Source organism: Argentina silus (genome assembly GCF_951799395.1).
Source record: "Argentina silus genome assembly, chromosome: 8".
Taxonomy (NCBI): domain Eukaryota; kingdom Metazoa; phylum Chordata; class Actinopteri; order Argentiniformes; family Argentinidae; genus Argentina; species Argentina silus.
In genome coordinates, this window is record NC_139662.1 from 12586347 (window position 1) to 12713293 (window position 126947).

The window sequence follows — 126947 nt, forward strand, 5'->3', positions numbered from 1 at the left end:
ACTTCGGTGTACAGTTTTTAGGTTTGGGGAGATTTTTCAGTTTAGCTGAGGTGGGTAGAGGAAGATATGGGAGGAACTATGGGATGTAGACCGTTAACAGCGGAGTGAATCTAATCGACACCAACCTACATAGGACCAGTCAGCATCTGACAGGGTAAGACCCCTCAGGCTGAGGATCCACAACTGTTATCAGATGGTTGGTCGGGGGCTTCTGTACTGAGCCTAAATTCCCGGGAGACACAATATATCACATAGTAAATGCTTAAGGCATTGTTTTCGTCACAATTCTCTATTTAGCTTTTTACAGTGCCTATAGAAAGTCATCATACCCCTTTGAAATAGTTACTATATTTGTCGTACAGCCTGAAATCAAAACCCATACAACATCAAACTAATGAAAAAAGGCGACAGTTCTGAAAATGTACAAAAAATGAAAAACAAGAATAACAGGGTTGGAAAAGTCATCAGTCCCCTGATTTAATACTTTGTAGAGCCACCTTTTGCTGCAATCACAGCCATCAATCTGTTTGGATATGTCTCTACTAGCTTTGCACACCTAGATTGGAGAATATTTGCCCATTCTTCCTTTCAGAATTGTTCGAGTTCAGTCAAATTCTGTGGTGAGCGGCGATGGACTGCTCTCTTCAAGTCCATCCACAGATTTTCTATTGGATTTAAGTCAGGGCTCTGACTTGGCCACTCAAGGACATTCACCTTTCTATCCTTCAGCCACTGCGTTGTTCTTTTGGCGGTATGTTTAGGATCGTTGTCGTGTTGGAAGGTGAATGACCTGCCCATCTTCAGCTGTCTAGCAGAGGGACACAGGTTGTCCTCAAGAATTTGGCAACTTGGCAGCATCCATTTTCCCTTCAATCCTGACCAATTGCCCAGTCCCCGCTGAAGAGAAACATCCCCACAACATAATGTTGCCACCACCATGGTTCGCAGTAGGTATGGTGTGTTTTGGGTGATGTGCTGTGTTTGGTTTTCACCAAACATAGCGCTTGGAGTTCAGTCCAAAAAGTTCAATCTTAGTCTCGTCTGACCATAAAACCTTTTTCCACATGGCAACAGAATCTTCCAGGTGTGTTTTTACATAGCACAAACGAGACTGAGTGTGGCACTTTTTCAGAAAAGGCTTCTTTCTTGCTACCCTGCCATACAGGCCAGCTTTGTGTAAAGCTTGTGAGATTGTTGTCACATGCACAGACAGACCAGTCCCAGCCATAAAGACTTGTAAGTCCTTCAAAGTTGCCGTTGGCCTCTTGGTAGCTTCTCTGATCAATGTTCTCCTGGCTCGGTCATCCAGTTTGGACAGACGGCCTGATCTAGGCAAGGTGTTGGTGGTGCCATACGCCTTCCACTTCTTAATGATGCTCTGAACAGTACTCAGAGGGATAGCTAAAGCCTTCAAAATATTTTTGCAGCCTTCACCTAACTTGTGCCTTCCTACAACTTTATCCCAGAGGCCTTTTGAAAGTACTTTTCCAACCATGGTGAATTCTTTGCAGAACCATGTACTTCTAGTTGTGGAATCCTCAAGAAACAGCTGGTTTTATTCTGAAGTAATCAAAACCACTACAATTGATGTCAGGTGGGGGGCAATTAGCCTGGTGTTTGATCTGGAAGTTGATTGGTTGCACCTGAGCAAGTTTATAATGGTATAGTCTAAGGGGCTGATCACTTAACCAAACCAGGTATTTCACTAATTAATTTTTAATAATTGTCCAGAATTTTAAAAATGTTTATTTTCACTTTGATGATGAGGGTTATAATGTGTACATACAGCTCAAAAAAGTTATAATTTGATTGGCTAAGGCTGGACTCTGGAAAGACGTTCATCTGACTTTGCCCCTTGTCGGTCAGTCTGATATATGAGTGTGAGCCAGCCGCTGACTGAATGAAAGCCAGGTGCCTGGGCTATCGTCAGGTCGTCAGCAACATAGTTTGAGTAAATCAACCTACCTACCTATCTACCTACCTAAAGAACGTGCCAGCTAACTATAACCTATATATTTTTGTATAGGCTATGTTTGAGTATAATAGTTTGAATTGTTTATATTTTATTTATATAAGTCATTGAAATGTTGTTGAAATGTGCTCTCTTTTTGTAAAGCGGCACAGTAGCCTGCCCTCCACTGGCAAGACATCTATCTATGGCTGCAAACACATTGTATGTTAATTATCCAACCTGTGTGATGACTAAGTTAAAATCAGGGTTTTTGGGGGGTTTTTTTTGCTTATAGTTGAGCCAACTCAGAAATTTCAAGTGCCCACTTAGTTACTTTCCCCTGGCGCCAGGACTGACTGCCAGGCTCAGGCTGAGCCTCATCTCAATGGGCCCAGGTCAGGTCGGGTTAGGGTTAGCTCTGGTGATAGGTAGAAAGGATGATGGCTAGGTATTTGAAAGAAAATTAGATAGTATGGACAGATGGATAAAAGATAGTAGGATAGCCACATAGATGAGAGATGGTTAGATATATATAGATAGAAAGATAGACAGATAGATAGATAGATAGATAGATAAGCTGAAGCATGTATGAGGAAGAACAATAGTTGGACTTGCTGAACCAAGCCCACTAACTAATAAATAATAAGTATGACTGATAGTTGGCTTGCCAGTTACTTAGCTAGCTATATAATGTAAATGTAAATGTAAGCAATGCGAATTAGAGATCTCTGCAAGTTTTAAAGTTGGATTGGTGTAAATCGCTTAAAAGTTGTAGGAGGAGTAGCGGTAAGGAAATTGGAATAATAAGAATAAGTATGAGCAAGAACAATGGTTGGACTTGCTGAAGCAAGCCCACTAATGATATGATATACAGTGGGGGAAATAATTATTTGATCCCCTGCTGATTTTGTTAGTTTGCCCGATTACAAAGAAATGAGCGGTCTATAATTTTTATGGTACTTTTATTTTAACAAATAGACACAGAATATCAACAAAAAAAGTCCAGAAAAACATATTGTATAAAGTTATAAATTAATTTGCATTTGATCGAAGGAAATAAGTATTTGATCCCCAAGCAAAACATGACTTAGTACTTGGTGGAGAAACCCTTGTTGGCAAGCACAGAAGTCAGACTTTTCTTGTAGTTGGTCACCAGGTTTGCACACATCTCAGGAGGGATTTTGGTCCACTCCTCTTTACAGATCCTCTCCAAATCCTGAAGGTTTCAAGGCTTTTGCTTGGCAACTCGAAGCTTCAGCTCCCTCCACAAATTTTCTATAGGATTAAGGTCTGGAGACTAGCTAGGCCACTCCATGACCTTAGTGTGCTTCTTCTTGAGCCACTCCTTTGTTGCCTTGGCCGTATGTTTTGGGTCATTGTCATGCTGGAAGACCCATCCACGACCCATCCTCAGTGCTCTGGCTGAGGGAAGGAGGTTCTCGTCCAAGATCTTACGGTACATGGCCCCGTCCATTGGCCCCTCAATGCAGTGAAGTCGTCCTGTACCCTTAGCAGAGAAACAACCCCAAAGCATAATGTTTCCACCTCCGTGTTTGACGGTGGGGATGGTGTTCTTGGGATTGTAGCATTCAGCATTTCTCTCCCTCCAAACACAAAGAGTCGAATTTATGCCAAAGAGTTACATTTTGGTCTCATCTGACCACATCACCTTCTCCCAAGCCTTCTCTGAATCATTTAAGTGTTCATTGGCAAACTTCAGATGGGCCTGTACATGTGCCGAGTTGAGCAGGGGGACCTTGCGGGCACTGCAGGATTTCAATCCGTTACGGTGTAGTGTGTTACCAATGGTTTTCTTGGTGACTGTGGTCCCAGCTGCCTTGAGATCATTACCAAGCTCCTCCCGTGTAGTTCTGGGCTGATCCCTTACCCTTCTCATGATCATCCTTACCCCACGAGGCGAGATCTTGCATGGAGCTCCAGGCCGAGGGCGATTGATGGTTATTTTGTATTTCTTCCATTTTCTAATAATTGCACCAACAGTTGTCTCCTTCTCACCAAGCTTCTTGCTGATGGTCTTGTAGCCCATTCCAGCCTTGTGCAGGTCTACAACTCTTACCCTGATGTCCTTTGAATGTTCTTTGGTCTTGCTCATGGTGGTGGAGAGGTTGGAATGGAAGAGATTGATTCTATTGACAGGTGTCTTTTATACCCATAACAAGCAGAGATTAGGAGTACTTTCTTAAAGTGACAGAAGTAATCTGTGTGCCTCATGGGCATATAACCGGTCTGTATGAGCCAGAATTCTTGCTGGTTTGTAGGGGTTAGGGTTAGGGTTACTTATTTCCTTCGATCAAATGCAAATCAATTTATAACTTTATATGTGTATTTTCTGGACTTCTTTGTTGATATTCCGTCTCTATTTGTTAAAATAAAAGTACCATAAAAATTATAGACTGCTCATTTCTTTGTAATCGGGCAAACTAACAAAATCAGCAGGGGATCAAATCATTATTTCCCCCACTGTAACACCTTCATTTTCATTCGCTATTGCTTGAAGTTTGTACAATTTTAATTACATTGGAATCAACTAACTATGAAATTGCATGCTTTGATTTGCAATTGAAACGTTTATTGTACCAATTTACTTTGTGTAACCCTGGCTTTACAGACAAGAAGATGCCAGCTGGGTAACGTATAGGCCATTAAGGACAAGAAACTAATAAGTAATTTCCAATCCAAATAAAAATAATTGAAAATCATACCTCTTTACTTACATGAACTGGTATCCTTACAAATAATGTGTTAATGATAACACTCTGTTTATGTTCATAGTACTTTGTGGTGAAACACCAAAAATTAGGATCACTAACTACAACATCAGTCCTTAAAAACCATGACTTGATGTACTGGTAAACATTGTGATCCATACATATGGTTTCCTTAATATTAACTAACATCCTTATACGTCACTTAACTATGCATTTATTCATATATTTATCAGTACATGCACAAATAAGTAATGCTCTACAGATGCATTACAAATCATTAATTAATGTTAATTAATGCATAAATGAATGCTTATTAATGTATCCTTATTGTAGAGTGTAACTTATAAATGCCTCATGAGCTCAGTTCAACTGTCTTACTCAATCAGAACCCAAAATATAAGCTTGTTTTACTTCATGGTTTATAAACCTTGGAGCAAAACAAGATCAATGGAGTAAAACAAACGTATATTTTGGGAAGCCCGCTTTGTTGTTGTTTATATTACGGATTGCACCTTCAATATATTTATTATATCTTTTTATGTTATACATTTTTCTTCTGGCCCATAGACTACTTTCAAGGTAAGGAATATCAGACTATAAAGATGTGAAATAGTGAATTCCCTTTGATATCCCTTTAACTGATTGCCACATGAATTAAACAGACAAGAGTGCTTAAAACTTCTATTACTATACCTAATGGAACATTCCTGAATATTGAATAACGTCAAGCATCTTCAAATAGACAATATCGATCTTACCAGAGCAGATGACTCCTGCATCTTCATGGTGGCCACAGTTATGGTTCCCCAGCCCACTGTGGCCACACTGCAGCAAAGAGTCTTCTGAGCCAGAACAGGTGAGGTCATCCAGAGAGATGGAACCTGTCCCTTCTCCGAAGTGGGCCATTTCAGACGCCACTAAAGCTGCTCCACATCCCACCTCTCTGCACACCACCTGGGCATCCAGCAGACCCCAGTCATCATCACACACTGTACCCCACTGGCCTGAGTGGAACACCTCCACTCTCCCAGAGCAGTTTGTGGGGCCGTTGACCAGCCGCACTGTGGAAGACCCGTCTATAAAAGACAAGTAGAACTATGAAGACAACATGATGCCGCAGACTTTTCAACAATCTTGGATGACAGATCATGAAGAAAACCCTTACTGTATGTCCACGTAGAGTTTGGTTGAATGTTGTCCACGTGACCTGAGAATACAGAAACACTTAACTTCATAGTTGTTTGAAAATCACACTTGAGTGCCACTGTCATGGCTCAGCGGTAACACACCCAACAATGAAACAACTGTACTCTATCCCTCGAAGGTCTCGTGATTATCACCGTGGTCTGGCAGGCGGCCCTCTCCTCCCTCTAGTCTGTTCCCCTATCTACTTTCCCACTGCCACTGTAAAGAAAACCCTTTCGGTTTGTCGGCGTAACATTTAGTTTAATGTTGTCCAAATGACCTGAGAAAAAAGATACATTGTTAACTTAGGAGTTCTCTTGAAAATCACACTTAATCTTAAATGATTTTTTCACCCACATAGAAAAATGTAGTTCTCTGCAATTCAAGAGCAAGAAAAAAGGCTGGTGTACAACTATTCTACCTTTAGGATAGTGCTATTATTATATCAGGATTTTAACTAGCATTTTGTTATATGCTTTCAAAGAGAGAACTTCAAAGAAACATTACTTCAAGCTCTTTCTGGAATATCAACTTTAGTCAACACAAAATGGATCTACCGGAGCAGATGACTCCTGCATCTTCATCGTGGCCACAGTTATGGTTCCCCAGCCCACTGTGACCACACTGCAGCAAAGAGTCTTCTGAGCCAGAACAGGTGAGGTCATCCAGAGAGATGGAACCTGTCCCTTCTCCGAAGTGGGCCATTTCAGACGCCTCTAAAGCTGCTCCACATCCCAGCTCTCTGCACACCACCTGGGCATCCAGCAGACCCCAGCTATCATCACACACCGTACCCCACTGGCCTGAGTGGAACACCTCCACTCTCCCAGAGCAGTTTGTGGACCCGTTGACCAGCCGCACTGTGGAAGACCCGTCTATAAAAGACAAGTAGAACTATGAAGACAACATGATGCCGCAGACTTTTCAACAATCTTGGATGACAGATCATGAAGAAAACCCTTACTGTATGTCCACGTAGAGTTTGGTTGAATGTTGTCCACATGACCTGAGAATACAGAAACACTTAACTTCATAGTTGTTTGAAAATCACACTTGAGTGGCACTGTCATGGCTCAGCGGTAACACACCCAACAATGAAACAACTGTACTCTATCCCTCGAAGGTCTCGTGATTATCACCGTGGTCTGGCAGGCGGCCCTCTCCTCCCTCTAGTCTGTTCCCCTATCTACTTTCCCACTGCCACTGTAAAGAAAACCCTTACTGTTTGTCGGCGTAACATTTAGTTGAATGTTGTCCAAATGACCTGAGAAAAAAGATACATTGTTAACTTAGGAGTTCTCTTGAAAATCACACTTAATCTTAAATGATTTTTTCACCCACATAGTAAAATTGAGATCTCGGCAATTCAAGAGCAAGAAAAAAGGGTAGTGTACAACTATTCTACCTTTAGGATAGTGCTATTATTATATCAGGATTTTTATCTAGCATTTTGTAGATATGATATATGCTTTCAAAGACAGAACTTTAAAGAAACATTATTTCAAGCTCCTTGTGGAATATCAACTTAAGTCGACACAATATCGATCTTACCAGAGCAGATGACTCCTACATCTTCATGGTGGCCACAGTTATGGTTCCCCAGCCCACTGTGACCACACTGCAGCAAATAGTCTTCTGAGCCAGAACAGGCGAGGTCATCCAGAAAGATGGAACCTGTCCCTTCTCCGAAGTGGGCCGTTTCAGTCACCTCTGAAGCTGCTCCACATCCCAGCTCTCTGCACACCACCTGGGCATCCAGCAGACCCCAGCCATCATCACACACCGTACCCCACTGGCCTGAGTGGAACACCTCCACTCTCCCAGAGCAGTTTGTGGAGCCATTGACCAAGCGGATTGAAGGTCCACCTTTGATAGATGAATAATCATAGATAGTGGGCTTGCTTCAGCACGTCAAACTCATGAAATCCTTCATACTTTTTATGTTATTATTGCTGTCTTAAAAGAATAATAGCTAAAACGTTAGCACTGAACTGCTATACTTCAAACCAACTTGAAAGTTATTGTCTGCAAGTGGGAATTGGCTGGCCCACCATTATGTCTAAACAGTAGAGAAAACGTGACATTGTGCATAGTAAAGGTAACCCAAGAGACAGTTTATCAACACCACAACACTGACAAGGTTAGGTTTATAGCTAAATTGTCTCTCAACGAATTAAATTATTTCTTCACCATGAACTCCAAAATTAAGTTGTTCTCGCAAGTTCAAGAGGAACAAATTCAGATAGCCTATCTTTAGGATAGTGCTATTATGATGGTAGGATTTTAACTAGCATTTTGCAGGTATGCTATATGCCTTCGAAGAGAGAACTATAGACATTTTCTTTCAAGCTCTTTGTGGAATATCAACTTTAGTCAACACAACATGGATCTACCAGAGCAGGTGACTCCTGCATCTTCGTGGTGGCCACAGTTATGGTTCCACAGCCCTCTGTGGCCACACTGCAGCAAAGAGTCTTCTGAGCCAGAACAGGCGAGGTCATCCAGAGAGATGGAACCTGTCCCTTCTCCGAAGTGGGCCATTTCAGACGCCTCTAAAGCTGCTCCACATCCCAGCTCTCTGCACACCACCTGGGCATCCAGCAGACCCCAGTCATCATCACACACCGTACCCCACTGGCCTGAGTGGAACACCTCCACTCTCCCAGAGCAGTTTGTGGGGCCGTTGACCACCCGCACTGTGGAAGAGCCGTCTATAAAAGACAAGTAGAACTATGAACTCATTATGATGCTGCAGATGTTTCATCAACATTGGATGACAAATCATGAAGAAAAAACTTACTGTGTGTCCACGTAGAGTTTGGCTGAATGTTGTCTACATGACCTGAGAACAAAGATACACTGTTACCTTAGCCATTCTATTTAAAATCACACTGATGGCCAAACTATACCAACGCCGTCACGGCACCCAAACGTCTCCATACCGTGAGCCACAGTTTAACAACTCACCAATAAGACATGCTAGACCGCATACAAAAGCAGCATGTTTGCGAAGCTAGGCTCGCTTGAAGCAAGGCTTGCTTGAGGCAGCATAGTTTTAAGCTTCGAGTCTATTTTCCTTGGCAGCAAGAGCATTGCAGAGGGGTAGATGCAGAGAAAAATGCACATAATATGAAACATATATTCACAAATAATCTCAATCATCCTAGAACTAAGTAGGAACATTTTAAAAATCACCCTGCACACATTGAAAGGATCAGTATTGCATTTTAGGCTTGTATTCTAAAAGATAACCAGTGTTGATGCAATTCTTGATGTCATGCAGGTATAGGCTACTTCAAATAAGTGAAACTGCAGATTAGTTAGTTGTTGAGGTTTCAAGAATATAGCCTCCTGTTATGAAGTGTAGTTGAAATTATTTTCAGATAGCTTCTCTTTATGAAATATAGCCTATTTTGTCATCAGATCAATGTTTGTGGCAGCACATCTTGGTTGCAGCACCCTGAAAAATGTGTTAATGGAGCTATGATGGTATGTACCCATTTCGGTGTTGGTGTAATTTCAGCGTTAGAGTTAAGTGATTTGTTTAGAACTCCAAAATTAAGTTATTCTCGCAAGTTCAAGAGGAAGAAATTCAGGTAGTGTAGAACTATTCTACCTTTAGGATAGTGCTATTATTATATCAGGATTTTAACTCGCGTTTAGTTATATGCTTTCAAAGAGAGAACTTTAAAGAAATATTATTTCAAGCTCTTTGTGGAATATCAACTTAGGTCGACACAACATGGATCTACCAGAGCAGGTGACTCCTGCATCTTCATGGTGGCCACAGTTATGGTTCCCCAGCCCACTGTGACCACACTGCAGCAAAGAGTCTTCTGAGCCAGAACAGGCGAGGTCATCCAGAGAGATGGAACCAGTCCCTTCTCCGAAGTGGGCCATTTCAGACGCCACTAAAGCTGCTCCACATCCCAGCTCTCTGCACACCACCTGGGCATCCAGTAGACCCCAGCCATCATCACACACCGTACCCCACTGGCCTGAGTGGAACACCTCCACTCTCCCAGAGCAGTTTGTGGGGCCATCGGCCAAGCGGATTGAAGGTCCACCTTTGATAGATGAATAATCATAATTAGTGGGCTTGCTTCAGCACGTCAAACTCATGAAATCCTTCATACTTTTTATGTTATTATTTGCTGTCTTATTATTTGCTGTCTTATTTAATAGCTAAAACGTTAGCACTGAACTGCTATACTTCAAACCAACTTGAAAGTTATTGTCTGCAAGTGGGAATTGGCTGGCCCACTATTCCAGGTAAACAGTAGAGAAAACGTGACATTGTGCATAGTAAAGGTAACCCAAGAGACAGTTTATCAACACCACAACACTGAGAAGTTTACCTTTATAGATACATTGTTTCTCAACAAATTAAATGATTTGTTCACCATAAACTCCAAAAATGAAGTTGTTCTGGCAAGTTCAAGAGAAAGACATTTGTGTAAAACTATTCTACCTTTAGGATAGTGCTATTATGATATCAGGATTTTAACTAGTATTTTGCAGGTCATCCAGAGAGATGAAACCTGTCCCTTCTCCAAAGTGGGCCATTTGAGACGCCTCTAAAGTTGATCCACATTCAATCTCTTTAGCAGTTTTCTTTAACACTTAGACTTAAATTATGTGTTTACCAAAACACTAAAATGAAGTTATTCTCGCCAGCTCAAGAGGATGAAATTTGAGTAGTGTATAACTACTTGCATTTCACGTTCTCCCTCATCTACCAGGTCAAAGTAGCCCCACACAAGGCTTAGACAAAGCCTGTATATAAAAAACAAAATTTAAATAGATTTTTGAGTCTGGACTTTTCCTAATCGATTATAGGTACATGTACTCGATAACATGTTCACACCCCTATAATGAATATAACATATTGACGGACATTGTAACTACATAGCCTACTGTAAAAAAACAACAACATGCGGTCAAATGTGAAGCGCCAATATAACAAATAAAGCAGAACACACAACTGAAGCAATAATGACATGTAATAAAATAGAATTACACATATTTGCAATAAGGTCTATACACCAGTCATTTGATAAAGTTAAAAGTGGACACAAAATCGCTTCTTCTTTCAGTGGCTATGTGTTTTTTGCAAATGCGTTCGTAAAGACCACAAACAAATTCTGCGGCTCTTATGCTCCAACATGCAAACCACATTCAAAACAAACTCCTGTCTTATAACAAGCAAATGGAGTTACTCACAAAAGTGTTCCAAATGTTGCATTTAGAGCAAATTTATCCATCTCCCTGCATGTGGATATCATGCCCTTATCAGACACACTTACCTGTAGGCTACTGTAGCCTACATAACACACAGGTGGATAACATATGGTGGTTCTAATAGACTGAGAGCAAAATGACAGCTTGAATAAAACAAATGTCATAAGCCTAGGTTTCGAAATACGGATGTGACGAAGGGTGCGCATGTTCTTTGCAGGTTGGGTGCGCGCTGCGCAGGCTTCTATTCACATATAATCGCTTTGATCATGCAAATAATTATAGTCTGTCTGTCTATGTTGCTGATATCACCATTACAGTTGAAATGGGAAAGCCATTCACCACTGTAACGTACATTTCATAAACCCGCGAGACACACACAGACATACAGGAATTTGTTTGTTCCATCCAATATCCACAACATCCAATATCCACATCATTGACATCATTGACTGCCCACTTTCTGTACTGTTATCAACATTACTGGCCTTTACGAAGATACACATGCTGTAGCCTACATACACACACACAGGAGGAGATATCATAGGATGCTCATTGAGAACAAGGTCTAAATAGACAGAAAAACTGTGTTTCGGCTGGGTGCGTGCTAAACGTGCATTGATCTAAGGCTGTATGGTTGAAATTGGTAAGCCAATCTTCACTGCAAGGTCATTTTCGATTCACCATGATGAGGGTAAAAGCTACAGTGCCTTTTGGGACCAGGTGTTAATCTCACTTCAGGACATGACTTGGAGATGTTGGATATCAAAAACGGCTGTGGTAGTCATGAAAATACTTCCAGATTTGTTTCTATGTGTGATTTTGAAATTATAACAATGCTATTGTGTTAAATGTAGGAAAGTCAGGGAAGGAGGAAAGCATGGGTTTCACAACAGCAGAGTTACTTTATTATAGTGTTACATTGTCACATATTATTGTGTCAAACCAGCTAACTAACTTAGGTTAATTTTTGTGAAGATGCATCAAAAATCACTTTCAAGAAAAACCCAAGTGCGGTTGAATATTTTGGGCTCAACTTAATGTAGCAGCAGCTCTATTTGCTGTTGATGAACAAGTAGTTTTGACCATAATGTTGCTTGGCAACCATCATCTCGTTAGGGTTTGTTTTACTTGTGACCAGCACATAAGAAATGTAAACACGGTTGTTTTGATCAACCTTGAATGATAAAGCATAAAGTAAACCCTTACTTTGTCCGTTGTCCACATGACCTTAGGACGAAGATATAAGATAGCATTTAAGATAGCATATAAGCATAGCATTTAAGCACAAATAGGCCAATTCTCACACAGCCAAATACATCGCAATAGCCCAAAACTTCTGGACTGACCCAGCCTGACTAGCAATTCACAATGGCACTAGTGCCTCTAGTGTGTGCAAAAAAACATCCCGGCTTGGATGTGTGACCCCTCTCACCTGCACAGATGACTCCTGCGTCCTCGTAATGCATACAGTTATGTACCCCTGGTTCACTTCCTCTGCAGTTTTGTAGTGATCCCTCTGTGCCCTCACACAGCATGTCATCAAGAATAATTGGTCCTGAGCCCTCTCCAAATCTGGCATCACCCGGAGAACCAAGGGCCACCCCACAACCCAGCTCTCTGCACACCACCTGGGCATCCAGCAGACCCCAGTCATCATCACACACCGTACCCCACTGGCCTGAGTGGAACACCTCCACTCTCCCAGAGCAGCTGGTGGGGCCATCGGCCAAGCGGATTGAAGGTCCACCTTTGATAGATGAATAATCATAGTTAGTGGGCTTGTTTCAGCACGTCAAACTCTTGAAATCCTTCATACTTTTAGATTTTTATTTATTTATTAAAAGAAAAATAACCAAAACTTTACCACTTGAACTGCTAGATACTTCAAATCAACTTTAAAATTACCGTCCAAGTAATTGGCTGACCCACCATTCCGGTAAACAGTGGAGAAAACCTGACATTGTGCATAGTAAAGGTAACCCAAGAGACAGTTTATCAACACCACAACACTGAGAAGTTTAGGTTCATAGCTAAATTGTTTTTCGACGACAGACTCCACTCTGTCAAACATATTTTATTGAATGGTTACTGAGCAGTCAGAAGTGGGTGGGCTGTTAATGTCAAAATGAAATTACTGACAGGTCTTAGTATCAATCGGATATCACAAGTGAGCACGTCCTGTTTTGAAATTCAAAACTTCAAACTAGTTTTTTTGTTTTTTTTACTTTAACAAGCTGCAACATCACGCTTTTCTCATTGTAAACAAAGTGGTGGGCTAGACGATTCCCACTTGCAGACGGTAACTTGTAAACGCGCAGAAGGTGAAAACTCCTATTACATATATAAAGTGTTTTGATACTACTGTACTTTAACTTTTTTAAACTTAAAAGCTTTATGTGTCCTCCCATTTTTGTTAAAATGCCAAAGAACCCTCAGAATTGTGGATGCATTCAGACAAGGTTCACTTTGTTATGTTTATTTTGTTTTGATTCATTTGAAAATCTTTGATTCTTCAGATTTTGTGAAGTGCAGGTTTGTTCCCCTCCACACGCTTGGAGTAACTAGGCTACAACTGGGATGCTTCAGAACATTGAAAGTTGAAAGTGCGTCATTGGTAAATAAAAGTAAAAACAAAAGTGGTAAAAAAAAAAGTGTCAATCAGAGCATCATCAGTGGGGCTTCTACCTAGCCTTTACAGAGCGGAGGTTTGATCAGACCAATGTTGACAATAAATCCAAGTAATTCCTCTGTATGTTTGTCTCGCTGTTTATACAGTGCCTATAGAAAGTCATCATACCCTGTGAAATCTTTACCTTTTGTCACATTACACCCTGGAAATTAAAATAAATCAAATCTAACCTTTTTGAGCTGTATGTACACATTATAACCCTCATCATCAAAGTGAAAATAAACATTTTTTAAATTCTGGACAATTATTAAAAATTAATTAGTGAAATACCTGGTTTGGTTAAGTGATCAGCCCCTTAGAGTATACCATTAAAAACTTGCTCAGGTGCAACCAATCAACTTCCAGATCAAACACCAACCGGACATCAATTGTAGTGGTTTTGATTACTTCAGAATAAAACCAGCTGTTTCTTGAGGATTCCACTACTAGAAGTGCATGGTTCTGCAAAGAATTCACCATGGTTGGAAAAGTACTTTCAAAAGGCCTCCGGGATAAAGTTGTAGGAAGGCACAAGTTAGGTGAAGGCTACAAAAAGATTTCGAAGGCTTTAGCTATCCCTCTGAGTACCGTTCAGAGCATCATTAAGAAGTGGAAGGCGTATGGCACCACCAACACCTTGCCTAGATCAGGCCGTCTGTCCAAACTGGATGACCGAGCCAGGAGGACATTAATCAGAGAAGCTACCAAGAGGCCAACGGCAACTTTGAAGGACTTACAAGTCTTTATGGCTGGGACTGGTCTGTCTGTGCATGTGACAACAATCTCATAAGCTTTACACAAAGCTGGCCTGTATGGCAGGGTAGCAAGAAAGAAGCCTTTTCTGAAAAAGTGCCACAGTCAGTCTCGTTTGTGCTATGTAAAAACACACCTGGAAGATTCTGTTGACATGTGGAAAAAGGTTTTATGGTCAGACGAGACTAAGATTGAACTTTCTGGACTGAACTCCAAGCGCTATGTTTGGCGAAAACCAAACACAGCACACCACCCAAAACACACCATACCTACTGTGAAGCATGGTGGTGGCAACATTATGTTGTGGGGATGTTTCTCTTCAGTGGGGACTGGGCAATTGGTCAGGATTGAAGGGAAAATGGATGCTGCCAAGTACACCCAAATTCTTGAGGACAACCTGTGTCCCTCTGCTAGACAGCTGAAGATGGGCAGGTCATTCACCTTCCAACACGACAACGATCCTAAACATACCGCCAAAAGAACAACGCAGTGGCTGAAGGATAAAAAGGTAAATGTCCTTGAGTGGCCAAGTCAGAGCCCTGACTTAAATCCAATCTGTGGATGGACTTGAAGAGAGCAGTCCATTGCCGCTCACCACGGAATTTGACTGAACTCGAACAATTCTGCAAGGAAGAATGGGCAAATATTCTTCAATCTAGGTGTGCAAAGCTAGTAGAGACATATCCAAACAGATTGATGGCTGTAATTGCAGCAAAAGGTGGCTCTACAAAATCAGGGGACTGATCACTTTTCCAACCCTGTTATTCTTGTTTTTCATTTTTTTAAATACATTTTCAGAACTGTCGCCTTTTTTTTCATTAGTTTGATGTTGTATGGCTAAATTTGTACATAAAGCTGGAAAAATATATATATTAATGGGTTTTGATTTCAGGCTGTACGACAAATATAGTAACTATTTCAAAGGGGTATGATGACTTTCTATAGGCACTGTAAGTGAGCTGTGAGTGAGAATCTTAACTGAAAAATGGGTTCAGTTTAGTGTGGTATGTTATTGCTAGACAAAGCATCCATTGCTTTAATTGTTTGGAAAAGAACAGATTCCTCTCTCGGTTCACAACTACCAGTATCGAATTGTGCTTTCTGCAAAAGCGCTGGAACTGCCTCCTTAGGTGGACTCAGCTCAGTTTGTTTTGATCAAATTCGAAGTTAAAAATACTCTTAAACTAAAAGAACCGCGCTGAAGTAAAAACAAATCTTGTAGTCGCCCTTAAGGAGCCCACAGACCGCAAGTGAAAGTGGCGGAGCAGTGTCTCCTGGAGATGTTCTATGACTGCCACACTGATTGTTTCAAATGGAAGCCCCACACACCATAACAGACCACAGCCGACATGTCGCCCTGGGACAAATTTCACTCCAAGTCTATTTTAATTCTGTGTCGCTTAAGCTGACATAAATGCCATTAAACCAACATTTTGAGCACAGACATAGAAGAAATGTTGAGATGTGGAAATGTTGGAGATATACTATAGAAATGTCTGAATAGCTAGCTCACAGTTAGTGCACATTGATTTAAGATTATAAAAACAGTCACAGTGAGAAATGTCCATATATTTCTGATGGCATTTATTTCAAAATTAATTTGTGTGCCGTGCCCAGCGTGCCCCACTTGTTGTTTTCTGGCGGCTTTAGAATCTAAATACCAGGAGAACACAGTCTGAGGCTGATGAGAGTAGATAGTGTTGTAGATACATATTCATATACTTACTATGGTAAGATGCTGCAGAACATTTGAAGAACATGAAAAAGGAGGAAGGGGAGGGTTAGGGTTTCACAATATAGTTACATTTGAATAAGCCTGATCTCATCATTTTCTCAAGTGATGCAGCAAAGTCACTAGCTCACCTGAGCAGACCACACCTGCATCCTCACGATGCATGCAGTTGTGCTGACCTACACGGTCAGAGCGGCAGTGGAAGAGGGAGTCCTCTGTGCCAATGCAGCCCATGTTGTCCAGCAGAATGGGAATACCAACTCCACTTCCAAACCAAGCCTCTCGAGGAGCATCCACCGCTCTCCCGCAGCCCAGGTGTCTGCAGACAACCTCGGCGTCCCTCAGGTCCCAGTCATCATCACATACTGTACCCCATTGCCCATCATGGAACACCTCCACCCTACCGGTGCAATTGTCAGGACCGTTCACCAGTCTAATCAGTGGACCATCTGGGATCATTGGAGAGAAGAGGACATCTAGTGTGCTGGTATGTACAATGTACTAGTCTAAAGGCTGGATTCCTAAGAATTGTATGATAAAGTGGAACAAAATATGGTATAATTTAGAATGTTTGCTTGGTTTGAATCATACCATGAATCCCCATGGGCATTTTAGAAAAAACAACATTGTATTAACATTGGATTTTGATTATATGTTGGTCATGATGGAAAATGGCATGGTGCAGCATTGTCTAAATCCAAACATTGTATAAACATATGTAAAATGATGTTGATTTACTGTCTTGTGCCAACTATCGAGAGACAATGGCAAATAACTGGGACAACGTTAAAATGAAACATCGCACAGTAGAATGTGGTAACACATCATACAATGTTGGTTTATGGTTGTCATTTGATGGTCATCATCCAATGTTGCTACATTGTCTATCATGGGTTGAAAATGAAAGTTTTCTTAACATTGGCAGTTGACGGTCAGCATCAGATCATCTCACAGTTGAAAAGAATCATTTTCTATTGTTTCCTATTCCCGTAAATACAGGTTTTCTAAAGATCATCATCTGCCGGTCATCACACAACATTGTGACAAGATTGCATGTGGACTGCAAAGGAACGTTTTCTAGATGTCATTATACTGACAGTCATGTTTCAACTTTGTAACAAGGTTGCCCATTGATTCCTAGCTAAAGGGTAGTTTAAAAAATACATTTCGTGACATTAATAGAACTTGAATGCTTTACTTAATACTAACATAAGCGATATGAGTACTTTCTCCATGCACTACGATTTAATAAACACTGTTCTTAATGATGGTTGGGATTTCAACCCACATCCTTTTGGTTTGTATTACATCTGTTCACAATGCCATTAGTACTGCTGTAAGAGTAACAACTGAGTACAGATTGTGCACCAGAGCAATTAGAAACTTAGGGAAGTAGTTGTGAGGTTGTAAAGACATTCTGCAACACAGAGAATAGTTGGACATGTTCAACATGTTGTCATTTTGTTGTCTTTTCAGCATGGTCAGAACTGTATACCCTTTACTACAATCTCATTTGAAATAAATATTTTCGTTCTAGTTCTATTTTTTTTAACCTCATGTGCATGGAGCGTTACATTATCCCATTATTTATATCGGCTATGTATCATGTTAATATTTTACACTTCTTAACATATGTGAGCCTAATGGAGGTTATAATCTATGTTTCTGGACTCGGAAATGAAAAAAATAATATGGAATATGGAATAGTAATATGTCTTTATTATAAAACGGAAAATATTTAACAAAAAAATATATAATGTTAGATTTAGACTGTTAGGAGACATGCTGTGGTGAGTGATCAAGTTAAGTGTGACACTTATTTGGTTTGAACTATCAAACCAAATAACGTACAGGTTGATATGACATGAAGATGTTAATGCTGTGTATACGGCTTCAGACTGGGTGATAGATAAAGGATAAGACACTACAAAAGCTGATGTAAAACTCAGTTCTTGGTTCAGACCACGCAGCTGGACCCACAGTATGGACTTGCTCTGCTGCCTGATATACAAGTAAAAAATTCCTTAAACACAGTTATTTTCTTACATATAATATACTTACATATAATATTTACATACACATTTTTGTAATGGGTGAGTAACATGAACAAGGTTAAATAAGGTATACTCATACATTTTCATCACACTTTGAGAATTAAGAAATCCTCAGTATGTTACGAGGGTGTAATTTGAAATCTGCACTGATCTGATGGGGCACAAAGTAAGGCAACGCAACGTCTTACAAGAGTTTATAAGTTTGAATCCCAAGTGAGGACACATCAAAAAGTAAGTACTGTAAATTCAAATGTAATCCTGATTGTAAAAAATGCCATCATATCAATGACACAATAGCTCAGATAAGTGAAATACAGGGGGAGGGAAACTAGAACAGGCAATATTTAACCCTAACGATTATTTTCAACTGTGAGATGGTCTAATGCTCAACTACAAATGTTAAGAAAACGTTCATTTTCAACCCATGTGCATTCAAAATGTAGCATCGTTAGATGATGAGCATCAAATCACCACCTTAAGTCAACATTGAAAAATAACCATCATATAAAAACGTTTAATAGACTGTTAATTCCAACCAACATGTGACTAACCAACAACTATCAAAAAACAATGTCAATCCAACATTGTCAAAGTTACTGCTCCAGTGTTTGCATTTTGACGTTTAAAAACCATTCAAAAACAATACTCTCACAACCGTTGTACAAGTCAGTTCGGTTAGTTAGTTGCACAACTGTGACACAATATTAAATGCCCATGGGGATTCAAATACTATTTGTATAGAACACCAACACTACAGAAGTAATGAAGGACAAAGGGTGACATGGTTCTTTGATGTAAGATGCTGTATTTGTTAATCAAACTGTATAAAAATGCATTATTGTAGACTTTATATTAATATTAAGTTGCCCTATACCTGTGTTGGAAGGCTGTAATTACTCTTGTAAGAACATTACATTCAAATGCTAACATTAAAATAACAATTCACCGATGGTCACCACCATTCAACAGCAAGTTATAAGTGATCTTTGTTGTCTAAATAGCCTTTTGGAAATAGCCTTTTGTTGGACCAGGAAGTAATATGTCTGAAAGATTAAATCTGACAACGTCGATAGTGCTTTACATTAGTAAATGGGCAATTCCGTGGTAACAGAATGACTGTTAGGACTCGATTTTTCACTTTCAAGTTTAACAAACCTCTGTGCACAAGGACTACTTCTGACAATTCCTTCAGAAAATGTAAAAACTACTTCAAGAACAGTGTAGATTCAAAGTTTGGTAACGGAATGCCCATGAAATCTCCCATGTTTTGCCAAACCTCTGTTAAATATCTGCTCCAAATTAAGAAAAAAATATGTCTGCAGAAAGAGTGGGGTGGTAGCTATCATATGATACCTAGAGTTTGGAAATTGGAAGCCGTTTTCATATGCCCACATGTTCGTAAGGGGATCTGGACTGTATTTTGAGGTAATAAATCTGTGAAATGTCCCTTTAAGTACATGTTCTGTAGTTATGAGTGATTACAGTTCATGACAGGTGAAGAGGCAACTTAATGTAAAGTCTTATGTACATTGACTATCACAAGCTCAATAAAGTGGAAGGGAAAAAGTGACATGATAATGATCTTACCGTTCAGCTGTGCTTGTTCTTGAGCTTGAACAGGGTATGGAAATAGAGTGCGTGATTGGTCTGAGGGAGAGAGAGAGAGAGAAATGGAAGCATTGGACCGGCTGTCAAGTGGCAAACATAGGTTATGAAAGGGCCAAATATACGCTGGTAAAGTCGATCATCACTGGAGACACCCAAACAAACGTTCAGTGCTGCAAAACTGACATGAAAATGGTCATATTTGGCTGTCAAACTTGATCCCACTGTACTAGTGTTCATTATTTCACTTTCCTCATCATCCCAGAAATGGAGACAGTGTGAAAAACACACTGGAACACAAGTACAGGTTAGAAAATGTATTTAAAGAAAAATATTTTCAGCTATATTAGTGAGTGATCACGTTAGCAAGGTTACTTGCCCACATGTCTCAAATATCAAATAAAAATGTTTAAAAAAAATCCTATGGAGCTTCCAATACAGACTTGCTACGTTTGTCTCCAGACAGCATTGTAGTTATGACATTCTTTGATTATGATGCAATCACTTTACCTGTGTATTAAATAAGAAATATCATAAAGAAACCTTAGCACTAAGGTAACATGAATGGGGGGGTATAGTGTGTAACCTTAGCTGGGATTGAACCATGGACCACTTACAAAGTGAGCGTACAATCCAGCGGGCTAATATAACCAATTCCTTTAGCAGTGATTGTAGTAAACTGCTAAGCCTAATGTTGTTACACTACACCCTCTATTCGGGAAGCGCTTCATATATTCTTGCTCGCCTTACGGGACACACTTCCAGCAGTCATGGAGCCATCCCACTTCTGACACAGATTAGCAAACAGGCAGTATTGCATGTGATTTTAGCTGGAATTGAACCAGGGACCTCCAGCTGACAAAGTGAGTGCACTATCCACAGATGACCACAGTGATTAGATGACCGTAGTACACTGTCAAGACTAGGGTAGTTACAATACATATTGATTGAAACTGCACACATCGTTGTGTGAGTACTTTTGAGTACTAGATTCACTAAATATGTACTTTTGAGTGCAAAGTTTCTCTATGTTTTGAGCATGACACAAGCACCCTCAGCTAATTTTGGATTGTTTTGGATTGTAATTTAAAGGAACTGGTTAAAACACTAGCTTACCTGAATGACCCACACATATGACTGCTGCATCCTCAAAGTGTGCACAGTTGTGGTAGCCCAGTCCATGGGAGTCACACCCAAGCAGTGACTCTTCATTTCCTGAACAGCGCACATCATCCAGCCAGATCTCCCCCCTGCCCGGGCCAAAGTGGGCCTGATCCGGGGCCTCTAGGGCTGCCCCACATCCCAGCTGTCTGCACACCACCCGGGCAGCTAGCAGGTCCCAGTCATCATCACACACTGTACCCCACTGGCCTTCATGGTACACCTCCACTCTGCCAGAGCAGCTGTTTGGACCGTCCTCTAAACGTACATCGACTATGAAAGTTAAAAAGAGACACTGGTTACATTTTCTTCAGTGAAGCCATTATAATCACCTTAGTCTGCATTAGTCATGAAATCTTATTCTGTACAATACTCGTTAATAAGGTTAGTGATCGTTAATAATGAATAATGGTTAATGATTTTAAAATGAATTATGAATCTTTATAACTATTACTTTAAATGTGTATAAGCAAGCTACTAACAGTTGATAGGACTAATTAACTACATATAAGCTTGTTGTAAATACTAATACCTTTGTTCATGATCAATAACTATTTTACAAATCATTGGTTAAGTCTTTTGCATTAGTAAATCTAGTGGTCACATTGCTTACCATATTTGTGTTCATTTAAGAAATGTTTGTTACGGTTTGCAAATTATATCTCAATAGCTCAATGATAAGCAAACAACACAATCGTGGGAGAAATTATTTTTTTGTATGGTGTAAAAATAAAGTATAGTCTATAATGTCCGATGGAAATAATTAATTTAGTCTGTACAGTATATAGTTTTTTCACTGAGAGTGCACATTTACTCGATTGTTATTTATTACCTATTATACATGATTAACCTATGTATTTCTCATACAGTACCATAATATCCCATAATAGATACCATAATATCATTGTTAGCATTGACTTGCTGACTCCCTCCAGTCAGGTGACTCGCACCTCTAATCCCATTAAGACTGTCTCTGTGCCCCACAATAAGCATGACACATTTAAACCATTAGCCTATCAAATCCCTGCCTGTCATGGTTCCATCTGACCAGCGGAGGGGAGCAGAGACTGCACAAGAGACTAATTGACACACAGGTGTTTTAGATCCTGGCTTGTTAAGACTTTTATTGAAAGAGGTGTGTTTTCCGTTGACTCTTTGCAGAACCTTGGATTGTTTGCCATGTGCTCTAGTCTCCTTAGTAGATCCCTCTCTAAGACTATTTTTTTTCAAGTGTTCCTTTGTACTATACTGTTGATACTTCTCCAGTAAAGTAGCCTATTTTGACCTCCACCATCATATCCTTGTCTTGCCTCATCTCTGCTCCTGGGTCCTACCTTACGCTGTCACACTGCCGTCCAGTTGTTAGCCATACAGGTAAAGCTAATCTCAAATTTCAACTATTAAACACTAGGTCTCTCACTCAAAAGACAACAATTATAAATGAACTAAGCACTGACCATAATCTTGACCTGCTTATCTTAACTGAAACCTGTCTTAAACCTGACAAACACATTGCATTAAATGAATTCACCCCAATTGGCTAATCAAGAATCAATGTCACATGCACTTCAGGTAGAGGTGGGTGCGTGGCTGTCATCCATGACCCATCACTCCATCTCATGCCCAAATTAGACAACAAATTCCCCTTTTCCGAAAATCTAATCATGAACTATGTGGTTTATAGACCGCCAGGACCATTCGTCACAGGATTGTTACATTTTTACATTTATGGCATTTAGCAGATGCCTTTATCCAAAGCGACTTACAACAAATACATTTGTTTAAGTAAGTGAATCATCTATCCATCAGTCATCATAAGATAAAGTAATCAATGCTCGGACCAGCAGCCATAGGCAGTCACAATGCAAAATACACAAGCTACCAACAGCACACTGACTTTAAACAAGATTAAACTAACTTACTTAGACTCGAGAACAGGCTTCACCACTCACTGAATCCCAAATGGATTGTCTGAGTTTATACCCACTCTCTCAATGGCAGATACTACTCTGATTGTAGGGGACTTTAACATTCACATGGACATCACTGCAGACTCACTCCAAAATGCTTTCATGTCCATTTTAGACTCTGTAGGGTTTAACCAGTATGTACTGTATCTATGCCCACTCACTCGCATAATCATATTCTAGACCTTGTTTTAGCCCATCACATCAATATTGTTAATCTTATTGTATCTCCTCACAACCCTGCATTGTCTGATCATTTTCTAATCACATTTGAACTTGAAATGACAGATGCTCTCAAACAGTTATTGTTATCCATTCTATAAATAGTCACAGCTCATAAACTTTTATCTATCCTCCATGACTCTGCCCTCATTCAAAATCATTTTGTGGATGCTGATATTATCAACTAATTGACTGATAGTTTCAACTCCACCCTGATAAGCTCCCTGGATACTGTGGCACCACTAAAGAAAAAAGCATGTATTCAAAACAAGATGGAGGTACCAGGGCCCTCCAAAGGGCCTCCAGAAATCCAGAGCATAAGTGGCAAAAAACTAAGCTTGAGGTTTTCTGACAAAAAATACTTCAGCGTAAAGAATGTCTCCCACTTGTTGTCTGGTTGAGGCTAGATAGTAAATGGCAAAAACAGAAGTGACGTACTATAAATCAAGTCAAGCTCCCGTATATTTATCTTTTTAAAATATTTTGAAATATATTTTAAAATCTTCTTAAAATTCTAAAACAATCAAAACGCATAAATATTTAATACCTTGTTCCTGACTAATATATATTGTCCTATATTGTCACATTATTGTATTGTACATTCGTTGTAACAGATGGACAAATCGGTTTGTTTACCAAGTGACTTTTTAGCCAATCAATACCAAGTGAAGTCAATGTAACCTAAATTAGCTTGAAATTTAAATAATCCCAAATTCTCTGGAATGGGTCAATGACTTGATTTAAACGACTTTGAAATGACATTTTAAACATGCTCATTAAGGGTACATTGACTTCCATTGGAAAAAATGCTATATTAGTGGAATTTGGTAGTTGCTACATAAACAAACCCAAAGAGTGGATGAACTCTGCTGACAAGTTAAAACCAATGTCTTTCTTTAAATTTGGGTGAACTATCTGTTTAAAACAGGTGCATCTTTAGGTAATTAGGCCAGCTGTCCCTAATTGGCACAATCTTGTTACCTGTTTGACACAATTGGAGATATATGGGGATCATAGAAAGCATTAGACGTGAGCTGTTCATAAATCAATTATCCCCAGTGTTCGCTCGTTATCCACATTGTTTACGCACAGTTGGTGTGCCAGCCAAATCACAATTACAGATTGCTGCTTTAAGTGTTGGTGTTATCCTTTTTCAAACAAATCTATACATTTCTTATCTTGGCTCAGCTGCTGTGAGAATAGCCAAGCTTAGTTACCAAGCTTATCTGAGTGGAGTTGTTTAACCTCCTCTTTCTGCATTATCTACATTACCTTGCCTTACCTTGTTGTTTATTGGACCATCCAGCTCTATACATTATACTGTAAATGATAACTTCATAATTTCATTTAATCATCAACTTGTGCCACCATCTACATCTTGTGCAACATCTACAATGTTTTGGAAAAAACTGTTCCAAGCAAAAGGCAAAGCAAACATGTTAAATGTAGCTATGACTATAGATATAGATTACACTTACTTCTGTCATGGAAGACACGCGATGCTCCTTCATTGGTGCAAACAACTAGATGAGTGGAACATAATTATGTGCATACAATGTTATTGAGAATGGAAAAGGCCAACTGCATATAATTACAATATTTTGCATTGTCATGTCTTAGGCCATGTGTGCTGATACAGTCATATACTGTAGGTGCTTGAACACATTGAAGGTTTTGAAGGGTTTAGATCAAATTATGACTGGGGCAAAAGTACAGAATGTCATTTATGTTTATCAAATTCCCTTACATTTCAGAAACTTTACCACACCATGGTAATTTATTGGTCATTGTGGAAATCTATGAGAACTGTGGACATTATCAGAAATTGTTCTTAAAATACTACTCTGCAAATGTAAAATGTATTTTCTATATTGCTTCTCTATGTGCCCATCTTGTCTGACTTACAAGATGGTGGAACACTTTATTAGCTCTATGGAGAAATATGCAGTTTAAGTCAGGTTTCTCGCCAACTCGCTAACATAGCCAAATCACCCCCCCAGACAGATATGGGGGTTGTCATCAGTTTTTAAACGTAATGTGTACACCCTATGTTTCCATTTACATTCATGGGATTTAGCAGACGCCTTTATCCAAAGCGACTTAAAACAAATACATGTGTCTAAGTAAGTGAATCATCTATTCATCAGTCATCATAAGAAAAAGTAATCTATGCTAGGACCTCGGGCTATTGGCAGTCACAATGCTAGAAGAAGGAAGATTTAAAAAAAATATATATATATATTTAATTTATTTCCAGGAGAGACTTGCACAGGGGAGTAGTGGGGATGAAGAGGTCTTTAGGAGGGACAGTTAAGATGTAGCCTAAAGAAATGGGTCATCAATCTACGGTGGAAGATAGGTTGTGACTCTGCAGTCATGACAGCAGTGGGAAGCTTGTTCCACCAGTGGGGCGCCAGGACAGTGAAAAGCTGTGGCCGAGTAGTGCGGCTGCTGCATCCACATAGAGGCGGCAGTGCCAGGCGGCCAGCCGAGGTGGAAGAGTGGAGTGATCGGGCAGGGGTTTGGGGGCTGACCATTACTTGCAAGTATGGAGGGACTGTTCCCTTTGCTACCCGGTAGGCAAGCACCAGGGTCTTGAATCTGATGCAAGCTGCTACCGGGAGCCAGTGAAGGGTGCGAAGGAGGGGGGTGACATGGGAGAATTTGGGGAGAATGAACACACCAGACGGGCAGCAGAATTTTGGATGAGCTGCAGAGGCCTGATGGCGGAGGCAGGGAGCCCGGCCAAGTGTGTGTTGCAGTAGTCAAGGCGAGAGATCATAAGTGTTTGGACCAAAAGTTGTGCTGCTTCTCTGGTGAGGAATGGACGTATCCTTCTAATGTTGTAGAGGAAGAATCTACTGTAGCGGGCCGTTTTTTCTCCATTTCCTCTCAGCTGCCCGGAGCCATATTCTACATGCTTGCAGGGTTTCAGACAGCCAAGGAGCACATGGAGAGGATCGTGCTGGCCTTGAGGTCTGTGAACAGAGAGTCGAAGGATGAGGAAAGAGTGGACAGGAGGGTGGAGGAGGCTGCATCAGTGCATAGAAGGGAGAAGGATTCAACAGCGCTCGTCTGGTGTTCAATCTCCCCAAATTCTCCCATGTCACGCCCCTCCTCCGCACCCTCCACTGGCTCCCGGTAGCAGCTCGCATCAGATTCAAGACTCTGGTGCTTGCCTACCGGGCGGCAAAGGGAACAGCCCCTCCCTACTTGCAAGCAATGGTTAGCCCTCAAACCCCTGCACGATCACTCCGCTCTTCCACCTCGGCTACCCGCCTGGCACCGCCGCCTCTACATGGATGCAGTGGCCGCACCACTCGGTCACAGCTTTTCACTGTCCTGGCGCCCCGCTGGTGGAACGAGCTTCCCACCACTGTCAGGACTGCAAAGTCACTACCAATCTTCTGCCGTAGATTGAAAACCCATCTCTTCAGGCTACATCTTAACAGTCCCTCCTAAAGACCTCTTCACCCCCACTACCCCCCCCTGTACTAACCCTAACCCCAACCGTTGAGACCTCTTCACCCCCACTTCCCCCCTGTACAAGTTCTCTCCTGTTAATAAAAAAAATTATAAAAAATAATAATAATTGGCTTCCGGCATTACGACTGCCAATGGCCCCTGGTGACTGTTGGATAGATGATTCGCTTACTTAGACATGTATTTGTTGTAAATCGCTTTGGATAAAGGTGTCTGCTAAATGCCATGAATGTAAATGTAAAGCATGTAATGTGCATTTGGTGTGATAGCAGCCTCGTAATTTTTTATCCACATTTTTTTTATCAGAAATGTTGGCCAAAATGTAACTTGCATCGCCAGTGGCAAAACACTGCTTAAGGAGAGTAGCAAAAGTCTCTTAAAGCCTGGTCTCATGAACAAGTTTCTTTCATAGGTGGGTTCAGCTGCCCGTAGACTTCAATATTATATAATAGCTAACACCCCACTCTTTCTGCAGACATATTTAAATCTTAATTTGGAGCAGAGTTTTGGGGAAACTCACTCACTCTCTCATGCAGGTGCTCGCTCATATCTGAGAGAGAAATTCGCGCCCTGGTCCTCTCAAGGTTACATCCTCCCAGGGAGTTTTTCTTTGAGAGATTAAGGTTAACCTACCAAATACTTGTTCTTACCTGTGGGAGCACCCTTTAAGGAACCCTTTTCACAGAGGGTTCTACATGGAACCCAAAATGGTTTTACATATAACTTAAATGGTTCTTCCACAGGGACAGCCGAAAAACAGTGGAGAATCATACAGTAGTAGTAACAAACCACTGCATCAACATCCTCACCACGCACCGCATCAACATCCTCATTTCATGCTCCAATAAATGGAGACCCATTGATTCCAGAAGGACCTTGGTCAAAATACTTTTTTTTAAAATCATGTTATAGCTTCAATAAAAACTTGACTGAGTTGGATTGACTGTGTATTTGTCATTGTGTGTTGATGCAAATGTATATGGTGGTGGAGTACAGATAGAAGAGTAGTGGTAGTATATTAGATTACATAAAGACCCTGGTGCTTGCCTCCTGGGCGATAAAGGTGGTGGGGGGGTTAGAATTGTATTAGTGTAATTAATATAACATGTTAAAATAGGTTTGAAATATGTCTTGTGAACAACCTCAAGGGGCGTCAGCAAACATTCACTTTGGGCCGTTTATTGACCAGTCTGACGACGACAGAGATGGACGTGATTTCAACTGTCAATCAGTGTCAAAATATTTCCTGGGTAGCTATGCATCCTAATACCCTGTAAATTCCACCAGGCTGCACAAGTGCCTCTAAACAGATATGTAGGCCTATTCCATTTTTCAAATTCTCTCCCTGTCAATGTGACATAACAGACAGTTGGAGGAAATGATGGTCACGTGGGTTAAAGTGTAATTCAAGAGCTGAATTTGAAACAGTATCCTTCTGTGAAGTCTGGGATTTTCAGGAAAAGTTGCACCAACACACACTCCTTTTCAGGTAACTCTTTGGTCATACCCATAGGTTTAGTTGAAACGACGCCGCTGTCGAGAGCACAGTTTTGTTTTTAGCCCCTCAGGTCAACCCCTGTCTCACGCTCACTGTTAGGCGTTCCAGTATCTCCTGATTTACAAATTAAGCACTGGCCAGAGGGGAGCTTTTGAAATATGTATAAAACTAGCATTTCAATATTGTGTTAGTCCTTGCATCCACTCTGTCAAAGACTAAATTCCAAAACAAGTTGGCTGAAACCAATTAAAGATAGTACCTTTAAAGTGTATGGTTGCAAATATTACAAATTAGTACAACTATGCACAAACCTACATTGTGAAATCCAAGTATTTTAGTGAGTCTACATTAGAAATAGTGTGGAAATATATTGTTAGAAGAACAAGGATGGCATGAATTAATATACACATAAACAAAACACTTCTTTACATCTCAAAACATTTCCTGAACACAGAAATAGTAAAAAGGGCAACATTCTCTTTAAGTATACATTGTGCTCACCTGCAACCATAAATGTGATCCACCATTTTTGTTTGGGTGTAAGAATCATCGCCATAGTTGTTGAAAAGAATGAGTGTGTTATTGTGTATTCGCCTTTTTATACCCATGTTTTGTTCACAGCTCCCTCAGAAAAAAATTAAAAAGGGTCACCGTTTTCATCACAGGATATCCCATAACCCTGGGAAGATTATCATTTGAAAGGGAAACACAATGCCAATCTGGAAATAAGAGATGTGAAGAGCATACACACAAGAATAAGATCTTAATCTAATTGGTTCCCATAACCAGGCTTAAAGCCAGGCTTAAAGGGAGATGCCACTGTATACCTGCTAGACCTGCTAATTCCGAAGAGGGAAACCACACCACACATGCTTGTGATTGCGCAACACACTGCAAACAGGTGATCACAAATGTGTTCATAATTAATTATTAATATATCCATACCACACTGCATGCAGTAAAATGGGATTTGTGACTAGGCCCACGTATGACCAGACTCTTCCTAACAGCACGGCAACCCCCCTCTGAAAGAAAATAAGCAATTGTAAGATTCCTAGTTAAAAGCCAGCTACTGTGAGACGAGTTAGTTTAAATAGCACGAATGCAGAGGGACAGTTTTATAAATGGTTTGTGCAAATATGCTTAAGCAAGACATAGAAACTACAACTAGCAAATAGTATATATATAGAGTAGGCTCACGGTTTTAGGCAACATCAGAATGGATAGTAAGGGAGAATCCTAAAAGGCAGAGAACATTAAGTTACACATAATGTCATCTTCAAATCATCTTTACATAAATATCTTTAATTAGGGCTTACATCTACAGTTTCCATGTAACTCTAAGAAAATATAAGAAAATCATCAGTTGCCCAACATTCAGTAAAAATGGAATTTAGAGGACAGATGTCCAGATGTGTCCAGATGCTTTCCTCTCACAAATGATAGTGTTAATAAAGCACATTTATTAAAAAAGATGAAAAGCGGATGACGTTAGATTACTACCCATACACTCAAAAAAACACAAGCAAAGGTACTACCTAGAATAGAAAATGGTTCTTCAGCTGTCTCTGTGGTCTTCAGAGGGTTCTGCCCCAGGGACAGCCAAAGAACCCTGTTGGAACCCTTTTTTTCTGAGAGTGTAACCTTAAGCATTCCAAACAACAACATCCTCCCTAATAATAATGTAACCCCCCCGAAAAGGATTTGCAGTGTCGGACATCAGCTGCTTGCGGGTACGAAGAGGCAGCCACCAGAGACAGAAAGGTGTGTGCAAAAATGAACACATTCAAACAGATGATTCAATTAATTTTATGGCTAATAAAACAGTGTTTGTTTGTTTTGTATTTCTTTCAAGGGATTTCATCCCCTGATTGCTACCGATTTAAACAATCATTAAAGCTATTAGGGAGCCTTTAGAAAGCGTGAATGTTACATGCTGGACATTTAACCAATTCCTTCCTTTTTCTTTGAGTTCTATCAACTTAACAATAGTTTGGCAAATAGCGACATATCAAAGACCCAATGTAATTTGAATGTACCGGTAGACGGAATTAATACACTACAAGCCAATCAGAAAGAACTATTGTGGTTGTAGTTCATTGAGTGGCCTGACCAGCTGGAACAGCCTGCTGCCTGAGGTATGCACAAACTGTGGAAATGTATAAAACAAATCTCAAGACATACCTATTTAGCCTTGCCTTTACAAATTTACTTTATTTGGTATGTAGGGTGCTTTTAGTTGTTTAGCTCTTTTATTTTTTTTAGCTATTTATAAGTTTTATAAGTCTTACCTTACTGTTCTCTTCATTTTATTGCATTGCATAACAACCTACAGTCCTCCACAGTCTTCTCTTGATCTGTTTTTACTGTTTGACTTATTGTTTGATCCCCCTTTGTTTTTATTCATTTTTCCTGTTATTATCTGTTTGTTTCACATATTTTTCCTGTAAATCGCATTGCCTTTTGTGTATAAAATGTGCTATACAAATAAAGTCTGCAGTATTCCTCAATGCAACTTAGCAATGTCAAGGAGAGACCACAGCTTTAAAAATTGGGTTACGTAAGTGCATCTCAAATTAAGATTTGGTCTGGAGGCATTGACCATAATATCCATAATCACCATTACATATCATATCATTAGTCATGTTCTCCCTTTTGTTTTTCAAACAGTATTTCATTAATACTCAAAAATAAATAAATCTCATATTAGGCAATTAAACAAGCACAATTGTGTTTGTAATATAGGAGGCTTATTCCGTATGAATGCATTGCACACACACTCCTCTGCTTCAGATAAAGCACCCCTTCTCTCCTACAGCAATTGCTCCGACAACATCAGACTGACATCTGGGTCAGGGTTCAGTTTCACTCTTTCTTCTGTGTGCCAACTAGCAGCATCTGTCATTCATAGTTCACTGAAGTTGAGCAGAAGGAAATGCATGTTCCCCAGGAGGAGTGAAGGTGTACCTCTGACAGGTTTGTATTTGCCTTTGACGTGTGGATATTCAACCTGTGTTAATAGAGGTTACATTTACCTTTAAGTCATTTAGCAGACGTTTTTATCCAAGTTTTTTTTATACAATAAGTACATTTGTCTAAGTAAGTGAATCAACTATACAGCAATCATCACAAGTAAAACCTTCGATAAGAACAAGTGCCATCGGCAGTCACAGTGCTCTTTTTTTTCTTTTTACTGGTAATGTAGGTGTTAAAGGGTGGAGAGGCTGTGGTATATACACATACCCAAAGGGTCTCTTTGGGGCCACTTTGTTCTGATAAATTGACTCAAAATCTACAGTGAAACAACAACGTGCTCATCAAATCCTCTGACTACAGGTAAGTTGTGGCCTTACATTATTTGATTTTGCCATATATGGAGTCTCCATTGACGATGCTTTTTAGTCTGGTAGTAAGCTTAATGTGTGTCTGTAAAACTGGTCCACATGTTCATTAACAACATGTTTTGAGCTAATTATAGCTTAAGTATATACACTCACCGAGTACTTTATGAGGAACACCTGTGCACCTTCTCATTGTGGAGGTGGTGTAATGGTGTGGGGAATGTTTTCTTGGCACACTTTGGGCATGTTAATACCAATCAATCATCGCTTGAATGCCACAGCCTATTTGAGTATTGTTGCTGACCATGTGGGGCCACAATTTACCCATCTTTTAATGGCTACTTCCAGCATGATAACCATGTCACAAAGCAAAAGTCGTCTCAAACTGGTTTCATGAATATGACAATGAGTTCAGTCACCGTATCTGAATCCAATAGAACACCTTTGGGATGTGGTAGAACGGGAGATTCACAGCTTGAAAGTGCACCTGAAAAATCTGAAGGAATTGCGTGATGCAATCATGTCATCATGGACCAGAATCTAAAAGGAATGTTTCCAACATCTTGTGGAATCAATGCTATGAAGAATTGAGGCTGTTTTGAGAGCAAAGGGAGGCCCTACCCAGTATTAGTATAGTGTTTCTAATAAAGTGCTCAGTGAGTGTATATTTGAAGTGATGGAGAATAAAAAAATCATATTGAGGAATGGTTGAATGGTTTCCCAAGTGAAATGAAGTCTATAATTACAATGAAAACACACAATAACTTAAATTTAAACTAATACTAATAAACGAATACATTTAAGTAATACCAAAGTACCGACACAAAAGGTTAATTTATGCTTTGCCAATCAAAACTTCAATTGACAGAAATTATGTCTAGTCGATTGCAGAGGGGTGCTGCTCACCTCCTGAAATTTCTTATGACAAGGCGAGTGACAAAGGAAACTTTAAGAAATTTCAGGGCACTTTGTTTTTGATATGTCATTTTTTTTGCAACGATATGTCATTGACACATTAAAAAGCATAAAACAGTCTTAAGTGTGTTGAAAAACAACTGCCCCTTGCGGGGACCCCTATACTTTAAGTTCATGGAAAGGTTGTGTTATCAAATTTTATGATATTCTGCAAATGATTAACAGAAACAAGGTCAACCTATAACACACTAAAATGTAATATCAAGCATGAACTTAGCTTGAACTTGAACACAGAATATTTCCTTATCACAAATGTGATAAGGAATTACAAGATCACTTTTTGCGAGCATATGTTCACTCCTCAAATAACAAGCTTCTTATCATCACACAAAAGATCATTATCTTGGGCAAACTGGTTAGACCATTTCCATTCAGTGTTTGTGGCTCTCAGAAAGGGTGGTTCCAGGAGAAAGGTCACATTAGCTTTGGTTCAATTACACTGTGTAACTAATATTATTTTCTTACTGTTTTATTCTGAATATTTACCTTTCCTGGCCAAATAACTGCCTGGCCTACTTCATATATTAATTTTCACTGATAAATGCTTAAAGGTGCAATCTGTAATTCAAACAAAAACAAAGTGGGCTCCCCGCAACTTTTTTGGTAAACATCTGAGGGATGTGGCTGGAAAAATGTAACCACTCTCAATTTCATAGACTGCTGTAGATGCAAGGACTGACCATCCTTGAGATTAACATTATAGTTTTAACCTTGTTTTGAAGCTATACAATGTTTACATTTTGGGTTCAGATGGGGTAAGACAGTTGATCAAGACCAGACAAGATGTTTCTGTACACTTCAGAATACATTCTGCTGCTGCCGTCAGCAGTTACATCATCAACTAAGACAAGTTAGTCAGTTCTTCATGCCCAAACCATAACACCTCCTCCACCATGTTTCACAGATGAGGTGGTATGCTGTAAATCTGGTGGTATGCTGTAAAAACAGCAGATCCCTTTTCTCTTGCAATCACTCTGGTACATGATAATATTAGTCTTATCTGTCCACAAGGCCTTTCACCAATTTTTTAGCAAACCTTTATCTATATCGAATCTATATTGAATAATAATTGAGAATGGATGCTCTATTTTAAAATATTGAAACAGCGTCTGGCATCTATTCAAGATGCCCAGCCCACATCGGCTTCTAAGACACGATCTTTCAATAAATAATAAACATGCACACACGCATGTGTGGAGCATTGTAAATACAAACACAAATAATTGATATCAGCATGTACAGTATGCAGTATATGTGCACACATGCACCTTTTTTGGCCCATATCTTTCTTGACCACCGGCCCCGCAGCCCACAGATCCACCGGTCCACCGGGAAATCTTCCGGTGCTCCAGATGGCCAGTCCACCACTGGTTTAAGGTTAAGAATAGTGTTAAGGATAGCATTACAGTCCAACCATATGTGCAGCCAATTACAATTTGGCTAAAGACTCATACTTCTAACCATGTCCTTATTATCATTATTCAATGCACAGACAATACAGCGATTATATAATCGCCCACACCCAGGTAACACTACATGCTAAGTGGTAATATGTTTGATATTGAGCAACAGTTTGAAAGTTTCCCCAAATATAAAATCTTAAAATCGTCTTACATACAAACAACAATAATCTAAGAAGAATTTATCCTGTTAATTTATGTATTTTTTATTTCCTCCACAGACAAAACATGAAACTCACTGCAGCACCGCCCTGCTTCACTCAACATCCTGCTCTTTTCCCCCTGTTGGGTCTCCTGTGGGCCTTCACAGCACAGGGCCACGCTGGCAAGATCCTGGTGTACCCTGTGGACGGCAGCCATTGGCTCAACATGGACATCCTCCTACGAGAGCTACATCAGCGAGGCCACGCCTTAACAGTGGTCCGTTCATCCACCAGCTGGTACATCCCTGAGCTTGCTCCCCACTACACCTCTGTCACTGTGCCCGTCCCGATGGCTAGCAGCCTGGAGGACCCCCAGTACATGGCCTCCTTCCTGAAGAGAAACCTCCAGATAAATGCTGTATGGACAAAAGAGCGCTCCATTATGTCCTTCATCGCTCTGCAAAAGGAGGCTATTAATATGCTGGAGGAGGCCCATGGCGCCAGTGCTGAAATGGCCCGCTTGGTCATTGAGGACAGGCAATTGGTGGAAAAGCTTAATGTAACCAAGTTTGATTTAATGATTACCGATCCTGGATTTGCAGGAGGAGTTCTCGTGGGAAAGTATTTAAGACTTCCTCTGGTGTTAAACGTTCGTTGGATCACCAATGCAGAGGGACACTTTGCAATTGCACCTTCACCCCTTTCTTACGTACCGACACTTATGTCCCTGGTCACAGATAAAATGAGCTTCGTGTGTAAATTAAAAAACATGCTTCATTATGGAATTGGACTTTACATTGATTATATTGTAACAAGGCCCATATACCAGAGTGTATGCAACGATTTCATTGATCCAAACACCAATATCTATTCACTCATCCAGGGGGCTGACTTATGGCTGATGCGAGTGGACTTTGTCTTTGAGTTCCCACGCCCCACCATGCCCAACGTGGTCTACATGGGGGGCTTCCAATGTAAGCCCTCTAAGCCTTTGCCAGCAGAGTTGGAGGCATTTGTGCAAAGCTCGGGGGAACATGGGGTTGTTATCATGTCGTTAGGGACTCTACTAGGAAGCCTCCTCCCTGAGATCTCAGAGGTCATTGCAGCTGCCTTTGCCCGCCTGCCTCAGAAGGTTGTGTGGAGACACCTGGGAGAGAGGCCCTCAACTCTGGGCAACAACACCCTGCTAGTGGACTGGCTGCCTCAGAATGATCTGCTGGGCCATCCCAAAACAAGAGCCTTTGTCACCCACGGGGGCACCAATGGAATCTACGAGGCTATCTACCATGGAGTTCCAATGTTAGGCCTTCCTCTTATCTTTGATCAGTTTGACAACATGGTGCGACTAAAGGCCAGGGGGGTGGCTATAGTTCTAGATGTGACGGCCCTAGAGGTGGAGCCTCTGACAAAAGCTCTGAGAGACATCCTGGATAAGAAGAAACCCTATGGTCTGAATATGCGCAGGATGTCCCAGCTTCACCATGACCAGCCTCTCACACCAATGAATAGTGCCATCTTCTGGCTAGAATATGTTATGAGGCACAAGGGGGCAGCTCACTTGCGCACTGACTCCTACAAGATGCCCTGGTATGCCTACCATAACCTAGATGTGTTGGCATTTATCCTGAGTGTTGTAGCCTCTATACTGCTAGTGATCTGGATGACTTGTAGGGTTCTAATTGGGGCTTTCTGGAGACCAAAAAAGGAAAAACTCCAGTAGCGTTTGATGATAAGTTAATCAAAGTTGTATGTACTATAGTATAATGAAATAGGTTGCCATTATAAGGGTTTATAAAAGAGGTTATGTAGTTTATCAACTATGTATTATTCAAATACAGATAATAGATCATAATAAACAGTCCACCCACATATTTACAGTTACAAACCACCCAATATTTACTGTTGACCACCAAAATATGAAATTGATGAAGGGTGCCCAAAGTGTTGCTATATTGATTATATACAACATTTTATTGGTTTTTACAACTTATTTTGATTTGTACAGACATTAAATGTACCAGTCAACTATTTATTTCCAAGTAAATATTCACATAACACCACACTCTCTTTCTTCGTCAATACAAATGAAATCATTTAAGAATAAAAAATAGCTGACATAACATAAGGTGAATATTGGCAAACAATGTGCTGCATATTTTGCTTGTATGTCCTTGATTTCTGAACGGTGTGCTACAGGTGAATATTTAGAACAGGTAAAAATAAAGTGCGTCCACTCTTCTGCTGTATGGTATTGACATTACACAATCTGGGATTTATCAACAGTCCCAAATTGCTTGCAAGAAAGATGCATTTTAAAAAGTTAAAAAGACAACCTTTTGAAATCACTAGAGGTTAGAGAATGTGTGTTTCTCAATAATGCCTCTGAGGATCATTATCATTTACATGCAATCTACAGTAGAAAGACAGATCAATGTACAACCTATATAATAGATGCCAGTTTGCAACTTTGTGTTTAATTCCATTTGGAAAACATGAAACTACTTTTTCATGGTAACAGTTGGTTTCTGTCTGCAGCATTTATTCTGTAATATGCTATGCAGACACCGCAAATTGTTTATTTTACCTTAAGGCTCCATTGATGGCTATGGGGACTACTTTTATTATCCAACTATTCCATAATTTGACTTAATTTTAATGTCCCTTTTCAGTAAACAGCTAGTTATGTGTTTAGTAAAATAACAAAAGATGACAGTTATCTAACAGAAATGTGAAACATTTTCAATTCTGTCGCTTGAAACATACACATAATTTTATTGCCATTTTCTTCCACATCTTTACCTGGTTATCAAAGGCCTTGTCCTATGCCTTGATTTCAAATTCTGATGGCAATTTCATCTGATGTTGCCCAAATATTAGATAATTTAATAAAAATCTAATTTTGACTGGACAGGGCTGTTAATAACAGGCACCATACACAGACATTTCACAGTTCATTCGAACAAAAGGGGAGCCATTATTAAACATATTATTCTTAGTAAGCTGTTGGCAAAATCATTCATGAAAAAAGGTTGTCTATGTAGTATAATGCGCGATTCTATGCTTCTTCTCACAATAAGTATAAATATAAGAAAAGGATCCGAGAAAAGGATCCAACGTCAAAATGCTTATTTGAATAACATTCATTAAACACAAATGAAAATACATACAGTATGGTAATCAAACATGTTATGCATACTGTCCCTAGAACATCACCTATTCATGTGAAAGAGATGTTCTGGGTAAAGAACACAGAGTACAAAGTGACTGGGATGTACTAACACACACACAATACGAACATGATCAACTGCTGGCATGAGACAGAAAATGTTGCCTTGCAATGCAAACAAACAAGTGAAATATTCAGCAATCTAGTCCACTTTCCCACATGTCCATATTAGCTCTTGACATTGCTGCTGTGAGAGCAACCATACAACTTTTAGAACATATTACCCATTAAACCATCCCACCAGAAAGTACTCAAACTGAGATATGTCGTGATATGTTAAAGGTAAAGCCTTTTCTTGATACTCTCTAACAAGGTAGCTTCTCTTTATTCAGAATGTTTATTTCCTTTAGTAATTACAGTATCAGAAGCATCACTTAATGGTGATTTATGCAACAATTCCACCTGCAAATAACTAAATGTCAATGATACATTCCATGAGAATTGTGTTGTTATATATTTGATTGCCATTGTAAGATAGATAGTTTCTGATTTGGCATCTTCGTTGTATGTAACCTTTTGAAGGTTAATTTGTTTTAGGAAACTACTTCACATCTCTGCAAGACATTTTTGTAATTCTGATACATGAAGTAGTACTAAGATATCAAGTACTTTTAAGCTGTATTTTTCAAAAAACATGAAGAAATCGAAATGATCACAAAATTGTTTCATTAAATTGCATCTTTAACCAGGTGAGTGAACTGTTATGAACTGTGGTCAAAAATGACATATCAAGTCAGTCTTTAATGAGTAATCTATGCAGCAACACCAATTATTTTTAGCAATACAAATTTGGTGATTCCCAATTAAATCAATCCAACAACGGCTAATTGTTTACATTTTTGACAGCTGGAAATTGAAAGCTGAAAATTATCATAACATATCTATTTTGTTTGAATCTTTCATACTATTTTTGCCTACTACTATATTTGCCTGCTCACTGTTTTTTTCCTCCATTTACTAAGTTTGACGTCTTATTTAAATGACTGTTCAGCATGTGAGGTGTGACTGCAGGAGAGAACAGAAGATCAGGAGCAGCAAGAGACTCAATTTAGAATTCTTCTGGGTTTTGAATTAAAGACTAGTGTTTCAACTTAGATTTTTTACATTTAATTTATTAGAATAATCAATACATTTTCAACATTCCTTCCAGAGCTGATAAAATGATAACTTCCTAATAAAAATATGATACATTGTACCCCTATGTACACTACAAAGCCAAAGCTGAGCTGTACTGGGCTGGCCTGGTTAGAGGAAACAGCGCTGGAAAGGACAAGAACATATCAACAGTACAGGGGTCAGTTTCCAGAAAGCTTTATGGTGAAAAGGTACTTTATCTCTTTTGAACATCCAGCCCTCCCCTCTCCTAGACCCGTTCTTCGTTTAATGAATTTCGTTCTTTCAAGCACAGAAGATTGACCTGCAAACATTGATTTAACAATTTTGACTCTCGTCAGCTTGGTTGTATAGTTCGGGTTGGCCCTGTAGTGTGTAAAGCTCCCAACTCTATTCAGATCAGTAACTAAGATAATGGAGGTAGCAAGGTGGGTTGGGTGTCTTAAATATGACTGCTTTGATCACAAAATCCTGATTGGTTGATTCATTCATAATTACTAAGAATTTCTGGGCAAATATTCATGGCAATTTGTGTTGACATCAACAGGCGATTAACTGAGAAAAGGTACATATCCATGTAGAAAAAACTGCTGTGCAGGAACTGAATATTCAGGAATAGGCGACTGACAGAAGAGAAAAGGGAATCACACACCACATCTACTGCTCCCAAGTGTTTTACTACTGGTCAAAAATGTATAGAAATATCCTGAACAGAAGATACATTGGTGTGTGGAAGGGGCAACTTGGCCTGTGTCTGTTGGTTGTAATTCTCTCAAATATATAAAAATTCTTCAAGGAATACAAGTAGATATTTTTCAAAAGTAATTAAAACATTGACATTTAAACAAATATATTTTAGCCATTAGTTGAACAACAAAATTCAAAAGGACATCTAATCAAAAAATTTAGCCCACTATACTTCCAGTTAGTTAAGAAAATCCACATTGTTCTGATAGCAGAATCACAAATATAAGCGCAGTGTAACATATACGTAGGCTTACAGTTCCTTGCATGTTTTATTTTCATAGTTACTAGTGTTTGATTCTGGTGACTGTTTCCCAATTACTTAATTTCTAAATTAGCTATTCATTTGAAAGTTCTAACCTAGAGGCTGAATAACAAAAACGCTCACTAGAGCCAAACACTGAAAATAAAACGTGTAAGCCCATACGTTAAACCTTTATATTAGTGAACTTACACATTTTGTTGCCTGACATGAACCGGAAATACGTTTAAAAGGGGCAATCTGGGAGGATTCAAACAACAACAAAGCAGTCACCCATCCATTTTAGTAAACAGCTGAGGGATGAGGCTTGAGAAATGTAACCACTCTCAAATTCATAGACAGAACTATTGATGCAAGGACCATCCTTGAGATCAAAATGATGGTTTGTTTTAAGCTATAGGCTACAGTGTTTGTTAACAATACAATACAAACAATGGAGTAAAACAAGCTTATATGTTCTGTTCTGATGGGGTAAGACAGTTGAACTAAGCTCAAGAGGCAAGTTATATTCTTCAAGAATCAATGGCTATATATCATTCATTTAAAATGATGTACCAATCCCAGATTGCCCCTTTAATGGACTACATTTTGTTGAAAAAGCTTCACTTCCCAATATTTCAGACAGGATAGTGGATACAGTATTATGGGAGCAACATGATGACATTTTGTCTTCAATAACATTTCAGCATTTTATATATTCACTTTATGTAACCTGTGTGTTTTAAGTACTTTTGACACCACTTTCTCAAAAAGGTAACTAAAGGAATCTTGAGAATCTTTGTTGAACCAAATCAATAAAAACAATCCACCCACGGTTTGTTAATTTGACAACAAGGTACCACCAGTTCTGAATCAATCTAAATTGTTTATTTTCACATAATTGAAACATTTTATGTCTCTGGTTTAAAATAATTCTGTCCTCGTATAGTGGGAGACAATAAGCAAAATTCCCAACGAGGACTGAACCCTAGTCTTAGCCATGTGAAGTAATAGTTCAGCCTCTACAAGGGTATGAATTCAAGAATGTTTATGGCAAAGAGCTGTGTGATACCCAATAACTGTTAAATCAAATTTGAGTCAATACACAAGTTACAATATTAGCAATGTCCCTATAGCAAAAAAATAAAACAAAACTAAAAACAAAGCCTTGACATTCAAAACACTGTTATCTCCTGACTCAACTCGTCCGCTTTATTTCGCATTGCCTTCACAGATGATAGGGTAGGGGACCCACGATCCTCCCTCATACTTCTCAATAACAAACGTATTCTCCCCTTTAAGCCTTGGAATAGTTCTCCGACATCTCACCCACTCAAGTCCTGTTCCTCTTCCTTGGGGCGCCCCTCGGCTACATTGCAGACGTATGTGTTTCTAGGATATGGTCTCTCTGCTCCCTCCGGCGCCAGCGGCCCCTCCTGCTGTGACCAGGTTCCGGAGCAGCTTGCGCCGCCCGGCCTGATAGTCCTCCTCGTCCACGTTGACGAGTAGTTTGATGGCCTCGTGGCCCACAGCCTGTTTGAGCGAGTCTGTGATAAACACCCCCTTCAGGGCCTCCAGGAGGGAGCCGTTGATGTAGTCCCGCCAGAAGGCATCCAGGTAGGTGAGCTCCGAGAACTTGATGTCACAGATGATGGAGCCCAGGTCCCGGGACTTTAGGATGGTGTTTGCCTGATTAAAGCGCTCAAACTGCCTCTCCAGAGCCTCCTGCTTGTTGGAAAAGACGTTGCCTTGGAGTGCTGACTCGTGCTGGCAGTATTCGGCGCGCACTCGTAGGCGGATGTCTGCAGGCGTGTAAGGAGTAAATAAGGAAGTTTAAAGATTGTGAAGACAAAGACAATGAGCAACAGAATGATGTTACCTCAGAAGAGGGGGCCTATCCAGTACCATGGGTACTAAATGCTAACTGGTTGTTGTTTTAACCTTCTAAAATGTAGAATAGCCGATTCATCATGCAATCCAGAGGTCTATTACATCTGCGTTGTGAATGAAATAGAATGAACTTGAATGGCCGTTGTTTTTGCCCTACAGAAGTCTTGAGAAGTTTTGTGTCATGGCCTACAATCGTAAATTGTACTATAAATCACCCAAAAATACAGTCACAAATTCTGCCCTTACCACAGGTTTGCTTCTCTCTGCAGTCTCCCGTGGCATGGGCCCTCTTCCTCTTGCGGCTGGGTAATGGGGGACCTGGCTTAGTACGGGGTGGGCCCACCTGGGGCCCCGATGGAGAACAGCAAATCACTGGCTGGGGGCCTATTGGTGGAGAGTGGAAAAACAAAAGTGGCCTGATCAGATAGGCTGAATCTCTGTATCGGTTACGGACCTACAAGCGATAATGAGCATACAGTTCAGTAGGCCTAATGTAATGTGGAGCCTTTTTTCACAGGCGACGTACCACCGACACAACAGCTGTTATCCTCATATCGGCATTCTGAGGTGGGGAGGAGGACCCAAATAAAAAGACCCAATGTGATTGGATCTTCCTCGAACACGAAATGTCAAAATAGTTAGCTAGTTAAAACAAAGGGCTTGTCTGAAGTTTTAAATAATAAAAAAAAATGGGTGTGCTCGCTTGGGATATCCGATTGGTGCTACGACCTGTCAGTTGTTTCATTTTGAACACCAACCAACACTTCTGACTGCTCAGTAACCATTGAACAAGACATGTTTGACAGAGAGTGTGGAGCATGCGGAGTGCTCAGAGTGTCGTCGAGAGCCTATTAGTGTGTGATGATGGTCATGGGAGCATCAGAAGGAACAAATGTTTGCGCAGTTGCTTAGCCCGCTGAGTTGGGAAATGTATACATTTCCCGTTCACACATTTCCTGTAACATATAGACACATATAGACACACACACACACCTGTCCTTCTTTGCGGAGCAGCCTCCCTGCTCTCCACTCCTCCTCTGGGAAACACGTAACGCACCGACGTCTCTTCCAAGTACTTATCCACTGGATCTGGGCACACTAAAACACAGAGCACATGAGCACTTTCAGTTAGAGCCTTGACTACAATGTTGCACACATCAACCATTTTCAACCAATAGGCTGAAAGGAGGATTTTCAAGGGATTTGGCTTGCCTGGTCATGCGTTTCCAGGCATGGGGCTTGCAGCTCTAGTTTTTGAGAATCGTTCATAACTTATTTAGAACCTTTTCTCTTTATAATTTTTACTACAGAATGTAGAGAACCGCCATTATGACACATCAATACTGGAACGGTGCTGGTGATCATGAATATGAGGTTTAAAAGTGGTGATGTGGCCCTTTAACGTTTAGGCAATTTTCCTAGCAGTTTGGCTCCAGAGTCGTTCTTGGCAGAATCTCAGTAGACCTGGACAAGGAAAAGGTTTGCCTGGTGTAGGCCAAAAACGTGTTCCTGTGCAGGCATTGTACTACTCACCGGTTTGTCTCTTCCTGAGTGTGACGTAGGGCAGCAGGTCATGCCGTGTGATGATGCGGAGCAGCTGCAGGACATGCCTGAAATTGGTCTCATCACAACGCCCCTGGCGTTCCAGGGCTAGCAGAAAGTCGCGGCCACTCCTGATGCCGCCCCGCTCGTATTCGTCTATGACATCCACGAAGAGGAACGACAGCACACGCACGTCACGGTGGGTGAGCTGGGCTCCCACTATGTCAAACATACGATGCAGCGAGTACAACCCGTAGGCGTTGTCCACCGCCTCCTCGGGCCAGGGCTCGAAGCGGCCCGTCGAGGGCCTCCTGGACGAGGCAGAACCAGCGCAGGAGGACGAGGCGCTCCTGTTCGCTGCCACTCCGCTGGAGGTCCCCACAGACGAGGACCCAACACCACCCATTAGAGACCTATGGGGGAGAGGGTGCGCCGCACTGCTCTGAGTGGAGTCCAGCTGGTTTGGATGAATGTGAGGCCTACCCTGGTGAGCTGACGAGTTCTGAGGGACGAGCAGGGGAGGGTTGACATTTGCATTGGGGAGGGGCTGCTGCTGTGAGGTCATCACTTTGCACCAGGGGTAGACAATGACGATGGGGGGGCACAGATATCCCAACAATGTATGTGTGGTGTTTCAACTGCTTTCCTGTGACACAAAACGAAGAGGGGAAAAAAAACACTTCAGTGTTGACCAAACAGTTATTTACCTTTCTGAATACTTTTCACAGGTACACAGATTCACTTTTAATCATAAAATAAGTCACATTGGAATCACAGAGCAATGAATAGCCAACATCGCCAGCATTTACATCTAAATGCAGTAATACATCAATGTTAGGCCACTCACCATCTCAAACATTCCAGGATCCCAGTATTGCATATGTGTCAATAAACATATGCAGCATAATGAATGCATTCAAAAGATAAACACACACCCACATGTGATGGAGGTCTCCCGGCTGCTAACCAGCAATCACTTTAACCAACTGTCATTGCCCAAGGCAATTACTGGGCAAACGTTAAGTTGGTGTTTGCGCCACACCAGGCAGCAAGAGATAATCATTTAGCTAGCTAAACAACATAATATCTACATCTAACTATCTATTTCTATTAACGTTGCCATAGCCACTTCAACAACTCGACAGAGCAGATGTATCTAGTTAGCTAACTCGATAGCATTTGCTAGCTGTGGGCTTATGGTAGCAAACAACAATGACAGCTAGCTAACTAGCTAACGTTAGTCTTTCAGCTAGCTAGCTGCGACGATTAGAGCGCTAGCTAGGTAACCTCGTTAGCTACTGGAGAGCTATGATGGAAACACCGATTGGCTAACATTTAGCTGCAACTTGCTAATGACAGCTTCGTAGTTAGCTAGCTAGCGTGGTCACAATTGTCAAATGGTTAACGACACTTTTCTATTCTTTCCTATTCTGTAGGCTAGCTACCAGCTAGAGAGCTAGCTGGCTTTCGCTAAGTTGATCCTGGATGTCACCGGTCTAGGTCCCATCCATCCATCCAGCTAGCTAGCTAGCTAGCTAACTCAGATGTTTACCTTGCGTCGCCTTAATGTTGACTCCTGTTCCTGTTAACTCGTAGCTAATATAGAGAGAGAAAATAGGTTCTTACTTAAGTCTTTTGGGGTAGACAGCAACTTCTCCAAGATCAGAAAACACGATTATTTTGGATAATATCACTTTCATTCCAGAGGCTAACAATTATCATGCCCATTTTCGTTTCTCAGGTTGCTAGCTAGCTAAGATGAGAGAACATCCGCTTGACCGTAGCATATGTTTCCGGACACGTCACACGTCTCTCTGGTGTGTAGGAGGGGCCTCACGGGGCCTCCATAAAGGCAAACAACATGTGTTAAACCACCCAATATCGATGATGGTCGGCGGAGTGCAATCAAGTCGGGAGAGGTGCGGTGACAGAGTAGTTTCAGAATTGAATATTATCCGATTTCATCTGTGATTATGTTATGGTGGTAGCGCACCTGAGAAGACCACACCTCACACGACCCTGTACTTTTTACTAGGATTTACTGGCATGTGCACCGGAATAAAAGTCTATTATCTGCACTACATTGAAAACAGAGCCGATGGCATTGCATGAAGTCCAGTGTGTATAAGAACTACTGCTGAAAATAGATAGACTGCTAAGTTTGAGATGGTAAGTCAAGATGAAGATGTACATCTTCAATAATGCCTTAATTGTCCTGAATGGTTCTGTCCAACTACAACGTTGTGCTCGAAATGTGCACGACACCTGTGTTGTGTCAGATAGTGTTCCCTTGTCAGATAGTGTTACCGATCTGACAGTTTATTTATGATTCTATGAATATTCATGTTATACTAAACTTTTGCAATTATGCTTAATTACTACTTCAGTGATGATTGTCAATCATGTTATGCCCTTGTTCATCACATTTTTGTAAATATTATAACAGTGATTTTGAGATTCCCATGTACTTTAGATAAGCTGTATGAATATAATTATGTATTCAAAATATGCATCTTTTTCAGCTGTATCTATAAGACGTTGCTGACGCTTGCAGATTACATATTATTGATTGCATCTCATTCAAGTCAAAAGTTGTGATTAATTTGAGTGTTAAATTGACAAATTGCGATAATATCAATTAATGTTAAAATATTCTTAAACATGCATGCATGACTTGGAATGCAATGGTGACATTCAAGTAATCATCATTTGTAATCTTAAAACCACAATTAATAGAGGGGGAACACTATCTGAAAAGGGAACACATACATCTGCCCTTACTGTAGGCCTATTAATTCAGGCTATAGGTTTCTCTTCACTGGGAGTAAAGTACAATTCTCCATGATTGAGTGAGGTTTAGGCTGTGTTGATCAAAATGTATATATTTCAAAAGTATAGTTTTCCTTGATGTTGAATTACAAATGTATAAATGTACAAAGTTTCATCCATACTAATAACGAACAGCTAGGAGAAATTATCTTTATTACAACATCTTTGTATAGAATGTATTACAAGCCTACGATAATATCATACTATCACTATCATAATAGCCAATGATAGTGGAAATTGGCTACATTCAGAAAGAAAAAGCAACTTTGTCTTTACTTTCTGATTGTATGGTATGCAAACATGAACAGGTGAATGTTTTGGGGACTTTTTTAAAGTACAGTAACTAGCTAGCCCCAGAACAAACTGGTTGCTGGTAGGGATTCTGACACAATGCATTGGAACACTTCTGTTCCTTCTTCACACTCCTTGTTCTTGCTTCTTCCAGGAATCTAGTTAAGAAACAAAACAAAACACCAAACTTAGATGGACTGATAAAGTTACAGTGATCAAAACATTTTTTGGCTGAGATTTCTGAAGCATTACTAGGTGCAAAGTTTGTGCCTGTTATTTGTGCCTGAGTTATAAACACACTATAAAGTCTTGGTCATTCAAGGTAAGGACGAATATGACTATAAGGTGTAACAAAGTAAACTATCTTAAAAAATAATAATTTATTGTAAATAGCCGAAACATACTTTTTTTTAACAAGTCTGTTTTTGGTTGAGACAAGTCATTACCTACTCAAACACTGATATTTAATATTACTTCCTGCTGCTTCCATAATGGTTAACTGTAAGCATAAGAAACTTTTTTTGCCTAAAACCTTTAGTAATTAAGTAACATTTTCAAATGTCTTTCAAGCTCTGTGGTTGAACTGACCTGGTTGCACACTGCCTCTCCATATCGTACAAATGTGGCAAAGTGTTCACAGTTAAGGGAGAATAGCCGGTATGGTAACTCCTTGTCCAGCAGAGCATCTCGCCGGCGCCTCATGACTGCCTTTGAGGATGGCTGGCGACCATGGCGGTTGTTGCTGAGCAAAGCTTGAGCTCCATCAGGAACAGTGACCTCAGTGATGGGCTGCCTGCGAATTCGGGTCTGCCCAAGAAGGAGGTCGCCACACGAGGGAAAGATTGTCTGCAGGTGAGTCCGGAAGGTATTCATCAGTTGTCCCTCATCTAGGATCAAGGGAGAATAGGAAATAAAGAGAAACCTGAGGGTGTTAGAATTTTCTTTTTTGCAGTTTAAACAAAAAGGTCAAACAACAACCACATCAAAAACAAAGCCAATCATGCAACAACAAACACAGTCTACCCTAGGCATTCATACACCCCAGAGGAGTGAAATTCAGACAAATAAAAAATAGTGAAACATTTAAAAAGTTATCCTTTTTAGATCCAACTATACTAAATCAGAACTAACATATTGTTTAACCAATCAAAGGATCAGAGAATGCATCTAGTACTGAAAGCATAAGCTACACTCAAAGTGTGGTGAGTAGTTGACTCAAAGAGAGCTATTTTTAAATAATATTTTGTTGTATTTTATTCTTTTTATCTTAGTTTACCTTTCACTTAGTTAGCTAATGCAGCTAAATTAGCTTACTCAACAACCTGACTGAAACAGGGAGGAATGCATTTTATGTTAGCTACCTGGCAAAGGCTATCCAACAGTGCAACTCGCTTTCAGTGATTGTAAACATGGATTGGAATTGTATGTTACACGCATTAGTTGTAGTTTCTTAACTATTGTTAATATTGTGACAACGATAAGCTGTGTAGCAGTGTTGTAGCGGTTATGGTATCCCAAGGATGCATGACACAGATTTAGTTCAACAAAATAACAAAATCACATATTTGAATTCTCACTCTGAAAACCAGTATAATTCAATCTCCCCCAATTAGCTTTTTTTTTCTCTATTCATTATTCTTGCCCAAGTCATTGCAAACTAACCTAGAAAAGGATGGTGGAGCCACTATGACTTGTTTGAAGTTACTTTGAGATGATTTAGACATGTAATTTCAAATATGCTAAAACAGGGATGACTGACTTCTATTGGTTGTTGGTTATAAATCCTAACTTACACCTGACAGAGCTGTTATGTCACCCTTAGTATATAGTATGACTCAGGAATATAGACTGTTTATGATGCATCTGTGTAGGGTTATGAAGACTTTATGAATGCTCTATGAAGCATTTATAAGTAATTATTTGTTTGTTTATCTTACTTTTACTTTCAGCTTTTACCCACAGTAGATGAATAGAAGAATGATGCATGATTGTAGAGAGTTCTGCCATTCAAAATATATCCCTTACTCTATATCTCGTGCTGATATTCAAGATAATGCATGACAACTCAGAGTCTGAGATTTTCAAGGGTAATACAATAGCAACATTACCTCGGACCCTGCCAAAGAACAATAGATCTTTACGCATGTTTTGTGTTTTCATTTTGGCTAATCGGTAACACAGGATTGTGATCAGCCTTCTGTTGTCCTCAGATTTGCAACTATTCACCAGGTCTTTATTTTGCAACTAAATAATAAATTACCCTCTTTTAATTTAAGATTATAATGATATTGCTCTCTGTGTGGTAATAATGGACGTATATTGTTGCTGGTATACAATATTACAGTTTGTGGAATGGCCTGTTGAATACATGTGTCTCACCTGCCACTGAAAAGTGGATAACGTGTCCGTCCTCATCATATACACCCCAATGAGAGTATCCAACAGGGTAAGAGAATTCGATCAAGTCTCCAAACTGGGCAGTGGACACAATTTCATCCAACTGTGTACAGAACAGAACAGGAGCACTGCATTATATACTCCACCTTAAGAAACGTCAAGCCTGTTCGGGAGCAGGTTTGACAGCATTGGTGGGTGCTGCTGGTAATGAATCCACGCCATAGTTGTAATATTTTACCCTAACTCAGTATAGTTTAGCAACAGTTACGACCAGAGGGGTTATTGTAATTTCTAAAATGAGATATCATTACAAATATGAATTCGTCCTCCAGTTCAAGTGCCTAGACACACGTGTTGGTTGGTACAGTAGCTACAGTTAATCAAGAACGAAACAAACTGGATATTGAGCTAATAATGATGCACTAAAACAACTATCCTATTCATTTCCCCTTTCTTTCAATAGGCCTATGATAAACGCATATTTGCTCTGTTCTGATGGTACACAATGCTTAACCAGTGGTCAAATATAAGGCATTATAAAGGTTACAGGTGTTTTCGCGCGTAATGTTCTCAAGCAATAGCAGATAACACAGACACTTTAAGCACTGATTTATCGTGAATTCATTATGCAGTCGGACACTATTTTCATAGAATAGTACTCACCTGTTGTTGTAAAACTCACCTGTTGTTGGTATCCCATCGTGCCGCAATGTTGTGTCAAACCTCTAATAATATCCTTTAGGCAAATACTCAAGTAGGCAGTCTCGCCAATCGGGTGTGTTGCGCGAAAAAAACCCGTTTGGGCAGAGTTATTTGAAATCCTCTAATATCAAACACCACTGTTTCGACAGTGTATAATGTGTTTAAATAAACCAAGAATGTTTTGTGGGTTTTGAAACCGAAAGCCAATAACACTCTACATGCGACTTTGGATATAGGATAAGAGCACAGGGAAGTGGAAAGTTTATTTCGCGAACGAGTGCCCCCCCCGTAATGATAAGATAAATGAGACTAGGCCTACAGTTGATTCACCGGTATGCACCTGTCCGGACCTGATCATGAGGATGTTGCATATGAGGAAGTATATCAATCCCAACTCACCCAAACCTGCACTACAATCTAGCAGGAGTCTATGTGGTGTGGCCGCACCCCTTGTGCCTGTGAGAGCAATTATAGCTCTGTAGGTGTGCCCCTTGTAGGTCAATTAAGTCTACGACTTAAGTCTATCTACGTCTATCTAATGACATTCATTTGCTCAAAGATGTGTCATATACAAAACATATATCCAGCATAATTTTCATAGCCTACTGCTTCCTCTAACCCTCAAAAACAAGAACAACAAACAACATATGTTCAACAATGTTTATAAAGAGGTATCAATGCATCTGAAGTTGCTTGTACTGACATGTTCTTCAATCAAAATGTTAAGGAGTTGTCAGTTGAGACAAAAAAAAAGATAAAAATCACTTATCACAAATTTGCTCTGGACTAGTTGCTATTTGACGTCACCTTATCAATCTTAAAAAATTAAAACAATTTAATATCATTCAAAAATGTACATTTTCTTTCTTTCCCACCCACCCATGCATGTGAAACAGACATCAATTACGTTAAACTTATCTATGCTCTCACTAACAATCAAGTTATTCTTTTGGAACTATGAGTATGAAGTTCTTTCTTTTCTCCCTCTGTTGTGTCTATTCCTCTGCAGTGTGATCCTCTTGCATTCTACTTTCTGTGGTTGCCAAACTGTATAGCCATTCTGTTACTGACACAACGGAAGGTGGAGGGTTGGACCTCCCAGTACTTTATTGGGTTATCAAAAAGACTGATGCCGTTGTAGAAAGTCTTCTTCATACCAAAGCCCTGAGGGCAGAAGTCATTCACCTCAACCTGGCTGATGTTGTTGGAGTGAAGGTAGACCACCTGTAAAAAATAATGACATAATTATATCTAACAATAATGTTGCACATGGTGAAGAGACAATTTATAATAGTTAAGTGATCCTGCTTCACAACAAGGTAGGTTGGATCAAGTTATCCCTGATGCTGATCAAAGACCATTTTTGTGTTTCCGCCCTTGTAGTAAAGATTAGGATCTGGGGAGGGTAAGCTGATCCTGGATCTGGGCTTAGGGGAACCCTCTTTTACTGGGCCTTCACAAACCCCCGCCACACTTTACCTGCAGGTACTTCATTTCAGGAAGGCCCACAGGGACACTGGGGATCCGGTTGTTGTCTAGATGCAGCTCTCTCAGGTTTGGCACATAATACAGGCTGCCGTCTTCAATGTGGCGAATGTGATTGTAGCCTAGGCCCAACCTACCACACGCAGACACACACACAAGACACACATGCACGCATTAACACACACACACACACACACACACACACACACACACACACAGAGAGAGAGAGAGAGAGAGAGAGAGAGGGGGGAGATACTGAAATACAACAATTGATGATACAATGTAGGGTAAACCCACTCATGGAACAATTTTTAATTTGGTAATAATGTGAAAACATAAAACATGACTGTTAGCAGTACCTGATATAATTCAATGTTTTGTGAATTCAAAACAACTCTTTAAATCAGCCTTTTTTCAAAATGATGTTTCTGCATTTATTCTATGAGTGGTAAGATAAGACAACAATAAACTCACAATGTGCTAAACTTTCAAAAACTCAAACACAGCTTAATGAAGCTACTTGATTGATACCAGATTTACCTGTACAAATCCCCATATTGCATCAGGTCTCCCATCTCAATGGCTTGAATTTGATTGTGATCTAAATGCAACTCATGTAGACTTTCAGGAAGATCTGGTAGGTGAGGGAAGTGAAATATGACCAGTAAATTCAAACAACCAAAGTCTGTAAATTCAAAAGACCAAATTTCTGTGGAAATGTGCTGGATGTATACGTTGCATAATTAAGGCCCGGAAAAGTTCTTGCCACATCCCTGTTATTCAAAGCCTCAAGATGACACTGCCAGCACATCCGCAATCCCCGACCGTTCTACTGTTTTGGTTCCACCCACGCAGTAATAAAGAATTCTACAGGTCACGGTTGCACTGCTATCAACAGATTTTCTCACTGTTTACTTTAAATTAACATATATAAGCTCTATCTTGTCATGGACATTGTTAAAAGAGAAGTTTATATTCATCCTAGTTAATGCACTGTGAGTATTATGGTATGAACCTTCTGCGTCTAACACATGGTTTCAGACCGTGCTATATCAACCCCATGGTGCTGCAGGATGGAACTACCAGAGAAAAAATAAGTCAAGAATTCCACCGGGCCTGACACAGCACATACAAATAAACAGAGTACTGCAGCTTTAAAATGCAGGAATATACACATTATATCCATATAAATACAAAGGTACATTCTTTCGCATAAGGTACCTTTTGGGATGCCTGTGAGCTTAGCCTCAGAAATACGAAGGAAGTTCAGTCTGAGTCCATCAAACGCTCCTGGCTCAAACCCACTGTTCTGAAGAGGATTCCGACCCATCTCTGTGGGCGAAATATAATCCTGTTAACTGACAGCTGCAAAGCTGCTTTGAGCACTTTTAAAAAACTGCTATATAAATCCAACTCTTTAACACATACATGTTCATACATGCTATAATACAGCCACACCTATTCTTCACTGCTGTACATACTGCCATATAAATTGAAATTGTAATTATCAGGAATGTTGTTGCAAATGAATAATTATACCAATGTGGTACCATGATACCTGAGCTAAAACTTGGTCCAGTACTCAAGGTTTTGTATAACCATATGAGATTAAAGACAGAAAGCCCAAACACTGCATACTGCAGACAGTACTACAAACAGTTGGTTTGAGTTCACCTGCACCATTGCTCAGTCTTTTTGTTTTTGCTACCTGAACATTGTCTATATAGTGGTACAGCTTACTTGGGAGAGGGATACTTAGGAGTAGCATAAAGCAGCGTGCTTTCTTTCTTCATCAATTGGGTTAGAGTTAGTTGTCGTCCCTTGACTGTTGTGAAAGTTTGGAATGCTTGTATGAATACAGTATGTATATATATAGAATATCCTTCACACACACCCTTAATAAAATCCTGTCACATAGGAAGATACAGTATGTGTCTCACCAATACAGTTCATACTGCCTATCCCAGAAAAGGTCCCAGCGGCCACCTTCCTGATGTGGTTGTCGTGGATGCGTAGCTCCTCCAGAGAAGCGGGCAGGTTCTTGGGCACGGCCGTCAGCTCGTTGTGGGAGAAGTAGAGCTTCTCCATGCGTTTGAGAGGCATGAGGGCCCGTGGGTGCACCCTGGAGATCCGGTTATTCACCAGCACCAGAGCCTGGGAGGGACCAGAGGGCAGGAGGGGAGCAGAGGCCAGGAGGAAGGGAGTAGAGGGGAGGAGGGGACCAGAGGGGAGGAGGGGAGCAGAGGACAGGAGGGGACCAGAGGGCAGGAGGGGACCAGAGGGGAAGAGGGGACCAGAAGGGAGGAGGGGACCAGAGGGCAGGAGGGGACCAGAGGCCAGGAGGAGGGGAGCAGAAGGGAGGAGGGGAGCAGAAGGGAGGAGGGGAGCAGAGGGCATGAGGGGAGCAGAATTACAGGGGGGCTCGGAACAATTGGTCCACATTTCTGAAAGACCAAACATAATATTTTAAATGCATTCAGATAAATTATTAGGTATTCTTAACATACTTAAATATGTACTATTGTTAGCACTATGTATTCAATAGTTCTTTATCTAAGACTAACACTTCATTTAAAACGATGTGAAAGACATGCAAATTACAACAAATTGTATTTGAAAGGGTCAAATACACAATTGGTGTTTTCAACGTTGGTTCTTACATAGAGGTTGCTAAGCCCCTTGAAGTCATTCTCTCTGATGTCTGTGATCTGGTTGCTTTGGAGGTCCAGGAGTCTGGTATCAGAGGGGATGTCATATGGCACATAGGTTAAACCTGCAGATCAAAACACAAAAGATGAATTACCCCAAATTGCTTGACACACATGTCTACATTTTGTCAGTTCAAATTTGATAGTCACAATTAAGTTGATTTATTGCATGATCAGTGTTTTTGATTTCCATCTTTAAATGTTGCCGCACACACACACACACACACACACACACACACACACACACACACACACACACACACACACACACACACACTCAAACACACACACTCAATGTTCCGTTCACTTTAAAAGCATGATGGGGTTAACTGGTTAGATTTATCATCAAGCTGTAATTTTGTAAACATTAGCCCATGCTTTGGTTTGTATGGATGTGTTGCATGCTGTTGTGTGTGAGCGCTCCCCATATAATTAGAATAGAGCCAGCAATGACCAAGACTCCACGTTGCAACAAGCAATGTAGAAAAAAAGAGAGGGGAAAACAGCCTTGGAGAAACTACTTCCATTTTGCAGTGGCACATGCAGGGAGCGAAATAAAGCTAACCGCTAGCTGGAGGCTAGTAGTTTTCAGAGCTGCCAGGTCAGTGAAATTGTTGTCTTCTCATTCTAAAAGAACAGCTGACAGTCACAAAGTCATGTAAGACAGATTAATTGAAATATTGTTTGTGTCTGTATTAATAAGGAATAATATTTGAGCTTGAGCCATGCCAAGCTCAAATACGGTGGGCTAGTAGAATGTTACCTGAGCTAGTAGAAATTGCAGTCTACTAGCTTGGCTGGCACATGTCTAACACCTCTGCACATGTTGGTACAGTATGGAAAAGTCTCTCATATCAGAATTTTGACAATAACAAATATACAGTGCAATCGGAAAGTATTCAGACCCCTTCACTTTTCCACATTTTGTTATGTTACAGCCTTATTCTAAAATGGATTAAAAATGTTGTTTTCCTCCCTAATCTACACAATACCCCATAATGACAAAGCAAAAACTGGTTTTTAGAAATTGTTGCCAATTTATTAAAAATAAAAAACTGAAATATCACCTTTACATAACTATTCAGACCCTTTGCTATGACACTCGAAATTGAGGTCAGGTGCATCCTGTTTCCATTGATCATCTGTGAGATGTTTCTACGGCTTGATTGGAGTCCACCTGTGGTAAATTCAATTGATTGGACATGATTTGGAATGGCACACACCTGTCTATATAAGGTCCCACAGTTGACAGTGCATGTCAGAGCAAAAACCAGGCCATGAGGTCGAAGGAATTGTCCCTAGACCTCAGAGACAGGATTGTGTCGAGGCACAGATCTGGGGAAGGGTACAAAAACATTTCTGCAGTGTTGAAGGTCCCCAAGAACACAGTAGCCTCCATCATTCTTAAATGGAAGAAGTTTGGAACCACCAAGACTCTTCCTAGAGCTGGCCGCCCGGCCAAACTGAGCAATAGGGGGAGAAGGGCCATTGTCAGGGAGGTGACCAATAACCCAATGGTCACTCTGACAGAGCTCCAGAGTTCCTCTGTGGAGATGGGAGAACCTTCCAGAAGGACAACCATCTCTGCAGCACTTCACCAATCAGGCCTTTATGGTAGAGTGGCCAGATGGAAGCTACTCCTCAGTAAAAAGCACATGACAGCCCGCTTGGAGTTTGCCAAAAGGCACCTAAAGGACTCTCATGAGAAACAAGATTCTCCAAGATTGAACTCTTTGGCCTGAATGCCAAGCATCACGTCTGAAAACCTGCTCCAGAGCTCTCAGGACCTCAGACTGGGGCGAAGGTTCACCTTCCAACAGGACAACGACCCTAAGCACACAGCCAAGACAATGCAGGAGTGGCTTCGGGACAAGTCTCTGAATGTCCTTAAGTGGCCCAGCCAGAGCCCAGATTTGAACCCGATCTAACGTCTCTGGAGAGACCTGAAAATTGCTGTGCACCGACGCTCCTCATCCAGCCTGACAGAGCTTGAGAGGATCTGCAGAGAAGAATGGGAGAAACTCCCCAAATACAGGTGTGCCAAGCTTGTAGCGTCATACCCAAGAAGACTTGAGGCTGTAATCGCTGCCAAAGGTGCTTCAACAATGTACTGAGTAAAGGGTCTGAATACTTATGTAAATGTGATATTTTTATTTTTTATTTTTAATAAATTAGCAACAATTTCTAAACCTGTTTTAGCTTTATCATTATTGGGTGTTGTGTAGATTGATGAGGGGAAAAAAAAGTATTTAATCCATTTTAGAATAAGGCTGTAACATAATGCGGAAAAAGTGAAGGGGTCTGAATACTTTCCGAATGCACTGTACATGTTGTCTTATGACTCACCTAAGTCAGAGCACTGTACAACCTTCAAGTTACACTGGCAGCCAAACGGGCAAGAAGGATGTTCTTCTGGGTGGACTTCCTCAAAAGCTGAGCCCTCCTCTTCATCATTCATCATCATCATCATCCTCTTCAGGCCCTCTACATCAAAACTCTTCCCAAAGTCCGCAAATCCCTTCTGCTCAAAGGGTAGGGCCACAGATGGGGTGGGTAGTGTGATGACACACAGCAGAAGTAGAGTGGAGAAGGGAAGCATGGCTTTGCCTCTCATCTGGACCCTTTTCTTGAGGTTAAAGCACAAGATGAAAACTCAGAGAAGTAAACAGTAATCTATGATAGCAACAGTTGTGAATTCAGTCCTTAAAGTGATAGTTTATGCCAAAATGAAAGTTTGTCAAATGTTTCCAGACCTCAGAATGAATGGTCTTATGTTAAGTCCCATTATTTCCGCTGCCATTTATCGTGAGTGACTGAGCTACTGTAACATACCGAGCTGAGAATTAAGAATGGACAGTTTAGACATGTATGGTTTGCTGAGGGGATTTTGCTGATTTTGAAATATATTTGAAACTGACTAGAAGGGATATCACTGGTGCCAGGAATGCCATTGCTGGTGGATACTTTGCTGTATATGCCATGGATAAATGTAATACATGCCTCAAAACATGTGCACAGGCCATAGTTTAGGACTCTTCAAAGGTATGATAACATTTGTTAAAGTTTGGATGTTACATCTCTTTAAAGGTACAGGATGTGAGAATTTTGCTTTGCTGCCCTCTGTGGCCATACTGAAAATTGAAAAGGTAAATATGCTTTGTTTTTTGTATTGGCAAATATGTGTTTATCCTTTTCAACGACCAATATGTAAAAATGGTATGTAACGTGAGCGAACGACCAAGAACACCATATTTTGAAATGCGATTAGAGATCAAATGTTACTTTTCAGCATGATATTTTATCCTTTGAACCCTTCTATGGTGGCATTCAAATGTCTCCAGTCATTATCTCTCCGTGTCTTGGATATAGTATCTAATTGTTCCATAGATATTTCATTGACAACACTGCACACCACAGCAAAATGCAGTCCAAAACAAACTACCTGCTGACAAAGTGCCCTTCCATTTGAGTGAAATATGCTCTGACTTTGAGGTTAGCATGCACACGAATTGGCATAGGCTCCAATCCTCAAAGATGATCTACAGCCGATCTCACTTAAAAGCCTATCTTACTCTTCCCATTAATTATGTGGTTGGCATGAGAGAGGCAATAAAACCATGGACTGTGGATACTATGTGGTCTTTGTGTCTCACCAAGACATCGGTTCACACGAATTTCCTTTGAGTTGGGGTTGTGCCTGACGCAATTCTTTTAGTTATGCATTCAAATTGTAACATATCACATTGTACAACAAATCATAAAGAAACTTCCATTCTATATCTGTGCAACAGATTATTATTTCAAAGTAGAATTGTATTGTAAGAGACTACGGATAGATATCCTTAGGTAATTCTAGAAAGAAAAAAACATTGTGAAGGCTTGAGAAAGAGAGTTTTTTCATGAAAATGTTTTGCTGTGGTGCTATGCTGCAATTTAAATTCTCTGCCTGTGCCACGTGTTGTGAATGGGTTGCTCCCTCTGTTCCTTTGCCTCTCAGCAGGCAAGCTCCCACACCCTTTACCACAGTAAGGGCCATGAAGCCACTGTGGTAAAAGCTGGCCATTCCCAGGGTGATTTTTATAGACCCACTCTGACAGTCATATCAGCAGAGGGTAAGATCTCTAGATAAATGTCAATGAGATATGAGTTACCATTATGCAAAAAGGACTGATTTGCTTTCCAATTTGATTCTCAACCTACTTGAGAGATTGTTTCCTCAAAACATGAAAAAATGAAGCAACCTATAGTGGATTTGGTTGTTATTTTTGTTTTCTGCTGTGACGACTAAGGTAGCTTGCAAATATGGGAATGACAGTGAAATTATCCTTATTGTATATTATCCATAACCAACTGTCAGAGTGCAACATTTGTTCTGTCCCTTGATACATTTATAAAATAGCCTTATGTGAATGGCCAATAAATAATATAATGATAATTGTCAAGTTTCTGTCATTTTTTGTAAACATAATCAAAACAAAAGTTAACATTCAATCTATTATCAAAATCATCAAAATCGTCTTAGATGCAGAAACCCATGGCAAATCCCCAGCATGCAGTAATCATACAGTCTCTAACTCTAAATGATACAGTAATCATAACCTTATTACTAACTCAAGAAATACATATATTTCCCATGTTTCTATGAAACAGAAATGCACTTACCGTTTCAGCTATAAAAAGACAAACACAAATTTCCAAGACTGTCGAGAAGTTTACCAAACAAAAGATGGTGGTAATGAATGATGAAACTTTACAAATGAATGTACAGGATTTTACTTATTCATTCCATGGGATGATGCTGTCCGTCTGCCAACAGAGTCAGAGCTCTGCACAGGACCTTTTACAAACCACGGAAGTAGTTACCAAGGGGGGGAAAGAACAAGTATTTTAAGTCATGACCAAAAGTTTGTCCAGTCCCCTTTTCATTGCTGTTTTAGCGTGTGTGTGTGTGTGTGTGTGTGTGTGTGTGTGTGTGTGTGTGTGTGTGTCTCTGTGTGTGTGTGTGTCTCTGTGTGTGTGTGTGTGAGAGAGAGAGAGAGAGAGAGAGAGTTTTCTCTTTCATTTCATTGTTTCATAGTTAAAACCACTGTCAGCAATATTTTCAGACTAGATTTTCATGACTTAGAAATAATTCAATGAATAACAGTCTTTTCATAACTTTACCATCATCAAAACAACATTGACCTATTATTTGATTGTTTTAGTTTTTTGAGATTTTGTAAACATGATATATAGCATCAAATCATGTCTTCGAAATCAAGTGCTATTTGTGAAACGTCTAACTATGATAGCATCTCACCTTCCTGAGACCTGAAGTAGTGATGCCCAACCAATGTCATGATTTTGGTATTGGGCAGTGCGCCAATTTCTCTAAAAATGTTGTGTCATGTTACATGGGTTTGAATCCAGCTTCAGACGGACAAGAATCCGACCCTCTTACATATGCTTGTTTAAATGTATTTGTTCTATTGTTTATGTTTTCTTGGTAACTCGTTATCCAGAAATTGTGTGTTTTAAAGAGTGGGTTTTAGGGCAGTTCTGTCTAAAAGGACCCATGAGGATCAAATTAGGTGCCAAATTAAAGTTAAGAGTCTATATTTTTGGGACATTAAGTCAGACATACATTTATCAACCATCTTCCATCATAAACATAGGGATAAGCAGAGGCTTTGACTTCTGGTGAAACATATACTAAAGTCTAAGAAAACACCTATCAAGAACCAAACCTCATTAATGTTCAAGTATAGACCCCGGTCAACTAATATCAACAGTTCTATTTCATTTTTAGGAAATGGTTTGGCTTCTGTAAGACTAAGAATCATTGCCCAGCCTCTCTGTGTCATTTTGTTACCATTTTATATTTTGTTAAGATATATTCTAATTGCTCTACCTCATGAGGAGCAAGGATAATGAAAGTTAACAAAAGTAAGAAGTATACTGTAGGTAGACCTAACAAATACTTGTAGTGTTTTTACTGATAAAAGGGTTCTTTGGCTGTCCCTGTGGGAGAACCCTTTTAGAACCCTTTTGGAACTACATGGAACTTAAAAGGGTTCCAAAATGGTTCTTCCACAGGGATCTTTATCATGAAAGAGAACACTGACACATACTGTATGGTGTGGTGTCCCTAAAACAGATTCTTAGGTTCCTTCCCATACTGGTTGCAGACAATAATGAAAGTTCATTTTGCAGAGGCTATGTCTGAGGCAAACTTGGAGCAGTTTGGGTGTCTTCATATGACATAATTTTTTCCAAATAATTTTTTTGCTGCCAAAAGTGTAGGCTATTTTCTTTTAGTGTAATAAAGATAAAGACACAGAAAACCTATTTCTGCAGACATATTTGATTCTTAATTGGAGCAGATATTTAACAGAGTTTTGTGGAAATGTGGTTACATAAAAAATAAAACAGGGAGATTTTAGGGCCATTCCGTTACCAAACCTTGAAGCTGCAAAGTTCTTAAAAGTGTTTAAAAATGTGTTTGTTTGTTATTTCAGTTGGAATTGTTAGAAGTAGTCCTTGTCCATAGAGTTGTATCGTTTTTTAACTTTGCTATCAAGGGTTTTTGTTTTGGCATGTTTGAAAGTGAAACATTTAGTCCCAGGGTCGGTCAAGTAAAGTTTATCTGAAAGGTACTGGATCTGAATATCAGTTATATAACCCAACCAGTCCTGATGAGCTAAGCAACTTTGAATTAGTCCTCTTAAGATGCTCAAAATAAATGTTTTTTTGGTACTGTCCCACCACTTAAAGGGCAAATGCAGTATTGGCTAAGAATAGAGCAAGAAGAGGCAGCCTCTGCCCAGCTCAGAAGAACACACGCAATCCATGATGTTTCATCCATTATCTATAAATAACATGTTGTACTTAAAATTCCTTATATTGTCAACAAAGACTAGATTGCAATTAAGACGTTCAGAGAGTGTGATTTGTTTTGACCAACATCAGAAATAACCAGTTGTGTTATAAATATGTGTGTGTCATAAGGTATTACCGAGAACATAAGAAAGAAGGACAGCAAGCTAACCTTAAGGTGACATTTGATGTTATTTATACTATTACCAGCTAGTTCAGCTCATCTACGACTACGACTACGACTACGACTACGACTACGACTACGACTACTATTACTACTTACTACTACTACTACTACTATTACTACTACTACTACTACTACTACTACTACAAGTTCAGTTTTAATTTAGTTAATGTTAATGTAGCGCCCCCACTATTTGTAGATTCCTGCTTGTGGCCATTGCCACACAAACCCAAGGCTGCCAGTAAGTACTATCGTGTGCACGCACACGTAATCATACAGTATAAGTGACTGGGCTGGATCAACCATGAATTAGGTTTGTCAAAAATAGAGCCCAATGACATATACCATCTACGTATTCATGTATCAGCACTTTTATATATACTGACATGATACGATAGTTGCTATGGACTGTGGTGAGCAATTATTTGACATTACTTTTTATTTACATTTTTCATTTTCATTTTTCTTTACACAGATTTGTCACAAAGTTGATGACAAGGACACATTGGTTCAATGATAAAAAAAAGGGTGATTGTGGGGAAAACCTGAATATACTTTCACTAACTACAGTCAATCTGGATCTCACGCATGTCCCCAGGTAACTGCCTCCCTCTTTATTTTCAGATAGGTGCTATTAGGATTAACATTGCTAGAGGCCTCACAGAGTTTTGCAGTAAAAAACATTAAGACACAAATACAAACACATGCAGTAGGCTGGAATCTTCCTCATTCATTCCGATGATGAAACCCACTGATTACATGACAGATCAGCACTAGGAGGTTAGGAGAGAGAGATGGGTCAGACGTGGGATGAGTGTGTGTGTGGGGGGGGGGGGGGGGTTGCTACTCATGGTCCTCGTGACTCTGGGGTCGTAGGATGATGCTGTGGTAGGTCTTGATGCAGGAGAGCGCGGTGGGCGGGATGAGACGTCGGTCGATCAGGTTGTACTCCAGTTGAACGGAGACCAGGGGTGAGTCCATGCTGTCGCGCGTGTCACACAGAGCATTCAGAGGGACATAGCTGCAGAGTGGAGGGACACACACAGAAATAAAAACAGACACCCTGTCACCACAGACAGAGACAAATACTTACACATGCCAAAAGGCCGTTGGTCTAAATCTGAAAGCGATAACAACTGAGAGAAAGACAGAAATTACATGCTGAGGTTTAAGGTAGCAATTTGAGATTTGGACGTGCCATTATGGTCGTTACTGTAGGTGGCTATCTCGTTTCAACAGAGAGTACAGAGCTGAGCTCTTCTCAACGTAGTTTCAACAGAGAGTTCAGAGCTGAGCTCTTCTCAACGTAGTTTCCAGGTGGGAGGAGGGGGACTGAGAAGCAGTGATGGCAACTTTTTAAAAAAGAGCAGCTATTGGCACAAAGGTGTTAGAAGATATAGTGACACTAACTCAATTGCGTCATTGATTTAGGAAGCGATTTGAAGATGTTGGGAATGGGAATATGATCACTGTGTGATGTCATTTTCTTTTTTTTTAATTTAAAAAGCAGCATAATATAATAACTAATCCCTGACAGTGTCACAAACAAATCTCTTGATCTAGAGTCATAAAGTTGGCAACACTATCGAGAGGGACATATTGCAAATAAAGTGAATTACCTGATCAGGTTGTGGCTGAGGCGAAGAAGCTGCAGGTTTTTGAGCTTCAGCAGACCCCGGGGTATGGAGCGTAGCAGGTTGTGGTCCAGCAGTAGCTCCATCAGGGAGTTGTGCAGGCCCAGGAAAGACACATAGTCTATCCCGTCATCCCGTAGCCTGTTGTGGGATAGGTGGAGGGAATCCAGCCCCGGTTGCATGTGGCCGAACACATAGCCGGGTATCCGCTCAATCTGGTTGTGGTGCAGGGTGAGCTGGCGAAGAGCCACTGGGAGGAAGGAGGGAACGTACACCAGCTTATTGTGAGACAGGTCCAACGACTCCAACTTTCTGAAATGGTGAGGAAAAATACATTCACAAACAAGTATCAGAAATGTGTCAATAATCCATTTCCGATAGGTGCAACAGCTGGCCTATCTGTGCAGATACACAACACGGATACCCACCCCCCGTCACCATTTACCGCTGCACCCCCCCCCCCCCCCCCCCCCAATCCCTCCTCCCATGACTGTCTTTATGTCAATATGTGTGTACGTCTTTATTGTGCATGTCTAAATGTGTGCATCTTTTTTAATTGCATCACCATCATTATTCACTGTATTGATCCTGTGTTTACCACTTTCTTTTTGTCTGTAAAGTGTGTTGAGTCTTGCGAAAATGCACTTTAAAATAAACTTGACTTGACACACAAAAACAGATTGCCAGCTGTCCCTCCCTTTGAGGTTGACTCTCTCTCTAACCTATCATAAAGCTGGACTGTATCCTTTGTAGCCAGCCACATCAGCACACCCCAAACTTATTTTCCGTTTCTCCTCTTGTTTTCCTTCTCATTATATTTTCGTCTTTGTTGCCAGGAGTCAAACTGGCAGACGATAATATGCACAAAGAGTTTTGGATGAAAACCTAATGTGATTGTATCATGCAGAATTCAGGTAGTGAAGAACTTCTTGTGAGAACCTAGGTTCAAAAGGTTTTACACATACCTTTCTTATGACAAGGTAAAACAAATATTAACAATTATCCGAAAAGCCTTGCTGGATTACAATAACAGGAAAGTCAACACTGAGGTCACATTTTCTGTGAAGTAACGTTAACCCATCATGGGAATATGATCTATCCCAACATGTCCTCAGGGTGGCGCTCCAGTATCACGATCCCTCTCAATTAAAATACATTTCTGTGCAGTGCCTTGTTGCCTCAGAGCCTGAAATTAAAATACATTAAGTTAGGATTTTTGCATCACTGAGTCTACTGGACAGTTATTTTTTTTGTATTGATGAAAAAATAAATAACTGAGAAGACGTGATTGTAGTATTTGATGTGCGGGTTCTGAGGCAACAAATGTGACAATGGTGCAGGAGGGGTTAATACTTGCAAGGCATGTTTTGAATGTTTCATGCAAAAACGTATTTTTATTTCATGCAAACTCCATTAACCATTATGAAATAGCACAGCCTAAATGACAATCATCCATCACTATTGCACTGATATCACAGATGCCCTACAATAACAAGGCCCTGGCCTCAAAGAGACAAAATAGAAAATAGAAAAAACATTGTCTCTATACGTTTTTTTGTACGAAATCTCTCTGTGGCCTGGGTCTAAGCGCATTATTATAGTTCGTACTTACAGCAGGTGTATCCAGGCCCTTGGGGATATGCGATCCTCACGTATCCGGTTATGGCTGAGGTCCAGCATCCTTAGATTCACTGTCTTGTTAAGGATGCCCTCATGTACCTCCTCTATTCTGTTATCAGACAAGTGGAGTTCCTGAAACGAAAGGCCCATGTTTAAATACTTTTTGTACCCACAACAAATTTGGATCTACTTAAACACCCAACCGTAATGATATCCCTAGCTCCTGTCCCGTAGGCATTTGTGTTGCTCTGAAATTATCGGATAGATATAAGCACCTGTCGAATCCTCTGATCTACACAGTGCCTAGAGGGATACTATTTGGGATTTAAAAAAAAAGTATTTAATATGGTCTCCTGCACAATGATTAGCCATCAGTTATAGATACCCTGTCCTATCGCTAGAGCCAGGATTTTAGTTACAGGCTCCCTTGTGATAGGCTATAATTAGGGCCCAAAGTTTTTCCTAGATCGGTCAGATGGCTAGTAGTAACTCCTGGTCTTTCCTTTCACTGACCTCAAGGGACATTGGAAGCCCAGAGGGGATGGCACGGAAATTGTTGTCCTCCAGTCTCAGGTAGATCAGTTTCTTGAGAGGTCGAAAGGTCAAAGGGGACACGTTCCCATCATGAAAGTGGTTGTCCTCAAGCTCCAGTGTAAGCAGTTTAGACAAACCTGTAGAGAGACAAAATAGAAAATGGCAATGGATTATTTCGAACTTCGCGACCAAGGGCGACATGAGTCATCATGAGACATCATCATTAACATGTTGCACCACCCTCAGGCTCTTATAAAGAGATTTAAAAGAGAGGATCAAAGAGACTAACCTGAAAAACTAAAGGCTGAATTTCATACCTTTAAAGCTGTTAGGTGTGAGGCCACTGAGCTTGTTGTCATTGATCTTCAGCTCCACCAGCGACGGCGGAAGGAACGATGGGATTTTGGTCAAATTGTTGCCATCCAAAATCAGCCTCCTCAGCTTGGTCAGATTCTGAAACGAGCCAAGAATCCACCCACCTTGAACATTAGAGTGCTACTTCTTACGTACCTAACCAGTCTCCCTCTCCCGACATGTCCATGCAGAAGAAGGACCATGTTACCATGAGCTTCTATTTTGCTATTCATTCGTTCATGTACAAAATTAAATTTCCTTTTTTTTCTTTTAATAGTGATACTAAATTATCCTAGAGATATAGCCGCTATAATGATCTGGGGTCTAAGCGTTTGAGCACCATTGGTGTAATATGGCACCACAATGTGGCCTAAATGCAAAATTTTCCTTGAATGAGCTTCTGTCCTGCCCCTCTACAAGTCTACCAAATGTTATGACTGAACCAAACAGGTCAAAGGTTATGACCATATGCTGGTTACAGCACCACCACTTTAAAATGCCTTTACTGCTTGGACCCCTAACTATTTGGCACACACCGTTTTACCACTTATTTTCGCCCCTGTGTATATTCAAGAACGACAAGTTGATACCAACACAGAGTGAAGTAACTATGGGTCAATTAAACCTGAATTGCGGGAACTCAAACTGTATAAAAACCATATTGTTCCTCCACTCTGACAATGCATTCTCTTTCAAATCAAAGGTTTTGGGCTACACTTCACATCACATACCTGTAAACCAGGATAACTACAAGTTGAATAACCTATTAATCACAATGAAACAAACATGTTTGAACTGTTCTTATAATTGTTGTGCTCTGTTGTAACTTGTATGTAACTAACTTCACTTATCCAACCAGTGCAGGATAGTTATTCCCATGTAATTCTACTGGAATAATACCAACAACCATAGATTAGAAATGAAATTTTCAATGATGATACTGTATCTTGCACCCCTCGTCAGATGGACCAATTGCAACCAGACGATCTGACTTGCCGATTAGCTGAGTGCTCACATTTGGTTTGTTAATTCAGGGATGCAGGAGGTCGCGAGGAAAACAACGGGTGATGACCATCAGCTGAGTGTGAAATTGTATTCACCTGCCACCAAAAAGCCACCCAACTTCTGCTGGGGAACAACTAGTCTGGTCACATGTACACGCCCTGTCTGAGGCTCTCTAACCTCGCCCATCTGAATTATCAACCAATCAGAAGTAGATTTCACCCGGCTAAAGTTGAATGAAGTTCATACTATCTTTGAGATAGATGAATGAATGGATAAAAGCCTAACATAGATCCATCGTTGATGATCAAATGACTACACGATATTGTATGTTTGCAGGTATAAATGCGTATTTAGTAGTAAAATGTATTTTGTCCCAGATATGAAATGAAATTGGTTTGAAAAATATGCTATGATTGTCACAATAGTAGTATATCACAGTGGTTTTCAACCTTTTTGGCTCCCGAACCCCCCTTCGGACTTGCTACCCGGTATGTGATAAACTGCACACATACCCGCACGCAATGAAGTAGGCCTAGGCCAAAGTTATGGCCAACGGAGAACGGCGTTTCATTTTCAATGTTGTTAATATGAATTTAAATTGCAGAGCAAAAATCTGTCATCCCATGACAAACGTAAACCCTAATGTTAAATTACACAAATTCTTGTACTTGTTTTTCAAGACTGTTGAAATGTCATCTTAGCTCATGTCATCTTACCTGGAATGATGTACTGTACTGTCTCATAACTGCACATCAGCTATGTCTGAGCTGTTGTTTTGTTCTGTGTTTTGAAGGCGTTTGAAAACATCTATAAAATGTATTTTTTTCAGTGGTGCAGGAAGAATAAGAATTTTATCGCAGAAAAAATGTGATTGAATTCTAGCCAATGTCTTATCCAAATAATACCTCCTATTTTAAAATAATACAGACGCCGATTATATGGTTTTTGTCAACTCCGAGTTGTATAGCGAGCTGGGGGGTCAATAAATATTCTCCCTCTCTCTCTCTATGACAAGCAGTTTTTCAGCACTCTGAGTTTTTGGCATCATGGACTATAGCACCCCAGTGAGAACAGCTAAATGTCAGTGGGCCAGGCCAGAAAGAATGATTGTCCTTTTTTTAGTAGTGGTTTGTCTGTTGACCGACAATATTCTCATTCATTGCAACAGCTCAGTGAGATTCGCCCCAATGGCGCCAGGTATGTTCTCTTATCCGGAGGGAGACAACAGAAGTCCTAGCTGTCAATCACAAGATGGATAATCTTGTTGAAACATTAGCAGGTACAGTAACACAGACCTATCAGATCCTCAGATGTACTGTAGCATGAGAATGGTCAACAGATCAGTAACATGAGGTTGTTGTGTGGGCGTGGGCCTGGCAGCTCAACTGGAACGAAAGCCAAACGTGTTGTCATCAGTGGTGGAAACTAACTCCCCAACTACTTTTCGAATGAAAATGTCAAACTTTTACTCTGTGACATTTTAGTGACATTAAGCTCTCCGACTCACCTGGAAGAGGTCAGAGCTGATGGAGGTGTCATCTAGCTTATTCTTACTCAGATCTAGCCACTCCAAGTTTGGCAGCCCAGCCAGCGCCCGATAGGGGATTTTACTGATTTTGTTGTCTGGAAAGAGATAAAAAGGATAAACACAACATTATTGAGTTCATTATTCCTATAGAGAAAGAAGTGCCATCATCTACTGAACAACAGGATTAAAGCCGCTTTTCAAATCAATTTGACAAAGTGAAAAATGTTATGTCTATATGCACATGCATTTACTGCTAAGCAGATTTTGATTGATTTGAGCCCAAGTTCTAGAGATAAAAAACAGTCAGATAATGTATGAAACTTAAAACAGGAAAATCCTTGCCCTTCCCAATTTCCATACTAAACTAAACTTAATCCATATCCTTCAATCTGTCTTTGACTCTTTAAAACATTTCTGATTGCCACAATCTATAAGTCTTGCAAACTATCAAAGAGTGGGCCACCAACAAACATGTAAACAATGGAGAAAATGCATGAACATGACATTTTCAGATGCAAACTGCACTTGATTTCAATGTTATTGCTCAGGGAATGGCATTACGGTAACATTACTTTTCATAGGCATAATTTGAAGCTGTACATCATTTGTTTACAAAGTCATAACATAAACACAAAAACATAAACAATAGAGTTTTGTTTATGATATGGTTTGACAGTTGCACTGATCTCATTGTGATATTGTAATCTCAAGTCATATTCAACATATATAGATATATTTCATTCTGGAAATCCTACAGACTGTGGCTTTAATCATATGTCAGAGCTGTCTCTCTCATCACCTGCAAGGTAGAGGGTCGTGATCCCCTGGTCAGTGAGGATGGGCATGTGGGCTATGCCAGTGCTGCCACAGGCGATCAGAGACTCTGAGAGCAGGCAGCCAGCAGGGAGAGACTCCATGAAGCTGGGCCTCTGGGGGAATGTAACCACTGGCCGCCCCGGAGATCTGGGAACGGCCCTCCTGGGGGCAGCTGGAACCTGTCGGCCTGGCAATGTCATAAGTGGCCGTCCTGTTGATGCCATCACCGGGCGCCCGGTGGCTCTCAGGATGGGTCGTCCAGCGGGCCGACCGATGTAGTCGTCATCATCATCGTCATCATCGTCGGGGTCATCGTGATCGTGATCATGATCGTGATCATCGTCATCATCGTCATCATCCGGTACGGGCCTGTATGGAAGGCTGTCTTTGGATGTCTTCCGGTCATGCTTTGGTCTTTCGTGACCCCCTCGTCCCCTGGCCAGAGGCAACTCAACTCTCCTGATGTTCGTTTTAAGAGCTACTTCCTGTTTCTTCTTTTGTGTGGCCATGGGTTTCACAGTCACAATGGAAGGCACCTGTAAAGAACATAGACATCGGTCACAAAATATATTGTATATCAAATAATCGAAAATGGTTAAATGTTCTCAGGACAAATATCACTTCAATCAATATTGAGTAGTCATTACAGTAGGCAGGTCTGCTGTGCAAGTTTAGGGCTTCCCACTTTTGTGTATTTATCTTTGAACCTACTCTTTTCAATGGAGTTCCAACCCGCTCCTAACACATTGGATAAAGTCATCATCATCATGATCACCACCCACCGATTTGGATGGAGTCGCAGCCCGCTCCTTCTTCTTCTCCTTCACTTCCTGAGCCCCACGAAAGGCAGAGAGTTTAGCAGACTCTGCTCTCCTTTGGAGACTCTTCTTCCGTTTTGTGATCCCCTCTTTATCCTCTGCATTAACGGAGGGTCTCTTGCCTTTGGGAGCCCCTGAAGGCTGGCTATTTAAACCTGAGGCAGAAAGCAAACAAGTTCAAATCTTATTCCCCCAGTCAGTGTGTACACTTTATGGGACATAAAAGTCAGTTCCATTTAGAGCGCTGAAATGATTCATAAGTAAATAATTCATAAACAACAATCTGCAGCGTAAATGAGGAACGATAGCAGTGAAGGAAGTATTATTATTATTTGGATAGTTCCATCAAGAGGGAACATAACTATCTTTAGCTAGGAAGGCTGAAATGTAGCCCTTGCATGTCAATTGGATCATCTGTGCACCGTCAGTTGAACATCGATGGACAACAGGACTATCCAAGTCAAGTGTTATGACTGCAAACAGGCTGCTGGTTCATGGGGTTGTTGGAGCTGCCACCTTACCAGCGCAGGGGACGGGGTGACAGCTGACAGTGCCCTTCTGACACTGGCACACGGAGCAGGGCTGAGGCGACCACATTGCTCCGTCAAACAGGGACATCCCATTCACCATGCACTGCCCCTCATTGCCTGCAGACGCGCACATGCAAGCGTGCACACACACACACACACACACACACACACACACACACACACACACACACACTATTAACCTGTACTTCACAATCCATAGGGAAAATACACACCAAAAAAACACCAAATAGACAATGGAGGTGTAGATGTATCTGAAGGTTTGTGAATCAACCTTGAGTTGAGGAGACTGATGAAAATCACACAAACTAGAAACTTAGAGGAGCATGCACACATATTTCTCCTTCTTTTCACAATCTGTTTTTTTAAATTCAAATATCTATGAATTCACGAGATGCACATGGCTGCCTCCAACTCTCCTTTTTACATGCGCATCGCAAATCTTACCGGGGAGGAGAGCGTCCTCCTGTTCAGGTGTGTCCGTTGCTACCCGGAGTTTGGAGGTCCTAAGCTTCTCACCTCTCCTGCTTGCTTTCCCATCAATGAGTGAGGCTGCTGCATATATGCAGAAGCAAAAGAGCCCAAGTCTGGCCATGGTCAGCTCGCTCTGGTGACAGAAAAACCTTTCAAATGACTGTGAGGAATCTCCACTCCTGCAGGACCTTATATACTCTCACCCCCAAGAATTTTTTTTTTTTGGGGGGCACACCAAAAAAAAAACAAAGGTGAGAGGAGAGAGGAGGAAGGAGTGGAGAGAGGAAGCAGAGGAGTGGGAAGGGGGGGGGGAATAAAAGGAAAACATTTAGGGACAAAGACCCTCTTTCATTCGTCTTTAAGAAACCACCTACTTCTTCTCTCCACACCCACTCCTCTTGCCGCCCCAGCCTCTGATAGCAAATAAACAAACCAATAGAGGGGGTACAGTCTGAAAATGCTTATCGAGGGTCAAGTAATTACTGTGACGTCAACCAACGGAGGGATTTTTGACAGCCCCAAATAGACAGTTTATCTGCACCCTCTTGGCCATGTGTCAGCAGTAGTACACTGTACGGTTGGGAGGAAGGGAGAAAAAACAACATTTCAGAGGGCAAGCTCTCCAATAGGAACCCAACGTGAATGAATGGCTGCTTTGTCCCCCCCGTCTCCAACCCCCAAACACAGGCAGACACAGAGACCACACTCCTGAGAAATTCTCAGAGTTCTCTCTGCTTTGCGACCCTGCTTGACCGCAGGGTTTTCCCCACGCAGTGTCATCACGGCCTTGCCTCTTCTCTGTTTACACAGACAATGTATGTAACTATGACAATCGCAACACGTGTCGACTCATATCCATGTTTCCTGATACAGTTCAGTAGCCTACAGTGCAGCATGTCCAGCACATTTTCTGGGAGTGAGGTGTAACATAGTTGCCGCACTTACTGCACTCTGAACCTCCTCTGCCAACAGCCCTTCCCTAGTCCCCTGGGTTTACGTTTTTTTTCTTTACAATTTTACAAAACTCATCATCCCAGTCTTTTTCATTGTGGCCTTTCCACATCCTGTTTACGAGATATTTAAAAAGGTGCCGCAAACATAAACCCACTCAGAGAGAGTAAATAAACACTCCTACAGCATCCTGCTTTTAGAACACCTGTAGACCTGCCTGGTGGACAAGGAGCAAACAAGCTGAGGAGGATGCCACCCAGGCGAGGCATCTCACCATTCCTCATTCACACTTAAGACCAAATATGTTCTTTTGTTTGCACGTCATCGTCTTACGACAGATGTTGTCATTCTAGCGTGACGCGCAGCGTCTGAACTACAGCTACTACTACTTTAGCATAGACGAGTCGTGCTATCTGTCGTGAGACAGGTTTGAAAGGTTTGCACCTTTCATTTTCAAATGGTGATAAAGGTTGCAAGAAGGGACATGACTTACACACAGTTCAGCAAGTTTAATGGTTTAACTTTAGGTTTTTGATTGTTATTCCCGAGAAAACAACATGTGGATACTTTGAAAATCTGTCTAAGGTCCTTGAATGCATTTGGTTGACCATACAATGTAAAGTTCAAATCACATACCCTTCTCACATAAGACTGATATCTTCTAACATAAGATATTGATTTGGCTTTGTATATTTACGTATTTATACAGGACAGTATCTGTTGGCACAATAAGGGAATTACATAATTAGAAACAAAAAATAGTATGTGCTCAAAGTCCTCATAATAATTCCAGACAAAGTTATAGTTAGATTCCAGAGAAGGTTATTTCAGAGGGGTAGTGTAGTGTGGGAGGAAGAAAATATGCAACAATGTGAAATTCATGACACCTTTCAAAAATAATTACTCTTACTCAAGACCTGGGTGGTGCCAGGTCTTGAGTAAGAGTAATTATTTTGTGTGGCATGTTAATACACACAGGCAGGACAGGTTTACCTTGGCTCAGAGTTCAAGACATACAAAGAAATTATCACATGATTATTCACTTAACATGAAAATGGCCCTGATTTTTCCTGACCATGTGACCTAACCAGGAAGTATTTTGGACTCTAGTTATGGCTGGTCAAGTCATGTGATTAAGAGCAACTCAATCATGAGAGTCCCATTACTAAACCCCACTTGACATAATCAGAGTTTGCCTCTGTGCAGTTTGTGGTCACTCATCCCCATAAATTGCCACATTATTTACTGTGTATATCTTAGGTCCAGAATAAGAGATTTGACCTTTGACCTGTGGCCTGCAATAAAGCTGCTGGACAATGGCAGGTGCTGTCTGTCTCTCCAGCACTAAATTTATCACCATACCATTTTCTCTCTCTCTCTCTCTCTCTCTCTCTCTCTCTCTCTCTCTCTCTCTCTCTCTCTCTCGCTCTCTCTCTCTCTGACAGCTGAGATGTTGGTGCAGGCATACTATTTCAAGTCAAGGACACAATGCATTCAAAATAGCTTTATCTATGTATCTACTGTCATGATGACTCCCCACACCCATTCTGTAAAATCCACCCCTCTGATTGGCAGGGTATATTCTTCCTTCTTCTTCGTCCAATTGCAGTTTCCCATCTACATTTCACACAGTTGCTATTACACATATGAAGAGCATACTAGAAACTAACAAATCTCTGCTACAGTTTTCATGTGATTGCTTTTTCAAATTGCCTTTAAAATGACAGAACATGGGGAGCTTAAACAACTACAATGAAATTGATATGAGATCTGTATACTTTGTAACACTTAGTTGTGTTAGTGTTCTATTTGGAGGACATAAATACAGCATATGGCAAGGCTTAACATGTTGCTGCACCCACCTCTGGGTTTGTGTAGACCACAACTCTCTAATGAAATTGACACTCTACCCCATAGCCAGATAGAGAGGTAAGATCAAGAGGTGGAAATATAGTTTTGAGAACTGCGCATAGAAAGTATATTTGCTGGGAGACACTGGCTGCATTCCAATATTCACACTAGCATGCACATTTAGAATGCATGGCCAATACATGCTTCATTCTTAGTAGTATGTGATATGCTACTGTAGTGTGGATATTGGAATACAACCGCTGACTACAATTACCCATGCTAACCCTTTGAGAGCTACCATGCACATGCAATAATATCTTGGATCCATGTTGGGAAGGAAACAAGAGGATTGATTCTAAAGATTAGCTGCAAAATACTGTTCTGTCACCTCCATGTGTTTCAACAGTTAGCCTGAAATAAATCATGAAATTAATGATGACTGTGAGGCAAATGTACCGAATGTCAGCTTTCATTTGAAAGCGTGTCATACCTATAATAGATATAATTGGTAAAATAGTTACCATTTAGAAACAAAAGCCCAAAGTCGCAAGTATTTGGACACATTAACTTAAGGTATATTAAAGTAGTCTTAATGTTAGTATTTGGTCCCATATCCATTCCATGTAATAACTGCATCGAGCCTGTGACAATCTGAACTCTCTTTTGGGTCATTTCATACAAATTACAGAAGCTAACCAAAAGATGCTAACCACTAACTCGTGATGCTGATGAGAAGTAAGATCTTTTGATTTAGCTCATCATTATTCATGATTTTATAATCATGGCAGCATCAATGAATTCAGACATGTCCGGAAACATCTTCTCACTTAGAAAAATAATTCTCCAGAGATCATTCACCATTCACTCAGCAAGGGGAAAAACAGTCTTGTTCCCAGAGGGGGGGGTTTGGGGCAGAGGGTGCAGTGTTCCTTCGACTGCGAGTCAAGGTGCAGCTGAAACAAGGTCAGATCATTGAGGATTGTTTTTTGTATTTTTGGAATAAATGTTTTTTGGACCACCGAGTGAGATTCGCGCCTATCCTTCTCCAGGTAAGTTGACATTGGCCCTCCTAAAAAACTCTACTTCCTACTTGGACTCCCATTTCTCTCTACTAGTTCCAGCTGAGAGACAATGACACCAATTTAGGTGCTGCAGCCTAATGCTCTCCTATTGTTGGCCCATCTCTGTTCTTCCTCTATTTATAGCAGTCTCTCTCTCTTGGGATGAGAACAGTGGGATGACGCAGAGGGGTGGGGGGGGGGGGGGGGGTCAGAGTTTTTTTGGCTTCCAACAATAAAGGCTGAGGCAGGTGTTGCTTCAAGCCTTTGTCCTGTGTCTGTTTGCTGGAACATCAGTGTGTGTGTGTCTGTGCCGGTGACAGAGACTGAGACAGAGGCAGGCCTGTAGCCATGGATGATGTATACAAAGCAGCGGTGAGTACAGACGCTGAGGACAGATCTGCGGGGGAAATATGTCAACTGGAGGATACTATATAGTTTTTCTTGTCACGCATCACCCATGAGTTAGAATTGACTGGAATGAGATGAGCTGTCTGCAACAAGGTATCATCATCTGAGATACAAGGTTACCTGCTTACCTGTTCATGTAGGCTGGTGTGTACTGTGGAATAGAAAGTGGAATAGAAAAACAAGTCTGTCTGTTCAAATCACATGCCTGTTCTTTGGTGCGTTTGTTTGCTCAGATTGTGGATGAGTATCTGTTGAAGAAATGGAGAGGGTTAACAGGGCGATGTGAAAATAACAGTCTTGTCATGACTGTGGTGTTAAGTTTAACACAAGTTAGACAATGGCTATCCTCTAGCTCACATTGTACAACACGTCCTCACTCTGGACACTATCCAGGGGGTGAACAGAGGTTCACAGACCTGAGGGAAGGATCTGTAGCTGTTGAACTGAATTAGATGGATGTCCATGACGTCTAGTTTCTAATCTGCTCCCATGAATTGGGAGAGTAATGGTTTGCCAGTGAACCTTGATTCGAGAGATATTTCACAAAAACTGATGTTGTAAATAACAATTTCAGTTACTCCTCTGAGGTGTCTCAATAATCGATACACTCATAAATAGATACTGATTGGTAGTGGCCTGTAGACACGTTTAACACCTTGGCGTTGATTGGTCCAGAGTAAATGTAGAAATATTGAGAGCATCAAGACCAAACTAAACATGGTCATACACTGGGAAAGCACCTCATGTGCACGTGTCATTCAACACCATCTTTTTATAGATGGTAATCGAGTAGGCCCGGTAGGGCTTTTCTGAATGTGTTGACCAATATTGTCTCTCAGAGAATATGACATTGTCGTTTGAATATAATTCTAAGCAACCATCATGACAGTTCTGATGAAGATGATTGTCAGGGCTTTGTTTTCTTGTCATATGTACAAAAGACACATTTTAATACTGTGAGATGATGAACTTGTTTCTAACTTTTCAATGTATTCCCACAAAACCAAAGGTACAGTATACTTCAAACTAGCATGACGGGAGAACTTATAATAGACATCTATTTCGATTCACTTATTTGTGGTCTTTGGAGGTCATTCAAAACCGATTCATGTATTTTGAATAACCAGCTTGTCAGCACATTGATTCCCAAAGAGAAACAATTTAATCACTCTCTGTGAGTCTATCTACTTTGACAGCAATGGGTGTTAAGTTTTAACTTATTCCTGCGATAGTACAGTGCAAAGCATATTGTCATGGCATTATGACCATTTTAGTGAGACTTCTTTGAGTGCTCAGCTGACGGCGAGGTTGTATGGGATTTCTGACATTTCTCTGCCTGACAACAATAGAACAAAGGACAGTTAGGAGGAAGAAGAGGGAGGACAGCTGTCGGCTCAATCAAATGTCCGTCGGCAGAGTCGGTGCCAGAGCCCCCCTTGCCTTGCGACAAGAATAGTAGGTGAAGAAAGCAGCGTGACATTTCAGTCAGACTGCACCAGGGCAGGGGGGCTGTACTTGACAGGTTTTGGGCTGAGTTCAAGGAAAGGGAGAAGGGGCTGCTGGGATACCAATGGAGAGCATTACGTATTGCACTTGGGTTGACTGCAGACCAAGGTGAAGACAATAAGGAAATAGGCACCAATTGCTTCCGGTGTAGTACAACTGCGACTGGTGCATTTCCCTAAAAGGGAATACATAAAAACGACATGTAAATACACCTAAAACACAACTCGATGATAACAATATGTAAACTGCTTTCCCATTGTTGCCCTCAGGTTGAGAACTTAACAGAAGAGCAGAAAAATGGTGAGAGCCTTCTTTTTGTTTAAACAGAACATAAATAACTGCTCAAATAAGAACTATGAGATTCCTTAGCAAGTTTTGCCCCATGTTTACCTATGATGAAATGTATAGGACCATGACTTTTTCCTGACCAGGAAAAACTCTAGGTCTTGTTCTAGGCTGTAACTAAGGCCCCAAAGTTGCTCCTGGTCAGGTCACATGGTCTGGAGAAACTCTGGTCTTATTACCTACTGTATAAACACTATTATTCTGCTTCTCATCTCCTGTACGTTGTTCCCCCCAGAGTTCAAGGCGGCTTTTGATATCTTCATCCAGGATGCAGAGGACGGCTGCATCAGCACTAAAGAGTTGGGAAAGGTGATGAGGATGCTGGGACAGAACCCCACCCCGGAGGAGCTGCAGGAGATGATTGACGAAGTGGATGAGGATGGTGCGTCACTGTGGAGCAACACTATTGTCATCACACAGTACCAATATCATGAGACTAGAGCTTCTCCTGGTCAGGAAAACCACCTGGCTCTCATTAAACCACCTCACTTCGACATGAATGAACCTCAGTCAAAAACATGTTCACATACTGTAGAGTGGTCAAATGAGGAGATGGGTTATACTATACATACATTTGTTGTCAGACTTGCCAATCACAATGCCTCGTGAAGTTAGTCTTTTGTAAACAAATTATGAAGATATAGCTTGCTCTTTCTAAAGAAACATATTAAAGTTACAGTTGATGCGTGTATGTGTGTGTGTGTGTGTGTGTGTGTGTGTGTGTGTGTGTGTGTGTGTGTGTGTGTGTGTGTGTGTGTGTGTGTGTGTGTGTGTGTGTGTGTTCACAGGGAGCGGGACAGTAGACTTTGATGAGTTCCTAGTGATGATGGTGCGCTGCATGAAAGAGGAGAGCAAAGGAAAATCGGAGGAAGAGTTGGCTGAACTTTTCCGCATGTTTGACAAGTAAGGATAACATCAGACAGGCTAGGTAACTGCAAAACACATATTGCAAATGTAAGAAAAAGCAAAACAAAAAAATATATATTCAAATTATTAGTGTTGACAGATTAAATTATAATACAGTACAGTTGTATGAGAGAAGTGTCTGCTCCCTTGATATTGCTTTCAGGAACGGAGATGGCTATATTGACCTGGAGGAGCTGAAGCTGATGTTGGAGTCGACTGGTGAGGCGATCACTGAGGATGACATTGAAGAGCTGATGAAGGATGGAGACAAAAACAACGACGGCAAAATCGACTACGATGGTAGGAAAAGAAGACCAACAGTAATAGTTATACACTGCACTGTAAATCAAGACACTGGTCACACATATCACATATGAACAACACCAAAAGGCTACATGTAACAATGACATCACTTATCACACTCATCCATTCAATGCCAAACCTCATACAGCTTTGAATCCAAGTGAGACATTTCTATTTATCATATGTCTTGTGCCTTGGTTTCCGTTCTCTCCCACAGAGTTCCTTGAATTCATGAAGGGGGTTGAGTAAAGGACTCCAAAGATACCTGGACCAGACACACCTCTTATCTCAGCCTCTGACACGCTGTAACGTCAATCACTGAATCCATTGGAGAACAATGAAATCAAACCTCACTCTGCCTGGCTGCATCTGTCACCATGCACATTCATCCATCCTCAATCATTTTCTGCCAAAGTTGATATCTTGGATGTTGGCTAGAGTATGCCTACCCTCAACACCATCATCACTTTTACTCACAAAAGACCTTTAAGACAAGGGGTCTTATTGATATGCCTGTGGAGTGTTTTGCTGAACTACACATTTCTAACCTTTAATTCCCAGTAATCCTAGATAAAAGCGCTATACTCTTACAAGAGGAAACACTACTCCACTACTGTATATTTTCAATAAAGAGAGATTTTCAGTAATTCCAATGAGTGTGTGTCTTCAATTGAGTTTCATCACCTATCCTTATATACTCTTATAAACATATCTATAACGTAAAGACCACTGTAATGTTAAGATAGGCCCTTGACACCATAATGTGTTCGAACCATATCTATTTTTTCAGTGATTGATGTGAATAAATCTATTCTACAACTTGTAGCCTGCCCATGGTTAGATATCATGTACAGTATATGTATATTCACATAGTATTCTCAATGTTTGGACATTAGTGTAATGTGAGGGCTCACAGGTCTTAGTGAGACACACACTTTCATCACTTCATCACTGTGTGTCTTATGAGCTACTCCCTTCCCATTGTTAATGCATATCTAGACACTGCTAACTACTGACCTAATGAATTCCTATGAGAAATAGAGATTGCCGCAGCAAACCAGGAAATGCCTTTAATGGGCACTGTCATCTTGATTTATAGCGACGTCTGATTGGCACCAACCTTAGCACCAACATAGGCACACTCCGTTGCTAAAGAAGAGGCCCGTTTTAGTATTTTTCTGACCTGTATCTGCTTCACTTATTCACTGATGCACGTGTCTTTGACGTGCATGTATGCTTGCGGCGCCTTCAATTCAGTAAATATTCAGTCCCTAAGGAGAAGACTACATATAATAGTAACCAAAATCTAACTGAAATCTCAGTCCAAAACAGTGTTGTTTCGCCAGATGCAATACAAAGGGAAAACATGCTTTGTAACCAGTACCCCGTATGGCCACATGGTGTCGCAGGTTTACACATCTCTTGACAGCTATGCTCGTCTGGCTACTCTGTGTATAGGTCAGTAAAATGTAATATATGCCATTTAGCTGATGTAAAATGTATTGCAATGTCTGTAAATGTACCAATGTCCTTGGCATTCTTTCTTAAGAATTTTACAATTTAAAAAATTAAATAACTAATTTAATTGTAAACAATAAAGAATCTGTTAAGGGTGGAAATTAAAATATCTGCTGCTCCAGTCCGGTTCCCTGTTGTGCCCCGTATCTAAAATGATGAAAACAGATTACACATGCGTACGTTTTTGAGAGGGTCGGTTTGATCCCCTTCTGTAAGAAATAACCAAAATGATAAATCAGTAATGATTAATGATCAATCAGCGAATGTGTGCAATGCCCTGCTGACGCTGATCCTCTCAAACGCAGAGCTTGACAATTCAAGAATCACAAATACTGGAACGACAGGTAGACAATGCATTTGACTTCTTCATTTAAAAAAAAGTTATTACATCGATTCTTCTTTTTTTGCACTTCGACTTTTTTTTTTTTTTTTTTTACACAAATGAAGAGTAGTCACCCCCTTCCATGTGCTGTTGCATTGTGTTTGTTAGGCCTAATGACAAAGACAAATATTATGACATAAAGAGTGTATAAATATAAAGAGTGTGACTTAGCCGGATAGCATCCTCCTCTATGGAATCCTATGGACAGAGACATATCCTATGGATAGAGTCAGAGATTTTGCCGTGTATCGAAATAAAAAATGGCCAACTGTTTTTTTTTAATCAAATTCTTCTTACACTGACTCTGATGGTTCGTTGTGTGGTTGGCCCCTTTGAGGAGCATCAAGCTAGCCAAATGTGCCTTGCAAAAAATAAATAAACACACTTTTCAACTACTGAAAGGGAATACTACGAAGCGAGCTAATGGAGTTAGCTTGCTAACTTTAGCTCCAATTCGGGATTTGGCCAAAGTTAGCTTGCTAACTCCTTTTACTTGCTATTAAATTTCTTTGCGAAATTACTCGTCAAAGGGGAGAACCACCCGACGAACCATCAGAGACAGTGAAAAAGATTTTATTACAAACGTTTTATTTAGATGGCAAAGTCTCCGACTCTTATCTGTCCATAGGACTGCATAGAGGAGGATGCTATCTGGCTATGTTTAACTGTGATTTAGATTGTTTTTTAGGCCTATAATTCTTAATAATAATATTTTAAAATAATAATGAATTATAATAATGGGAATATTACTTTGTGAATTAGATTGACACAGGTTGATACAAGCCTTGAGTGTTTCATGAGTGGTATGAAAACGTTCCCTAATTGTTTTCTCCTTTGTGTTCCTTCCTTGTTCAATAAAGTAATAGCTAACGTCAAGTTAACAAATAGATAGACCTCAAGACTAGGACAATGTTTTTAATGCATTATTTCATGCATTATTGTAGATGGGTCTCAAGTACATGCACGTGTGTGAATCGAGCAAGTAACTCCTGGTTATTGAAATATTATGGGCTGGTTTCCCGGACACAGATTAAAACTAGTCCTAGACGAAGCAACACCGTTGAGCATGCGCTTAATTAACTAGTTTACGAAGTATCTAGTTTAAGTGCATTGTCCTTTCTCTGTTACTTGGATTTTAACATCAAACTTGACAGGATCTATTAAAGCAGCTATCAGTGAGTTCTGCATGCAGGGTCACTAAAACAATGAGGGAAATGCATTTGAACATGAAAAAAGCACTACATTTCTATATGCTGTGCTCAAGGAATTGCATTCCCTGAGAGCAGCATTACCTTTTCAAAACATCATTTGTTCACAAAATCTGTCAACAAAAACATAGACATTACAGTAAAAACCAATGTATTTATTTGGTACAAATAACAGGTTTTACAACAGGTGTTCTAAAGGTATGAGTCTTTTCATGATCAAGGAGTATATTTCACTTCCCTCAAGGAAGGGATGAGGAAGGATACGTTTTACAAGTATTCGAACAGAGCTTAGAATGTAAAACGAGATGAGAGCGTTCAACCCAAAGAATTGGAACTCGGTTCCCGGCACTTGCGCATTTCGCACTGCCGAAAGAAACATGGCGTAGATTACAACACTGACAGATCCGGACAGTGTAAACTCTTACAATGTCTGAATGTTAGGGCAGGCATTGTAACAATTCTAGACGTATGTCAGCAACCTTGCTGACCTTTACTCAAAACGTGCCAGTCTATCCAAATGACTAACGTTGCGAACTCCATCTGGTCGGATAAAATGCTGCAAGTGCTACGTCGCATGAATAACTTTCATTCGCCAGGTTAGACGACTGTGATTGTATTCGCTTGAATGTGAGGGAACATAAGGGCTCTTCTTCTATATGCATATCATATTTGTTGTAATAATAAATAATGCTAATACTACTACTACTACTAATAATAATAATAATGCACAGTGTAGCTATGCCTGTTTTTTTGTTTGGAGACCATTATAGCCACAATCACAACAAAAAGTCAGCCCTGCAACATAAAGCAGAAGCGTGGGTTTGGGTTGATGACATGTTACCACTCTCAAATGAATAAACATAACTCTGGATGCAAGGACTGTCTGTTACATCAACATTGCTGTTTTAAATACTTATTTTGAAGCTATAGTATTTGTTTATGTTCCTGTTGTTTGAAAACATTGGGGTAAAACAGCGCTATTTTGATGGGATAAGAGAGTGGTATTAAGCATACTGTATAGGCCTCTATAAATACTCTTCAAGAATGAAAGGGTATATATCAGAAACATTGGCTATCTAAAAAAGACTTCATGAATTACAGACTGTGGCTCTCGCACACATTCTCCTCAGTTTAACGTTTCCTTTTTGTTACACAGGTTCCAGCCTTGTCAATTGCCTTCGGTTTGAGGTAGCAGGACGGCAAGTTGGCTGGGTGCCTCCTAAAATAGCGTCCATCTTAAGTCGATTTCCAGAGGTCTTCAATCCACCACATGGTGGCGCTATTACTCTTTGTCAGAGTCTCGATACATATGATAGTAGGTCCACGGCTATAGATTCTGTTCTTCAGTCACTCAGGGGAGAAGGCTCACTGACTTGCCTAAGGGGATGGAGAGATGAGGTGAGAAGAAGCTACATTAAACAGTGTGTATTTAGAATGAAAGCTTCAATGACGCTTGCATTAGTTCAGGCAGGACACTTTAAGTTGAACGGCACATCTGTCCGTCAGGTGAAACATTCATCAGATGTTCTTAAAAGCAGCCGAGTTATGCAACACTCCACCATGGTTAAACAGTGTAACGCCACTGGCTATGAGAGTAATACTTGTTGGTTGTCCCACCCACCACCTCAGTCTCCACCCACTCGGTCGCTCTGTGTTTAACCTACCTGCGAGGGGGGTTTGATAAGTCATGGGCTCCCTGCCATATGGTATTTTGTACTTTATGTTGTTAAACTTCAGACAGGGAGCTATACAGAACGGAGCCATCCAATTACACCAAACTTAAATGTATTTCCATTTTCATTAAATAATGATTAAACCGAGGTAAGTGACCTGACTAGTATTCTAAATGATCTATATGTGTTCCTCCTCTGCAGAAATATGAAGTAATGCCCAAATTCTGTGACACTCCGCTTATGTGTATGGAGAGATCAGCCACAAGTAAGTCATTGTACAATTTTGCCTGAACACCAATGGAGGCTGGTGACTTGAAAAATTGAGGAGGATGGGAGACTCGACAGATAAGCATGGAACATACATTGACGGCAAAGCTAGTTTCAGAAAATTGTCTAAGACAAGTTATTTTAAGCTAAAACATTTATTAAAGACATTTATACTAAAATATTGGGGAATGTGACCAGTTCATGTAGGGAACAGCTTAGCTCTGGTCACGCCACTCCATATCATTTCATGATAGGTTGTTGTGGTATTGGATGCCGGAGCTTTCGACTTAACTCAACATGAGTGCCCTTACCTGTTTCGGCATCACTTAACCCCAGTTTTGAAAGTATCATCGGCGCCATGAAATATTAAAAAGGCTGCTTAATATCCATACAAATTAACTTTATACCCGTCCTTACCCAAAGTCACGGTGGAAAACTCTATGTTTGGAGTTTGCGGTTTTTATTTTTATTTTATTTGATCAAAATTCAGGGGAGAACTATCTTCTTCCTCAATGGATCAGCCTCCACTGTTGAACACAATGATCCCCTACCATTGCATACCTCATTGCTATTGTCCTTACAGGCCTTTTTGGGGTGAAACGGTATGGAGTCCATATAAACGGATACTGCAGGGATGAAAATGGTGAAGTCAAAATGTGGTTGGCCAGACGCTCCATCACCAAGCAGACCTACCCAGGGTTACTGGACAACCTGGTCAGCCTCTTCACTCTTTGTGCCTTCTGTTATCCATACCTCTGACTGCACAATACATGGCTGTAGCCTGTACTATTACAGCCTCTTTTACTGTTCTTTTGGATCTGCAAGCAGTATGTTCTTAATTTGTCAGGTCACTAAAGATAAACTGAAATGAAAGTAAGCATTTCAAGAATATTGGAACGTAGCCCGGTTGCTCTAGCTTAAGGCTAAGCACAGATTTAAACTGTAAAGCGTTTTCAGTGAGGGGCCATGTGTTACTGTGGTTTGGTAATTTTAGCTACTGTTCTTATACCATGTCTTACTGTGGTTTGGTAATGTCAGCCACTGTTCTTATACCATGTCTTACTGTGGTTTGGTAATTTTAGCTACTGTTCTTATACCATGTCTTACTGTGGTTTGGTAATTTTAGCTACTGTTCTTATACCATGTCTTACTGTGGTTTGGTAATTTTAGCTACTGTTCTTATACCATGTCTTACTGTGGTTTGGCTACTGTTAACTACTTTTACCTTGTTTTCAGGCAGCTGGAGGTTTAGCAGCAGGTATCAGTGTGAAACAAACCCTGATCAAAGAGTGTGAGGAGGAAGCATGTATCCCAGCAGCCATTGCAGAGACCGCCCGTCCCGTGGGTACAGTGAGGTAATTCTCAACAGCAGTGTCCTCTATTTGCAGTGTTTCATAGCTCTTACTTCAAGAATACAATATTTTCCACAGCCAGTCTTGTCATCTTTCTATCTCTCTTGTACAAAAATGTCCATGTATCTTACAGCTATACTTATGAGGAGGAGGAGGGGGTGTTTCCAGAGAGCCAGTTTGTGTTCGATTTAGAGCTACCTCTAGAGTTCAGGCCTAGAATAGGGGATGGAGAGGTTCAAGATTTTTACCTCTTCTCAATGGACAAGGTACGTCACTCTACTTTGGAGCCCCTGCCATGAATTGTAAGTGTTGTGTATGGGCCATAAAGTTGGTATTCATGTGTTTCAGGTGAAAGAAGTGCTGGTCAGTGATGAATTCAAGCCCAACTGTGCCATGGTGGTCCTAGACTTTCTCATCAGGCACTCCTATATACAGCCTGACACAGGTTTGTAGATGTGAATCAATTAAAATAAGTGTTGTCTATGCAGTGAGCAAACCCCCCCCCCCAGAAACATTTTTAAAAGATGGATGTGGCAATTAATTTAAAACTATTTCTGAATACAACAGGTTGCGAGTGCACCATGTGTCACACTGTTTTCTTTAAATTATGATACGGTAAATATTCAGTCTTCTCATGGACATCGTCAGAAAATAAGTTTATATACAGTACATCCTGGTGAAGGTATTGAGTACTGCAGTGTTTTTGCTCACTGCACATTTGCGTTTACACAAGGGTAATCTCGGCCAAATAATCAAATACACTTGTTAAAGGTAGACTTGGCAGTACATAATAATTATATATGATCCTTAGTCCATTTTGAATGGGAAAAAAACAAGCAAAGTGAAAATTACCAAAATGGCCATTTCCATGTCCCACCTGTCTCTAGTGGAAATTGACAATGCAATTTGCCCTTTACCTTGATGCATTCCCACAAACGGAAGAGCCCTATTTGGATTGGATTTGTTTTATTACTTACAAATCACCTTGCATTCCAAACAATTAGCCAGTAAGTGACCCCTACTTATAGTATGGAATCTCTGCAGCGACTCTCTCAGGCTGATCTTCTTGAACACTGAGAATAACTGTATACAGGAAGCCACCCTGGTGTGTGTGATGTCATATATTGCAGAATCTACCTTTTAAAGTAATGCAATTACCATCCTAAGAGTCAAGACTGACTTGTTGCTTGTTATTTCAGAGCCCTATTACCAGGAATTTGTGACCGGACTTCACCAAACTTTGTAAAGACTGAAGTGAAGACAGATCTATGCCGACGTGATGAGAAGCGATCCTGAAACACAGCTTCATTCTAGAAGCCGAGGCTCCAGGCTGTCAAATGTTTTCTCACCTGTCATGTTTGACCAGGCTCTCAGAATTGTGAATAAAAAGTCATGCAGCTATTATGTGTTGAAAGGCGTGTGACATGGAAGAACAACACAACCAGTAAATCCCTATTACAATTTATTTTCTTAGAGTACATTTAAAAGAGGACTGAGGAAATGTGATGAAGCATTTGTATACAAAAGACTCCCCCCCCCTCCCCGCTCCCAAATGACTAGGATCTTTTTTAAAGTTACTTGCATTTAATAGAATGAATCATGTCCTTTTTTTCATGAATTACTTAGCATTTTACATTTTGTTTTTAAACTTTATTTCATTCTAAAGTTACTACATATTGCAAAATGTGTGCAACTGATACAGGATAATATGCCAGTTGAATCTCACATGAGGTTAGACATACAGTACAAGAGAAAAAAGGGGGCAAATACATCAACAGTTCTTATAAATGGAGTTAATGGTAGACTGCAGGGAGTGAGACGTATGTCAACATTAAAAACTCCCTCCTAATAACAGCCTGGCATGCAGGCAAAAACAATCTGCAAGAGGAAAATACCAAATTTGCAAAACCTTTAATATCACCTAATACAAAATCATACCCCCCCTTTCATACCAAACAGTGTGTCTGACAGTCCACGTCAAGTGTATAATATCTTTATATCTGACTGGACAGCCCAACTAATGATTAACCAAATTCAGGTCATTTCTTATTACAATACATAAACAGGCTTATAAAACACTCAAACAAAAATCAGTTAGTATCATTATTGTTGTATGCATTTTTTTATATGAGCTTTATAGTCAAAGGCAAGTAAAAACACAAAGCTATTTAAATAAATCAAAGTTGCTTGTATCAAATTAACTAAAAGATTGGACCAATGATAATGTTTCATAGAAGAGGAGGTGCTGGTCCACGCAAGGATAGTTAGTTAATCTATCCATAAGGATAACAAAGAAATAAAACATCTAGGGTATGGCTGGACAGAAATGAAAGACAAGCGCAGACAGACACACTGCAAGCCAGGGAGGTCACTGAGAAAGGAAAACCTGCATCGATTCTGATGCAATTGGTCCCCTGTTCTCTGACAATGCTGAACTCTTATTAACCAGAGCAATAGTGCTGGAGTTTACGACCTGATCAAGAACACCAGTCTTATCACACACAACCCAGAGAGAATATGGTACTTTTAAGCACCACCACACTCGGACAAGTTTGTTTTTGTTTACCTTCTCATTGTCCAGGACCCAATATTAAAGTCTTAACCATATGATAATCCTAATTTGAAAGCCGCTAGTAATCACCTTGGCCTTGAAAATGTAAACTCCCTTTTTTTCATTACATTTGACCTCCATCTTCTCCATTTCCTTTGGCCTGGTTTAATAATATTTTTCTCCCTCGCCCACCCTCCTGGTATCTCGCCCACCCTTCCACGCAGGGGGACTGAGAAGAGGGGTGCAGCATTTTCCTTGGCCTGGTTTGTTTCCCCCTTCCCTCCCACTCCCGTCTTTCCCCAGCCCTCTATAGCAGGAGGCAGGCGTTCTTCTTGCCACGTTTCTTGGCCTGCAGCGCCGCCCTGGTGGCCATCTCAAACACCTCCCTAACGCCGTCTTTCGTCTTAGCTGAACACTCCAAGTAGCCAAAAGCATTGATGCGGTTGGCCATGTCCCGTCCCTCTTCTGGCTTGACTGGTTCCTGTTCATATGCCACAAGTCAAATATGAGTGGGGGGGGTTGTTAGACTTGTCCAAAGCTAACTAATTCAAATCACGTTGCAGATGTGTAACTCCAAAGTCATAACAGGAAAAACAATATTAAAATGTCTGTCAGTCCCCTGTTTTCCCCTGCACAAGCACAAAACGTTTCAATACGTGCACATCCAGATAAGTGTTATACAATTCTCAACACGACTGGAAGACTGTGTGCCCTTTTCACATACTATTGGACAGATTTAGCCATTTCCCTTATCACACTCTGGGTCTGGTGTGAATTTAGCTAAAGTACCGGTAGTCATTTATCTTTTCTCAAAGCCCACTCCTCCCCTACACCAGCAAAGTTCTTCATTTAACAAATTCCATTCTTTCGTGCACAAATGTACCTGCAAACATTGACTTCACAATTGTTACTCTCTTGTATCTTTGCGGTTCTCAGTAAAAAATTAAGTTCTACTTAAGCTACAAAGCTTTCGGGAAAGGGTGGGCCCAAGTAACTACAGTTCTATAGCCATTTGTTTGCATACTCAAGATATCGGTTTTTCAGTGAGACATTTCCCAATCTTTTTTTAAATGTACATGTGGGTTAGCCAAAATCAACAAAAGCACTTGTAAATCATTTGTTCAATTTGTAATGTCGGATTTTGGAACTATCCTCGAGGGATCGGGGCAATATGTTGGCTAGATGAATACTCTGATCATGACTTCATGTGAATGCATACTGTCGTTTTGTTGGTGTGTACAAAATGTTGGGTCACCCAACAAAGAGAAGAGACTGCATACTGTACCTGTTTCATCTTAGCTAGCTCCCGCCGTGTATGCTCATCATTTCGCAGGTCTTTCTTATTACCCACAAGAATTATGGGCACATTTGGACAGAAGTGCTTCACTTCAGGGGTCCACTTCTCTGGGATATTCTCTGTTTCAGACATGGGGAACCATATTAGAACTCATTAGTCAAGTTAAATATGCTACACAGAGGTTTGAACAAGTTACAAACAGTGAAAACTTTGAAAAGGAGTGTTGACTTTCTATAGGCACTGTATGTACAAACTGAGTCAATGGAGAGGAACAAAACTGCTCAGTAATGCTACCCTAAGGTTCAAGAGACTTTGAGAGAGTCAGAGTTCAATGGCTTCAATGGAGTTGGAAAGAAACTGTTGATGGAACAACATCCCCCCCCCCCCAGTCACTCTAGAAAACTGGTCGACACAACAGAGTTGCCAGAGGGCTTAATGGAATAAAAGATTTTCAAATCCATAATTGTGTTTGCAACGATGAATTCAAGTCATGTGGGCCAAAAAGATTGTTTGGGTCTAACTACAAAACATTAAGTCAAGTGGAAATCTAACAGAGCACATGGACTTATCACTACCATCCCAAGTTTCAAGCATGGTGGTAGCTGCCTCATTTGCAGAGACTGGGGAACAGGGCAAAAAATTAACACCCTCCAAATGCGGGTAGCCAACAAAGGTTCCCAAATACTACGCTTCAATTTAAAAGCAAAACTGGTGCGATCCACAATTATGGTCACCGTTGACTCAACATTTGTGACAACACTCATGCTGCACCTGCTCCTCCAGCTGGCTGTACATCTCACTCCTGACTTTCAAACAAACCCCTGAGTCTATAAGCTTTCTTAGTTACGACCAAATAAAGCATTCAAGATTCAACTACGCGCTAGAAACTTACACATGACCACGCGAGATTGGAAACATGCAGGGGAAAATATTTAGTGGTATTTTGACACAGGGATAGGCGCGTATCGGAAAGCCTGTTACCCGACGTTCGTTCAGTATTTAGTATTATATATTATTATACAGTATTTAGGGAGTAATTCTCAAGGTGTCGGTGCTGATATGTTTTTTGTGTGATTGTTGCCTTAATGTTGGTCTAAAAAAATGTGTCTGGTTATAATAGAATTTTCTAATCCACCAAACACCTTGGCTGGTGGAACAAAAAGTTAATTTTATACATGCTCTGCTGTGGAGTTTGTCAGGATGAAGGGAAAATTGGCTCATCAGCTCATTGCACTTCCCTTAATGTTAATTGAATTTCGCCTAAAATATTTCACAAGAACACCAGTCAACATTGAAACAAAACGTGTGTCAACATGATAGCCTCTCATGCCACCAGCCAAAGAAACCAAAGCTGGCAGCATTTGAAGCACACAATAAACATTCACAAAAAAATAAAAAGGTTTTCATGTCCATTTTCTCTGCAATTGTCATTAATCTGCGTATCACTTAAAAACATGTTTTTCTACTAAACATTACGGAAAATTGTCAACATAATTTGTATATGTCCACAATGCCTAGCATCTATTAAATGTATTAGTAACATTCATTTATTTAGTATTTCAAATTCTCTCTATCTAAAGTGCATCATGGGGGTATTATTTTCCCCCTGTATGGTTTCATTAAATCGGATGGCATTTCAGCCACATACAGAAGACATCTATGACAAACTGCAATTTTATCAGGAACATCTTGCCATGTTTTTACCACCTTAAGTTTCTTTAAGTCTCAATAATTTTGATTACATTTTGGCAAGGGAGAGAGAAGCAACGGCCCTAATAAGAACTGAGGTTTTGGCAAAATCCATGGCCATGCAGCTTGTTCACACGAGACTGCACACAGTGATGTGGTACAAATAATCTGCATGCACCTGGCATTAGGGGTGTGAACATGTACTCGAGTACACAAGTACTCGTCGTACCTGGACTCTTAATCTCTTAATCCCTACTCGAAAATCTTTTTGGTTTGTTTACGTAAGCTTTTCACCCATTTTGGCTCACGAGCACTTAACACAATTATAGGCTACAATCATAGAAAACGTCTCTGAAGTCACTTTAAACTCTATGACACATAGGAACATTATTATCACCAAGGTCTCACCCAAACTGTCAGGGCTGTCTATGGAGAAGCACATGAGGATGACGTCAGTGTCGGGGTAGGAGAGAGGCCTCAGTCTGTCGTAGTCCTCTTGTCCGGCTGTGTCCCACAGAGCCAGCTCCACCTGGGACCGACAGGGAAAGACATTCTCACACTTCACTGCTGTTGGGCCACAAACACCAAGTTGCTCTGGGTCCATCAAAGGTGCAACCTTAAGGTATGGTACACTTGTTCTTGTTTTTTTAGATGTTTCTACAGTTTGCTTATATTTGCTCATGTAAACTGTAAAACTGCAAGTGATTAAATGATTTGTTCATTCTAGTATTGTTCTCAGACGCTGAAAGCATAAACAGTTGACATTATTCATTGAATCTCATGGATTGCACATTTGGTGACTCCAATGAGATGAAATTGTAGGCATGTCAATTACAGGGCTCCAGACTGTGACCAAATTGGTGCAATACACAAATAGAGCACCCAATGGATGGATGTGAACAAAGTCCGGGATGGATCGGGACAGGAGAAATTTCCAGGAAGACAGGAATCGGGATTTGTATTATTATAGAGACATGGTGACTGGACAGGAGACAATAGATTTCTCCCCCCCCCCCCCCCATGCCATCATTTTCTGAATGGTCGACAGACATTATGGCTTTTGTGTGACAAGGAAGGCCTATACAATGTAGGCTACTATATAGTGAATTTTGCAACCAGTGCTGCACTTCTCTCGTAGACAATACTAAAGCCTTTTCTCAATTGTTACAACCACGACTCCTCGCGTCCTCTCCTCCGTCCTCCACTCACTTCGTTCGCTCGCAGTGGAGGAGAATATGTATGGGGAGGAACCTAGATCTTCTTCTCCGATGCTTTTTGGGAACGAAGCGAATGGAGGACGGAGGAGAGGACGCAAGGAGTCATGTTTCTAACAATTGAGAAAAAGGCTGAAGTTTGTGGCTGTTTTTGATTTATAATGACAGTTCAAAGAAGGACAAGCTTCTTTTTTTTTATGGAGGGGAACAAGTTGGTCTGGAGTCCTGAACACAGCCCTGATCACATGCACAAGAAATTGCCATTAACGTAATGTTGGCCTAATGGACATATGAAAATGGCCACCATCGTTTGATATTCAACATTTCATCAAGAAAGTGTACAAAGTAGTTATTTTTTACAGCACAAGCTCACCTGCTTACTATCCACTTCAATATCTGCCACATAGTTCTCAAACACTGTAGGCACATACACCTCAGGGAACTGGTCTTTACTGAAGACAATAAGCAGACAGGTCTTCCCACAAGCTCCATCTCCAACAATCACCAGTTTCTTACGGATCGCAGCCATCTGGAAAAGAAAACATCTTAGTTAACAAAAATGCTGCCTTTAACAGCTCCAGTTTTCTATGGTTGGTTGACAGTGGTCTGATGATCACATGATTTTTAGCCTAAGTGACAATTATACCTTCACCCTCACTTTATGGTCTTTCACTCTTTTTTTACCATTTTGTTGAGGGGGGGAGGTGCGTCTAGCCAAAATCCATATCATTTGTATTTGGTTTGACAAAATGTGAAACATAAACAAAGGCCTAACTAAATCTATGTGGAAAAAACAACATTGTAGAAAAAAAAATATGCACACCTTTTCCAAAGATGATAAAGACATAACTTAACCTTACCAAGGATAAAGGACAGACCAAAGCTCTGTCCAGAAACAACCCCTATCCCCTTCACCCGAGGCCGTTGTGTAGATCTGAAAGGATAGCATAAGGTATAGTCTAACCAACATGGTAGTGGCTCCACCTTACCCATTGGCATTGAAAGGCACAGGTGGAATTGTTACCATCTTCTTGCTGATAGGCTACCTATCAAATCTTTTCAGATGTACACAAGTTTCTAGGGGGTAAGTGGCTGGACGGGGGGGGGTCGTTTCTGGACAGGGTCCAACCTTACATCAGTGACACTGTAGTCCAAAACGCCTACACATTATCGGCAGACCCAACTGCGGTGCTAGTGGCAACAACACGCACCCAGAGAACATCAGATTAGCTTTTCCTTCACGTCAAGCCCACAGCCAGCCGCTGGCGACAGTATCTTTTAACATCGACAATGTCAGCCAGGCTTTATGAGCTCTATTTTGTGCCACATCTCATTTGTGGCCAGCATGAACAGCAACATGATCGCAGAAAGAAAGAAAGATTTCAGAAGGCGCAGCTCGCTAGCCACCGTCCACACCAACCTTGCTAGTTCTGATCACTGACACACTAGTGCGAGGAGAGAATGTGTTACTCAATGTAGCTGCTTAACGAGCGAGCGACACTATCTCAGACATTTGCTGCCAACCTCACAATGGTGGTGGTGACTTCTACCTGGTTAAAAGACCAGTGGCACAGTGGCATTTTGCATGCCTGCCAGCCTCTATAACGTCTCTTATAGAGTGAGAAACACAAGGAACCTCACTGTTCTTCGTCCCGTTTCCGTCATCAAGGCAAGCTAACTCTAGCCAGCTCCTAGTTAGTCTCTTGGCCTTGCTGTCATCTTCGTACAGAAAGAAAAAAAAACACCTTCATGGCTTTATTCGTCCTTTTTTTTCAAGTCATCTTAAATCATCTTATTTCAATGTGCGCAAGGACAGAGTCGTTGGAAAAAAACAACAACAACATTTTGAGGTTTTAATACCGTTTTTGTTTCAGATGTCCTCGCTTTCCTTTTCTTTTCCTGTCCGACCCTTCAGCCCCGCCCCCGACAGTGCCACGCCGATAACATCCGCCGCTCACCCCCGACCAATAGGAAACCTCACAGTGCTTGAGTGACGGCCGGTTTAGCCAACACATCGAAAATATCAGGAAACGATATAGAACATCGGAAGTGAAGAAATGTAATGTGTTTTTTTCAGCCAGGGTCGTACCAAAGATCCTTATAGAAACCAAGATGATGGAAAGGCTGTTTTACACTGGGAGTTGCTGTCACGTTTGGTCTAGGAGTAAAACTCTATGGTCTAGCCAAGGCTAGTCTAATCAATGAAAACTGATGATGATAATTGCAACCATGTTGTATGCCTAGTTATAATCATATACATAATTGGTTATAATGCCAGCTCGCTTCATGGATGTATAGCCACATTTTTGCTATACCCACCTTTGACACTGCAAAAATATAAAGGAAATGGGAGTTTCCTTAGGTAGACAATCTCCACTAATCCAATGCATTTGCCATGTCTGGCAATCATCTCAGCAGCAACAGATGACGGTCACCTACATGTTCAACAGAGTGTAACCCACCAGGCACCAGTGTCACAGCAGGGAATGGTTAAAGTCACATTAACCCTGAAGAGATTTGGTTTAGTGACATTAACCCTCACTTGAAAATTGCATATTCTGTCTGTTAAAGCCACAATCTGAAATTTGCGAAGCCATTTTTGGATACATTCATAGGCTAGCCATTGATTCTTGAAGAATGTTACTCATAGAAGCCTCGACAAAATATGCTACCCAAAATATAAAGCTATTTTACTCCAATGTTTACAAACAACAGGAACGTAAACAAACACTGCATAGCTTCAAAATATGTTCAAAACTCATCCTGAACACAGGGTCCCCCCAGGGCTGCATCCTTAGTCCCCTCCTCTACTCCCTGTACACCCACGACTGTGTGGCTAGGTCCAGCGACAACTCCATCAATAAGTTTGCGGACGACACAGTCGTGGTGGGGCTGATCTCAGACAACAATGAGAAAGCCTACCTGGACGAGGTGGCGGACCTGTCACTCTGGTGTCAGGAGAATAGCCTCATCCTGAATGTCCCCAAGATAAAAGAGCTGATTGTGGACTTCAGGAGAGCACAACAATCAAGGACCTACATGCCGCTGGACATCGGTGGGACTGCTGTGGACAGGGTGAGCAGTTTACAATACCTGGGAGTCCACATCACAGAGGACCTGACCTGGACTACCCACATCAGCACACTGGTGGGAAAGGCAAGGCAACGCCTGTTCTATCTCAGGCAGCTGAGGAAATTTAAAGTCTCCCGGAGGATCATTCAGTCCTTCTACTCTGGAGCTGTGGAGAGCATCCTGGCTGGTAACATCATCAAACGCCTTCACTGTCATGCAGCAAGAACAGAGCGGCTAAGACTGAGTTTCTTCCCCCATGCAATCAGGATCATCAATGACGACCCCACCAGTGCCCCCCTCAAGTCACTCACACACTCATTGACATCATAACACATACGCACACACATAATTACCCATTGCAGACTCATCTTCCACTGTAATTAACTGTACTGACAACCTGCCAATGCCATTGTATATAGTCATTCCATTGTGTACCTTGCTTATATTGTATTTATTCTATTTAGTTTAAATTTATTGTTGCACTCCTCTGTGGCACTGTCACTTTTGCATTTCACTGCATACTTGTATGCACGTGACAAATAAATAATCTTGAATCTTGAATCTTGAATCTTGAATCTTGAAACTCCCATGTTGATGTCACAGACTGTCAGTCCTTGCATCTAGAGTTCTGTCTATGAATTTGGCTGACGATGTTGTTTTTTTAATGAAGGCTTGTCGCTTTCACTTGATGGTGACCAACAGAGAGACCCAAAGCTAAAAGAGGCTACACTTTCCGATTGATTGATGGTTAGAATTATTGTACGTTCCTATGTTTAATACTTCCATAAGAGAATAGAAATGTATCCCCCATATAATTAAATCAGGCTGTGAGGAGAAGTAGAAATGTTTGAAGAGACTGGGGGTGCATCACCTCTTTCTTTGAGATGTTTGATTTCAGGTAAACCATGCAGATGACTACATAAACTCCTTGGCCTATGAGGAAGTGGTTCAGTCCAGTAATGTAGAAGACAACCACCCCATGAGTCTTCCAGGCCAGTCAGATGGTACAGCCACAACATGATGATGAACCTAATGACACTGCAGAAATTCTTCAGAGATACATGGACCATATGGAGATAACAGATTGACCATGTTGATCATATTACAGTTTAAAACCAAACATTGGAAAACTAAACTTCGGAAAATACAGTGCCTGACAGGCAATGGCTTGGAGACATCACATATTTAATTGAATTTCCTGCGTGATAGAGAAACAATTTGAGGTAGAATGGTATCCTTCTGGAGTTTGTCAATTGTTGTGATGCTTTTCAAATAAAGTGAAAAAGCATAAAATGGGGGATTGTAAGATTTAGAGTGTTGGAAAACAAGCCAATCAGGCCAATAACTTGGATCTGGTTTTCACCTCACCCAGTGATGACAGGAACTATCAAACCAATTGACATACAGGTTGGTATTTAATTTTTTATTTGATTGAACCATTATTTATCCAGGGAGACACACTGAGACCAAGATCTCGTTTGCAGTGCATCTACAATACAAATATGATTACAAAACAACACAACAAATATACAACACAATAAAATACAAAATACATACAGATTTACATTTCAGAATAATTCTCAGTGATGTGTTTTGTGTCAAAACACAAGATTATTCCATATGTACATCTAAGCTTGCTATTAGGATATCTATGAGGTTATGTTGCACCAAAATAATTATATAGTGCCCTCCATAAATATTGGAAAGACAAAGTGTGGTTGTGGTTAAAGTAGAAATGTTCATATTTAGGGTTAGGGTTAGGGTTCAATTTGTTCTTCTTTCAGATTTAGAAATGACAACCCCCCTATTTCAGGGCACCAAAAGTATTGGAAAATTGGCTTGACGGGTGTTTCTGGTTAGCCAGGAGTGTTCCGTCACATCATTTGTGAGTCTGCTTTTGGTGTCTATGAGGACCAAAGGGATGTCAATGAAAGTCAAGGAAGCCATTATGAGGGTGAAATATCAGAAACATCTGTCAGCAACATAGCCAAAGCCCTAGACAAAAAAAATATCTAGTTTGTAACATCATTAAAAAAGAAAGAAAGCACTAGTGAGCTCATCAATCGCAAATGGGCCGGTAGGCCAAGGATGACCGAAGTATGCTCACCATAATTAAGAAAAAACCCAAAATGACTGTCCCACAGATCAGGAACACTCTCCAGGAGTAGGGTATGAATGTGTCAGAGCACAATACGTCACCAGCCGAATTAAAGAGGCTTCACTGCAAATCACTAGTTATCCTCAAAAAGGACAGCCAAGTTAGTTTGTTAAAAAGTACCTAAATAGCCTGCAGCGATCTGGTTAACAGTCTTGTGGACAGATACAATGAATATTATGTACTATGTGAGTGATTGCAAGAGGAAAGTTTGGAGAAGAAAGGATCTGCCTAAGATTGACAGCATACCACCTCATCTGTGAAACATGGTGGAGAGAGTGCTATGGTTTGGGCATGTATAGCTGCCACAAGAACTGGCTAACTTAATTGTTAATTGTTACTGCTGACAGCAGCAGCAGAATGCATTCTGAAGTGTACAGAAACATCTTGCCTGCTCAAGTACAAGCAAATGCCTCAAAATTCATTGGATGGTGCTTCATCATACAGTAAGACAATGGCCCAAACATGCCATAGCAACTAGGGAGTTTTTCAGGGCCAAAAAGCAGACAGTCAAGGCAATCTTCAGATTTAAATCCAATTGAACATGCATTTAATTTCCTGGTTAGATTTTAGGAAAAAATACCTCAAAATTAACAACTGAAGATGGCTGCAGTAGAGGCCTGGCAGAGCATCACCAGAGAATATACCCAGCATCTGGTGGGGTCAATGGGTCACAGACTTCAGGCAGTTATTGCATGCAAAGGATTGTCAACCAAATACTAAAGACAAATACTTATTTGGAAATTATATTATTTTACTTTTGGAGCCCTGAAATAGTATGTTTAAAACATGTTAAATGGTTAAATGGTCTAAATGGTGAATCCAATCTATAAAAGTTGAAAATCTCTACAAGTAATTGTTTGATTTCAAATCCAAACTGTAGGAGTATAGAGCTAAAAGACAAAATGCTTCCTCTTTCCAATACTTATGGAGGGAACTGTATTTTGGGACCATGCCAATGGTGGGCTGACAAGGATATAATTGATTATTATATTTTTTTATTCCCTTTTTAAGGGAAAGAGGTTGATTTCAGACTGGACAATAGTAACCTAATATACAAGTTAGGGCATAAATCATACATTTCCCAGTTGACCTTTCATGATCACTGAAACAGTTACTTTCTACCCAGGAACATTACATTTACATTTATGGCATTTAGCAGATGCCTTTATCCAAAGTGACTTACAACAAATACATTTGTTTAAGTAAGTGAATCATCGATCCATCAGCCATCATAAGACAAGGTAATTAATGCTCAGGCCAGGGGCCATTGGCAGTCACAATGCTAGAAGAAGTTTTTTTAAATTATTATTATTTATTAACAGGAGAGAAACTTGTACAGGGCGGTAGTGGGGGTGAAGAGGTCTTTAGGAGGGACCATTAAGTTGTAGCCTGAAGAGACGGGTCTTCAATCTACGGCGTGTGTTGCTTACCGACAAAAAATAAAATACAGTCGACAGGGAATAGTAGACATTTTATTAAACTAATGTGAAATCAAATTTACAGTCATAGACAATGAACAGGTTCTTATTGTACACCCTACTCCTCTCCGGCCCCTGGTAACACAATGTTGCTTGGGTCATAGTAGTTCTCTGTCAATAGAGGAAGACCGTCAGCCTCCCTCTGTTTTATCAACCGTTCTGCCTCCCTCCGGGCCCACTGCCTCATCCTGGGGACAAAAGAACAGCACAAATGACAGTCAATTATCAATCATCACTTGTGCTGACCAAGTTAATCAAGTAAGTAGAAGAAGAAGACTCTTTATTTGGCCATCTCATCAATTATAGGAATTTGACACGTGCACACCCCTCCCGAGACAACACACACACACTGCATACACCACACCCCCAAGGGAGAACAAAGCTCTGGGCTCTGGGCACAGGGCAGCCGTATTCGGTGCCACTGGAGCAGTTAGGGGTTAAGTGCCTTGCTCAAGGGCACAACAGCAGTGGAAGGAGCCTTAGATATGATGCCAGGAACCTTCCAGTTACCAGCTCACATCCGGCTTTGATTTAAAGATAAAATGTAGTATGTGACATGTATCAAGTAGTCAGTTACACCAACTACACTTCTCAATGAACTCTGGAATATAAAGTTATTTATTATTATTGTTATTATTTATTATTATTATTATTATTAATTAATAATAATAATAAGTAGATTAGCAGGTCATATTCCAAATAATCTTGTTTATATTATGCACCATGAAATATGAACAGTATCAAACATATTTCTTAAGCTTTCTTAATTGAGAGTTGTGAACATTATGAAGTTGGTTTGGTGTTCTTAGCTTCAGCAGTGTAAGAGCAGTGGGGTTCTAAGAATTGCAAAGAGCCTGGGGGTAGTTCAGTGGAGTGAGAGAGTATAGAGTCTTCTAGTTAATATAAGTAACTACGAAGTACCCTTAAGTTACCCCTACCTAGACAAAGTTAGAGGGGGAAAAACAGTACACATGTATGATACATTTTGCCACATTTTCACAACACACTAAACTAAGTATGACATACAACAGGTGTTGCAAGCACACTAATAAGTAAGAGCAACTCCGAGCAAGGTCCTCTGTGGCTCAGTTGGCGCTAACAACGCTTAGGTTGTGGGCTAAATGGTATATATTATATTATTATTATTATCTCCCTAGAGAAAATCCTGAAAAAGCAAATCCAGAGAATGTCTTTCAATCGTTTCATGTGGCAGCACATTCTGGTCGCAAGAGGAGGAAATTGCATTGTGTGTATTTAACTCTCCCCGAAGGCCTTTTCAGACGAGGAATACAGTGCCTGACAGGCAATGGCTTGGAGACATCACATATTTAACTGTTGTTTCAGATGAGCTTCTCCTCCATACGTGTTTACGTTTGGCAGGAAAGAAGGAAGCCGCTCCATAGCACCTTCTACTCAATTGTAATTGGTTAATGGAAGCAACGCCGCTCGAAAAAATGGACCCGAGCTGAGCGGAGTTCACATGAATGAGCAAGGACATATATCGCTGCTTAGGGAATGCTAGTGCCCACTGCCCTGCTGCCATTTAAAGTGAATGGACCCTGGTTGGCTGCCTCTCCTGTGTGAAACAGCTGTAGAAGGTCACGTACCCATGGTCTGGTAAATAGTGGACGAAGGTACCCCCAACGACAATGGCCATAGAGATGCCGAAGAAGAAGGCCAGCCTCATGTTCCATTCGTCCACGACCGGGTCCTCGGAGAACCCATGAAAATCTCGATTCTGCAAAGATTCAAGAGAGAAGTGGTTGTGTGTTGAACATACACTGAAGTAAGTGGATTATCCAACTCCATGTCACCTGTCACGGAGTTGGACGGTCTCTTCAACTCCCCCATCAGTTGAACTTTGATCAGGTTTTACTCCAGATACTGAAACATATAATAATACATATACTAATATTTACATTGTTCACTGTAGAGGAACCATGCCTGGCCATGTATGACATTAATCTGTATCTTCTTTCAAAAGTCCTGATGTCCAAACATTTCAACACGGTGCCATCTTCAAGGTAGTCACAACAATCCAAAAGTCTTGATTCGCAGTGAGTGCTGTCATATCATCATCTTCTGCTATCGAGAAAAAGTGCGTTCTGCACAGGTCTGGTCTGGCCGACTGCCTCCAGAAGTTCAGAGTAATGCAGGACAAACTAATCAAGGTGAGGAAACATAAATATTGGGATTTATTCAAGTATCTGGAGTAAAACCTGATCAAAATTCAACTGAGATGGATGAGTTGAGAAGACCATCCAACTCCGTGGCAGGTGACCCAGATAATCCAGCTACAGTGGTCTTTAAATCATGCGCTATCCACTCTGAATCTAACAAAATATAGCACAATTTGTGTAGGCCTATACTTTATTTCAACCTTCAGCTAGAAAGAACACAACAGAACAAACCAGTAGGTTTAAATTGACAGGACTTTGGCGGATACGTCTTTGCTGTAGCTATTTCCCCCAGATGTAGTATTTTCCCCACCTATGTAACATATGGATAGGCCTATAATATCAAACACATTGACATGCGATGAAAGCTGCAAAGATATTTTGGCAGAGATTTCTTTCAAGTCGTTGTGGTAGCAGCACAGATGTAAACAGTTTTAAGTTTCAAGGAACGTAAAATACCTTTTTTGGTAGCTATGTGTGCTAGCTCCCGCTTCGATCCTGGACCAACTCACCTTCTCGAAAGCGCTGACCTCTGTGTGTCCATGACTCTCCTTGGCATGGGCAGGCTGCAAATCCGACACAGTGGCCGAACCAGCAGCGCTAGACGGTGGCGTCTGAGACACGAACCGAGCCCCGCACGCCAAATTCGGGCGAAAACGGGACAAGGTGGGCCCAAACCGTGTCAACCGTGCGAGCATTTCGTCCGTCTAAACACTGGGTGACACCATCGACCCGGAACCGGATTTACCGTTCTGTTTCTTCTTCTGCGGGTTATTAAGAATTCCATCAGATGACTCATACCGCCACCTGCTGGGTAGCGGGATAGCTAAACAATTTGTCCATGCACATATCTATTGGGCTTGCTTCATATAATGTCCAAATAAAGTACTCATGTTTAGTATTTGGTCGACCATCCTTTGCATGCAATAACTGCCTGAAGTCTGCATTGACCCCACCAGATGCTGGGTATATATGTCTGGTGATGGTCTGCCAGGCCTGTACTGCAGCCATCTTCAGTTGTTGTTTGTTTTGAGGTCTTTTTGCCTAATATTTTATCATCAGGAAATGATGATAGAATCTATCTGTCTGTATATCTATCTGTATATCTATCTATCTATCTATCTATCTGTCTATCTGTCTGTCTGTCTGTCTGTCTGTCTGTCTGTCTGTCTGTCTGTCTGTCTGTCTATCTATCTATCTATCTATCTAACGTTCCTCTTGCAGTCTTATCTGTCCACAAGACCTTTTTCCAGACCTCTGCAGGCTTTTTAAGTACTTTTTAGCAAACTGTAACTTGACCATCCTTTTTGAGATTTTCATATGAGAATCTAATTGTTGGCCTACCGTTCTTCTTTTTGTAACCAACGCATCTTTAGTTTCTTAGAAAAGTGCTAGCCTATATATTCTACGTTTGTATTGAATTGTATTATTATTATCATCATCATCATCATCATCATCATCATCATCATCATCATCATCATCATTATTATTATTAATAATAATAATAATAATAATAATAATAATAATAATAATAATAATAATAAACAATAATAATAGTATACATTGCAAAAATAATCAAATCTTGGCATCTTGCAAGAAAAATGAGAAAAATAGACTGCAAAAATAGAAAATAAAATGCCTTCTCTGTTATGTCCCAGGCTGCCGAAATAAGAACTGAATGTTCACATTTGCATTACAAGTTTGTTGGATTATTTGATAAATCATCGGTTTGAAAAAAAAACAGCCCAAGCGTGACTTACTAGTGCCATCTAGCAACCAAGGTCAGTGTGTGTACAGGGTGTGCACAAGGTCAGTTTTAGCCTCAATTCACTGAAAGCATCTTTACTTCAACAGTCTGAGAGGATCAAAGCGGTCACTAGTGAGTGCCTTAAAAACCAAAGACAGATCCTCTAGGGGGACAGCAGTCTTATGACCAGATGAAGACTGTGCACTCCCTTCATGAAACGACGTACACAAGGGTGCACCAGGTCCTGTAAAGGAAGTGGATCATAGAGAACAGGTCCTGAAAATAGCAAACTGAAATTGAACCCTGAAGTGAAACCAACTCAGACCACCTCAGACCAATTACACACATAATGAGTAATGTAATAAGTAACCCTTTAATTCGTTAAACAATTTCATTTCTGGCCTGTAATACAGCACACCATGGTCCTTCACCATTGAGGAATCAAGAACCAACATAACAAACAGTTTGCCTTTGAATATGACTTTAATGGAAGATAATTGAATGGCAATTAGTGTGATGAAAATGGAATGTAAGTGTTTAGTAGGTAACTACAGTAATTGGGGTAATTATGGTGTTGTAATTAAGGAGTAGATGAAGCTTGGTGAGGGTAGTTGGAGTGTGTGTGGTTACTCTGAGGGTAGTTGTGGGATAATTGAAGGGGGTAGAGGGGGGCTTATAGAGGTAGTAAGTGTGGAGCAGTAGTGAGTATGGGGTATAAGAGGATAGAGACATGGGATTAGAGGGTATGGGGGTGTTAGTGAGTATGAAGGTTTTACTGGGATAGTTAGTGGATGAGTGGGGGGGAGTTATAGTGGTAGTAGGTTCTGGATAGTTGTGGATTTCCAGAATTGCCTCCGCGTTGAAATATCTGAAAGAGAAAAACTGTCTGTTATAATTTGTGTAGATAAAATATAAATTACTCTGAGGTGATTTGAGAAGCCAAAAGGATCATGTTTAGAATGCACTGTAAACAGATTATGGAAAGCCCTCTCCATGCTCTCTCTGGCAAACTCCAGGTTCGCCGCTATTACTTTTTTCTTTTCAATCTTTTCCCAATCTCTCCACACATCTCCCTCCTTTCCACCATATTCTTTATCATCCCATCCATCTTTTCTCTCACCCTTTTAACATCGCCTTCTTTCTCCTCCAGGACTTTCTCCTTCTCTCTCTCAACCTCTTCTACCCTCTTCATCATCTCCATCTCCTTTCTCACCCATTCGATTTCTTTCTCCTTCTAAATCTTCTCCCTCTCTCCACCTCTGTTTTCTTGATTTTTCGAATCTCCTCTCTCACTGTTTCAGTCTCCTTCTCACTCATCTTTACCATCACCATCTCCTTTGTGGCATTCTCTCTCTCCTCCACCTCTTTCTCTCTACTCTCCATCTCATCTCTTGCTCTTTCCGTCTCCCTCTGGCACCTCTCCTTCAAATCCTCTTTGGTTTTTTTCTGTGTCTTCTGTATGCGATCCAATATTGTATTGCAATCCTTTACTTGCTTGGTGTCTATATCCACCTGCTTCCTCCTCCTCCTCTCCATTTCATCTTTCAGACTTGCAACTATTTTCCTCTTCCTCTCCACTTCATCTCTGTCCTTCTCCACCCCCTCTCTCTCCTCCTTCAGCCTCTCCTTCTCTCCATTGATATTATGTTTCTCATTTGGCAGCATGTCTTGGGCTTCCTCCATCTCCCTCTTCAAGCCCTCTTGCTCTGCCTTCCTCTTTGTTCCCACTCTGGCCCTCTCTCTCATGTGCTGGGCCTGTCTGTTTCTCCTCTGTGGGAGTGGGGTGTAGGCTGGGAAAGCTGGCTGTGGACCTGCTGCCTCCATCATCAGGGCAGCCTGATCCTCTTTACACTCCTGTGGACATACAGTGAACACACTACAGGTGCAGTCTCTAGAATGTCTCTATGAATGTATTTGGCAAGGGGAACCCTAATTCTTTTACTTTTCTGAGAATAAAACCATTCAGTTGTCTTGACGATAACATACGAATACAAACAAGTGTACAATAAACATGTCACCCACGGATGATGGAGCGCCCCTCCTTGTGTGTGTTTTCTCCAATGTTTGAGTCGACGCGTGCTTGAAAGATTGCATTCGAACTTTAAGCGTCCCTTAAGTAAATTATTCCATTCCGTTCTCAAACGCGCTGACGACAGGTTTTGTCAACCAAATAGCCGCAGGACTCCCCCGGCATTGCGACAATAATTGTCATTCAGTCACTCCTTGAACACAATTTCTGTTAGATTGAAGAAATTCGTCCCTTTTCATATGGCAGTGCACCAGCCGAAATAGCTCAGTTGGGAGAGCGTTAGACTGAAGATCTAAAGGTCCCTGGTTCGATCCCGGGTTTCGGCATCTGATTTTGTTTTGCTTCATGTCAATGCCTAATGTAATCCATTTGATTATCAGAGGTGGAGACGGTCAGTACAAGCTAGTACACCATCATTCTATGTTAATTAAAAATTGCCGTTTTCGTATGGGGCAAAGCTTCAAAAGCGCCAAAACACAATGTTTTTTTCTACAGTAAACATGATATAGCGTCCCTCCTTGTGTGAATTGGCAAATCTATGTTTTGTGGATTCATGCGAGGGAGAATAATTTCTCACGAGGAGATGCACATGTCCGAAATGACATGGTTGTAGCTCAAATGGGGTTGTTGTCAAATATGCTTGTTCAAAGTTTGGTGGGGGACAAAAGGTCTGATAAGCAGAAAATCTATTTGGCAAACTTAAAAGTCCTCATGAGAAACGTGTTGCAGGGCCACTAGAGCGTATACCAAGTACAGTATACGCTCTAGATAAGAGTGCAAGTGTATAGTCACCCTCTGGTCCCTATGTGTTTGATTTTTTAAATTCATATTGGAGGAGTGCACACCACACATGCGCAGTAGGGTACCAGCTGGCTAGCTGAACGATGCTATTTTTCTTCCTTATTACCAAACTTCATGAATACTCCATCCACAACTTCAATACAATTGTGTAATTAAGAAATGCGCTGGAAAGAAACTTGAACATTATTTTTGGATTGTTTTGTTGAATAGTCATGACTGGTTTGAGGCTGAAAAGTTGACCTATATTATTTTGAACAGTTTTGTCTGGATTTAAAATTTGTTGATGTGTTGATGACATTTTTGCATTTTAGCTAATTTTAAGAGTGTCATAGCAAAGTGTCTGAATAGTTATGTACATGAGGTATTTCTGTATTTCAATTTTTAATAAATGTACAGAAATTTAAAAAAACCTGTTTCCGCTTTGTCATTCTGGGGTATTGTGTGTGGATTGATGGCAAATTCTTTTAATTTATTCCATTTTAAATTTAGTCTATAACACAACAGAATGTGGAAAAAGTGAAGGGGTCTGAATACTTTCCGAAGGCACTGTATATTGTATGTGATAGTGATAAAAAATGTATTGTTTTGTGAACACATTTTAATGAGAAATACACAAGTCAAATATTGGGTTTATTGTACAAATACACATATTGCTAGCATTCCGTCCAGCAAGTTTAATAAAGGATGAATATTTAAATAGATTTATAACACAAGATCATACAAAAACAAATAAATAAATTATAGTTATATATTGTTAAGTTATTTTTCAAATCACTCAAAATCACAAGGACACCTCCAAAGGATTGCCATTGTTATAACATTGAAACAGAAGCACTTTAAAGGGGATTCAACAGCAAGAAAAAAGAACACTGGAGAAGAATTGCAAAGCAGTTGCATTATTTTCATTGAAAAAAAAAGTTTCTGCCAAACATGATCTAATTAATCATGTGGAAATAATGCAGAAAATCATGGTTATGTTGGTCTGATCCGCTAAATAAGCAGTTTGAGCATACAGTATTTACTAGCCATGACACCATCTACACCTAGTACACTAAGTACAGTATAGACATACTTCATATACAAACAACAATGATCATCTCTATTTTTTCGTCTTAACCTGGTATTAAAATGATTTCAGTCATGTATATTTTACTTCATAATGTGAAAATAATTCAAATTGGGTTTGGGCCTTATTATTATAATATAATAATCATTGTGTCCTTCATGCTTCGACTTTAAGATTGGATTTCCCTTAAGACCACTATGGTCCAACACTGATCTCAGTGCCTTGCATGTTTCTCTTCTCACATTGAACAAACACAAACTTGTCCAGTGTTGTTGTACTACACTCAGGGCTACATCAAGTCACAAGCATCATTTTCGGCATTTACATTTCACCTCACCTAAAACACCCATTCTCACTGCGCTTGTCTCATACAAAGCAAAAGGACTGTTTGGGTAGGTCCCATAAAGGCATACATTTTTATTCGGCAAAAACTGTACTGGCTATAATAAATAAGTTGAGCCATATGAAGATAAGCATTTGATTAAGCCTTTGTGGTGGAGAAAATAAGAACAAAAAAAGAAACGCAAATCAAGGCTACCAATACACAATAGCATTTGGTGATAATGAGGCACTTCTCTGCAAAGAGGCTGGATTTAGGTTAATTCTACACTATGACCTTTGATGTCCCATGATGTACTTACTGCTGCCACAACTGAATTGCCAGTGCTATACAGTACACACACAATTCCATTAACTTTACAGCTGAATGTTTTCCTCAGAGTACACTTAGACCAATTAATAATACCTGACAGGAAAAGACATTTTATCTGAACAATGTTAGCCTGAACGATATAGGACTTTTTAGCCTACTGTCAGAAGAAAACATGAAAATGGAGTGGCTCGTGAAAGAGCCATCGTAAACACAATCTAATCTCTTCATGAGTAGGCGCATTCACCCGAGCATTGGTATGGAAAATCAAAATAGTTGATTGGCATATTCAATTAACAAACAATAGAAGATTTCAGAAGTGGGGGCATCTGAAATAACCATCAGCTGCAACTGCTGAGAAGAAGAAAAGAAAAGACAGTGATGAGGGACCAAGAGGTGGACATGTGCCAAATGTATGTCTTCGGATTATAAAAAGACAAAGCAAAGAAACTTAAAAACTATTTGCTGCTGCAAACTGGGCCACCCACTGAATGGTCAGGGAAACTGGGTATTTGTCGAAAATGACATTTTAGTGACTGATTAATGAACAGACTAACCACTGAAAAAGCAAAACATTCACATTCCGATTCTTCTACAGTTTATTTCATAATTAATTGCAATCAAAGTGAATTGATAGGATCCCGGCACCAAAACCTACGCAGACTGACCATGAAACTACTCAACATCAGTGGGTTTCTATAAGGCCTCTCATAATTCAACATAATTCTTATTGTCATTAAAATTCCTATACTACACAACATGCTTCATAATGTCTTTGGAAAGAACAACTTCATTTAATTTTTATACTAGACAGTGAGTTGGCAACACCAAATGATATATAAAGTTCTGCTGATAGAATAGGTGTCATGTTAAGATGATCAAGACAATACAATTACTAAATGATTAATGAATATAAATGTACAAAACATGGCCTGTCATGTCCTTTTAATCACCGCTATGTTAAGATAGGCTTTTAGTTGACCGCACATCTGATGCATTCTCATGAAGGGGGCATCTTTAAGAGAATAACAAGACCTATTTATTTTCATGCCATCGTATGCTATCATACTCTCACTGGCAAGCACCCACAGCTCATTCCACTCTGAAGACCAGATAGATGATTGGCTAGATAGATGATTGAACCTGCACTCTGCAGCCACCCAGCCTGCTGCCCTGAGTCTAGACTCATTAGCCAAGTGGCAGTGTTGGTTTTATAGCTGTGTGAACTACAGTTCTTTGATCAAGACACATTTATGGCTCATCCAACATGGGGTTATAAACACCATGGTCCAAGTTAACCATTGGCAACAGGTATGCACCAAGCTGTCCAGCCCTGGAGCCTCATTCCATATACAGTATGAGGGTTAAAAGTGTTTAAAACTCAGTGACTCCCAAAGAATTCCAGAACACTAGAGTGATAAGTGTTTAATGTGGCATTTACCTAGCAACAATACTTTGATTGGCTACAAAATTAAGCATCATAATTAATGCATTTTTGGTGAATAAAGTCACCCGTGGGCACTCTAGAATGTTGACAATTTGGGTGACTTTATTCAACCTCAGCACTAAATGAGTTAAAAGGAAATCTTTGCAACTAAAAGAAAAGGGGAAAATGAGATATGGTGAAATGGTCAGAACTGGATGGAACAACACATAAAAATAATCTTGAGGAGGCCTTCTCTATCTAGTTCTATCTTCTAACTTGCAAGGATTGCAAGGCGAGAGGATAGGATTACTGAGAGGATAATACAGGAAAAAGAAACACAGGTAATGTTCCAGTCTAATCTGAGTGGTCTAAAATGAGATGAGCTACAAACAGAGGGACAGAACATCTAGAATAGGCAATAAATAGTCATTATGTGTGTGTGTTGGGGAATGGGAATATAATGAAATAAGTCAGGAAGAAGGAGAGAGGGAAACGGGAGACGTAGGGGAGGGTATGGTGGCAGCAAGGTTATAGGTGGAATTTGGGGAGGATGGCTGTGGGGATAGCAAAGGGGTAAAGATAGGCCTGGCGGAGGGGGAGTGGAGAGCAGCACTGGCTGTGGTAGGGGAGTCTGAGCTGACCTCGTCCCCTTCTTCTGAGTCCCAGACCTCACTTTGCAGGTAGTCTGCAAACAAGGCCTTGGCGCGCTGCAACACCCTCCCAAGGTTATGTCGGCGAACAAGGCGGTCAAAGTGCATGGCCAGCTCGTTGTAGTCCAAGCTGTTCTTAACAATGTGGTCTCGATGCTCCAGCAGGATGGACAGGCACAGGAACAACATGAAGGGATTCCCTTTGCCAAACTCTTGAGGCGGAGGCAGGGAGCACGGTTTGATGGGGGCGTTCTCTGGTTTCATCAAATTTGGGGTGTTAGCCGGGGTGCCCGAGGCTTTGCTGCAAGGAGAGGGGAGGTTGTTGGAGAATGACTCTCGGGCTCTCCCGAATGACAAAACGGGGGAGGAGAGCAAAGATCGATTTTGAGGATAGGAGAGTAATGGAGAGGAAACCAAAGACTTCCCGGTGGGAGTGGCGGGCGAGTTGGCTCCGGTGCCGTGCTGGACCAAGGCAAAGCCTCTGGCGGTCTTCTCTGGTGATTCTGCCCTACCATTGGCTAGAACGGGGGAAGTGTACTTCGGTGATGGTAAGTCTGGGGAAGCCCCTCGCCAATGAGACGGTGAGGGGGAGGACCCCGGAGACAGAGAGGAACCGGTTTTCCAATCAGGCATGCAGGGAGGAGACAGGGAGGCGGGGGATGCTGTTTGTCCATTAGGAGAACTCCTTCCCTCAGTCTCTGGAGAGGTGGATTTGTCATCATCCTTTATCAGGGGTACCCTCTCCCCTGGGTCGTCTTCGCTATCCTCTGTGGCCTGCCGGGTTGGTGGAGCTGATACATGGTGGTGCAAGACCTCCAGTTTGAGAGGACTCTCTGCTGGCTCCCTATCATCCATATCAAAGCTGTCCTCGTTCCGGGCACTGTAGTATTTAAACTCTCCAAAACTGGTCTGTTTCTCGAAGGGAGGGACAGGCACCATATCCTTCTCCTTTCCCACATAAGGCATATCATAGTCCCCCTCACCCTCTTTTCTGGGTCCTCTATCCTCCCTCTCCCCTGCCTCCATGCCAGTCTTTCTCCCTCCATCTGCCTCCTCTCTCGAGGGCCTCAACATGTGCCGTCTCTCTTGCCTCTCTTTTTGCACCCCTCCTTCCCCATCATCCCCTGTGAAGGCAGCTCCCTTTTCTGTGACAAAAGTCTCACCGTCTGTCTCTAGGGGTGGCCCAAAAAGTTCTACCTCTGTTTCTGGAGGGTCAGGTGGCAGGGAACTCCAGGTGACTTCCAGCATCCTAAGGGCATCATCGAAGGCAAACTCCCGTTTAAGTTCCAAGAGCAGCCAGCGGTAACAGAAGAATAAGTCATCGGCTCCACGAGATACCAGATACGAATAGAACTCAGGGTCTGAATACTGCAAGAGCAGCTTGAGGTGCTGGAACTTGATGGACATGAGTTGACCATCAGGTCGGAAGTTGCCCTCCAGGCGTTTCATGATGCCACAGAAACAGATGAACGCGTGAGCCTCATTGTCCATGACTGCAAGTATTGGAGAGGCGATGTCACTCATGCCTTGGCAGTATGACACCTATGAAAACAAACCATTTTCAGGGGATCAAAATAAATATTAATTTTCTTGAAGTTGATTCATGTGGCTAATGTCATCATCAGTTCTGCCATAGAGAACCAGGATTAATGTTTTAAGCCCGGTTCGTGTAAATCATGAATAATTTGCTTGATATATCCAGACAAATAGTCTACAGGCCTGATGAAGACAAACTGGCTACATTATCAGTTATTGCAGAACAATGACCGAATGGGCCTATAATAACAACATTGCAACTAACGGCTACTTTAATGACAAATAGTATGGATTGTGAAGAGAACAGAGAAAATAGATCTGCATACCTGTGGATGTGTAATGGCAAATGTGGTGAGCAGGTCAGTGAGGGCAGTCAGGTGGGGACTGTCCTCTGAGCCAGCATAATAAGGATGGGCCCGATCAGTCCTCAACACATCCTTCAACACGTTGCCCCTGATGAACTCCAGATCCTCTGGACTGGCCCTGATTGCCCACTCCCCCTTCAACCGGTCGTACTCTCTGGTCTTTCTCTTCATGTAGTCCATCCTCTCCTGGCCAGTCAACCCATCAGGGTACACATTCAGCAGGTACCGCCACACAACCTGATCACCATCCAGATATGAAGCAGGACAAAGAATAGCCATTAGTGATCTGTGTGTAAATGGAACAGAATGTGTCCATATTAAGATTTTTTTCCAGATGAAGTAAGCTGTAGTTGGTATTATGCACCTTTGGTTACCTATTACTGATTTGCTTAAAGGATAAGTTCTGAGTTTTAATAATAATAATAATGTAATTTATTTCTATAATGCTTCTATTACATACCCAGAGCACTTAACAGTTAAAAAAATAAACATATAGGTACAGCACAGAATAGGGCAGCATACAAAGTAAACATTTCAAGTTTTAAGTATATCAATATACAACAATTTTGGTCTGAAATAAGCAATTTTGTAAAAAAAAAAAGAAAAAAAGAAAAAAAATAAAGTCATGGAGATGAGTTCTCTACCTGCCCCCAGTACACCCTGTTTTGTAAATAGTGCTGTGCCCTCAAGGCTGTTATATTACAGCCTGCTTCATTTGTTCCACGATTGTAGATTCACTTGACTACTCAAATTAACCTCTCCTCCTGAACCTATGCTATATGTGTAGGCTATATTGTAGCAACCTCATGATGGGTATAGGGTGGGCCGATGCCCCATGGTCCGTCCTGGGTATGTAAACAGCTAATCTCTCCCACCAGCCAGCTCTCTCACCGCTGAAATTAATTGGCTGATGTCTCAGTCCATCGCCATCGAGCGCAACCCTTAGAACCTCCCTCAGTGTGCTGCATTCCTCACTGGACACACACACACACACACACACACACACACACACACACACACACACACACACACACAGCGCTGCAACACTGCATTATAATGCTGATATTTGGCTGCAAAACTTGCTCTCACCGTAATAAAATTGACTAGTGTTGATTATCTTGCTTTCCCTATCATCCCAGAACCGCAGAGTGTGAAAAAGCGCAGGTTAGAAGATTTTTTTTCTAAAATCGTTTCTCAGCTATAGTCAGGTTAGCCATGTTACTTGTACCAGTACACGTCTCGATTACCAAATGTAAATATTTAATCACGCTCAACACTCAAGCTAAAATAGCTTTAGTCACCTATGTCCGCTAATTTCCTTAATGGAAGATCAGGTTTTTACTGGTATTCTGCAGAACCACAACATACATCGTCCAACTACTGCCTTTGATGGCGTGTCTCTACTTTGTCTATCTGACTGAAGGCATTAGTGAACATCCTGTTAGCTAGCGGAAAGTAGGCCATCATTACAGGACGCTAGTGGAGTTACTCTTGCTTGCTATTAGCATGAGTGTGATATGTGAAGTCATATGATAAGTCCTAACCGGTTACCAGGCTCCAGGCACTAGCAATTCGCACCTGGGGAGGAGGTTATGCTTGTGCTGGTATCAGAATTCTCAAACTGGTATACCTGCCTGCCAAAATAGCTGCGACACTGGTAATACCTTTAAAAACAAATTTAAAAAAAACATGAGCGCACTCTGATCAAGGTAGTATTCTATCATGTGCTTGACACACATAAAGCCAGTTCTTGGTGCACAACGCACACATGCACACACTCCCATCTCATAACTTATAGCGTCCTACCTATATGGTCTGTTTTGAATCTAAAACGTTGCTATACTGGGGCAGTTGCGTGTTTTTTTATTATTATTTTTTTTTTTTACACCAAATCCTCTGCCATGACCAAGTCAACAGGTAAGACCTTCCACCGGCCCAACCCTAGACGAGGTTAGTAAATAGCCAATGCCTATTGATGTTAGACAGAGATGGGTGAACGGAATATGAACGACAGTCATCCGATTTTCTTTTATAGAAATCTTCATAGCTCATTTAACAAACAAACAAAATCATCCTCCCCTAGTTTGAACGGCCGCCCCTGCTTTGTAACTTTACCTTGCGTAGAGAAGGCTCCACCCCGCCATGATAGATGCGTAGCCTCAGCTCCTCAGGCCGGGACAGTTGGCCCTGGCCATTGAGGTAACTATGGAACTCTGTGTCGCTCAGAGGGGGCTTGAAAGGCTTCACCTCCTCCCCGTATGTCCAGCTCAAGGCCTGCTGGACTCTGGACAGCGTTCGACCCATCTGAACAGAGTAGGACACAAGAGAGATTGAGCCTGGGGCATAGAAAGTAACAGCAAAAAACCTAGAACTTGAGCAGTTGCATTAGCAGAAGGACCTGACTCAAGGCAGCAGTGACTGGCTGGTAAAAAAGATGGCTGACTGGGTGATGAACGTCATCAGTAACCTGGGACAGCAGGGACTGGGTGAAGGGGAGAGCAGCAGCTGCCAATGACTTCTTCTCCCCAGGTAGCTGATCAGAACCAATAACATCTTTGGGGCTTATTATGTCCCAGTCCTCCATCACGGGACCTAGGGGCAGAAAATACAAAGATTGACAGTTAGGCTTACCAAATGATCCAAGCGAAGGCCTTGACTATGCTAGTTAACGTTTTAGCTACATGTTCTCTTACTGTCTTCAGACGGCTTAATGTCCATCTTGAGCTGTAGATAAGGTTTGGCTGCACTGACAAACGCAGCATCCAAATCCCAATCAGACAGGAGGGAGAGATACACTTCCACACCTCCGCGGTCCCGGGAGAGGTAACTTATTCCAAAGTTCCTTTTGCTAATTAAAAAACAAGATAGGAAAACAAAATACATATTGATTTCCAATGGCTTATTTACATTCTCAGTGTTGGAATAGACCATTCCATCAAATGTCCAGAATCTGTCTCGTCTGTGAGATTTAAATTTGGAATTTGAAACCACAGAAGCAGACCTTTCTCTTTACTTGACTCACTGTCACCATCAAATCACTCTTGGCAGGCAGGTCAAGCAAGAACTCTGCAGCCATAATGAAATAACAAGCACAATTGTCATTGAAATTATTAACTGTAGTGTGGCGTCAATTCATATTAACTGATTAATTTATTAATTGACCAGGCAACCATCAATTAATCAATTACCAATAACTTAATTCTGACCCTTCTCTATTGACATCATGTTTATTCCAAAGTAAGCCTGCATTCTATTATTCAGAATTGGGTTTGTCATGTCAGTCTGGGCATCAAAAATTGATCATTGTTGATAATTCCTTACCCATTTAACTCAAAGGCTCGGATGAGGATATGTTGCAGCACCTCTAGTGACGTTATCTGAGGATCAACAGCAAATGAGCGAAACTCCACTGGCAGCATCCCCTCACATTTCTGAGGAGAGTGAGAAACAATCATGTCTACATAGCAAGCATCACTGTAAATATATGAGGTGGGTGAAATAACCATTGGGTCAGAGTAGGTTCAATAAGACCTACTTTGATTGGGTCGTATTTTGCTTCTGAGAGAATAAACACAAATGGTCACTACCAATCTTCCGCCGTAGATTGAAGACCCATGTCTTCAGGCTACATCTTAACGGTCCCTCCTAAAGACCTCTTCACCCCTACTACCCCCCTGTACAAGTTTCTCTCCTGTTAATAATTTTAAAAAAAATCCTTCATCTAGCATTTTGACTGCCTATGGCACCTGTTCTGAGCATTTATTACTTTATCTTATGATGACTGATGGACAGATGACAGATCACTTGCTTAAACAAATGTATTTGTTGTAAGTCGCTTTGGGTAAAGGCGTCTGCTAAATGCCATAAATGTAAAATGTAAATGCTCCACTTTCCTGACGCTGACGTGTCGCCTGCACCCACTGACCCGAGGCAGCGAGACAGGCAAGGCTGTTTACTTTTTTGACGTCAACATGGCTTCACTAGACAGTCTATAACTGTTTTATAAATAGCTATGATACACCAACCAGCCACGACACTCGTCTTTGAGTCACGACTCACTCACTTGCGAGCTACTAGTTGGAAGCTAGCTAGTAACGTTAACTAGGTCTTTTTTCCAGTCTCGTACCTGTGCGCCAGCTGGTTAAGAGTCAACATCAATCATGTCGATTGTCATTGAGGAAGGCTGAACATTTCATTGTCCATCGCTCGCCGATGTCAACGAGCTAGCTTCAATAACAGGCTAAATAAGTCAAGCTAAAAACAACAACGCATCAGTTTGTACAGAAGTATATAGAGCTGGATTAGCTATTAAACATAAATCTATCTAGGGCTAACTAGCTATCTAGGTGGTTTTATCTGTCAAGCCGCAAAGGTAGCCAGCCAGCTAGCTAACTTCATCCATCATATCCACATCACACATTTGATTCCTCACCTTGACTTTGACACGAACTACCCCCCTCTCCTCCTCAGCTGCCATAACGAGGAGTCGGCTTGAAAAGCAGATAGCTGTGTTTGATTTTTTTTTTTCATTACATAGGCATTTTCAAAAATAAAACACAACGATTGCCGCAACTCATGTTTTTTTTTCTCTTGCAGCTGTGCTTTGTCCAGCACTGTTGTGCGTCTGCAGTGGAGAAATGTTTCCTGTTTGGCGAAGGCGAAAGTACTTTCAAAGTAAAAGCTCTGATTTTCACACGGATTTGTAATTCCTTTAACTTTTCTGTGTCGAGACCGACTATTTAATCATTGGGCAAGTCTGTAATCGGAGGACACATTTAATTACAGTCACGTCGTCAGTTAGAGGTAAACATAATAATAATTTGCAGGGTATTGAATGGGTTCTCTTATGGGTCAAAATGGCCTAGCTATAAGTCATTCATTTTCAATATTATTAACTCCAGTAAAACGATTTTGAATAATTTAACGGAGTACATTTTCTAATACTATTGGTTAACCCTGGGAGTATATCATACATAGCCATATCTGGATATCACTCAAACAATATCTACCTGAAAATTAAGTTTGTATAATTCAATCATATCATATGTAACATTTCTTACTCAGTATGTCTGAGTTACTATTACTGACACTTTTTAAATACACTTCTTTCAAACTGTAAAATTAAAATAAATAAATAAAAAAAACAATGTCAGGGACATTTGAGGACAAATGAGGACTTTATTTTTGGGGAACTGCAATATCCGAATCTGTGTGTGGTTTGATGCTTCATTACTGTTACAGCGACTTGAGACAGGATATTACGTCGCATACACATTACATCATTCAGTAATGCCAGAGAAAAAAAAAATCTTTATTATTTATTTATTTGAAATTCTGCTAACAGGATAAACAGCTTGAGATGCATTTTCTCGTTTACGAAGTTGTCCTGGGTATGAAATTCCAGCATTTCAAGAAATACATTAAATACTATTACTATTGCCCACTAAAATTAATATGACCACGACTATTGGTATTCCTAATAATACTAACAACAATAATAACATCTCAATATCTATCACCATCTATCACACCCCCCCCCCCCCCCCCAAGGAAAACAAATACAAAAATAATGTAAGGATAGACTGCCTCAACCACAACTTATTTTCCAAAGCGAGGAAAGGCTTGCCTTTTCATAATCAGTCATATGCACTGGATGTCAGCGTTTTAGGACACCAATATCATGTTCCAACATCTAACATTGAGCGTGACACTCATTTAAAATTTTACTGTGATATTGAGAAGAACAGACTGCTTTAGGCATATTTACAATCTAGAAACAGAAAATGTCAGTGCAGCATTTATAATGTTCATTGTGTTCTGTGTGTTTACCCGCCAACTGGGCCACTTTAGTGTGGTTCTGGTCACACTAAACAATTTGTTGAAATTAATTGAAAGTCACGATTCAATAGTATATTCAATTATTCTAATTATTATTTTTTTTTTTCATGAAGACTACAAAAATAGTCATTAAGTTGCAGCCCTAATACAAACACTGGACTCCCATCACTACCTGCACTAGCAACCCCACCCCCAGACTCTGTAACTAACCCGTTGAATACTGCTACTGTTGCTACTATAACACTCTTGCGCTACTATTGCGCTATGTGACTTATGAACCTGTGAACTGTCAGTCTTGCATCTACTGAACCTCACTCATTGTCCATAATCTTGTATTATACTGTATGTATTGTCTGTTTTGTCTCAATGCAGTATGTGTTGGTGAATGTATAGCTCCCCACCATACTGGAAATGAATTCCACCAGCCTCGGTTGTGTGGCACTAAAAGGATCTTGTATATCTTTTACAGTCTACAGCTACTTCCCCAGGCATTCCTCACGATTCTCCTACTGTTTTGGTTTACAAACAACCCAGTAGGTGGCAGCCATGATCCACACTGACCCTCCAAGTCTGTCTGTAGTCTACTGTGCTACAGTTCCCACAATCTCTTTTTCAGTTTGTGATCTTAAACAAATAACAGGGGCCATTTCCTTTCTGTGTTAGTTTGAGATCTGTAACAGATCAGTGAGACATGGGACCTGTGGCCCTCTCAGCGGATGTGAGCCATCTCCTCTAGGAAGGGCGTCTTCATGCAGCCCGTACAGAGCTGGTCCATCCACAGGGGGGCCTCGTGCTGCAGGGGGGTGCGGCGGGGGTAGAAGGTGTAGGAGAGGTCGTAGTTCAGCAGGCAGCTGAGGGACGCCATGTAGATGTCGGAGAAGCGACACAGGCGACGAGAGAAGTAGGTTGGATTATGGCAGGTGCGGAAAATGCTGCCAAACTGAGGGTTGAACAGGTTCTTTGTCACAGCTCTGAGAAGGGGAACATAGCAGGAGGAGTCAGACGAGGTTTACTGGTCTGTTCTTATTGGGTCAAGGCAGAAACTTCAAAATACACTTACACTTATGTATTTTAGGCCGTATAATATATCTTGAACGTGTTGTTATGTAATATGCACTTAAATCTGACTCACATAAGCTCTTCCCTCTCCCTTAACCAATCCAGCAGAACTTTCTTTGACTCTGGATCTCGATGCGTCTACAAGGAAACAAAGTCAGGCAAATGGTCAACTTAAATACTTCTCACAACATCCCACAAGAAAAATAATACAAGGACAATATATCCCAAGTGGAGCATGCACTGTACATCTTAAGCCTACTGCTTTGACCTTCTATTCCCGTTTTCTATACTGGGAACCAGCTCATAACGGTGTTAGGTTACCTGCATGCGTTCTAACAGGCCGGTGAGTGCCTGCAGCCAGGTGAGGCTCTGGGCGTACTGCTCTGTGTTCACCACCCTGGTCTCCACCTCCAACTCAGGCACAATGGCCCCTGTCCTCCAGCCGTGACGCAGCATCAGGTCCTGCAGGAGAGTATCAACAACTAGCCACAGCATGCCACAGCTAACTTACGTCTGTTCAAGCCGGCCTTACTTCAGTTGTTTGGATGCAGCTTCTTAATAGCATTTATATTTTTTAAGCTATAAACATTTGGAGTTGCAGTCGTTCACATGGGTTTCAATGGCTCTGATAAACTTGCAATGGTATTTCAAAACACTCTTTCATCTTTTAAATTGAACACACAAATCCAACATTACAAGGTGCAACCCAAGACTCACCTTAATATACATGCTTTTTTATAAGGTTTATACAATCTAAACTATAAGCATCTACATTTGCAATGGTTAACATGATATGTATAATGGCCTCAAGCTGGCGTTACATTGCTTCTTCTTGAAGATAGCTCTAAGCTGTAACTCCCAAATAAACATCTTCCACTAACATTGATATACTTTTAGCCTGATGTAGCAAACCTACACAGTTTCTTCAGGTTTATCTCTGTTGTTAAAACTCAGACAACTTATCCTTATCATCTGTGAAGGAATTACTGTGTGTTAAAGCATGTTGTTATGGTTAGGCCTAATTCAATGTGAAACAACACACTGCAAACTTGACTAAACTAGCTCTGTTGCACTTGCAATGTTTTTTTAATGCAACTACAAAGAGAACTGGCTGAATGCCTCCAGTGGCAACACTTCAAGTGTTGAGAAATCCCATCCACACAGGTTGCCACATCAACCAAACATAATGGATGACTCACTGCCAAGTCACTGTACAGATGGTCTCCAAAGTAGAGCACCTTGGATCCCCTCCATCCTGACAGCCTTAAAAAGTCAAACAGGTTTCCCTGGAACAAGGAGATAAGGTAATGTCATTATAGAAAGAAAGGTAATACAAAGTTAATAATAGTTTAAAGTAAAAAACCGATGTGAAACTGTAAGGTAGAAAAGGACTGTTAATTGCCAAAACTAAATTATTCATGTCTATAATTATGAGGTCATGGTCTTAGCAACAAACTGCCTTTACTAAGGATCTAAGTGCCAAGTGTTGTTGAGATATTCGTAATTCGAGGAAAGGACTGCATAGTGAGCCTGTCCAACTGTGAGGCAACACATACAGTATGTCACAGAATCCAAATGGCACTTTTCACTACTTGTTTTCTAATATTATGATGGTACTGTGCAACAGTGTACTTCTTACTTGTAATATTCTACTATGTTTTTCTAGATAAATAATTGAAAAGAATACAAGTGTTGAAGTGGGAAGGATATAAACATCAAAGACGTGATGACCAGCAAACTCTCTTCACAGACTTGTGCCAGCATTTCAGGGCCAGCAATGTGAAATCAGCCACATATCATTTGGATAAAGACTTCCTTCCCTAAGGGGGCTTTTTCATTCACGTCTAAACATGTCAGTCCAATCCTGCGTCATATCCTTTACCCAGTAACAAGATCAAACATATTGGAAATCACTGTAAACCTCACAGATGACCAATATTTAGTGCAGAAGTAGTGTATGGGAACATTTTGCAGTTCAGTGAGTCACTACACAATTTAATCCATTACTTCAGCCCTTTGTTTAGTTGAAATATGTGTTTTCCTTATAACTACGACAAGGAGTTTGTAACTGGAACTACAGTTTTTCCTAGTCAGATCCTGTGGACAGGAACAATTCCTGTCAGTATGCCTATATTTCTAAGAGATTGCATGGCCAACCAAGGTAAAGGTAGTCCAATGAAAAAAGTGACACTTTTGCACCTGTAATGGAAAAACCAGTATGTGTAATAACAACAGATTATGATCATTTATTGTGTTAGCATACATTCCTTTACTAATTGTACTGTGTGATTCTTTCTTTCAAGTAGTACTAGAACATTCCAAATGTTAACCTTCTAAACAGTGACATGATCCTGTGGCACCCTAGGGGGTATCATGTGCTGGCCTCCCCATCCATTGGGACCAGTAAACTTGGGCTCCTGCCCCAAGATACGACCCTATGACCAGGCCAGAGGGTAGTTGCCTGGTCAACAGATGGCAATCCCTAATTTAGTGTGACATTGTGTGACCTTGTATTTACGGCCTGTATCCACGACCTGTGGAATTGACCAACCTCCCCAAATTGATGACAGGAGCAGTTGAGAAAACACATTAGTGTCTTCTCAAAAGTTCAGACTGTCCCTAAGAGATAAACAAGTAAGACTTCTAACTACAGGACCATTGTTCTCCAAAGCTGCCCCCAGGATATTATCTAGGACTGCTGTAGATCATGCCACCTGTTTTCAAGGTTGTCTATTGATATATGCCCATGATATATGACCAAGTAATGCCTCCATAGTGTTCTGAAAACACTACTTGGCTATTTTCATGGAATATTTCAGGAATTTACATTCTCTGAAAAAAACTGATTCGGAACATTATTCAAATACAAAAAACCCTACAGCCTACTAGCTAGCTTTCTTCAGGACGTTACACTCAAAATATATGTTACTGCTGTATATTGTGACTGTCCTTACCTGCTTGTAGACCTGCCCCTTATCCAAGCTCTTGATCTTGTCCCACTGAAGGTCCCCATTGCCATCCAAACGTCGAAATGGTCTACCAGGAGAAAAACAGAGCCTTTCATTCAGCAGATGCAAGTGGGTGTGTACGTGTTAACGGGGGGGGGGGGGGGGGGGGAATCACAACAAGGTACTTGGGGCCCTGTCACACTGTAGCTTGTGATCTGTGAGTACAAAAGTAAGTATAAGTTTAGTGCATCAATTTATGATTTTTGAAAATACCGTAAGATGGGATTTGGCCATCTGCGTATCTGTGATTTCTACCCTCCTTATATATTCTATAACATTTATTCAGAGAGTATAGAGAGGAGGAAAACGACGAAGGGGGATGACAGGACAGAAAGCTTGGGTCCCGGTATCAAACCCAAGTCTTTGTGTCTGTTCCATGTCTATGTCTACATGTGGGTGATTGTTAGGTGGGCAAACCTGCTAGGCCAAACTCCAGCACGTAGTAGTGTAGATTTTGAGATACAAAAAGTCTCAGGAACCCATGTGCATTTTTGGGCAGTACTTCATTATTGTTGAGCACTTTCTATTGCCTTTTTACATTTTACATTTTTAGTATACCTAAGATACAGTATGTGTAATGCTCAATTTTATGTGTGTGTGTGGGCCAGTGTTTAGGAATTGAGATATTTCTCAGTTGGGGAATATAGAGATATAGAAAGTTGCAGAGACTTACTTGACACAGTCGTTGAAGAAGTGTGGTTTGTCAGCTTGAACAATGACCACATCAAAGAAGTCCTTCCAGTCCCTCCCCACCATGTACTTCATCCCTTTGTCTCTAAACCATAAAGAGAATAGAGACAAGCACCAACAGCGTCAAATCTCTGATTTGGTCTCGTGTTAGTTTGATTGATGGTAAAACTGTCACTTACACAAAGCTAAAGGGGCTGTTGGTTATGAGGAAGAGCTTCTTGCCATTGCTGACCAGACGGTGCAAAACTGCATAAGTCTCATCTCCTCTGATGATGTATTTCTCTGTGGGGGAAGAGAGTTGACTCAGACTTACATTGAACTTGAAATTCTTGAAATGTTCTACATCCGTTGGAACACACTGTCCCAGGAAACTGGTGCCACTGGGGAATGGTCTTGTAGCATTTAAGCAAAAGATGAAAGCATTTAAAGCAATTTTTGAGATACTGCAAGAAGTACTGCAAGATGAGAGAGAGATAGAGAGAGAGAGAGAGAGAGAAGAGAGAGAGTGAGAGAAAGAGAGCACAGTATAAAAAGAAAGTTGAACTTCTCCCTCTCGATTCTTGCCAAATTTGATTTCTGGTAATCCAATTTTGCCGTCCAAAAGATTTGAACATTAATTTGAGTTCATGTCACCTTTATGACTGCTTGCACATCAACTGCAAAACTGTTGTACCGCCAGTCATTTTTCTGACCAATTTAGCATTTTTTGCATGTGATACAAGATTGTTGACCAATGAAAAGATACCTCTCCTGTACACATTAAATTTGCAAAAATGAATGCAGATTTTCGGCTTGAACCGGAAGTAAGTTCAATAAACTACATTCTGACGGCATGCTATGTTCAAGTTGGTTGAAATCCTTATGATAAATATTTTTATGCAAAAATGCAAAGACTTATTATTATCATGAGAGCATATCTTACCCAAGTCTTGTGTTATCCACTTGTACATGTAACCTTTGATATGGACCATTCCAATGGCATCCTGTTAAAATAAACAGATAGCTTTAAGCTCAACAGCAGCTAACTTTTTACTTTCACTGCAATCAATCTTCTTGCAGTCTCGCATACAAAAATATTTTTGGCAATTGACTTTTGTCACATTTCCCACAAGTTCTGTGCTTCAAGTGTCTAAACCTAGAGTTTCAATTGTGAGTTATTTCCACTTATTGAAAATTTAAAATAAGTGGCAAGTAAAAGTGCCTTCTCTGCAGTTGAGAAAGCCAGTGAACATTTGAAGACTTTATTTGGGTAGCTTCCTTTCCCGGAATCTGGCCACTCACATACCTCTGTAACTGGGCGGCACATTCTGTTCTCATACAGTAGTGAGTTAAAAACAGCCTGAGTCAGCAATAGAACAAAACAAGCCTTCCTATACACGTGTACAAATGATAATTTTTTTCTTCTAGCTGTGTTTATAAAATAATAATGCAGAAGAAACATTTTACAACCTCAATCAGTTACAATTTACAGTACAAAAAAACAACTCCAAATATGTATAAAGAGAATTTATAATCTGGGTGTGAAGTCCAGTGGTATGGAACTCTTGGGTACCAAGAGACAGATGTGATGTGTCTCACCTTGGCCTGACAGCATTAGAAGAGAGCCAACAACAGACTTGGTCTTTGTCTCTTTTCTCATGATTAAGCCTTTTCATTAGGCACACTGAGCGTGAGTAAAGCAACTCTGAGCATGAGTAAGCAACTCTAAATTTGAGCGGGGGAGGAAGAGAAGGAGTGATTTGGCATACTGACTGACGGCATGGAAAAAGTTTCCATGTAACACAATTTCCTGACCAATAACAACACTGGTTAAGCAGAATTCACCTCAGCAGACCGACACTGACTGGTGAAACTGTCCAGGACATAAAGGTTTTGACTTCAAATGTTCTAATTAGTATTTTTGTAAGGAGCCTCCTCTTTGCAGAAACACAATTTACAAACAATTCATTTCAAAGTACCTAACAATATATTTGAGCTTAACAGTGCCAGAACATGGTAGTATGTTTTGTGGCTGAACGCATGCTCACCGAAACGTCTTTGTAGAGATGAACAGGGTCATACTCAATGCCATTGGAGATGAAGTATTCATTGGTAGCAGCCAGGAGAGTCATCTCTGGGATGGAAAAAACATCCATGAACTGCTTCATCATAGGACCCTGGAAGGTAGCACAATGGAATAAAGCCAGAACTGAACATCAGGAACAAACTCAACATACAAAGAATGGTATTGGGGTAAAGCTTTATTTCACAGTACAATTACTACAGATAACTACTTGGTGTTGCTATGAAGTTACTTGGTATCCATAATTACTTTCTGACAGCTTCAGTGCTCTTGAAAACAGGGACATATCAGGATATTGAATAAGGCAGTGAGGATTGACCTTGCCATAGAAGCCGCTGACTTGGTTTAAGGGGACGTGGTGAGTTCCACCGTACAGCCCCAGCACCTCGTCATCAGGGACGGGCTTCAGACCCCTGGAGACATCAACATGTCCCTTAGTGCCTCACTACTAAACCCAATCCACCACAGCAATATGACAAAAATACAGCGTAGACATCATAATACATTTCTTACATAAGAATTTCATTGTGACAGACATGCATTTCATTGTTGTTAGTATGTTGTTGCTTCGAAAATAACTTTATAAAGAACTGATTAGTGCTTATACTTGTAAACTACAGTAAAAGAAAATAGTCTGTATTACTGGTAATAACTCGAAAATGTGTACAATGCTTATAAATGTGTATACATTCTGAAATACACATTTATTAATAATGAACACACTACTTATATAAAATGTAATGCTTATTTATGAAAGTGATTTAATTTTTACCAATATAAGAGTCAAAACACTAAACTAATTATGCTGAGGCATACAATATTTGCACATTTTAAAGTATTTATGCTAGAAGCACTACAGTGTATTGATCAAAAGCACCATATCATTGATTAACCAAGCAAGTCTTAACAGTCTCTTACCTGTACACAGTCCCAAGCTGGATATAATGGAAGGCGTCTATTTTCATCAACAATCCCTGTATGAAAAGGATTATTTCCATGAAATGTATTAAATACAACAAATCTTTATTCAGGATCTAAAAACTGAAAAACATTTGACACGACAACTTTTTAAAAACGAGTTACCTTCTGAATGTCATAGTGGAGTCCACGTGCAGCAAAGTTGGGGATGTAGTCATACTGTTTGATACCTTCAGGATACTGATGGAGTACAGTAACATGCTGGTTACATGCTGGTTACATGTCCAGTTGTTTGGGTATACCTGTCACTGTATCATATACCATTTGGCACTATATTTCAGGCATTTAAACACGATTGATTCTTAGTAATATGCACCATGAAATCCATTAAGGAAGTAAAGAAAGTGAAATAGTAATCTAAACAAACTTTGTAGTGTTTAACAAGGAAGTCCCGAGCAGTATTGTAGATCATGACATCAAGATCGTTGGAGTATAGGGCGAGTGTATAATCGTAGTCAAAGCCATAGATGCACACTTCGTCCAAGTCAACCTCATTGTTGGCATAGATGGTGGAAGGGTTGAGTAAGTTACATACACCGGGAGGAATTACATCTATAGAGAGAGAGAGAGAGAGAGAGAGAAAGAGGGGAAAGAACGAAATACTGAATAGTGGGAAGGTCAGAGTTGACAGTTTTGGGGAAACTTTGGGCAATTATACTTCTTGTAATATTTGCATGATTCCATCAGTCCTCTTTTTATATTTATATACATATATCCACAGTGGCTTCGGAAAGTATTCGGACCCCTTCATATTTACCACATTTTGTTGTGTCATGTCAACAATTTAAAATGGATTAATTAATATTAATAAATAATACTCTACATACCATACCCCATAATGACAAAGCAAAAACATGTTTTTAGAATATTTTGCAAATGTATACAAATTGAAATACAGAAATAACTAATTTCCATAAGTATTCAGACCCTTTGCAATGACGCTCCCACACCACTACACCACCTCCACCATGAGAAGGTGTACAGGTATTCCTAATAAAGTGTTCAGTGAATGAGTGAGTGAGTGAATGTGTGTGTGTGTGTAATAATGCAAATGCTATAGTGATAACATCCAAATCTGGTACGTATAAGCCTCTGAAAAACAAAAACAACATGGGAGGCTGTGTATTGGTGATAGCACTTGGCAAAACATATGCCAAAATCTTTGACATTGCATAAAGAAAAATCTTACCGTGCACCAGCCGTTTTACTTCAGTATACTTCGACCACAAGTTCGCCTTAGGATCAATGGGTGCTGCTGTGGTAGAAGAGTATGCCCTTCCAGACACGACAAGCTCCTCGTTTCGTTTATTGCCCACGACTTGCCTGCGAGTCTCTGGTGATGGAAGGGTGGATGTGGACCCTGCAACTCTACCTGGATTTGACCCACAATTGTGTCCATTTTCGCAACATTGTCCTATTGGAGTGGTCGTACCGCTCGATGCCACGCCACCGCAATAAGCTGCAGAAGTTGAGAAGGCTTTAAAAAGTGACGTTGTTTTGACACTTTTCTGCCATAACTCAAGGCTCAGCTTTCCTAGCTGTGAGCAGGACATTTCACTAACGAATTCGCGCGTCAGAATGTATGAAATATCTTAAGTTATTTGATTTATCTTTAGGTTATTTATACCACTAGATGATAGTCAACACCCATAGAATTGATGCAGATCAGAATGCAGAATGCATGCGCCCTCACCCAATCAAACACTGATGATGACGTGACGGTCTGTGTTCTCAGAGCGCCAATAGTGGTACTCGGCCCACCTACTTCCGGTCAATATAAACGTTATAAATGAGGATTTCTTTAATCCGGCCGTATCATATCAAAGTGCCATATCTGGACTGCATAGAACACATATAATAGACTGTACAAAACTATTTTTCAATCATTTCAATTAATCTCTGGTACCACTCTACTCGCCACCACTTCTAGAATGCAGATTACATTGATGGCATTTAGCAGACGCCTTTATCCAAAGCGATTTACAACAAATACATTTGTTTAAGTAAGTGAATCATCTATCCAACAGTCATCATAAGACAAAGTAATCAATGTTCACACCAGGGGCCATTGGCAGTCGTAATGCCAGAAGGCGTTTTAATTTTTTAATTGTTTTTATTATTTAAATTATAATTTAATTGTTTTTATTATTTATTAACAGGAGAGAATTGTACAGGGGGGTTGTGGGGGTGAAGAGGTCTTAGGAAGGACGGTTAAGATTAAACAAATACATTTGTTGAAGTGAGTGACTCATCTATCCATCAGTCATCATAAGATAAAGTAATCAATGCTCGGACCAGGTGCCATAACAGCTCCGGTTAACGGTAATTTATTTAAGTACTATTACTTAAATTCTACGACACACACAACATCCCAAGAAATGCACATGCGGCCGCATTAGAGACAGTAATACTTAAGATGCAGAGAAATGGAACAGGCTCGAAGAGAAGCACCTCTATGATGATACCGTTATTATACACTAATATATTTGGGATTGAGTGAGTGGTGAAGCCTGTTCTCCAGTCTGAGTAAATTAGTTTAATCTTGTTTCTAGTCAGAGGGATATTAGGAGCTGTTTGTTTTGCAAGTGGCTATCCTGCCTTAAGTCTGTTCTCCAGTCTGAGTAAATTAGTTTAATCTTGTTTCTAGTCAGAGGGATATTAGGAGCTGTTTGTTTTGCAAGTGGCTATCCTGCCTTAAGTCTGTTCTCCAGTCTGAGTAAGTTAGTTTAATCTTGTCTCTAATCAGAGTGCTATTAAGAGTTGTTTGTTTGGCTATCCTGCCTTAAGTAGTTTCTATTGGAAGCCAACTGTTTGAAGTCAATTAGCTGTGAAGTGCTGTCAATCTCCAGTGGGAGGGCCTAAACACTATCCTGCCAGGTATTTAACTCCTGCTCACCCTGGAACAGCCAGGAACTGCTCACTCTGCAACAGCCTCCTGACACGAAGACATAGGAGTCTATCGAGGAAGGCCATACTACTAAGTATTTTAATTCTACTTTGATAAAAAAATTTAAAAAAATAATAATAATAAAAAAAAACATTACCCTGAGTGTATTGAGCCTACCTATATCCTACATTTCCCACTAACCCTCTCCCTCTATACCGGCAAAAAATCACAATGTGCTTTCTCCCCATTACTGTTATTTCCTACATCAGGAGGACACATCGACGCTACACCTCCACTTGCAACCCTTCCAATCTAATCTACCCACCATGCTCAACTGACCATGACCTCACTGTCACGGGAGAACTTTGGAACTGCCAATCAGCGGTCCGGAAAGCCTATGCCTGCTTCATGTCTCTCCACTTCCTTGCTCTCACAGAGACATGGATTACACCGGATAACACAGCTACTCCGGCAGCCCTCTCTAATGCCTACTCCTTTTCTCATTCCCCTAGACCATAGGTGTCAAACTCATTCCATGGAGGGCCGAGTGTCTACAGGTTTTTGCTCCTCCCATCTACTTGATTGATGAATTAAGGTCACTAATTAGTATGGAACTCCCCTCACCTGGTTGACGAGGTCTAAATTGAAAGGAAAAACCAAAAACCTGTAGACACTCGGCCCTCCATGGAATGAGTTTGACACCTATGCCCTAGACTCTCTGGTCGAGGAGGAGGAACAGGACTCCTCATCTCGCCTAAGTGGTCACATAATGTCCTTCCCCTGTCACACCTGTCCATATCCTCCTTTGAATTCCATGCTGTTTCTATCACCTCCCCTGTCAAACTTCACATTGTTATCTATTGTCCTCCAGGTCAGCTTGGCCACTTCTTAGATGAGATGGATGTCCTTCTCAGCTTCTTCCCTGAGGAGGACACACCACTCACACTACCCTAGAGACCTCTTCATCCCCGCTACCCCCCCTGTACAAGTTCTCTCCTGCTAATAAAATAAATCCTTTTTTTTTTTTTTTTTTTTTAAAAAGCCTACTGGCATTACGACTGCCTATGGCCCCTGGTGTGAGCA

At 40.7% G+C, this 126947-nt stretch overlaps 12 protein-coding genes across 13 annotated transcripts; 3 read left to right on the top strand and 9 right to left on the bottom strand.

The window, feature by feature from the left end:
- Positions 1–5373: 5373 nt before the first annotated feature.
- Positions 5374–21621, bottom strand: LOC310808942 (scavenger receptor cysteine-rich domain-containing protein DMBT1-like; the record flags this gene model as incomplete). The annotated part of the gene is made up of 10 exons (XM_083676039.1): positions 5374–5756; positions 5846–5887; positions 6423–6740; positions 7417–7731; positions 8259–8576; positions 9618–9932; positions 12539–12853; positions 16391–16708; positions 21035–21352; positions 21612–21621. The coding sequence occupies 10 exons, from the start codon at positions 21619–21621 to the stop codon at positions 5374–5376; spliced, it is 2652 nt and encodes an 883-aa protein (XP_083532165.1).
- A 12632-nt stretch (positions 21622–34253) lies between these two features.
- On the top strand, positions 34254–35888 carry ugt5e1 (UDP glucuronosyltransferase 5 family, polypeptide E1; the record flags this gene model as incomplete). The annotated part of the gene is made up of 1 exon (XM_083676040.1): positions 34254–35888. One exon carries the CDS (start codon positions 34254–34256, stop codon positions 35886–35888), a length of 1635 nt encoding a protein of 544 aa, XP_083532166.1.
- Positions 35889–38221: 2333 nt separating this feature from the next.
- On the bottom strand, positions 38222–44666 carry dedd (death effector domain containing). The gene is made up of 5 exons (XM_083675510.1): positions 44551–44666; positions 42916–43570; positions 42376–42480; positions 41629–41766; positions 38222–41294 (listed from the first exon to the last, which is right to left on the bottom strand). Exons 2-5 carry the CDS (start codon positions 43487–43489, stop codon positions 40885–40887), a joined length of 1227 nt encoding a protein of 408 aa, XP_083531636.1. The 5' UTR covers positions 43490–43570; positions 44551–44666; the 3' UTR covers positions 38222–40884.
- A 1217-nt stretch (positions 44667–45883) lies between these two features.
- Positions 45884–49458, bottom strand: LOC310807799 (phospholipase A and acyltransferase 2-like). The gene is made up of 4 exons (XM_083674402.1): positions 49124–49458; positions 48424–48544; positions 46633–46931; positions 45884–46202 (listed from the first exon to the last, which is right to left on the bottom strand). Exons 1-4 carry the CDS (start codon positions 49139–49141, stop codon positions 46101–46103), a joined length of 540 nt encoding a protein of 179 aa, XP_083530528.1. The 5' UTR covers positions 49142–49458; the 3' UTR covers positions 45884–46100.
- Positions 49459–49968: 510 nt separating this feature from the next.
- On the bottom strand, positions 49969–55935 carry bgna (biglycan a; the record flags this gene model as incomplete). Its single annotated transcript, XM_083674351.1, has 7 exons — positions 49969–50367; positions 50623–50761; positions 51169–51262; positions 51850–51960; positions 52569–52782; positions 53289–53401; positions 55683–55935. 7 exons carry the CDS (start codon positions 55933–55935, stop codon positions 50170–50172), a joined length of 1122 nt encoding a protein of 373 aa, XP_083530477.1. The 3' UTR covers positions 49969–50169.
- A 4879-nt stretch (positions 55936–60814) lies between these two features.
- Positions 60815–69850, bottom strand: LOC310807930 (extracellular matrix protein 2). Its single transcript, XM_083674595.1, has 10 exons — positions 69680–69850; positions 69206–69331; positions 68649–68839; positions 67850–68402; positions 67030–67145; positions 64481–64616; positions 64143–64300; positions 63622–63761; positions 61995–62321; positions 60815–61396 (listed from the first exon to the last, which is right to left on the bottom strand). Exons 1-10 carry the CDS (start codon positions 69825–69827, stop codon positions 61219–61221), a joined length of 2073 nt encoding a protein of 690 aa, XP_083530721.1. The 5' UTR covers positions 69828–69850; the 3' UTR covers positions 60815–61218.
- Positions 69851–73852: 4002 nt separating this feature from the next.
- Positions 73853–77642, top strand: LOC310807777 (troponin C, slow skeletal and cardiac muscles-like). Its single transcript, XM_083674378.1, has 6 exons — positions 73853–73941; positions 75753–75783; positions 76064–76210; positions 76617–76731; positions 76898–77034; positions 77255–77642. Exons 1-6 carry the CDS (start codon positions 73918–73920, stop codon positions 77284–77286), a joined length of 486 nt encoding a protein of 161 aa, XP_083530504.1. The 5' UTR covers positions 73853–73917; the 3' UTR covers positions 77287–77642.
- A 2881-nt stretch (positions 77643–80523) lies between these two features.
- On the top strand, positions 80524–85391 carry tpk2 (thiamin pyrophosphokinase 2). The gene is made up of 8 exons (XM_083674309.1): positions 80524–80741; positions 81302–81543; positions 82020–82083; positions 82669–82799; positions 83322–83440; positions 83571–83703; positions 83786–83882; positions 84637–85391. Exons 1-8 carry the CDS (start codon positions 80663–80665, stop codon positions 84681–84683), a joined length of 912 nt encoding a protein of 303 aa, XP_083530435.1. The 5' UTR covers positions 80524–80662; the 3' UTR covers positions 84684–85391.
- A 149-nt stretch (positions 85392–85540) lies between these two features.
- rhoaa (ras homolog gene family, member Aa) lies at positions 85541–92115 on the bottom strand. Its single transcript, XM_083674311.1, has 5 exons — positions 92049–92115; positions 90562–90717; positions 89383–89503; positions 87274–87404; positions 85541–86469 (listed from the first exon to the last, which is right to left on the bottom strand). Exons 2-5 carry the CDS (start codon positions 90715–90717, stop codon positions 86296–86298), a joined length of 582 nt encoding a protein of 193 aa, XP_083530437.1. The 5' UTR covers positions 92049–92115; the 3' UTR covers positions 85541–86295.
- A 4762-nt stretch (positions 92116–96877) lies between these two features.
- ndufb11 (NADH:ubiquinone oxidoreductase subunit B11) lies at positions 96878–99810 on the bottom strand. The gene is made up of 3 exons (XM_083674664.1): positions 99586–99810; positions 98504–98634; positions 96878–97084 (listed from the first exon to the last, which is right to left on the bottom strand). Exons 1-3 carry the CDS (start codon positions 99769–99771, stop codon positions 96955–96957), a joined length of 447 nt encoding a protein of 148 aa, XP_083530790.1. The 5' UTR covers positions 99772–99810; the 3' UTR covers positions 96878–96954.
- A 4457-nt stretch (positions 99811–104267) lies between these two features.
- tbc1d25 (TBC1 domain family, member 25) lies at positions 104268–113923 on the bottom strand. Of its 2 annotated transcripts, none has more exons than XM_083675057.1 (7): positions 113775–113923; positions 112664–112773; positions 112036–112190; positions 111810–111934; positions 111458–111646; positions 109304–109579; positions 104268–108983 (listed from the first exon to the last, which is right to left on the bottom strand). In XM_083675057.1, the coding sequence occupies exons 1-7, from the start codon at positions 113817–113819 to the stop codon at positions 107262–107264; spliced, it is 2622 nt and encodes an 873-aa protein (XP_083531183.1). In that variant the 5' UTR covers positions 113820–113923; the 3' UTR covers positions 104268–107261. The 2 variants fall into 2 exon arrangements, with proteins under 2 accessions (XP_083531183.1, XP_083531184.1); XM_083675058.1 differs by lacking the exon at positions 113775–113923 and adding an exon at positions 112344–112408 and having other exon boundaries at positions 112664–112749.
- Positions 113924–114632: 709 nt separating this feature from the next.
- nt5dc2 (5'-nucleotidase domain containing 2) lies at positions 114633–124530 on the bottom strand (the record flags this gene model as incomplete). Its single annotated transcript, XM_083676041.1, has 14 exons — positions 114633–116151; positions 116313–116377; positions 116561–116701; positions 117439–117525; positions 119194–119275; positions 119921–120022; positions 120117–120219; positions 120860–120920; positions 121965–122093; positions 122319–122412; positions 122918–122973; positions 123083–123157; positions 123345–123529; positions 124167–124530. The coding sequence occupies 14 exons, from the start codon at positions 124528–124530 to the stop codon at positions 115890–115892; spliced, it is 1806 nt and encodes a 601-aa protein (XP_083532167.1). The 3' UTR covers positions 114633–115889.
- Positions 124531–126947: the final 2417 nt, after the last annotated feature.

What these genes read in the sequence shown, in the direction of transcription:
- tpk2 (XM_083674309.1), top strand. Translation starts at nt 80,663, where the DNA reads ATGACTAACGTTGCGAACTCCATCTGGTCGGATAAAATGCTGCAAGTG. An exon ending in CGTCCCGTGGGTACAGTGAG is followed by an intron (nt 83,441 to 83,570) that starts GTAATTCTCAAC and finishes TGTATCTTACAG; the next exon opens with CTATACTTATGAGGAGGAGG. An exon ending in ACCTCTTCTCAATGGACAAG is followed by an intron (nt 83,704 to 83,785) that starts GTACGTCACTCT and finishes CATGTGTTTCAG; the next exon opens with GTGAAAGAAGTGCTGGTCAG.
- dedd (XM_083675510.1), bottom strand. Translation starts at nt 43,489, where the DNA reads ATGACCTCACAGCAGCAGCCCCTCCCCAATGCAAATGTCAACCCTCCC. An exon ending in TGCTCCGCAAAGAAGGACAG is followed by an intron (nt 41,767 to 42,375) that starts GTGTGTGTGTGT and finishes CTCCACCAATAG; the next exon opens with GCCCCCAGCCAGTGATTTGC. An exon ending in CAGAGAGAAGCAAACCTGTG is followed by an intron (nt 41,295 to 41,628) that starts GTAAGGGCAGAA and finishes ACACGCCTGCAG; the next exon opens with ACATCCGCCTACGAGTGCGC.
- LOC310807799 (XM_083674402.1), bottom strand. An exon ending in TATCCACTTTTCAGTGGCAG is followed by an intron (nt 46,932 to 48,423) that starts GTGAGACACATG and finishes CCTTGATCCTAG; the next exon opens with ATGAGGGACAACTGATGAAT. An exon ending in GAGAGGCAGTGTGCAACCAG is followed by an intron (nt 46,203 to 46,632) that starts GTCAGTTCAACC and finishes TTTCTTAACTAG; the next exon opens with ATTCCTGGAAGAAGCAAGAA.
- rhoaa (XM_083674311.1), bottom strand. Translation starts at nt 90,717, where the DNA reads ATGGCTGCGATCCGTAAGAAACTGGTGATTGTTGGAGATGGAGCTTGT. An exon ending in AGACAGCCCTGACAGTTTGG is followed by an intron (nt 87,405 to 89,382) that starts GTGAGACCTTGG and finishes TGTCTGAAACAG; the next exon opens with AGAATATCCCAGAGAAGTGG. An exon ending in AGCTAGCTAAGATGAAACAG is followed by an intron (nt 86,470 to 87,273) that starts GTACAGTATGCA and finishes GCATATGAACAG; the next exon opens with GAACCAGTCAAGCCAGAAGA.
- ndufb11 (XM_083674664.1), bottom strand. Translation starts at nt 99,771, where the DNA reads ATGCTCGCACGGTTGACACGGTTTGGGCCCACCTTGTCCCGTTTTCGC. An exon ending in AGGTCAGCGCTTTCGAGAAG is followed by an intron (nt 98,635 to 99,585) that starts GTGAGTTGGTCC and finishes GAATCTTTGCAG; the next exon opens with AATCGAGATTTTCATGGGTT. An exon ending in CACTATTTACCAGACCATGG is followed by an intron (nt 97,085 to 98,503) that starts GTACGTGACCTT and finishes TTTTGTCCCCAG; the next exon opens with GATGAGGCAGTGGGCCCGGA.
- LOC310807930 (XM_083674595.1), bottom strand. Translation starts at nt 69,827, where the DNA reads ATGGCCAGACTTGGGCTCTTTTGCTTCTGCATATATGCAGCAGCCTCA. An exon ending in TCAGCTCTGACCTCTTCCAG is followed by an intron (nt 64,617 to 67,029) that starts GTGAGTCGGAGA and finishes GGCTCGTTTCAG; the next exon opens with AATCTGACCAAGCTGAGGAG. An exon ending in CACACCTAACAGCTTTAAAG is followed by an intron (nt 64,301 to 64,480) that starts GTATGAAATTCA and finishes GTCTCTCTACAG; the next exon opens with GTTTGTCTAAACTGCTTACA.
- LOC310807777 (XM_083674378.1), top strand. Translation starts at nt 73,918, where the DNA reads ATGGATGATGTATACAAAGCAGCG. An exon ending in ATGATGTATACAAAGCAGCG is followed by an intron (nt 73,942 to 75,752) that starts GTGAGTACAGAC and finishes TGTTGCCCTCAG; the next exon opens with GTTGAGAACTTAACAGAAGA. An exon ending in AACAGAAGAGCAGAAAAATG is followed by an intron (nt 75,784 to 76,063) that starts GTGAGAGCCTTC and finishes TGTTCCCCCCAG; the next exon opens with AGTTCAAGGCGGCTTTTGAT.
- tbc1d25 (XM_083675057.1), bottom strand. Translation starts at nt 113,819, where the DNA reads ATGGCAGCTGAGGAGGAGAGGGGGGTAGTTCGTGTCAAAGTCAAG. An exon ending in TAGTTCGTGTCAAAGTCAAG is followed by an intron (nt 112,774 to 113,774) that starts GTGAGGAATCAA and finishes CACTCTCCTCAG; the next exon opens with AAATGTGAGGGGATGCTGCC. An exon ending in CATTAAGCCGTCTGAAGACA is followed by an intron (nt 111,935 to 112,035) that starts GTAAGAGAACAT and finishes TTCTGCCCCTAG; the next exon opens with GTCCCGTGATGGAGGACTGG.